Source organism: Pituophis catenifer, unplaced genomic scaffold, assembly GCF_029215685.1.
Source record: "Pituophis catenifer annectens isolate HBS135680 unplaced genomic scaffold, rPitCat1.0.hap2 SCAF_2, whole genome shotgun sequence".
NCBI classification, from domain to species: Eukaryota; Metazoa; Chordata; class Lepidosauria; order Squamata; family Colubridae; genus Pituophis; species Pituophis catenifer.
In genome coordinates, this window is record NW_027256882.1 from 209298518 (window position 1) to 209442696 (window position 144179).

At 38.2% G+C, this 144179-nt stretch overlaps 2 protein-coding genes across 6 annotated transcripts; both read left to right on the forward strand.

Annotated features, from left to right (window-relative positions):
• The first annotated feature begins 8672 nt into the window (after positions 1-8672).
• On the forward strand, positions 8673-65708 carry PTBP3 (polypyrimidine tract binding protein 3). 2 transcript variants are annotated; one of them, XM_070938561.1, is made up of 15 exons: positions 8694-8742; positions 25720-25753; positions 43720-43795; positions 46197-46366; positions 49104-49250; positions 52561-52725; positions 54003-54113; positions 55007-55181; positions 57693-57767; positions 58350-58489; positions 59610-59643; positions 59994-60086; positions 60764-60980; positions 64068-64145; positions 64906-65708. In XM_070938561.1, exons 1-15 carry the CDS (start codon positions 8735-8737, stop codon positions 65036-65038), a joined length of 1656 nt encoding a protein of 551 aa, XP_070794662.1. In that variant the 5' UTR covers positions 8694-8734; the 3' UTR covers positions 65039-65708. The 2 variants fall into 2 exon arrangements, with proteins under 2 accessions (XP_070794663.1, XP_070794662.1); XM_070938562.1 differs by lacking the exon at positions 25720-25753 and having other exon boundaries at positions 8673-8742.
• A 14527-nt stretch (positions 65709-80235) lies between these two features.
• Positions 80236-112659, forward strand: SUSD1 (sushi domain containing 1). 4 transcript variants are annotated; one of them, XM_070938558.1, is made up of 16 exons: positions 80236-80418; positions 83164-83295; positions 87941-88087; positions 88982-89161; positions 92699-92878; positions 94045-94224; positions 97924-98015; positions 99188-99383; positions 100412-100506; positions 102687-102873; positions 103770-103820; positions 104475-104568; positions 105714-105972; positions 107638-107677; positions 110331-110424; positions 111175-112659. In XM_070938558.1, the coding sequence occupies exons 1-16, from the start codon at positions 80304-80306 to the stop codon at positions 111194-111196; spliced, it is 2064 nt and encodes a 687-aa protein (XP_070794659.1). In that variant the 5' UTR covers positions 80236-80303; the 3' UTR covers positions 111197-112659. The 4 variants fall into 4 exon arrangements, 3 of the variants coding, with proteins under 3 accessions (XP_070794659.1, XP_070794660.1, XP_070794661.1); XR_011600076.1 differs by lacking the exons at positions 110331-110424; positions 111175-112659 and adding an exon at positions 106034-106348 and having other exon boundaries at positions 105714-105860; positions 107638-107680; XM_070938559.1 differs by lacking the exon at positions 103770-103820.
• Positions 112660-144179: the final 31520 nt, after the last annotated feature.

Consider the following 144179-nt stretch of genomic DNA (forward strand, 5'->3'; position numbering starts at 1 on the left):
AAATTTGAAATAGATTTAAATAGTGAATAAATGTTTAAAGGACACATGGTTTTTATCTAATAGCTGGAGAATAGTGAGTGTAAAAAAATATCTCCTTCCATTGATAGATACTGCTTTTGAATGCTTGCATATTATTTTCTTCTGCAACTCAAGGCATTTAGTGGTTTACCAAAAAAACATCTTCAGTTGGGTCAACTTTAAAATCAAATTATTATATTACTTTTATTTTATCTTACAAATCCTACCATGATCAGAAAAACAACTCAGAGTTTTGCAACTCTTATACTTTCTATAAGATAAATTGAGTAAATTGTAAAATAAGCATAGAGGGCTAACAAGAAAAGTTGGTGGAAAAATAGAAGGCCGGCTAGGCAACCTTTATTGCTTGCTCACTTACTTTATTGCATGCTATTTTTTTCATACCAATTCTTCCATACCAAATATGAGGCTGGCAACATGCATTTTTAAAAGTGTCAAGTACTCGTATCTAAGTGGCGAACACCTTGCATAAATTATTTATTTAATGCAACGTTTCACATTAGCCTACCCTCTTACAGTTAATTGTAAATGACTAAAACAGTTGGAAATTAACCATTTGTACAGATAATTTTGGGTTAGGGGTGCTTTTTTGTTTTTTTGCTGTTAAATACTATAATTCTGTACAGCAGGAACTCAGGATCTTTCTTTTGATGCTTCATTTAAATATTCTAGACCAGCTGCTCTATGTCAGCTTAATGAAGATAACTCTTAAATTAGCATTGCGAATTACAGCTTTAACATATCCTCCTTCATTGTAAGCACACATACTGCATATACTTGCCATATTTTAGCAGATTAACATACATAATGTAAATCAGAGGCATCTGACAAGGACAACAAAATATTCTCATGTACAAGACTATAAAGCTAAACAATATTGTATTGGCTTTATGTTCATTCTCTTGCACTGCAGAAATTAAGCCCCATACTAAAAAATTTTACACCCACTGAGGAAAATATAATAGTGTTTTCTGATAAGTAATACGTTGGAACAACTGTCAATAAGGAAGACAAAATAGTCTGGATAGTCGATGTGCGTGTGCGGCCTCGTTGCGAACCAGTAGTAAAGGTAAGTAGAACCCACCTCTGGTTAGTACCAATAGTAATAGGCACCTTGGATGCAATCCAGTAGTGGGTTTCAATTTCGGCCGCTACTGGTTCGCTTGTGGGTGCACGCACGCACAACCCTTCTGCGCATGTGCAGAGACGTCTGGGTGGGTGGGCGGAGTCTCCTGCCACCGCTGTTACCGGTTCGCCCAATGCCGGTGGGAAGCTCGCGCACGGCCCCATTACAAACCGGTAGTAAAGGTAAGTAGAACCCACCCCTGAGCCATAGCTATAGTTACATAGTAAGTACTTTCTTATAGCTATGGCTATACAGTAAGTAGCAAAAGGAAGTTAATCTGGCTTCTTTGCTGGAGAGCATTGACAACTTCTTTTTGTATACCAAATATAGAAATATTCTCCATATTATTTTAAGTCAGATTTTAAATTTAGCCTTAATAAAAAACATATGTGCCCTGTTTAAAAAAAAATCTGAGGTCTATTTGCTAAACTTCTAAGGGAGATATTTTTAAAGATACAGAGATGTAATACATTGCTTTTTCTTGTGTGCTAGTGTCAAAAGCTTATTTTTTTTTATAAAAAGGGGCCTCCTGAAGGGCAAGAACAAAACAGTACCAATTACTACTCCACCTCTCTCTACCATGAGTTTTCTTGGAATGTTCATAGTGACATCAAAGCTTTTAGATTGGGAAATATAAATGCAGATTTATACATTCTTGAGGAAATGTCTAAAGGGAAATTATGCTACAGTCCATCACAGCAGTTTAATCCTATGTACTAATAATTCTGAAGCTCTGATTTGGAACTTATAGCCTGATAATTAGCTAGATAGTTCTACCAGCTTAGTTATTTTTTTTCCTTTTCTAGACCAGCCCTTTCCAGGAAAATAATTTTTTTTTGTTTGCTAATACCCTGTTAATCTTATCTTTAATCTTATTTGTTTAAAAAGAAAATAAAATAAATAAACCTCTTTTAATATGTATAAGGTTGGGTTGTACGGGCATATGTGGAACACCAGAAGACTGCAGAATACTCACATAAATGCGAAGTGTCAGCCATTTATTTGCAAATATTTGTTAAGTATAAAATGAAATAAATCAAATTTGTCTACCACAGTGTGCTTAATTTCGTTTCTATTTCTACACAGCCCTCATTTTGTTCTGATATTGTGTTTTCATTTCCAGTTTTTATTTATCTGCTTTTGGAAAACAGTGTGATAAAAATGCTGAGTGTGAATATGATAAAAATTTGAGTATGTTAATATTTAACAGTCTAATTAATTTATAATACAGTAATGTTATTAATTTTGTACTCCCCACTCATTTTTTATTGATCTGAAAAAGCTAAGGAAATGTTGAACATGATAAGTGGTTGGATGGGAAACAGCCAAAGAATCTCAGGGCTTCAGATTAGGAAATAATAATAATAATAATAATAATAATAATAATAATAATAATAACAACAACAACAACAACAACAACAACAACAACAACATCAACAACAACAACAGCAGCAGCAGCAGCAGCTAGACATGACCAAGTTGCTAAACTAATCCACTGGGCATTATGTAAAAAATATGACTTACCTGTATCCGAAAAGTCAAAAATGAGAAGGTGAAGATCTTGTGGGACCTTCAAATACAGACAAATCGTCATTTAGAACACAACATGCTAGATATCACAGTCATCAAAAACCGAAGCATACAATTTATTGATATCACTGTACCAGGAGATGCCAGAGTCAAAGAAAAAGAACTAGAAAAAATCATGAAATATTGCGACCTGGTCATCGAAACTACCCGATTATGGATGAAATATGTGACAGTGATACCCATTGTCATCGGGACACTTGGCACCATGTTCAAGAATTTTACACAGTACATCAGGAAATTGCAATTCCTGCAATAACACCAGAACTGCAAAAAACTGCACTACTTTGAACATTGTATATTTTAAGAAAATACTTGGTCGATACCTAGGATGCTGGCAGCAACCTATATCAACCATCATTGCCAAGTAATAATATTTGTGATACATTTTTAAATATATTCATATATTCATATAGTCACTGCAGTTCAGTTTGACCAAAAAAATTATCTTATTTTCCCCATTTTAAAAATCTGACTGTTACGGTTGAACTGGTCCCGTTTGAAAAAGCATAAACAATTTTTTGTCAAGAAATATTACCATTAAGCATCTCTGCTTCCATGTTTTATTCCAGGTTTGTTTATGCTTTTAAACATTTATTTATTTATTTATTTATTTTAATTTGTATACCGCCCTTCTCCAGCAGGACTCAGGGCGGTGAACAGCCAGAATAAAACATGAGAAAAAGAAGGCAATACCGGCGTACCCAGCTACTACCTTGAGTCTGATTATTGTTCAGAATGTCCTTTATGTGCCATGGTTTGAAAAGATTAAGAATATTGCCCATCTGACAATGCTAAAACCTTCAGTCTGATTAGGTGTAAAAGAATATCTGGTTTGTTTGTGCACATGAACTTATGCCTTGCTTTGCTTTCTTCCTATTCCACAGGTGCAAGTAAAAACAAATTTAAAATGATTGTCATATATTTATAGCTATTGCTATAACTTTATACATATCTTATAATCAAGCCTACATTGGCTCATGATTGATTGTTTAACAAATCACCATTTAAAATAAATCCTGGTTTAGCAAGGTGTATGAACCACAGTAATGATTGCTTCGTTGGACATTTATTGCTCATTGGTATAAAAAAGAACTATGCCAGCAAATATTCTGAGTAGTAAAGCATGACTGCAATTAAAACAGAAAACTAAAAAAATGTGATTCAGATTTTAAAACCCTAAAAAGGCTGGCAATACTGAGAACTAAACAATCTGGTGGGAAACATTCTATACTAATATATTTTGGGATGGAAGAAATTCAAGGCCCCATTCTTCCTCTCTTACATAAAAGCTTAGGCATCTCTTATCAAAACAAACAGAACCGGCAGCTTCAACAACTAAAACAGTTTCAGGCTGAAGCTCCTATGATCTTCTGTTTTCTAGGTTTAATTGTGATTTTTATTTTTGCATAATCCAAGAATGGATTCCTAAAACATACTAAAGCATAAACTACAGTATGCATTATAAATGGCAATGTCTGAATTCTCATAAACAGTGTCACAACTGAGTTCAATGTGTGAATCCATTCTAAAAGTCTGTGTAAATGTCAAGAGCATAGACTTAGCATCTAGCCACAATTGTATAAAAGTGACAATGCACACATAGAGACATCACAATGTAAAACTGCTTTTAATATTTACATCCCAATATCAGTCACAAATATGTAACTCATAAGATGACCATCATATCACTTTAATTTTTTATTGGAGTAGTATTCAAAAATGAAAAATGCAAACATGATCAATCAACTAATAAACCAATCAATGTTTACTGTTTGGCCCAAAGTCAAGATAAGTATAGAATTGCAACTAAATCCTTAGAAGAATATTTTTAAAAATTATTTTAAAAACCTGATGCTCCCTTTTGACTTTGTGTTCATTTCTTTCAGCCTAGCATAGCTCTTTCACGTGGTTATGCAAATCCTTATGCATTCTCTTCCCATGCATGTGAAAAGCAAGCAGAGTGATCTCATGGAGACAAGGCAAGCAAAAATAGACAGTATTATATGACAATTTGGAAACTTCTCAATTAATCTCAGTGTCTAGTCCATTTTGAATCTTTGTATTAAACAGCATACTTGTACAAATCTTGAAAACTTTTTAGCAGGATTTCAAACATGATGCCTTCATTGGTTAGGTTCTCACAATATAGGAAATTATAGTTTACAAAGTCTTCAACTTACAACCAGAATTATGATAAAAAGTGCCAATTGTTAAGTGGGTCATCATGTGACCAACTTCAATTTTACCACATTTTTGTGGCAGTCATTAAACGAATCACCATAGCTGTTAAGCAAACACCATGGTTGTTACATGAACCCATTGTCTGCAATGGGCTGTTTTTGACAGAAACAGGAAGTAAAGACCAGGTTCTAGCCAAAAAAAAAAAAGTCTCATAAACCTTGGTCATGTGACCACAGGATGCTCAAATAGCCATAACTGCAATCACATTTGGAGCGGAGGCAGCTGGCAGCCATCAGAAGTTCGAATTTGGTTTTTCCTTTCCCTTTTCCTACTAGGCTAAAAATAAGGGGAAAATTACAACTGTATTAATTGAAGAACCACTACGAAATATTGCTTTAAGAGGAAAACTTACTTATACGTTGTATGTTGTGTAAATGTTTTTTATATGTGTTTTATATGTGTTTTAATAAAGTTTATAAAAAAAATTTTTTTAAAAAAAGAAGTTCGAATTTGGGGTGGATGGCACCCATTAGAACTTCCAAACAGGTCCTAAGTACCTTTTGGGGGGAGTCCATCATAACTTTGAATACTTATTAAGCAACTGTTCATAAGTCAAAAACTAAGATATGCACTTGTTTACATATAAGTGTCCAATGAGATTAAAGTGGTGTAAAAAAAATGTACGATAATGAAAAAAAAGTATGTTGTATAAACCAGACAAGGATGGTTTGCAAACCACTGATATTATATCTTATTTATTTATTTATTTTATTTATTTATTTTATTTTATTTGATTTATATGCCGCCCTTCTCCGAAGACTCAGGGCGGCTTACAATGTGCTCAGCAATATCTTATCAAAGTATCGAAGGAACACAGCTGAAATGTCTTGCTATTATTCTTCTAGAATTCCCAGCCAATGTAGCCATACTGACACAAATGTTTTAATAGAATTACAGAGTTGAAAGGGACCTTGGAGGTCTTCTAGTCCAGCCTTCTTCTCAAGCAGGAGACTCTATACCAGTGATGGCAAACCTTTTAGGCACAGAGTGCTAAACAGCCAGAGCATCGGAAAACCGAGGACCAGCATGCATGCCTCAACAACCAGCTGGCTGAGCTGGGACGACGGCGCATGTGCCCACAGAGGGCTGTGTGTGCCACCTCTGGCACACGTGCCATAGATTCGCCATCACGGCTCTATACCATTTCAGACAAATGGTTGTCCAATCTCTTCTTAAAAGCTCCAGTGATGGAGCACTTACAACTTCTGAAGGCAAGCCATTTCAATAGTTAATTGTTCTGTTAGGAAATTTCTCCTTAGTTCTAGGTTGTTTCTCTCCTTGATTAGTTTCTATCCATTGTTGCTTGTCTTGTCTTCTGGTGCTTTGGAAAATAGGTTGACTCCCTCTTCTTTGTGGTAGCCCCTCAAATATTGGAACACTAATCATGTCACCCCTAGTCCTTCTTTTCACTACAGCTATTTCCCTTCTAAATATTAGACTACACTATCAAACTGTATAGAGTCATACTGCATAATGTCACTGTTTGCCCATTGAAATACAATACATAAATTTAAACTCTTGACCGTAATTTGAGAAAGATGACTGATTTTTTTTTATTTTTTCAGATTTTTATCCTGCCTTTTTTCATATAGAACTCATGGTAATGAACATACTAATACTTCTATTTTCTCCAACAAGAACAACCCTACAGGGTGAGCTGGGCTGAGGGAGAAAAACTAGCTCAACCAGTCACCAAGCTGCTTTTCATCTCAAGGCAGGACTAAAACTCACAGTCTCTTGTCTAGGCCAGATCTTTAACTATTACACTTAACTGGGCTCTCATTTTAGTATCTTATCATTTTATCACACCTTTATTATGTTATCATTTATTTATATGTATTTAATATATTTATCTTATATGTAAAAATTAAAATTCTGATACCTTTTAGAAGATCATATTTCAGTGATCATAACATAATAACTCCTAGATTAATAAATTCTCCTAGACGCACAGCTACTGCTAGATGGGCAGATTAAGTCCATGATCAGAAGTGATTTTGCCTAGCTTTGATGTACCAACAGCAGCCAGTCTAGATCTGGCTAATGACTCATGTCTGAGTCATTACTTGATTAAACTTGTGTCCTATGCTTTGGATGGGTTGCCTCTGTAGACCATTTGGAAACTGCAGTTGGTTCAAACTGCTTGTTGACTAGTGTTAAGCATATTACTTGCAAAAGAAATATATTGCAGCTGCTTTCCAGGAATAATGGGATTCCCTCTCCAATAGCCCACCAGAAATCTCTAAAGACCCAGCTTTTGCAGATGGCTTTTCAAGAATTAGAATTGGATGTCTTTTAAAATAGTGATCATTATGTACTATAATTATGAGAAAGTACTGTGCTTTGAGTTTTTATTTTAAGATTGTTGCATTCCATTCTGTACAAAATATTCTGTTGCATTTACAAACTATAGCAGAGACATCACTCTGCCAACAAGTGTGTTTAGTCAAGGCTATGGTTTTCCCTGTTGCAATGTATAGCTGTGAAAGTTGGACCATAAGAAAGGCTGAGCGCCAAAGAATTGAGGCCTTTGAATTATGGCGCTGGAGAAGACTCCTGTGAGTCCCTTGGACTGCAAAGCGATTAAACCAGTCAGTCCTAGAGGAGATCAACCCTGACTGCTCTTTAGAAGGCCAGATCCTGAAGATGAAACTCAAATACTTTGGCCACCTAATGAGAAGAAAGGACTCACTGGAGAAGAGCCTAATGCTGGGAACGATTGAGGGCAAAAGAAGGGGACAGCAAAGAATGAAGTGGCTGGATGGTGTCACTGAAGGAGTCAGCATGAGCTTAAATGGACTCGAGAGGATGGTAGAGGACAGGAAGGCCTGGAGGAACGTTGTTCACGGGGTCATAATGGGTCGGACACAACTTCACGACTAACAATTCAAACTATAGGCTGTACTTTTAACATATGCCAATGTGTAGTTTTATTGTGAGAGGTGAAGATTTGGCAGCATACAAAAATGAGAAAATTGCTTACACATATTTTAAGTGTTTTTTTTTTTTCAAATTTACTCAGTCAGGAAATAAGTGCAACGAAACAGTGGAAAAACTTTCAAGGTAAATGTTGCGACACAAACTGTGTACTCCGAAGAAGGTGTTTCCTTGTAGTGTATATTTTCTCATTGGTAAGGATTTTTTTTGCCATCTATCTATCTATCTATCTATCTATCTATCTATCTATCTATCTATCTCCCAGAGGAAAAAAGAGCAGTGCTCTTAGATCGCACTCCCCCCCCCCCCGCACCCGCCCCAGCTGCTGTGGTTGCCGCCTGTTGTTGCTGCCTCAGAAGCGCTCAGGCGAAGCGACCTCCCAGGCAGCCGCGCGCAACTTCTTGCATTTCTCTCCCCCCCCCCCGCCCCCCTCCCCCCCAATTCTCGGGCACGTTCAGTCACGCGCCCAGAGCACGAACGCTGTTCAACCAAGTCTCCAACGGCCGGGGCAAAGCCAGCTGCGCGCTCATTTCCCCCTCTTCCCCCCCCCCTCCGGCCCCGTGCCCGACGCTCTCGCGCAAATCCCGAAAGTCCCGGCAGAGGGGCGGGGAAAGAAAAGGCGGAGGCGAAGCAGGGCGTCGAACATCTTGTCACGCATGCGCGTGGCCGGCAACCCCGCCCCTCCGTCCGCCCCTCCTTTTTCTCGTTTTCTTCCTGAGAGAGCGGCTGTTCGGCTCCCTTTCCCTTCCCTTCCCCCTCACCCTGTCCCGTCCCTCGCCGCTTCCTTCCTCCTGTCTTGCCATGGATGGGTGAGTACCTGCCTCGCCCCGGCCGTTGCGGATTCTCCCCGCCGCTCGCTGAGGAGGAGGAGGAGGAGGAAGAAGAGGCGAAAGGACCCCCCCCCTCCTCCTTCCTTCCCCCTTCGGTTTCGCGTGGCCGTCCTGCATTCGGTGGCGGCTATCGAGATGCACAGTTTGAGGGGGCTACAAGGCGGCGGGGCAGGCGGAGTAAGACGCCGAGGGAAGAGGGCGAGAGAGCAAATGAGACTTCGGTCCGGCTATTAGGCGAGGAAGTGGAACCAGTGGGGCGGGGGCGTCGTTCCTCTGCCCTTGGACTACCATGCTCATCGTCCACTCCCCCCGCCCCCAAAAGCGCGGGTGACGGAAGCTGCGGTCTTGGAAGTCCTCACCAGGAATAGGACTCTTAGAGGAGTCGTCGAGAATCGAGTCCCACCGCCCCTCCTTGTTTTCTTCCGCCTCCCTTCCTCGGAACCCGGGCAGCGAGCGATCCCCGGAGTAGTTTTTTTTTTTACCTCACTTCCCGGTAGGGCGTGCGAAGGCGAGGAAGAAAGAAAGAAACCGGGTTTAAACGGTAGTGGTTTCTCTCCCTCCCCCCCCCTCCTTTGATGAGGGCGAGGCGAAAATCGAGACGCGATCTTAACTTTCCTCAGGTGTGGCCGGCCGGCGCCCCATACATAACCCAGCCCTTAAAACTTATCGCGCAATTTGGAATGGGGTCCCCTCGGTGGCCTTTTGTCTCCGTAGAAGAAAAACCAGTGGGGGAAGAAGAAGAAAAATAATAATACAAATAAAATAAAAAGCAGGCGATCTCTCTCTCTCTCTCTCTTTTCCTCCCCACCCCGCTTTCTTCTTCGATTGCGACAATAAAAGGGCCGAAAGAGTCCTCTGGCTCTTTCTTTCTTTCTTTCTTTCTTTCTTTCTTTCTTTCTTTCTTTCTTTCTTTCTTTCTTTCTTTCTTTCTTTCTTTCTTTCTTTCTTTCTTTCTTTCTTCCTTCCTTCCTTCCTTCCTTCCTTCCTTCCTTCCTTCCTTCCTTCCTTCCTTCCTTCCTTCCTTCCTCACCCCCCACCCGCGTTTGTCAGGTGTGGCTTTTCGACTTTATAGAGTTCTGCTATAGGAGTTGCCGCCGCTTGGATCGTTTTCGGAGTTGTGCGCTTGGCCCCAGAGGTGCAAACAAAATTTGTGTGTGTGTGTGTGTGTAAAAGAGAAGAACAGTTTGCGGAGCAGACGGACGTGGTCTCGAGGATGGGAGGTTCCCCACCGAGAGTGAGGAGAGTTGTTGTCGAAGCGCGTCACGCCTTTCCAACCACCGGAGAGGAACACAACCAGGAAATCGAGAGCGCCGCCTTAAAGTTAAAAGGTGGTAGACAGGCCCGAGAAAAGACGGCAAAACTCCCAATCTTTTCAATTGTGTGTGGTGGTTCCCCCCCTCCCTCCGTTTTTTGTTTTTCGAGCAGCAGCTTTCCATAGTATATTGCACTGCCGGCAGTGACTGCTGACAAAGCTTGCAAGTGTGAGCTTGATTTTGAGCTAACTTAATTGATTGGAACTCTCCTCTCTCATCGCCATGAAACTTAGACCTTTTTTCTTTTCTTTTCCGTAGTTGGGGCTGGTAAAATGTTTAAATATTGCAATGGGTGAAAGATAGCTGCTCATACCTTGGTCTTGACACCCCAGTGTCTTATTTATTTATTCCATTTCTAAAGCTCATCTCAGCCAAGCGACAGCTAAGTGGCTGACAGTTCTAAAACTATAAAACAGCTAAGGCAATACAACAATAAAAACATCCAAAAAATAGCTTCTGCTCTATTGACTGTTTTTAATATTCATTGAAGAATGTATTTTAAGTTCTGTAGTTTTTGAGAAGCAATATAATTAAGTACCTTTTTCCGAGATAGGATTTCTATTATTCTGAACATAATATTTCACACTAATATTTGAGTTGAAGGGTGTTTGCCTGAGGTTTCACAGTTTTGGCAAGAAAATAAGATTAGAAACATTTGTGTCAATGTTCTGTTCTGATTTAGTAATACTACAATCTTTCTTCACATTTATCTAAGCAAGGAAGTATCTCAAGTATAATGAATTGTGAATTAAATTTATTGGTAGTGACCATTAGGTCAAAACAAATGTGAAAATTTATTTTCAAGCCGTGCAATAGGAATATTGCAAATGGTATTACTACTTTTTTGTTTAAGACTGCATTGCTATAACAATTTACTTGAGGAAATAATTATGGAATATGAGATTTCTGAGGAGATAGGTATATAATTTTATTATACTTTAAATAGTATAACTAATGAAATTCAGGTTCTTGATCTATAATTCTTATATAGAAATGCAGTGGCAGTTTGAAATTCCTGGGTTACCTTTATTGCATGTTAATTTCTTTTAATTGAGCAAGTTGAACATTGTATTGTAAAAACAAAGTATTTCCTATTCTATTATGAGAAGCTGAACATATAACATATCATCTTGGAAATTTTAAGGAGATATAACAATTATATGATTAGATCATGTTGAATTTCATTTCTAAAAGGATTCCAAACATTTTTTGCAATGTGGCATTTCCCTTTGTCAAGGGAAATGCTGGGTTTGGTATTAATGCAAACATTTCCTTTAGGAAATAGAAAACACTAATATGATTAGCCACACTTCTTTCCTTGCTTTTTTCCTCTATCTTTCTTGTATTTTTTTAATTTTTTGCCATACATGCAATATGGCAAAAAACAATACCATGCATGTTTTAATTATTATGCTTTGTGAGCCACCCAGAGGCTACTTGACAGGGAAATTATATTAAATCTAATAAATAATACATTTAAAGCAAAGGAAGCTGGGATACTCAGGATCTGCGTGTGTAGTGCTTTATCTTGGGAACGGGTTGTCTAATGGATTAGAATATGTTGCTTGTGCCTTTATATATAGATACACTGTAGTCCATGCAAAGAGGAATTGGCCAGAAGCAGGAAATGCCTAAAATGGTACTAATTTTGCTTAGATGGCTCATTCTAAAATGGGGAATAACAATGTGACTACATAGAACTTTTTGATAATGATGATTACACATGATTTATTAAGAATATATTTATTTTAGTAACTCTGGTACCTTGACAGTCTATTTGAGACAATATTTCCTGAAAATCCTAAATAAGTACAAAAGCATCAACTATATGACTGAGCAGATAGATTTTAAATCTTTTCCTTTTATGAATGTGTTTTAAGATTGTATGAGGAGGTTTTTTTATTTCTATGATTTGGGATGCTTTGGTGGATGTACAGGACACAAGGTTTTTAGTGACTACTCATGGGCTTTGCAATTCCTTAAGGAATTCACATATTACATTCTAATTAAATCAATTAATTATAAAATCTTTGTGTTTGATGTAACTTGAATTCAATTTTTTCACTTAGAAAAATATGTTTTGTTTCAAACCTAAGGTAAACACACTGTGTTTTAGAAGTTCTTGAGTAAGCTTGGGTTTCGTAAAAGTGAAACCCAGAATGTTTTGATGTTTTTTGTTTTAGGCCAAACAAAATCTGGAGGTATCTTAGAGTGAAAAGAATAAGACTAGTGTACCTTGCCCCTCCTCGCCACCATGGCCTGTACCCATTTGCTGGTATTCTCAGTGCTTTCCTTTCCCTACCTTCTTTTAACTACTGGTAACTTAACACTTTATCTTTTGCACATCCTATGTGGTGGCTTGGCCATTAGCCTTTCACCACTTAGTTGTCATTGTTAGCTTTTTCACTTCCTCCAAAATACTTGCCAGAATAGATTAGTCTGCACATGGAATACTTCATAGATTGTTTTAATGATGGTAATGCAGTTACCAACTCTCGTTTCCTTTTTTTGTTTTCAAAGTTACATATCTTTCACATCATCTGAAAACAAACATATTTTTCTTTGTACTGTTCAAGGCTATAGAAATAGGTTTTGGTATTGTTATCAAATGTTCAGTTGATTTAATCTGTATTAAGAATTTGCTCTTATTTTCAGTTATTCACAAATTCATTTACAAATTTTCATTACATTAAGCTAGTTTTTGGTAATAGCATTTCAAGCAATCCACTAATGTGTCCTGTTGGGCATCTTCTGGGAAAATAAATTCTCTGTGCTCTCTTCTAAACAGCTGCTGCAAAATGATTATTGTGAAAGTTCTTTTCAAGGTATGCCACATTGTCTTTTATTTCTAGAGCATTGAGGTATAGGAGGTATCTCACTTGAGGTATATAGGAGGTGACTTATATAAGCACTGAAACTAGGGATGCACAAAATATTATGTTCATGAATTGTTCTGTATACAGAACAACTACTTTTGGGTGCTTTGCGGCCCAACCATTTTAAGTGTGCTTCAGTTATGAGGAATAAAATAGTGTTGTATTGTTGTTTTTTCTGGAAGCAGATCAAAATGCAATTGATGCAGGCAGAAGAGTTGTTTTGGATGGGGGGAGCAGGAAAAAGGCAAGTCTTGAGGGGTTTCTTTGGCAATCGTGTGGAGATTGGTAGCAACAATAGATTAGTAGCAGAGAGAAGGAAGGGAAAGCACTGGATAGATTTGATAAGTAATGCATGGGACATCAGTGGTATTTGAGGAGAGGCAGGAAAGGAAGAGGCTTGGAAATCAGTGGACAGAAGAGGAAGGTGTGTGTGCAGTGTACAGCCTTGTTTTATCCATTCCATAAAATCACTCGGAACTGTCTGGATTTTGGCCAAAACCTTGAACAATCAAAACATTTGGATTTCATTTCTTTGCCATGGCTAAATAATACTGGTTGGGCAGTACTTCTGGAATGTAATTTTCCCTTTTAAATGACCTATAACCTCATGTATATTCTATTAGACTGAATATTAGTTTCCTAATGCTAAATTTCTTCTAATCTTTTGTACACTGGTAATATACTCCATAGCAAACTTTGTATTAGGTATTTAAAATTATTTTGAGAGTTTGTGATAGTCCTTTCTGTAAATATTCAGCAACATGCATTTCCTGATGGTTTCAGTAAGGAAGAAACTGATTCTTTGATTGATAGACAAAGATATGTTGCAATGGATATTGCTCTAGCCATCCAAATACAGGTTAGCTATTATCCACTAGATATTTGACTTCTTTAATTTCTTCCTTACATTTATCTAATGATTCTGCAATTGTATCCTGTTAAGAAATGACTGAACCCTATCTATGAAATCTGCAATTTCAACTATCTGGAGAGTTGGTATATAATCACACTAAGCAGTATTTATGAATTACACTTAGTGCTGCAATTTTATTACAAAGTTATTCATACTTGCTTCTGTAGGATGGACTTTGTTTGCAACTGGAAGGATAAACTGCATCATCTGACATAGGTGATATAGCTGGAGTATCGCTATAAGATGACTTTGAAATAGAAGACAAGCTCCACTTCACTGAAGCAGCAGCTCCAGTAGAAAGATTTTCATGCACTCGTATGCTCAGAAGGTGAATGTGGTTTCAGAGAAGCCATGCTGAACCCCCAAAGAGCTTTAGCGGCAGGTTTGGAGGGGAATGCAGCTCTAATAAAAATAGATTAATATTGAAAGTGGTGTGGGGGTAATCAAGATAATTTCATATAGAGACTCATCCAAACAAAAGAAAGCAATGTTACTAGGGTCCTGCTTTTTTAGTATTAAAAAGTACATATATGGATCAAAATGGAATAGTAAAATTCCTGTTTCTGTTTGTTTGATTTAAACCAAATAATTGGGGTTTTTTTTTTTTCAGATATGAGAATTCCACTTAGTACCTTGAGAAACCCATCCAAAAATTACAACCAGAAAAGATACTCCTTAAAAATAAGATGATGTAAGATGTTTAGTAAACTGAATATAGTTATTGGTACTGTTCAATATTTTTGGGTTAAGGTACTTCATTCAAGCATCCAGTCCTACTATTTCATTGCTCCATTATTTGCTTTTTTAATGCAGTTCCCTGTGTTACCACACAAGCAGCATATTTATTAAAATTTGCTAAAAGTGATCTCTTTTATGACCTGCTACTTTGATTTGGTTTTAATCAATAGAAAGCTAACTTCAAGACTACAAATTTCTTTTGCACTGCAGGCACTTTATATTTCGTTTTCTATTATCTTCATCCCTTTAATAAATCCAAAGTGTATTTCCATTTGAAACTTATACCAACGATTTATACCAATTTTATACTATTCTGGGTTTTCTGAATGGCCTGTATACTGTTCTACTAATTGATCTTCAAGCAGTTTCCTTCCAGTCAAGCAGTTGCTTAGCTGATACCAATGTCCTTGACTTCAAGAACAACCAGACTGCCCCCCCCCAATCATTTTAATGCCTCCTTTTCTCTACCTCAAGGACAGTGACAATGCTGCAGCCAGTGTTTTTTTTCCTCTGGTTCTTCTTTGACCCTGCTCTTCTAAATACTAATGGACATAAGTGTCCATTAGTCTGGACACAGATCACCTCAAAACATCTATTCTAAGTATGGACCAGTCCATGCAAAGAACATGTAAAAATGTACAGTACAGGTAGTCCTCAACTTACAACCACAATTCAGCCCACAATTTTTGTTGCTAAGTGAAACATTCGTTAAGTGAATTTTGCCCCATTTTACGAACTTTTGTGCCACAGTTGTTAACACTGCAGTTGTTAAGTTAATAACATGGTTGTTAAGTGAATCTGGCTTCCCCATTGACTTTGCTTGTCAGAAGGTCACAAAAAGTGAACACATGACACTGGGACACTGCAACTGTCATACATATGAGTTGCTAAGCATCCGATTTTTCATCACATGACTGGATACTGCAACGGTCGTAAGTGTGAAAAATAGTCATAAATCTCTCCAGTGTTGTAACGTTGAACGGTCACTAAGTGAACTGTTGTATGTCAAGGACTATGTGTATTTTCAAATATTATGCAGTGTTTTTTTAAAGACAATCCTTGCTTTGAGCCTATAATCTAATAGTAAAAATACTAAAGCAAGCAAATTCAGGTATGAGTTCTTAGAATTCTTAAACTGGTTTTATAGTGGTCCAGTGCATTATTCCTGTGAAGGTCATTCTGGCAAAAGAAAAACCAAAATGTCAGTTGATTCTAACTGATCTGGAAAAACAGGTTTTGCAGTTTGCCTTGCTTCAGATGCAGCTAGGTGGAAAAGATGAGCGCTTGAGGATGCAGCTGCTGCTCATAAGATTGTAAATCTAACCATGTTGCAAAATGTTTAATATACTATCAGTTCAATTTTGCTAGCTAGTTTGAAAATAAATTTTACTGAATATATTGGCACGTTAAATATGACAACATTCTTTAAATATTTAATTTTTCACAACTGTGTTTTGCTTTTATATAATCCCTTTAATGTGTAATATTCAGATATATTTAATTTTAGAGAGCTATAATTATTACTCTTGGTAGTGTACAAAAAGCTATAAAACAATAAATGAAATATAATGGCATGTTAAAGCCAGTGTACAATTTAAAATCGGATTCCTCATAAAAGAAAACAGATACAAGATGGTTCCATCTTAACAATAAATAAAATAAAACCATCTGGAAGAGCTCTGTCTTCACTTGCATCCAGAAAGTTGTCAATGTGGGAGAAGGTTGAACTTTCATGTAAAGGCTTGTTCAGTACTATAGGTTCCAGGACAGACTTCAGCCCCCTGAATTTTAGAGAACTGAGGAATTACAAGTGTAGGAATCTGATTTATGGGTAACTGAAGCAGTCAGATTGAAAATTGACTGAAGTTGCAGATAATTCATCAGAAAAAAAATCTAATTTGTTTCTAAACATTTTACCTTGGTTTTTGTGCTCAGTTCAATTGTTTCAATAATCTAAGGCAGAGCTGTTAAACGCCCGGTTTAGCAAAGGGGAAAAAAGTACTGATATGTCATGTAATGACACTATATGAGTTTGACACCCCTGATCTAAGGTAACTGTTAATAAAGACTTTAATAACACTGTACTATAACTGCTATGTTGTGAGTGAGTTTGGAATTGACAATATAATGAAGTGTCTAAAAGACACGTTGTTTAGATTTCCCTTTGTTGGTTTAGCAGTTCTACTTATTTGTAGTTGCTTGAACGGTTGAAAGGAATATTTCCAATTTTTGTAAATAACATAGCACACTTGCCTCAAAATACATTTTAGCAGCTGCAAGTCCACACTACCATACTGGTAAAAACTTTCATGACAGAATAATCTGATAAACTATTAATTGATATGATTGTTTTCCTGCTACTAATTTGAATAGGATGCAGTTAGTACTGCAGAATTTGTAGCAGTTTCTATTCCTACTGCATGCATGTAGCTGCATGAATCCAGCTGAGTTTCAAAAGGCTAATATGATTTTTTTAAAAAATTATGAAAATAGCCTTTTGGCAATAATGGATAATTAATTCCATGGCTATAGCCATCTTTAAAGAGTCTACTGAACAGGAGTAACCTGCTTTTAAAATTTGTGAAAATGAGGCCCTAAGTAAGCAAGTTCTGACAAGTCTATACTATAGTCGTACTTTAAATTTACATTTCTCCAATATAATGTGGAATCGTCCAACAAATATGACCATTAGTTAGGCATGATGAAACTGTTTAGTGTGTCAAGATGGTTGCCAGGATAGGAAAACCTGTATAAATAATAATACGATAGCATGAATATGAATGCATATGCCATTAAAATGACTCTGTAGTACAAATAGCTCCTAAGTATTTATAAGTTTATATTATAAGTTTATAATTTACAATTATAAAATTATAAGTTTCCTGAAAATGTTTAAAATTATTTCTTTAAAACTTGATGGCCAAACTATGCCATGCAGTTTCTGTGAAATAATAAATATTTGTTGAGAAATATAATTTTACTCAGGGGATGCTTTTGGAAATCCACAATCGTTGACATTAATAAAATGTAGGAAAATGGGATACTGCAAATGTTGAATGACAAAATGGACTTTTAAAAAGAACAAGCATAATACAAATATTACAGTTTGTCTCCTTTCCCAAAGGCTTCTGTGTTGCATGGACTGAAGTTTCCCAGCTTTATTCTTCTCAGTTCACCTTTGAGATGTTAGAGTGAGAGAGAATTAAACACTTTAGTTTGTATAACCAAAAGTGGTGAATATATTTGTATATCTGTTCTGCTTACTGTATGACTTTGTTAACCCAGTAATAATTTAAAATTACAGGTTTTTTTGGCTTTACTAAAAGGCATGAGTTTTCATGAATGGCTAGTCACTTCATCAGATGCATGGAATAGCTAGACTGATGTCAGATTTGAATTGGGGTGAGGAGAGAGAGAAAGACAAGTTGGTTATGCAAATGCACATGAGACAGATTATAAATACCTTATCAATTAACTGTTGTTAAATTGTGTTTAAAAATCCACTTTCTTAAGACCTCCTGAGTTTGCCTAAAATATGTTTATGTACGCAAATTCATCGATATTCCCCTCATGCTGGTGTTAAAGTCCCATATATCCAAAGCTGATTCTTCAAAGTATTTTGTAGAATACTTTTGTAGTATACAGTATTTTGAAAGGTTGAAATGCTCCGATATTTGTTCTTGTTTTAAATCCTGATATCAAACTTGTATCCATTAATTATTTTACACAACAATTCCTGATTTGTCCAATATAGAATTCAGAGAGGCATGGCTGGCAAATGATGGTATATATTGGAGGAAGAGCATGCAAAGGTACTCATCCGTAGGGTTTGGGTTTATTGCAGGGTCTGGTTTCCTCATTGGCACCATTGACCTGGGTTTTTTTGTTGCTTGGGAGTTGAGTAGTTGTCTGTATTCAATATGAGTCTGCCACCTAGTGCCACCTGAGAAAGCGCAATGTCATTTGTACAGTGTGAGATGTAGCTTATTAATAATGTTGGAGTGGCTTCAGCTGTAAGCTGCAGGTGACAAGCAGTGGTGTTTGGTTCACTTTTCTGTGGTCTGTCGTTTAATAGGTCGTCCCTGAAATTGATATAGCTCTATTGATTTGTCTACTGATCTCATTGAATGGGTTTACTCTTATGAACGCTTCTTTTGATTCTGTCAGTCAAACATCTGTGTCAAGGGGATCAGAACAAATTGGGTTGTAGTATAGAGCCTGGCTATGGATGATTTAGTGGCATGTTCTGGTTTGAAGCCTTTTTGCCGTTGTACACTGTCTTCCTACAACGTCTATTCTTCCTCCAAGGTCCACACTTAAAACTTTTCAAATGTAAGTGATGGAGATTCAGAATTAAATATCTGGCTTCTCCAACGCGCAGCTTGGAGAATCCAAAGCTTCGGGTTGTTCAGTAGTTGGGTAGCCTACACTGAGTGTGTTCCTTTAAGAGATTTCTCTTCAGACACGCCCACTTGCTCAACAGAGTCCCAGTTTAGTTCACTCAGTTGAGCCTGTGACACTGTCTGAAAATTTCTCTGTTATCCTACTAAACTTGTTCCAGAAGCTTTGGTGTCGTCCGTCACATCTCGCCGTTTATTATGGCTTAAGAATTGGAGAGCTGATGCCAAGTCTCGATGGCGCCTCGCTTCAACTCCGTATAAAGGTTCCCGTCTTTTTGGTGAAGGCTTAGACCCCATCCTTGTCGAGGACAAGGATAAACGGAAGGTAATGCCATCCTCTTATAAAAGGGCAGACCGTAAAACATCGTCCTACTCCACCAGGCAGCCCTTTCGGACTGACGCCAGACCTTCTGGGTCCTTCTCCTCAAGGCCCTATTCTCAAGGATTCGACCATTCCTTCGATAGACCCTCCTTCAGAGACCGTGGTCGAAAGGCCCCAGCGCCCAAACGGCCCTTTCGAGGTACGGGTTCCCGTACCTTTAGAAAAGGGAAGTGACTACATTCATCTTCCCATTGGCGGCCGTCTGACTCATTTTCTTCCCCAGTGGGAGATCTCGACAACGGACGCCTGGGTGCTCCAGACAATTCGTCTGGGCCTTACCCTGGAGTTCCACTCCAGACCTCCCTCACACTTTGTCCAATGCCCTATTTCTCCCAACCTGGACAAGCGCCAGCTAATGGAGGCAGAAATCCATCACCTGCTTCAAATCCAAGCCATCGAACCGGTTCCCCACCATCATCGCGGGACCGGCTTCTATTCAATTTTCTTCCTGGTCCCCAAATCGTCCGGGGGTCACAGGGGCATCCTAGACCTCAAGAGGCTGAACGAATTTATCGTATACCATCAGTTCAAAATGGAGTCCCTCCGATCGATTCTGGCTTCCATTCGACCAACGGACTGGATGACCTCTATCGATTTGAAAGAAGCGTATCTCCACGTACCCATACGGCTGTCCCATCATCGTTTTCTACGCTTTGCCTACAACAACAGGCATTACCAATACAGAGCAATGCCCTTCGGCCTCTCCTCCGCCCCAAGAACCTTTACGAAGCTCCTGGCAGCAGTGGCGGCCCATCTACGTCAACATCCGGTACGGCTCCACTGCTACTTGGACGATATCCTAGTGCTCTCCCCCTCCCCGGTCCGGGCCTCTCGAGACCTAGAAGTGGTGTGTCGCTGCCTTCGTCATCATGGCTTCTCCCTCAACATCCCGAAGAGCCAGTTGCAGCCCACTACTCGTATTATTCACCTCGGGACAGTAATAGACTCAGTAAAGGGCCAGGTGTTCCTGTCACCGGACAGGTGTTCCAGTCTCCAGTCATTAGCCTTTCAGGTCCTTTCCTCTCGGAGGGTGACCTTGCTGCTCCTGTCCCGCCTACTCGGCAAAATGATATCCTGCCTGTCCGTCGTCCCTTGGGCGAGGTTTCACTCCCGCCAGCTCCAGTGGTTCCTCCTCCCCTTTCAGAGGGCCAGGAAAAGCAACTCTTCCGCACAAGTATCCCTCCCGCCAGAGGTCTCAGGGTCTCTCCTCTGGTGGTCCTCCCAGAGTATACAGCAGGGCTGCCACTTCCAAAACCTGCAGCGCCTGGTAGTGACAACGGACGCCAGCCTGACGGGATGGGGAGGTCATCTTCTCTCTCACGTTGCCCAAGGTACGTGGTCAACAGAGGAGCGTCTCAAAGGGATCAACTGGTTGGAGCTCCGGGCGATCCGCCTTTCCCTCCAACGATTCCAGCAGATTTTGTCGGGGCACCATGTCCTAATACGCACGGACAATGTAACAGCAAAGGCGCACGTGAATCGCCAGGGGGGGAACCCGTTCGGGCCCACTGATGGAGGAAGCGACCCTGCTTCTGATCTGGGCGGAGACGCATGTCTTGTCCCTCGTAGCGGAGCACATCGCCGGGACCACGAACATCTGGCTCAGCAGGCAACACCTGGACCACGCCGAGTGGCGCCTTCACCCGGATCTGTTCGCCGAGATAGTTCGCAGATTCGGCATGCCTCTAGTCGATCTATTTGCCAGCCGCAACAACACGCACCTTCCCAGGTTCTTCACCCGGTACCAGTGCCCTCTGGCGGAGGGAGTCGACGCCCTCGCCTCTCCCTGGCCCAGGGGTCTCCTCTATGCCTTTCCTCCTCTACCACTCCTTCCTCGTCTGATCCTCAGGATAATAGCAGACAGGGCCGACGTCGTTCTGGTCGCACCCCACTGGCCTCGGAGGTCCTGGTTTGCGGATCTGATAGGCCTGTCGGTGGCACGACCGTGGCGGATTCCAGGGGACAGGGTCGTCCTCAGCCAGGGGGTCATTCTGCACCCAGATCCGCAGTGGTTGCAGTTGACTGCCTGGCGCTTGAGAGGATCTTGCTAAGGAAAGTCAACGTACCTAGCAATGCGATTCCCACGATTCAGGCGTCAAGGCGGCCATCAACGTGCCGAATTTACAACGCAACTTGGGTTTCCTTCTGTTCCTGGTGTGCTAAATCCCACCTGGATCCAACGTCTGCTTCTGTCCCTGAAGTGTTGGGATTCCTTCAGGAGGGCATGGACAAGCACCTTGCGCCTAACACTCTTCGTTGCCAGGTTGCGGCTCTCAGCACTGTCATCTCTGCTTCTGTAACGCTTCCCCTCTCTCAAGACCCTATGATTCGCGCCTTTCTTCGAGGGGCAACCAACCTGCGCCCACCTGTTATACATCGCTACCCGACCTGGGATTTGACTCTGGTCCTTCAGGCCCTAATGCATCCTCCATTCGAGCCTCTCGCTTCCATCAGCCTCCGTTTTCTGATGCTTAAGGTAGCGTTCCTGGTCGCAGTTACTTCGGCTCGCCGTATATCGGAACTTGCGGCCCTATCGGTGAGAAACGACCTCTGTGTCTTTCACACAAATCGCGTGGTACTGAGACTAGACCCCTCGTTTCTGCCTAAAGTTAATTCCTCATTCCATCGATCCCAGGAATTGATCCTACCGGACTTCTGCCCCGAACCTCGACATCCTCGAGAAGCAGACTGGCACCTCTTAGATGTCCGACGGGCCCTGCGCAGATATATTAAACGAACGGAGCATTTCCGGAAATCAGAATCGCTCTTCATTTCCTTTCTGCCCGCTTCCATGGGCCGGAAGGTTTCTTCAACAACAATTGGGAAATGGATTAAATCCTGCATCTCCAGGGCTTATTCAGCTCGGAACAGACCGGTTCCGCAGAGGATTCTTCCACACTCTACCAGGAGCGCCGCCACAACGGCCGCCTGGGCCACTAATGCCTCCGTCTCTGACATCTGCAGAGCGGCTACCTGGTCATCCTTGAATCCCTTCATCAGGCACTACAAGGTGGACTCCTTTGCCTCGGCGGAGGCATCCTTCGGCCGCCGGGTGCTCCAAGCTGTATGCAACTCTTCAGACGACGTGCAGCAGCCAGTTTCCCTCCCTGTCTGAACTTGCTTGGGTAAATCCCGAAGCTATGGATTCTCCAAGCTGCGCGTTGGGGAACGGACGTTGCTTACCTGAACGTCCCTTCTCGACGCGCAGCTGGAGAATCCAACCCACCCAGCTTGGCTGCTGAACATTCCTTCCTTACGCTCTACTGCTCCTTACTTCGTGAACAAAACTGGGACTCTGTTGAGCACGTGGGCGTGTCTGAAGAGAAATCTCTTAAAGGAACACACTCAGTGTAGGCTACCCAACTACTGAACAACCCGAAGCTTTGGATTCTCCAGCTGCGCGTCGAGAAGGGACGTTCAGGTAAGCAACGTCCGTTTTGTTACACTTTAATTTCTGACAATTGAATACTTTAACTTGGACAATTTAGCTGCTTCTATCCTTGTACAAGTCTTAAATAGCAATATCAGAAGAACAAAATTTTATTTGATAGTTGGTTATGTAGTCATAACTTTACACTTATACAGTACATTCATTAATTTCTAGTTCTGACTCTGGACAAATGATCAAATTTCTGACAATTATTGCAGCATGTTTAGACATTTCTGATAAGTATAGTCACACAGTAAATATTTAATATTACATGGATTATTATTTTTTTCCATTTTAGTTTCATTATCATGTTTAAATATCTGTATTTCCTGATTCTGTTAAAATACAGTGTTGTATTAATATTCTGGCTTATATTTTTATTTTTACATAACATAAAAAAGAACATTCTGAGTGCTTATATAACTGTGACCTTTTCTTCAATTTTGATGATAGAAATGCCTGTCTTTGTCATATGAACTTCTTGCTTTATATATGTATGTATATTAAGTCCTTCAATTTTGGGTAGCAAGAGCAAATTGAAAATTTATGTCCTTGACTTAATAATCATTCATTAAGTGACCATTTGAAGCTACTATGGCAGTGAAAAAAGTGACCTATGACCATTTTTCACACACACGACTATTGCAGCATCCCCAAGATCAATTGATCAAAACTTGGATACTTGACAAATAGCATATATTTATGACACTTGCAGTGCTGGGGTCATATGATCATTTTTGAGACCTTCTGACAAGCAAAGTGAATGGGGAACCAGATTCACTGAACAACTACAATGATTTACTTAACAACTGTGGCAAGAAAGGTCATAAAATGGGGCAAAATTCACTTAACAACTTTCTTGCTTAGCAACAGAAATGTTTGGCTCAATTCTGATTATTGGATTTAAACTACGTGTAATACTCTTCTTACATAGCAACTTTTATGTTTTAATTCCTCCTTTCCATTCAAGCCTGAATTTTGTTACTGTATTGTATAAACTAGAGCCGGGATGGCGAACCTATGGCACGGGTGCCACAGGTGGCACATGGAGCCATATTGGTGGGCACGCGAGTGTTGCCCTAGCTCAGCTCCAGCGTGCATGCGTGCACCAGCCAACTGATTTTCAGGCCTTCCGGTCCTACCAGAAGTCGGGAAACTGGCTGTTTCCGTCCTCCGGAAGGCCTCTGGGGGGGGGGATGGGGAAGGCTGTTTTCGCCCTCCCCAGGCTCCTAGAAAGCCTCTGGAGCCTGGGGAGGGGGAAAAAATGGGCCTACTGGGCCCACCGTGCCATTGCGTACCAAAAGCAGGGGGAAGTGTGGGGGGGTCACGTGCTCATGCGCGGGAGGGCGGGGCGCATTATGGATGTGGGCACATGCACCCGCTCTCCCCCCGCTTTTGGCACCCGATGGCAAAAAGGTTAGCCATTACTGCACTAGAGTATTTGGTATTCATTTGTTACGATTTATCTAAGCTTGTTACGAGGCTATGTACAGACTCTCCTGAGTTAATAAGTATATTGTTGAGATGCTGTATTAAGTTTGCTTCAATTTATGTAGACCGTGGAATTTTTTTTCAATTGATTTCTTTGTTGACAAAGTCTCATGAGTTTCTGACAGAATGGCTAATAGCTAGGGATTATGAAAGAAATAATTGAAGCATGAAGACCACCAGAGTTTGATGATACCTGTTCAGGAATGTTCATTTTTATCCAATAAAGCTTAGTTATTTTGTCAGTGATTTTAAGAAAGAGATTGCATAAAAATTTATGGAGTCCTAATTGAAATTACTTGTCCAGGTAATGCTTACTGGGAAGAGATAATCCTCTTAAATGTCTTGTTTAGCAGTCTCAGTAGTAGCACTGCATTGTTATGGTGATTTATATTATATCTATGACCAATAGAAGGAATTTAGTTTTTTGATATTGGATCATATTTCAGCAACTCAAGTGTTAGGCTTTCAGCTTCAGATAATGATATTCTAACTAAAGAATGTCTGAAAGTACTAGTATTGACTATAGTTAATTTTATTTATAGAAGCATATTGTTAAACCTGTTGCCTCTCTTTTAAGTTAGTTATATCTGGATGTAAGAAAACCAGTCATAATTATTTCAGAAATAATTGCACTTATAATGATAGTTAACATACGTAAATTGTTTATCTTAATATAATCCAGTCTTTTCTCAACTCCCAAAAGAGGAATGGAATAACAACTCCAGCCAGCATTGACATAGTTTTTGATTTCTGCTGAAATATATTTCTCAGACTGAGCTTGGATGTATTGGGGGCTGCCTTGCTCCTTGTAAAAGTAGATTGTATGACATTGCTCTTAATCTGTTATTTTTATGAAAACATTCGCCCTAAAAGAGTATTACTGTATTACTATCTCTTTCCCATTGTTTATATCTACTATAGCTTTTAAGATACATATTCTGATAATAATTCAACATACAGATAACACAAAGAAGTTATACCTTTTCTATCTAGTAAATGGGACCATCCTTGAAACTATGATGTGCAATCTTATTTTCATAATTCATTAGATTACTAGTGTTTAGTTCTTCTAATTCTTTATATGTGAATGTAGAGACTTTTTTCCAAAAAAGTATGGCATATTTTATCTCTGTGTGTGCTTGGCAGGTAAATTAGAAAGGCTTTTTGTCTTGCGTATGTCTGAAAAAAAGGAATCCCTTTAACAACAGTTGTACAACGTTTTATCTGATTACTCTATCTAAGCCTCTCTTTTTCATATTGTGTGGTACTAAACTGTTCCATTTCTTTTGCAAAAACACTCCATAACTCATTTCATTCTTATGATATTTTTTCTTCCTTTAGCTTTATTTATCATTGCCTGTACAATAACTGCTTTTCTAACTTTTCCATTTTCTCCCATTTGTTTTCACACAGTGTTGTTACAGATCTTATAGCAGTCGGTTTAAAGGTAGGAATCTTTTTCTGTCCTTTCATATAAACTTGTTATCCACATTTTTATTATTTCTGGATAACACATTGAAACTTGTGCATCATTTTTTTTTCTTGTGGCATTGCTTTATTTCCATCCAATTTCTTTCTTCATGAAGTGGATCTTAACTCTTTAATTCTTAGAGTTCATAATTTATGTTTCTTCCAACTCAGCTAAGGATATTAATAACTTAGAAGGCTGTGACTCAGTCAGCTGTAAAATATGTACATTTCACCTCATTCCTGTGCTTGGAATGCTGTTCAAAGGTAAGTCATAAAAAGCTGCAACCCATTTTTAAATTCTCACTGATGAATAGAGTAGTCCAAAGCATTAAAAAAGGTCCATGTGGAGCACATTAGCCAGAATCTTACTTTTCAAAGTACTAAAGCAGCCAAGACCTTTACAAAGTTTATGTGGTTGTTGGAAAATTGTTTCTAGCTTCTTCACATGTGTTCATGTGCACAACCCCTTCACTTTAGTGGTAGTTCTAGCCGAAGTGTTTTTGGCATACAAAGGTAATAGGGGAGGACAGGGTTCAAATTCTGTGGTTGAGCTTTGCAAAGCTTTATTGGTTAAATTTATTTGCCACCCATCTCTTATCCAAACAACTCTGGGTGGCTTACAGCATTAAAACATTAAAAGATAAATATTTCTAAAGCAATAAAATGGAAGTCACACAATAGAAAACAAATTAAAAAATAAAATAAAATTAAGAGTGCTTTAACATTTCAAATGTGGTTGGTTTCTTTGTGGCAACACTTTTTGTGAAGTATCGTTTTCAGATCCACACTGATGAATATTTCTCCAGCTACTCTCAGAAATTCTACAATAGCATTGAAATACTTAAGCACCCTATACTGTGAAAATTATATTTTGAGCTTTAATTTTGAATTACACAAAGATTATTTGCATCCTAATCTTTGTTAAATGTTATGAAACAGGGATAGGCAACTGGTGCCCTCCAGATATTTAGTTGTTTTTATTTTTATTTTATTTTATTATATTATTTATTTATTTTATTATTTATGTATTTGTTCAGTGGATTACCTTGCCTTTCTATTAATTCTGTTTTTATTAATTAATTTCTACAAATTAAAAGCATAATTATGAGCTTCATTAATCCAATGAATGATAAAATATCATTATTTAAATTAGTATGGCCAATGCAAATGGATGGTGGGTATGGAACCTTGCTGCATCCGATTATCTATCCTAATGATAAATGTTTCAAGAAAAATTTCTATATATAATTCTACATATGAATATTCACACAAATTTTGTTGAATATAGTGAGGGAGATGAGTGGTAATATAAATACAAAACTGAGGCCTATCCTCAGATAAGAGAATACAAGAGATTTGTGGTCTTAAAAACAAAAATAAGATGTATTTTACTACTAATATAAAAGCATAGACGAAATGTATGCTGAATTTTGTTTAAGAAAGTGAAGCAATTTATAAACTTAAACTTCAGAAAATGAAATACGTTAATGTCAAAAGCATTTTTAAGAGATAAATGAAAAAGTATGCATTCTAAAGAAATGTTTATAGCATTTTTTGGAAGATAATATTTAGTACATGAACAAATATAATTTTATATTATTGATTTAATTTAACGACATAGGATTTAAAAACAAAACTAAATTCTGGTAATATATTACAGTTTGAAGTCAAAAAGACATTGCATCATTCTCTATAGAGAGAGTTATTCAGTACTTTATTGTACTGAAATGTACTTCTAATGAGTAGTATGATAATTTATATAATATTTTATGTGTTGCAATGATAGATTTAGAGGAAAAGGCATATATTTGCACACAAATGAAAACACAAATGTTCAGGTGGTGTAGGGATATAGGTTTTTAAAATAGTAGCTGGTAGTCATAATAAAGCTGCATGCACAATTGATATTAGCAGCCACATAAATAGGCCTTCCCTAGGATGTATGTATCATTATGACACCCTTGTAATGCTAAAATTACCTTAATTCCAGGAGTTTATACTGACAGTATATGTCCGTGATGGCGAACCTATGGCACGCGTGCCACAGGTGGCACCCGGAGCCATATTAGTGGGCACGCCAGCTCAGCTCTGGGGCGCATGCGCGCGCCGGCCAGCTGATTTTCGGGCCTTCTGGGCCCACCAGAAGTAGGGAAACAGGCTGTTTCCTGCCTCTGGAGGGCCTGGGGGGGGGGAAGGCCCGTTTTTCTTTCTTACCTGGCTCCAGATCCTCTCTGTGTATCTGGGAACGGCGAAAACAGCCTTTCCCACTCCCTTGAAGGCCCTACGGAGGCTCAAAGGGCCCATTTCCCCACTCCCGGTGGGACAGGAAGTGACATTTTTTCTTGTCCCCAGCCTCCAGAGACTCCTAGAGAGGCTCCTACAGTCTCCTAGAGAGGTTCTGGAGGCTGGGGACAGCAAAAAATGTCACTTCCTGTCCCACCGGGAGTTGGGAAATGGACCTTTTCAGCCTCTGTAGGGCCTCCAAGGGAGTGGGAAAGGCTGTTTTCGCTATTCCCAGATACACAGAGAGGATCTGGAACCAGGTAAGAAAGAAAAACGGGCCTATCAGGCCATCATGTGCCAGGAGCGGGGGGGAAGGGGGTTGCGCACACATGCGCATGGGCACGTGCACGCGCGACCCTCCCCCGCCCCCCCCCCCCTCTCCTGGCACGCGATGGCAAAAAGGTTAGCCATCACTGGTATATGCTATCAAGTAAGGGTTTGGTGAATGTGTATGCCTCTAGACTACAGACATAGGGCAATGTCATTGACAGACATAGAGATAAAGCCTTCTATTTACTTTTATTTTTCCCTTGTTGTATATTCGCACCAGGAAGTTAACAGTCTGTTACAGTAGAGCTGAAGTATTTAGGTTCTTTTGGTTGAATGGATCTTTACATTGAATGTTTTAAGTTATAAGAAGCTGAACAAATGGTGGATATGACTGGTCATCAAAGTTCTGGCTGGTGCAATGCCCTTGCGATCACATGTTCATGATTTGCAAACTTCCCTGCTTGCTTCCCAAATAAATAAAAGTCAATGGGGAAGCTGAAAGGAAGTTTGAAGTCATAAACTCTTGAATTCCTTGTTTAATGACCCAGTACTCACTTAACAATGGTAGCTGGGGATCACTGGAATTGCCATCATTAAAACAGTGCAATCACATGATGGCACGCTTTATAGCTGCATCACTTTAACGATGAAAATTCCAGTTCCAATTAGCATTATTAACCAATGACTCTCTAATTGGATTTTTTTGGTGGGGGTGGGGAAGAAGTAATTGCAAACAGCAAGCATTGAGTTTTCTAGCATATCAGTGAGAGGAAAAATGTGGTGAAGTAAAGGGAGAGTAAAGAAACATTCCAGTTTAGAATCCATTCGGGGAAGAAAACATTTGGCATCAAACCTATAAGTCTATATTTGTTATATCTTAGGTGAAGGCAGACAATCTGGTTAGAATCTTGTAATATAGGTGATCAACAATGAAGTATCTGTTTGGGCGATCCACAAATACTTTTGATTGCTTGTGCCTGACAAAAAAACTGTAGATCATGCTGAGAGCATAGTTCTGAAGAGAACAGAGAACCTTCTGTGTCCAGAATTGAAAACGACTTGAATTGTTGCTGAAAGGTGGAATAACATAATTCCAAAATAGGAAGCATATATTTAGACACAATTTTCTTCTAAATATGCTTGAGTTTAATTTAAAAAAATGTGTGCAGTGGTTTCAAGTAAGCAACTTTTCGTGTGAAGAGAAATCCAGCTGTTTCTTTATTTTTGGTAGCAATATATTACTAAAATATTAAAATAAAAGGGAGAGTGACAAGTACTGTAGTGCCATTTCCAGTCCTCTTCTGGCATGTAGAACAGTTTATCATCTGTGTCTTATAAATGTATCTTTCTACTATGTGTGTTGATTATGATCCAGATGCCATCCATTCTTTACAGTTAACAGCAGGGATATGTAACTGCAAGCTCTGTTGATCCTCTCATATTATTGCTAAAAATTGGTAGCAGAGGAAATACATGAAAACTTGTCATAGCCTACTATGGTTGCCTGATAGGGCAGTCATTAAGCAAGGACTTCTGACAATGTACAGGTAGTCATTGACCTACAACCATGCATCAGCAACCATTCCAAGTTACAACAGGCTGAATGGTCATTACGAACAGTCCTCAGAGTTCCAGCCATCCCAGCTCTCCTATAGTCATGTGCTTGTGATCTGACTGTTTGGCATTCACACTTAGAAATTGGTTGCCAAGCACCCAGTAATCATGTCAGTGATTGCCATTTGTCACCTTCCCTGCTGACGTCTTCTCTGAGGTAAGTCTCCCCCACCTGCACATCATCCCCAGACTCTCGTGTTTGCACCATGCTGGTTACTTAGCCCCCACAATCCCTCCCTGACCTGCACAGTACCTCTTACACACATACCCATGCATGCATCATGCCTCTCACACACCCTCCCCAACTCTTCCTCATCCACACAGTGCCTCTCACACACCTTCCTTACCCTGCCTGGTGCTTCCTGTGCTAGCTTGCAGTCCTGGGTACTTTCCCTAGCCCTCTGATTCATGCAGTGCTTCTGCAAGAATCCTTCCCCACCGCACCCTTACACACACACCTCCAATCTTCCCTGGCTCATACTTTCCACACCTCTTGCACACCATCCCCTTGCACCCTCCCTTATTCCTCCACCTGCCTGTGGGCCTTGAATGTGCAATTTCCTGCCAGTTTCCCCAGTTGACTTCTCAGTTGTGAGTACCTGGCAGGAAGTTGCCTCCCTTAATGACTGTGGGATTCAGTTAATGATGGCAACCCAGACTGCAGGGATTGTTGCTGTTAAGCAATGTGGTCATGCTTTACAACCACATAGTCTAGTGAGGAAAATTCTTGTCTCCTGTCCCAATTGCTGTCGTAAGTTGAAGACTGCCTGTAATTAAAACAAACAAGGAAATCTGTCAAAGTCAGCCTTTCATGTACATGGTTTTACCCATCTAAGTTCTACCACTATGAACCTACATAATGGTGTATAATATCAGAGCTTTCTTTGGGTCAAGAGACAAAAGGACCAAGAGGGAACACATAGTTAGGTTTCATCTCTCCCTCCCACCCCCCACCCCCAAATTCAAGGTCCTTCTATCAAGAGCAAGAGTTCCTTTTCCCCACAAAGTCACATTTCCTCAAGCAAAAGCAATCAGGACCTGGAAAAGGATATATCAGAAATCAAGAATGCCTCTCTCAGCCAATATTGACATATATATTCTCTATACTGTTCATGTTGTCTTGTATTTTCTGTTATGGATTGCACCAGTAGAAGCTAAACCAGTTTTGTTGTATACATGATGTACAATGACAATAAAGGTTGTGTTGTTGTTGTTATTATTAACATTATTAATTTATACATACAATCCATCCCCCCCCCCCTAAATATATGGTTTCTTAGTATTTTACTGAGCAATATAGGTGGCAGAGATTTCAGGGACAGAAAACATTGTCTGGTGGCAAACATCTTAGTATTTTGAAACAAAAGAACCCAGTCTATAAGAAAGTTTACAGAATTTGATGGAAAGTTATTGAAATGGATAGATCCTTACCCCTAGATTAAACTGAGATTCACAATTTAAGGGATTCTTTGCAAAGAAATTGGCTTAGAGAACTTGAACTTTCAGAAATTATGCATTCTCTGAACTATTTTTATTTAACATAATAAAAAAGATCCTTCTGTCTTTTTGCTGTGCTCCTTGCTTGAGGATTTTTGTGCCTGAATGGAGAATACTGTATTGTCAGGGATACACAGCAGATAAAGAATACTTTATGATTATGAGTATTTGTCTCTGTAAGTAGACTGCACTGCCTTTCAAATGATGGTAATTTATCGCCAATAAGTAACTTGACCTTTCATTTAGGCATACTAGGTGAAAGTCAACTTTTGGATATAATAATTCAGAAAAATAAACAATTGGAATGCTTTACAGATTATATTCAATAGCTTTTTATTAAAGTCTATTTTCTTGCTAAACAAAATTTTGTTTGAATATCTTTAGATCTAATGTCAGATGCCCAATCCTAAAAGCTTATTTTATCCAGTCTAAAAACTTTTTAAAGGTTCTATCTTTTTTTTGATACCATGAATTTTGTTTGTTTGATGAAAGATACATTTTCATTCTAGATTTGCTACTGTTCTTCAACCCATTTGTAATCTGCTTCATCACTTCTGCCTGTTTGTAGAAGAGATTTATTATGTGCAAATCTTAACTAATATGGAACAGTGAACATGTTAAAAGAGTCTCTTTGTTCTTTTCTAGCACTAGCATTTTCATAAGCACTCATTATATTCTGCTGGCAAAGTTGTTACCTTGTTTAATAATGATCTATATTGTTAGCATTATGGTGTCCTAATCTGCAAAAGAATTCTTTGATGGCATGGATTATTTTGGAGCTCTTGCTAAAGGAGTAATAAGTAAACTGATACTACAGAGATCTCTTAAAATTCAACTTCTAATATGCCAAAATAGCATGGCCAGTAGCAAGGGATTATGATTTTTGTAATGTAAAGTCATTTGGAAAACGCATGGCACTTCGGGTGCCAGAGTAAATTAGCTGAAAGTTCTCAGTGTGACTTTAGTATGTATAATTAGAAGTGCAAATGTAGCCAATGAATCTATTACGAGTATGCATTGATGGATAAATCTTCAGCATTTTGTTAGAGTCTTGTAAAAAAAGAAGTCACCGTTGTTAATCTCTAAATTTTTCGAGTTTCACAGACCTAGACTTCTGGGAGAACTTGATGGGATTCCATGAGAGACTGAGGGGAAAATCACTCAAACTGCATCTCCAGGAATCTTTTTAACTGACAGGTTCGACAATCTGAAATTGTTTGAAAACTCCCTTTGTAAGAAAACCTTAATGAGCTTCCAGCAAATTGTAGTTCAAAATAGTGATTGAGATTGAAAGGGCACATTATGATTTGAAGATATGTGGAGATGCATATAGCAGAGATAAAGTGAGATAAAATATACCCAAACATTTCTAATATATACTAGAATAGTTTGAAATCAGGGATCTTAGGGCAATTCGTTCAAGAAGAATTGTAAATATTGTTCTACTTGCTTACATTTTAAGTTAATCAAAAATATGACCAGAAGGAATTCATCATAGTACACAACAGGCTTTCTAGTTGGTTACTTCATTTAGATAGCAGCATGTGTTTCTGAAGTTTACCTCAGATTAATTTAAATATTATCCCACACACATTGTTCTAAGTTTGTTCAAAATAACCATAATACCCTCCTCTATTATAAGAAAGCTTCTATTGTTTTATTCTTAGCAATAGACTTTTATGTCATATGACTGCTTCTGACTGTACTTGTCCTATAATGTCTCAGGCTTAAGAGAGAATTAGAAAGTGATAGTGCTGGATGTTTAGAATTTTTCTTATAGTTAATAAAACAAATTTTAAATGAAGTTGCTGATAGTATGTTCATGTGCAGCCATTTGGGAAAAGTTCCATTCCTGTCATAGCATTTATTGTGAAAATTCTTGCAAAAAAAAAAGGTGTTTCCATTGCATGTGGAACTTCATGTTTTTGTTTGGAGAGTAATTTTTTTTTAATTCGGTATTTATTTACAGCTATAACTATTTGAAGAGAGTATATTTTCATTAACCTTTTAATGCAATTTTTTATTAAGGATTTTCACGTAAATAAAAGATAAACATGAAATTATATAGAGTGAAATTAAAAAGGGAAGAGGTAAAAGAAAATGTAGGAAAAAAAGTGCAGGTAGAAAAGCTACTTCCATCCTTTATAGCAGTTTCAAACAAATTCATTACTTCTCCTTCCTCTTTAAAGTCACAATATGAATATTCTCATATTCAAGAGTAATCAGCAAATCCATAAATCATCAATTCCATTTTCATTAGTCCAGTTGTGGATTTACAAAAACAGGGTTTTTTTCTTTTTATTACACGTTAATCCCTTTATTTGGGTGGAGTTGGGGCTGCTGAGTAGAGCTGAGTGTTTCCTGACACCTATGCGAAATTCGCAGCAGATATTTTCTCTTTGCACCTGATAGAGAAACATCTGCCACTACCTAGGATTGAACACTCAACCTTCTGAGTGGGAGGTGAACATCTTCATCTCTAGGCCACTGCAAAAAAACCAGTAATAAGGTCCTTAAAAAGACTTCTGTTACAAGTAACCACTTGTTTGTTGCCACTCAATTGCTAAGTTGTATTAATTGATTTTATTTCAGTGCACAAAATTTAGGAGTTAAAAAAATAATTAAATTGTATATTTATAAAATCGAGTATTTTCCCCCCCACTTATCTTATTAAAAGTACTTTCTTAAGGAGGCGGTAAAATAAATATAAAATCCTAGCCTTAAATTGAATAATCTTAGTGTCTCAGGTGGAAAATTAAAAGTCATTTAGGTTTGTTACAGAAATTACAGGAAGTCTTTTACTTTTTAGTTCCTGTGACTGGTGGAAAATTTGGAAGTGTAACTATCACCTTGTTCCATAATTTGGGACTAAAAGTTCAAATGAATTGGCAGAAATCTATTAATATATAGACAATATAGATTCTGCCACACCAAATTGATAGAATATTGAATAGTTTTTATCCCAGAGTTATAATTGCACTCAACAATGAACTAAAGGGCCACCATCAGTGAGCTGTTGGACTGCATTACTTGGTCTGTTGTGTGGATGTTTGAATGGTTTAGGGGTGGGGAACTTGTGGTGGGGGGGTGTTTGGAGATTGTTATGTGTGTTGGACCTGGTCTTTGGGTGTTAAGTGATTTCGTTGTATGGGTATACTGTGTATTCAAGTACAATGACAATAAAGTTATTATTTTATATCATTTTACTATAAAGAGGTTTTACTCCTAATACTGTATAACATACTCTTTAATACTCTTTGGAATATGCCAGTTGTACACATATAAAAATAATTATTTGAGCTCCTTGCATTGATTATTTGATGCCTTGCAAACATCTATTGTGTTTAAAATCTATGCAAATTTATACAACAGACATCTATATTAATTTAGGCTATACAGCCAGCAATTAATACAGTTTATGTAATTGATCTCTTGGCTTCCCCATTCTGGCCTTCATAATAATGCAAGAGGGTAAGGCTGAAACTAAAGCAGTCATTTAGGACGCTGTTGGGTTTTCCAGTTAAGGAAGCAAAGCCCAGAAGTTATTTTTGGAGACTTCACGAATCCATTTATGCCACTGATTCAGAAACTTCTTTATTTCTTATCTTAACCAATTTTGTATAAAAAGAGAAATATTAAGAATGTTTTAAGCTATTTTGATTGACCATATGGTAAGAATTTCTTGAGGATAAAGTACTTGATTTTGTTCATCCTACTAGTTTATTATATGGATACTGAATTCATTCCCTCAATGATTGTCATATTTTCTGTGTGTGTCTGTTTAAGACATACCAGATCCTGATACGGATCTAGCAGGAAGCTTGAGTAATTGATACATTAGACAATGGAACTAGCCGCATGCAAATGGTGCCAGTGAGAAAGCAAGACTGAAACAGCTGCTCTCTCCCTGTGTTAAACTAAGAACCTTGTTTCTAGGGTGATTAGTGATCAACTCAATGAACCCGTAGGAAAATGGGTTGTGGGTTGTTTTGTGAGGCTTGTTGCTATTTCATTTAAGTGATTTGGTGCAGTGAAATTGCATTCTTTGCATAAGTTTAGCTGTTCCACAATATTTTGTTTCTAAACATTTTCTGTATACAGTTACCAAGGCCAGATGTAATCCTAAACGATTTCCCTTTTCATTGAATCTATATAGTTGAATGTGCTTCCATTTGGCCCTTCTTGTAAACTGACATTAGTTTAATTTTGTTTCTTCAGAACGTTTCTTTCTTTATTTCTTCCTCCCTCCCTCCCTCCCATCTCAGTGATAAAGTGACACTGCAGTTTACAAAATAGTAAAACAATAAATACAAAATCAGTCAAGCATTCTCATACATAGGTTTTACTAAGTTTGTGGCTGAACCAAATTTTGTTTATACAAAACATTCATATCTGTGGAAGTAACACTAGAAGTTGTTTACATGTGTCAAATTACTTCATTAGAAAGAGTTTCCAGTTGTCCTTCAAATGGTACAAAGGTTAGTGAAGATGGAATTTTTCAATCCAACCATATTTACTTAATTAGTAGATTTGTACCCTGCCTTTTCTTCAGGAGCTCAGGATGGCATACATAGAACTCCTTTCTGCTTTAAATAAAGTAATTAAAAATAGATTTGTGTGATATGGTGCTACCTCTATAATCCTTGCTAATTACGTGTGTGTGTGTGTGTGTGTGTAAATTGGGAAAATCCTCCAGAAGTTTTGAAAAGGGGATTTGGCTGTTTGCATTCTGTACAATGCAAACAGATTGCATTGTACAGCAAATCTTGCTAAAATGGATATTCCTTGACATTGGAAGACACATAGAAGACGTCTATGAATGAACACAGTGAGAACGGAGCTCGTTTGATACTTTGTAAATCCATTGTTTGGCGCTATATTCATGCAGTATAATGATTGTTTTATAAATTGTAAACTTTTAGATGATAAACATTAGGCAGATTTCCTGAGGAATAAAATCGCAAGTTGTAGGAGAACTATAATGTTCTTTTGGAATTGTTCTGATTCTTCTTTTCCAGAGGCAGATTCTTTGGAGAATCATGAAAAATGATACTGGTAGTTTTCTTAAACTGAAAAAGTAGTGCCATGAGCAATACTGAAATATTCATAATTTTTTAAAGTTCTACATAGAGAAAAAATAATTTCCTCCCTATATATACAGGTATTATTGGGTTATGTTGGCAGCTGGAACCGTGATTTCCTCATTAAGTGATACAGATGTAAAATGCAGTGTCACGTAACCACATTAGTTTAACAATAGAAATCCTGGCAATACCGGTTACTGTCATAAACCCAGGACCTTGCAGGTCATTAAATGAAGACCTCAGATGATCGTGTAGGACGAGGCAGGATTCCCAGAAAAGCAGGCCAGTGGGTGAGAATAATGGGGTGGATACAGTGTTGCAGGCACAAAGGTGCACAGGGCTTGTCTCAGCATGGGACTTGAGGCAGCATTCCTCAGTGGTGGCCTTCTTCAACAATCTCCCTCTGCCACTGCTGCCCTGGACCGCTGCCTCAAGGCAGTGCTGACTAGAAGTCACCTCAAGCCCTGTACTGCAGTTAAGCCCCCTCTGCAGGCTTTGTGCCCCAGCAGCACTGACCAGCCACAAGTCCCAGCACTGCAGCAGACCCTCCCTCCCTCTACCATACCAAGTTCTCTGTAGCATTCGTCCGCAGCAGCGACCCCCTTGCTTGTAGCTCTCACCCACTTGCTTGGGACCCCCCCCCCCCTTTTTCTCAAGTGAATAAGATAATGGTCAGCTGGGGATTGCTGGGCAGGGATATGGTTCTAAGTGCAGGTGGGGCTAAATATTTATCACATGATGGGGGATTACTGCAACAGCTGGAACTTCAAAAACCAGTCTTAATTCTATGTTTTCAGTGCTGTAATAACTGAACAGTCCCAGAATGAATTGGCATAACTTAAGGATTTTTTTAAAGGACATAACTATTTTTTTAAAGGACATAATGTGGAACTTTAAATTATTTTTCACTAAATTGTTCTCTAAAATTCTTCTCCAAAATATTTTTTATCAGAGTATCTTGGAAAATTCTGTTGTTTTAGCCTATATTGTTTTAAATAATTCCATAAAACCGGGTCAGGTTCTTTGTGGTTACATATGTTTTTTTCTTTTAATCAAAGTACACAATATACTTGCTCCTAGAACTCTGTTGGCTAACAATATTAAATATGGTATATAGAAGCATGTATGCCTTGTGGTGGTCCAGGTGACTTTTATTGTAGATCAGGATGTATTCTGTGGTGATTTTTGGAGGCCTAGCTAGCAATAAGTTATGTTTGGTTTACATATTAAGAAATAGTTATGCATTTGACCACTAATCTACTAATGGGATGTAGATTATTTAGAGCAAAAAAGGAAAAAAGCAACTTTGTCTAATGACTTATATTTTCTATATATTTTTCTTGAATATAAAATTCCTAAAATTAGAAAGAATTTGACCCCTTGGCAAGAGATTGTAAGAATTTTCTTTGTGACAACACATCAGATTAAAGATTTTAAGACTTAAGTATAACTATTTAGAAATAATACTCTGTAAACTTCAAGAGATAGTGTTGCATTTCATCATTTATCAGTGCCAATGACAAGAATTGATAACTTTTTAATGGATTAATCAACAAAACTAAAGATTAGTGATTAGATCTTCCCCCAGATTTTCTCAAGTAAAATGGCATGGTACAAGCTGCAGACCAAATACATTTGTAGCAGTTTATATCTAATTCTTTATAGCAGATAGGAAATTGTCTGTTTTACTCTGTATATTTAATATTTTCAGATACTTTTATTGTATGGGAGCCAGACAATTTCCACCCTTCTTTCTATCTTTGGAGTTGGGGTATGTGTATGTGGCGGAAGAGACAGTCAGTGCAGAACTGTGTAGTTGTAGTTATCTGGCATAATTCTGCATCCTCAAAGGTAGAAGGTGTTTGATAAGCCATGTGGTTTATCTGCTTATGAACCTTGTCTTTTTCTCAATCTGTTTCTGATGTACATGGGGAAGTTGGGTGGTGCTGTAGGCCTTAATTCTTTGTCCTATTTTGACATATAGCCTATAGCCGTGATGTTGACCTATGGCACGCGTGCCACAGGTGGCACGTGGAGCCATATTAGTGGGCACACCAGCTCAGCTCTGGGGCGCATGTGTGCGCCGGCCAGCTGATTTTCGGGCCTTCTGGGCCCACCAGAAGTAGGGAAATAGGCTGTTTCCTGCCTCTGGAGGGCCTGGGGGGTGGGTGGGGAAGGCCCGTTTTTCTTTCTTACCTGGCTCCAGATCCTCTCTATCTGGGAAGGGCGAAAACAGCCTTTCCCACTCCCTTGGAGGCCCTACGGAGGCTGAAAGGGCCCATTTCCCGACTCCCGGTGGGACAGGAAGTGACGTTTTTTGCTGTCCCCAGTCTCCAGAGATTCCTAGAGAGGCTACTAGAGAGGCTCCTAGAAACTCCTAGAGAGGTTCTGGAGGCTGGGGACAGCAAAAAATGTCACTTCCTGTCCCACCAGGAGTTGGGAAATGGGCCCTTTCAGCCTCTGTAGGGCCTCCAAGGGAGTGGGAAAGGGTGTTTTCACCCTTCCCAGATAAATAGAGAGGATCCGGAACCAAGTAAGAAAGAAAAACGGGCCTACCAGGCCATCATGTGCCAGTAGCGGAGGGGGGGTGTTGCGCACACATGCGCGTGGGTACGCGACCCTCTGCCGCCCCCCCTCTCCTGGCACGCGATGGCAAAAAGGTTAGCCATCACTGGCCTATAGCTTACTAAAAGGTTAGGTGTGCGTCATATCCGGCCTCCACTAGCAAAACATAATCCTTGTCATTGATTATGTGTGGATGGCAAGTTAAGCTGCAACTTTGCTTAGTATTTATCCTCCTCAATATCTGGCTCCTTTAGCAAATAGAATTTCGATTTACAGGTTGCTGTGTACATAGTACACAGAATTCTAATTTGTATCTGTCAGGGCAAGCTGGAGAGGAATGTTAAATCCAAACCCTCAGTTGTTTTTGCTTATCTTAAGAGGAGTAGGCAATAACAATGTGCACTAGCATTATGTTTGTTCAATATTAAACAAATTATTGTTTGGTAAAGCTAATATCAAACTAGTATCGTGTATGTGTGTGTGGCAGATTTCAGCCCATGTAGATTTTATGATGCTGCTTAAGAATGAGACGGGCTTGAGTATTAAAGTCAATTGCTTCTTCAAATTATAACTAGGGAGCTGTCATTTATTAGCAACTTTGCAACAGACTTTTTTCTTTGGGAACAAATAATAATCATTTTAAATTGGATTTCTTTCAATTAAAAATAACATTTTGCAAACAATATGTATTTTATTAAATCTGGAAATGTTAGCATACTATCCTCACAATTAATGCTCTATAAAATCAATGCTTTTACTAAATACATTGAATTATAAGAGGGTCTTCTATGACCAGCTTAATTGTTCTTCAAATAGCAATATTTTTATGAAGGTTTTTAAGCCTGTAGGCTTATGATTACACAATAAATCCCAGTGTTCTTTACCATTAGTCATATTGTCAGTGACTGTTTTTATGGTAGATCAGGAAATTCTCTATCCTTAATTAGCTTCCAAACTGTCATTTTTTTAAAACTACAGTAATAAATTTAAATAATTCATTAAATAATTCAGACCTTACTTAGACCATCAGTGATGCTCATTCAGTTTTGTTTGTTTTGCCTCTATGGGTGAGAAGGATGGGCCAAGATAGAACTAAACAAAGGGGGGCAAATATTGGAAAACAAAAGAAAACTAGAATGTTTGCAGAATGCTGTATTATTTCTGTAGGCCAAGAAAGTATCTATAGCTATGTATGCAAATAATGCTAAACTATAATTCTTCAAAATGCTGACTTGTGCATGATGACTGAAGATTAAGGAAATATTTAATGTATCAATGGAAAAGTTAGGGTTAATCTCATTTAAAGCAACTTTTTCAGGCAGATTTAAATCCACTCTATTTTGCAGTGGGGAAAAATAATTCTCTTAAAACTTCAACTTTTCTGCTAACTTCAGTGGGCAACCATTTGACCTTCCACTGTTCTTAATTGTTGTGTTTCCCAGCCAAATGGATGTGTAGCAGTTGCATCATTATTTAATGGACTCATGCCTGCCACGTTCCAGACAGAATGGAGAAAATACTTCTGGTTTACAGGTTGCTAAAGGGAGGACATCCACTATATTACTGTTGTGGAAGATTTTACAAGTCTTATATGCTGATTATAAATTTGATATTTTGCATTTAAATTCTATAAATCTTACAGACATATCAAAACATCAAAGCTGAATCTTTCTGTCTGCAGACTGAACAGAAACCACCACTTTGGGGACTCTACGATATAATAAGTAGTGCTATAAAACATGGCAATACTGTACTGAGAATTATTAACCAAGACAAAGTTTAAGCAGCTGGCCAGAGAGAGGTCTAGAAATCAAAACTAGGAATTTTACCAAATCTAGCATGGAAAAAAATATCATCTGTCCTTTATTTATTTTTATGATAAGTGCTATATTTAAAAAAATGAATTGAAGTATGTTCAGTTAGGATTTAGATTTTTAAAGCAAATTCATGCTCGTCATCAGATAAGATTTTGATCAAAATAATTACTGTGGTCTGAGAATAAATATCCGTACTTTAATTTAGTCAAAATTGAGCCCTACTGTAGTTGAATGTATTGCTCTGATGCAAGTGATCATTCATTTTTAAATTTAATTTTAAAAGTTTTTTGATAATATAAGAATGCTTTATTTATCATTTATGTATATATAATTTTAGGATTATAAATATTTTTCTGTGCATTAATTGGAATTGCAGTTGTCACCTCTATACCGTTGCTGAATAAACAGTCTGATTTTATCTCAAAGCATCTTTAATTTATTGAGATCAAATAGATAGCTCATTACCAAATCTTTTGAAAGTGTATTGATGCTAACGCATGATTAGGAATAATTCTGTTTGGCTTCTCTATGGTGCTGTTATCAGTTGTCCTTGAAGGAAAACTTTGAACGACCCACTCCTTTAATTATAACAAGTGAAACTGGATTCTTCCTCTTTAAGTTTAATGGCATCCTCCAAGAGCAAACCTATTATGGCCTTAATTTTCTCTGAAATGTTAAGGAACGGCTATAATTTTTATTTAATAATACATAATAAATCAATTCATAATTTTCACATGGGTATCACAGATATCATGTAATGTAGTTTGTTGCTACTTAATTTGGTCAATTTGGGATATAGTAATTTTAGTTTCAGGCATTGAACCTTTCCATATAATGGGTGTCGAACTCGATTTCATTGAGGGCTACATCAGGGTTGTCCTTGACCTTGGGGGACCAGGGTGGGCGTGGCCACCTCAATGTCATTCATGTTGGCGCCTGAGGTGGCCCAAGCACTCTGCCAGTGAAAACGGGCTTCCGAGCTCAGTTTTCGGCTGCGACAGCCTCCTGCAACTCTCTGCCAGTGAAAACGGAGCTTGGGAGGGCTGTTTTCGCTGGCAGAGGCACCACGGGTTGGTCCTTCACTGTTTCCAGGCCGGCCCCGCGGGCTAGTTCTAAGCACCCCATGGGCCATATCCGGCCCGCAGGCCTTGAGTTTGACATCCCTGCCATATAAGGTCTTTAAAAACATGAAATATCTGTCCTCTATTTTATTAATATTTACAGCCGTAAGAATTAAAGATGACTAATGACATTATAAGTAGGTATAATGAGCTGCAGTGGCGCAGTGGTTAGAGTGCAGTACTGCAGGCTATTTCTGCTGATCACCGGCTGCCAGCAGTTTGGGAGATCAAATCTCATCAGGCTCAAGATTGACTTAGCCTTCCATCCTTCCGAGATGGGTAAAATGAGGACCCAGATTGTTGGGGACAATAGGCTGACTCTGTAAACTGCTTAGAGAGGGTTGTAAAGCACTATGAAGCCACTTACAAGTCTTACGTGCTACTGCTATTGCTATAGCGGCAGCTGAACTGACAAAAGTAATTCCCTTGTTCTGCTTTTCCTTTCTTTCTTAGTATGTGAAGTTAGATTTTATTATTGTATAATAGATTTCATCACCTGGCATGCTACATGATATATTGTTTGTTTCCCTAAAGAGTTGCAAATAAAAGATGTTTTTTTTAAATTCTGAAGTTTTGCTTTGAGTTTTGATACATCTAGATATTGAAGGAATGTTTTCCTACAGAAAATGTAATTGTGTCATAAAACGATGGCTACGTCTCACTCTACTTGATATTGATCAACATTTTGTACATCAATGTTTTGTCTCGCTATATCAAGTGGATATGCCTATTTCTATGTAATACCCAGTTTTATAGGGTATGCCATTCCTGTAAGTTATCTACTGCTAGCAGTGCATATACTGTATTGGATAAAGTTGCTTGCAGAAATAGTAAACCAAATGAATCAGAATTGTACCATACCTCTGTAGATCTTGTTTTTTAAAAAATGGAAGTGTTGTCCATTAGTTTGTCAGTAATGGTGTCTGAGATCCCTGATCAGATGTCTTGGTAAAAAGAGTAGGATCTCAGTAAATTAGAAAATAGTTTTTAAATACAATATATTGCTAGACGCATGGTTCTGGAATGTTTTGACTTAATTATGTATAGAAGTTTGAACAAAGTGAACAATGAAAAGAGAAAATAGTATCAGATGTGTAGATGGTGCAGCCAGCTTGTTTGAAAATGTAAAGTTATGATCAGTTAGTTATTGCGAAGAGACTTGGTGGTACAGGGGTTTAAGGCACCCTGTTATTAAGCTTATTAAGACCAGCTGCCTGCAATTACTGCAGGGTTCGAATCTCGCCAAGGCTCAAGGTTGACTCAGCCTTCCATCCTTTCTAAGGTAGGTAAAATGAGGACCCAGTTTGTGGGGGCAATAAGCTGACTGTATAAATATACAAAAGGATGAAGGCTATTGCTGAGCACATTGTAAGCCGCCCTGAGTCTTCGGAGAAGGGCGGCATATAAATCAAATTAAAAAAAAAAAAATTGTGAACTAATAAATAGGAAAAATATATTAATGTGGAACCTATTTAGCAAGTACCGTGAAATATTTGGTTTTATATACTGTTCATATAATGTATTATATTTTTTCAGCTCAGTATCCTAATTATCTTATAATGCAACACACAATGGAATAAAAATAGATGTTTCATTTATGTTAAATTGCTTTTAATGTCTTTTTAAATTGTATTTTCAACAAAATGTCCATGCCTAAATGAGGATCAAATATATTGATAATTTTCTTTTCAGCGTGGATCTGATGAGCTTCTTCCTTCTGATATCACATACGGGACTCTTACGATGAGCAATCCTACTCCTGCTACTGGTATGATTAAGAATGCATTTTGTATATGCTCCTATAAATGTTTTCTCAATAAGTTAATGTAGGGACAGATAAGGATGGTTGCAACCATTCCTGTCTATTTTTTTAAAAAAGCAGATGGATTAGAACTGTGGGGATAAGGTCTTACCTGCAAGAATAAATCAGTGACCATGTTTGCATGTATCTATTGTTTGTTTATTCCATCATATGAACTGGAAACTCTGGCATGTTTTCTTGAAGTAAGTCAAAATATGAAACACTAGTTTGTTAGTTTATGAGATATTAACCAGGGATTGAACTGGCTGGGCTAGTGTAGCAGACAGCTGATCCCATAGTGGAGGTGGAAGTCTCAAGCATCCTCTCCCAGAAGCCCTCTTGAGTGTTTACATCCTGTTTCTGTCTCCTGTTTGTGATAGCAGCTTAGTAGTTCCTGCTTCCCCCATCTGCTTTCCAGGGAATACTTATCTGGCATCCTCTCCCTAACCTTGATGTATATGAGTCAGAGGGCTACCACAGCCTTTAGTACCTTTCTGGCTATTAGAAGGTAAACAAAGCAAAATTATTTCAATAGTGTAATCTGTCACATAGATATTATTTGCCTAGAAACTTCAGTTCACATTTCTTTCCTGGGAAGACAGAGCTATAGAGATATTTAAAAAAAAAAGAAGAAGAAGTAAAATGTAACCCCCCCATTTCAACTTTAAATATGAAAATGCAAATAATTAATATTAATAGATATTTTAATTTAATTTAATTTATCACATTTCTATGCGGCCCAACTCCCAAGGGACTCTGGGACTCTGTATATATCCCAGTGATCCAATTGTCAGCTGAAAGAAAAATTATAAAAGTGAATACAGTGCTCTCAGCAGACCCCCAGATAGCAATAGGTGCATACAAGTGGCATGTTTTCCTGCCAAAATAGCAATTTGCTGAAGCAAAAGGTTCATCTTGCTTCATTATTTGAATGTACTGCAGCTTTTAAGCAGCAGTTTAAGCAGAAGCTGCAAAAGAGATGATACACCCCGCCTCAAATTCAACCTCAGTTCACAGTTCCTGACAAAGTGTTTTCCTTCAGTTCTGCTTCTGGTTTAGTAAAAGGACCAGTCTAATTTTTTTCCAGCAGAAAAGCAGAGGTAACCAGACACTATACATGACCCAGAGTGTGCATCTCTCCCCCAAGGGAATGTCTATTGTACATATGAGCCTAGGGAAATGCATATGAGTTTCTGTGCTCACAGCTTGTGCAGGCTACAATCACAACATGAGGATTCATTTTCTGTTTTCCTAAATTGAAATTACCAATAGATGAAATGTTGTTTTGAGAGTTTTATGAAGTGAAGTTGTCAGAATTTTGAAGGCACTTGGTTTGGGGAAAATACCTATGTTTAACCTTGCAAATTAAATAAGGAGAGGGAAGAAAAGTGTCTGATCCACTTGAACCTTGATATAATAAAAATTAAGCATCGAAAAGTATCTTCATATATAGCAAATATTACATTTTGAATCCTCTCTGTTAACCATTTGGAATGTTGACAGAAAATGGTTTATAAAGTTCCCGCTTTGATCCCAGGACAGATTAGTTTGATACCGTCAGACACATGTATAAACCACTTCCAATTATTGTATATTCTCCTCTATAATTTGCTAGCCAGTTTCCTAGGCAGGTTGAGTAGCAAATGGAGACATTTTCATTTAAACTGGAGACCTTAGAAATGGCAAGCTATTTCCTGCAAAGGCAACCTGTGATTACTGTGCATGTGGCAGCTAAGGGATCTGGATTATGCATTTCTGGCAAAAATTGGACAATGCTTGCTATTATATTCTTTTTCAAGATGCACTAAACCTCATCCTGGTCTGCTGGCATAGTCATGCTACTGTATATATCTTAGCAAATAGCCATAAATAACATTGCTTAATCACAGTTAATTATTTTTGGTTTTCTCATTCTTAATCTCTAGATCTTTGATCTTTTCCAGCACTGTCATTCCCTATGCCTTTGTATAAGTCCCCAAAGACAATCAAATCACTAGATCCTGTACTTGTAAATATTTCTGTAGAAGACTACTAGTAGCTGATTCTGCTTTCATAGATCTTCTGACTGTTGATTCAGTCTCTGCAAACATGCCAAAACAAAAAAAAGTTCGATAAAATATACTATGCAGCTTAACTGATCATAACTAGAATTGTAAATTTGTAAATTTCTTGTGTTGACTTTTTTCCTATACTAAAGCAAAAAAAAAAAAAGTTGAACAGACAGAAGATTAATAAGCAAACAAAGTACAAGTTACTATTGCTGATTCTAGTTAATTTGAAGTAATTTTAAAATTTGGAGTTCACATAGCAATCACACTTTGTTCTATGTATTCTTTATATGCTGAAGCACTTTGTATATATGTTTTAGCTAATGGGAATGACAACAAGAAATTTAAAGGAGACAGATCTCCCTGCTCCCCTTCTCGAGTTCTTCATCTTCGTAAAATTCCAAATGATGTCACTGAAGCAGAAGTAATTTCTCTAGGTGTACCTTTTGGCAAAGTAACTAATCTCTTGATGTTGAAAGGAAAAAGCCAGGTACGTGCATGTTTTACATCATATAATCAACCACAGAAAATAATGTGTGTAATATAAGATGAATTTGTCTGATACCTTTGGAATTACTAGACATCCGCAGTGGTACATAGGTTTTGGCTCAGGTATAAGTTAAAACATACTTACCTGAAACGGGGAAATAATTTCTATTTCTAAATGAAACTTCATTTTTTAAAATTTTATCTATTATTACTTTGTTTCATTTTATTTTATTCAATTTGTATGGCCACTCATCTCAAAAAAGTGACTGCGGGCAACAAACAATCATAAAATAAAAATCTGAATTATAACTACAATACTAAAAATTAAATACACACAGCAGCCAAGAAAAGTTTTACAATCTTCAGACATTAACATAACCAGGAAATAAGGCCCTTTACATACTTGGGACCCCCACCTGGGCACATTAGCAGCTTTTAAGGCATTACAAAAAGGCCAAAAGGGTCAGGGCCATCCTAATATCCAGATGGAGGATGTTTCAGAGGGCAGACAGCACAGCAGAGAGGCATGCTTCCTGGTTCCTGCCAGCTGACATTCCTTGGCTGGTGGGATTTGGAGCATGCCCATCTTGCTAGACTGGATTGGGCAGGTAGAAATAACTGAGAGAAGGCATTCCTCAGGTAACCTGGTTCCTGTCTTCAAGTAGTCCTTGACTTACAGCCATACTTGAGGCCAGAATTTTGGTTGCAACTTGTTTCGGTAATTAAGCAAGACACCCAGGCGACGGCTTTGCTGAATCACTGCAATCCTGGTTCTCCTCATTATAGTCATTAAGCAACTGTAAGGCCATTATGTGGAGCACATAGTGCCGGGGTGGTGGAGGTGCTTTGCACATGAAAAGATGCATTGCAAATCATATTAATGATCCTTTTTCAAAGCATTGAAGCAGTTGCATCGTTTGGAAAGCTCTGTGGTACTTTAAAGTTTCTCATTGGCTCTTAGTACATGCAGTTTGTGTAGAGTGCACAGCTGCTTCAATTTGATGGTAGTCTCAGGCAACTCAATAAAACATCTGTGCAAATCTGCTAAAAGATTTAGCTCCTTTAATGTTTGAAAGGGGCAACTTCACCAATGCCTTGAGAACCAAATCTTTCATATACTTCACACTGCCTTATTTATTTGGAGGAGATTGGATCCTGATTTACACCCAAACATTCATTTCGATTTTGTGAAAAGGTGTCAGTTTTGGCATAATTATTTGATTTAAAAATAGTATTATATACTCTAGCCCAATGTTTCTCAACCTTGGCAACTTGGTAATACGTGGCTTTCAACTTCCAGAATTCCCCCCCGGCATGCTGGGGAAATTCTGAAGTTCACATGTTTTAAAGTTGCCAAGGTTGAGAAACACTGCTCTAGCCAATCAAATAAATAATGAGAACTTTAAATCTAATTCCAAATTAAGCCAAAAGCTAACCTAAGAAGGAATCAGAATTTAGCAGCTGCTGCAAATAATCCTATAAAGTTTATTTTTCTGAAATATAGTTCCATTAAAACTATTGCCTGCTTTTTAAATCTAATTTGTAAATATTTTTGTTGTTAAAAGTTAACAGCTACTAACTACACAAATTATTTAATTGTATTTAAAATATTCAGTGTTTCAACTAAAATAAAAATACCACGATTCATGATTTGAGGCATTCTACTGGAATAATTACAAAATTTATTTTGTTTTCTGGTTACGAAAGATGTTAATTAGAATGTACAAAGCACTGGGTAGATTTCATACAAAATGAGAAAATGTGGCTTCATACAATTCACGCCCTCCAAAGCATAGCATTGAACAAATCTCAGATCCCCTGATTTAGATGTCACATTAAATTTGATTGGTTTAATCTTTAATCTGTTATTCTTTCTTCTTGTCTACAGTAGATGAAAAGTATGGACACTATCAGTTCAGTATTTCTTATAAGAAATCTAGGTTTCTTGTATTTAAAATTTAAAAGCAAATTTAAAAAGTTTTGCAAAATCATTCCTGGTGTTTTACCATTTAGAATTGATTTTAAAAAAAAAAAAAACTTCCATTAGTTTTTGGCAATGCCCTTTTGCAGCATAATATTATGCATTTAGGATTGAGGAGTAAAAGCAGACTGGCTTTACCAGTATATTTTTAAATGTTTTATTTCCATAAAAGCAGACTGTGTCCACATCAGTTTGCTACATGTGTACTTGGCATAATCAAATATTGGCTTGGTCAGGTTTTACAGCTTTATCATTTACATCACTAATAAAGAACTGAGAGCCAGTTTGGTGTAGTGATTAAGCACCAGGCTAGAAACATGGAAACTGTACATTCCGGTTCTGCCTCAGGCAGGAACCAGCTATGTGACTTTGGGCCAGCCCCTATTAACCAGTCCTAGAAAGGAGGCAATGGCAAACTACCTCTGAAAACTGCAGGAACTAGTTCAGGTAATCTTCAGAAATCAACACTAACTCAAAGTCAGACTCCCAGCTCCCACAGCCCCCCCCCCAAACCTTCTTTTAGGCAACTACATTTTAAATGAGGAAAAAATAACTTTTTTGGAGGATAGTAATACTAGTGCAGTTTTTGCTACTTTATAAGTTTTATGAACTGCTGTAATTTGTATTGATTTCTGGTACCTTACAGCAAAACAGTATCATACATGACAGTATTGCAGATGGCACCTATATGTATTACATATTTGCCAAGTTAGGGTAGTGGTTTTCCAGTCAAGACATTTCTCTGTATTAATTTCAGGCTTTTCTAGAAATGGCTTCAGAAGAAGCTGCTGTTACTATGGTGAACTACTACACTCCTGTTACTCCTCACCTTCGCAGTCAGCCTGTTTATATTCAGTATTCCAATCATAGAGAACTTAAGACTGACAATCTACCCAACCATGCTGTAAGTATGCTACCTCTGAGTAAAGTATATGACCTTCAAATGCAGTGATGTCTCAGCAAACTGCAGTGCTGTCGGAATGAGAACATACAAACATGACATTATCATACAAATGTTGCCATTGAATATGTGCATTCTAATTTCTGATGCAAGTAATAATTTATGGCATTAGTGTGATAATAAAGTCATGCATGTTGCATCATTTCCACCCGATGCCTGTAATTCTATATTACTAATGATGACCCACTTTTTATTATTATTACTATTATTATTATGGCCACTTCAACTTTTTTTTCTTTTTGGGATGTGTATGTGTAGGATCTCAGTTTACCAAAAAGGTCATGAATTGTTATCAAGAAGTGGTAATTCTATTGCTTCAACTACTAGCAATAGACACAGTTTACATAGACTTCTGTAAAGCTTTTGATTCAGTGGTACACAACAAATTACTTCTAAAACTAAAATCCTATGGCATTTCTGGACTCCTACATAAATGGATAGCTGCCTTCCTGTCAAACAGACAACAAGTGGTCAAGATAGGAAGCGCTCTATCAAACCTGTACATGTTAATAGTAGTGTTCTCCAAGGCAGTGTCTTAGATCCAACACTCTTATACTTTACATAAATGACCTTTGTGATCATATTAAAAGCAACTGTGTTCTCTTCGCTGATGATGTTAAACTATTCAACACCACCAACAATGCAACTACCCTTCAAAAAGACGTTGACTATGTGTCAGATTGGTCTAACAACTGGCAACTTCAAATCTCAACCAACAAATGCTCCACATTGGCAAAAAAAATCAAAACATAAAATACAAATTAAATGGACATGACCTTGTAGATGACCCTCACTCTGTCAAGGACCTTGGAGTACTCATTTCTAAACATCTAAGTGCCAAGCCCACTGTAACAACATTGCCAAAAAGGCATTAAGAGTTGTTAACCTAATCTTGCGTAGCTTCTTGTCTGGTAATGTTGTACTACTAACTAGAGCATACAAAACATTTGCTAGACCAATTCTTGAATACAGCTCATCTCTTTGGAACCCGCACTGCATATCAGACATAAATACAATCGAGAGAGTCCAGAGATATTTTATGAGAAGAGTCCTCCATTCCTCTAACTACAATAAAATACCTTATGCCACCAGACTCCAAATTTTGGGCTTAGACAACTTAAAACTATGCCGACTTCAGTCTGACTTAAGCATAGTACATAAAATTATCTATCACAATGCCTGTCAATGACTACTTCAGCTTCAACCACAACAATACATGAGCAAATAATAGATACAAACTCAAGGTAAACCATTCCAAACTTGATTGCAGAAAATATGACTCTAGTAACAGAGTGGTCAATGCCTGGAATGCACTACCTGACTCTGTAGTTTCTTCCCCAAACCTCCAAAACTTTAACCTTAAACTGTCTGTTGTTAACCTCACCCCATTCCTAAGAGGTCTGTAAGGGGCGTGCATAAGTGCACCAGCGTGCCTACCGTCCCTGTCCTAATATTCCTTTTTACTTACTCTTTTCATGTATTCAAATTATGTTTATATTTTTACCTGTTATCTTATATATGCTTGACAAATAAACTTATGATTATGATACTTGTGGAGTTGGGAAATCATTTTACTGCTTGATGTTTCACTAACTGTTGCAGTTATGTTTATTTCCCATTCCACATAGGTTAATATTATATGTATGTATGTATGTATGTATGTATGTATGTATATTTGTTTAACCCAAATTATGGCAGCTAATTTGAGAAGAGAAATATATTTTGCACTCTCAGATGGATGACAGTTGAAGAGAAAAGACTTAGCTATTTGATACTGGAACTGAAGATCTTTGAGGAAGAATGCATCTGGGAATATACCTGCATCAGGAGAAATGTTATTCCATTGTAGCTGGTCTGAGAATAAAATGTTAATCAGATGCTTATAAGAAATTTATGTACATGATCCAGAACATCCCCATAGTATCTAGTTCCTATATGTAGATGATCATCTTTGCACTCAAAACAGCTGTACTCCAATTACCTCAGTCACATACATATTAAAAGCAAGCTGCAAGGACATATCTATTCAACACAGCAAATAGACAAAACTGGTCAAGATTTTAAGTAGTAAGCAGTGAAGACAAATTTTCTTTCAATTCAAGGGTGAAGGTCCTAATAGTATTTGTAAGAATTCTGTCCTCTTCGTTCTGTAGAACTTTTATGTATATATTATGTTCATTTGTTAGAGTACTATCTCACTTTTCATTCTGGAGCTTAAGGTGGCATGTAAAGTGCTCCCTCCTATTAATTTCCCACAACAACTTCACTAGGAGGTAGTAGGTTGGGCTGAGAGAGAAAGACTGGCCAACCAGTGAGCTTCCATAACTGTGTGGGCTTGATGTGGGTCTCGCTGACAGTCACCCCAACACCTTAACTATAGGTACTCCTTGATTTACAACCATTTGTTTAGTGACCAAAGTCACAACAGCACTGAAAAATGTGACTTATGATCGGTTTTCACACTTGCAACCATTGTAGCATCCCCATGGTCATGTGATCAAAATTTGGGGACTTGGAACTGACATGTATTTATGAGAGTTCCATTTTTCCAAAGTCATGGGATCACCATTTGTAACCTTCCCAGCCAGCTTTTGATGAGCAAAGTCAATGTGGGGGGAGACTGGATTCGCTTAATGACCATATGATTCACTTAACAACTGCAGTGATTCGCTTAACAATTGTGGCAAAAAAAGTTGTAAAATGGGGCAAAACCAGTGGTGAAATGTAAAATTTGTTACTACCTGTTCTGTGGGCGTGGCTTGGTGAGGGGGAAATGGAACAGTGTGTTTAGCAGGCCTCTGACAAGTCTATTTCTTGGCTACAGCAGCAACTCTCATCTGTATCCATTTTTCTTATGACTTCCTTGCGTTTTGTTGATGAGGTTGATGTAGGAGAATGGTGCTGTTGAGGCACACTTGAATAAACCTTTGAGTGAATCTTATCTTGTTTGGTTAATATTTTCAAAAGAAACAACAATTTGGAAATAGATTTACTTTACCTTATATAGCTATTCAATTATTCCAAAAGCTTAGAATATATTTTAGATGTTTCTATAAAACTTGAGATGCAGCAGAATGAAAAATTAGTAATCTGCACTATTGCTGAGGTAGATGCAAAGAAAAAAGAGAGAAAGGAAGATAAGACTATCCCCTGGAATCCTACTGATCGCTGTAGGATTTTGTTCTGAGCATAATCTGTATGTAATGTTTTTAACATATGTGATAGATATATCAAAATTTCATCTCCCTCTCAGAGAACTCAAGCTGCATTGCAAGCAGTGAATGCTGTGCAGTCTGGAGGCATGGCCCTCACAGGTGCTCCAGTTACTGAGAGTGGGCTGCCTCCTGGTCAGAGTTCGGTTCTTCGAATTATTGTGGAAAATCTCTTCTATCCTGTTACTCTAGAAGTGCTATATCAGGTATAAACAAATGTTCTTGTTATAATTATTTATTCGGATATATTTAGCATTAAAATATGGCTATTGTTGTGTTTTCCCTTTGCCAAATATCTTAAACCCAGAATGATTGTCCTTCCTCTTAATTCAAATGAAAAAGTAATAAAAACCAATTATTTACTAGAGGATAACTTGCATGCTGTAACAGTACCACAAACAGCACTAGTGATCCAGCCAGCAGGATCATGCATATCTATTTCCTTCTCTATTTCTTGTATAGTCCATCTTAATTATTTGCTTATTAATATGAATTCAAATCAGGGAGCACAATGAACACATAATAAAGTGATTCTGTAGAATTGGAAGAAGAAACTGGAATTAATAATTTTTGTTAGATCATAGCTTTATGGTACATTTAATCCCAGTACTGTATTAATGTGGATTATTATGGTGGTGGAAAGCTTTTGAATGGGCAAGGTTGCAAATATAACACCTTTCTTTAGATTATTAAAGCAGCTGTGTCTTTTGCAAGGGTTGCATGGCTGCCTTGAAAGCCATTTCTGGCTATCTCTGCCTGTGTGTGTACACACTGCCGTTTTGTTTGCTTTTCAAAAAGGAAAGCTACTCTCCCCCCCCCACCCCACCCCCATGAAGCCTAACAGATATTCACACACATACATATGGAAACAGCTAGGAATAACTTCCAAAACACCTGCATAAGCCTTGCAAAGGACACAGCTGCCTTAGCAATTCAAAGAGAGATGCTATGTTTTGTGTTGCAAAGCAACCCTTTCAAAGGCTTTATGCAGTCTTGTTTTGTCATTTTACATAATGTCAGAACTGTGGTACTCTTTAGTCTTTGTTTCTTTAATGTGCTTATTTACCTTATTTACATTAAATATTGGGGGGAAAGCCTTTCAAGCTTAGGTGATATTTTCCTTGCAGCAAAAACAGTAACATAACTGGCCAGTTTAACCAAATTATGTTTAATTATAATTTGTACATATTGAAGAAAAATCAGTCTTTGTTATTTTTGTTTTTATTGAGAGAACTGTTTCACTTATGAAATTCAGTCTTTGTTATTTTTGTTTTTATTGAGAGAACTGTTTCACTTAAGAAATTTGTTATAACCCCCAGTGTGTAACATTCTTAACATTGATACCATGTTCAGAATGCTACACTTCCAAATTATAATAAAAATTCCCGTGCCTGTAAATTTAGACCGTTGGAAATAATCATTATATTTCAAACTCCCAATAAAGTATTAATGCATGAATTGACTGTTTGAACTTTTTATTTAGATCTTCTCCAAGTTTGGAACAGTTCTGAAGATCATAACTTTTACAAAGAATAATCAATTTCAGGCCTTGCTTCAATATGCTGACCCTTTGAATGCACAGTATGCCAAAATGGTAACTTTGTGAATAGATTCCTGATATGCTTGCATTATAACAGTTTACTGCATATGAAATGCCTTATTTTTCTGGTGCTATGTTACACAAGTATTATTATGCTGCAATTTTACAGTACAGAAATAATGTTACAGCTCACACCAGAGCAATAATCATTTTATACAGTTATTTCTTCACATTACAGTATCATATATTTCTTTGAAATTCAGAGACTGCATAAGAATGTGTGTGTGATGAAGGGACATAATTGTACATTATAAACATGCTTCATTTAAATGTTGGTAGGGCAATGTGCAGAACACAGCTTTCCAAAAAGGCCTATTTCATTGTCTATCAGAGATGCCTACAATTTTCTCCCATCCTTTTCCCCCCTTTACTCTGCTACTGCTGTAAATAAAAGCCAGATGCTAATGTGATTGTTCTCAGTTTTGAAATATTATTCTGGCAAGTCTTTAAGAGTGATAGTAAAAACTTTTCAGAACTGCTTTGCAACTTCTAAACAGGTGCTCCACGAAGGCTATTTGGTTAATTATTCAAATCTTTCAAATCATCTAATAGAGCTGTGCACCATTTGATAGCTATGTTTTACCAATTTGATAGCATGAGTGATGCAGCATAAGCATGGTGTGTAGTCTCAAAGAAATGCAATTTCAAAATGATGTTTGGTGTAAAGTATAACAAGAGTTACAAAATTCTGGCAATATGGTTCCTTAATTGTTTACAAAGCAGATAAAACGATGGGCCCAGGCAACATTGAAAATGTGAACTCATTTGCCCCTTTGCTTTAACCAGAGTATATGTCCACACTACAACTTTGCATGTATTTATGTGATCTAGATTACAAAAAATCCTGGAAGCATTTCATTAACCTCAACTTTTTTACATCTCCATAGGCTCTGGATGGTCAGAATATCTATAATGCTTGCTGCACTCTTCGTATTGATTTCTCCAAGCTAACAAGCCTTAATGTAAAATATAACAATGATAAGAGCAGAGACTTCACACGTCTGGACCTTCCTTCAGGGGATGGGCAGCCTTCACTTGACCCTACTATGGCTGCTGCTTTTGGTAAGAACTCTTCCTTTGTAGTTGGAGATAGAACAAATTGCCCCTGCCTTTTACCATGGGCTACTGAGAATTTTCTTTCCACAAAGAGACATTATATAGCAGTAAAATGCACACCCCATCATTTAGAAAAAGTGGCTTTGAAAAATATTATTATTAATATAGGTTATGATGTTAGATTAATAATTATTTTTTAATTGCAACACTACTGCTTATGAAAGCTGTCTCTTATGAAATTATTAAGATCCAAAGTTGAGATTCTATTTTTTTATCTTTTGTATCCTATGCATCACTGATGATATGAAAGAGAATTTGTCAAATTTAAAAAGGACATTCCTCCCTGTGTATTGGAAGTAATTGGCAAAATTACTTTTATAATTTTGCTGTGTTCATTTTTGCACAACCTTTTGTCAGCATCTGTTGGAAATTACTTCCAAACTTTTCTTCCTTAGCTAACCCAGAAGAATAACGAAGATAAATTTTGCTTCCTCTTATTTCAGGGGAAATTTTATTTGTAAAACATGAAAGAACACTGACTCTTTATAAAGCTCTGATAAGGCTATCAACTTACAATGATGTTACTGTACTCTAGAAGCGAATTATTATTATTATAGAATCTGGAACAGAAGTACTGATGGGTTCTTGCTGTCCCTGTCCATTTTCAATTGGAACAAAGTCTTGAGTTCAGCATTAAACTCATGAGCTTTTAGAACTGTATCAAACTTATCTTTATCCATACATTTTCAGTGTTAAGCAGTAATCACTGTCAGCCATGCCCTGAAAGGATACTTTTGAAAATAATCAATATACTGTATTTTTTATTATATTCAATATATTGAGGTTTAACATATTGATCTCAAGATAGCTCAAAATAAAACAGTTTTTAAAAAATTCTGCGTATTTCTAAAGTAGGCAAAGAAAAAACTTTCTTCTAGAAGTGCAATGGAAACCATTTCCCCTTGTAGAAAGGTATTCTTAGTTCTTTTATATGAAAACTTACTTTTCTGGTTAGCCATGGTATTCTTTGGGGCAGCCCATTAGAAATTGAGCTCAGGAATTTAGTCTTCAGAATTATAACAGAACCAGACTATTGAGAATTATATTGATCTCAAATTTAGCATAGGCTTTGTAGTTTTCTCATTCATCCAGGCAGGTAACTGATTGCTACAGATTTACTCTAAATGAGCAGTATTCAAGCAGAAATTTATCCTGGAAAGAATTTCCCAAAACTTGGATTTGTATTTTTGTGAACAAGGTGCACTCTGATCCCAGACATTTTTGCTCACAATAGATGAATGCAGGATTTTGTTAATTTCCTCTCTTCCTGTTCAGCTTTTTCTATGAGTAATTATCTAAATACACAATACACAGCTTCAGTAAATTCTGAGCCTAAGCTTTAAAAATTAGAAGAACAGGTAAGTGGCAGTATTAAGAGGAGAAAACATATTCACTTTCTCTTTCAAGCAGCCATATGTTGATCCAGTATCAAGTGAACTAATTAGTTTGTTAGGGTATCCGTTTGTGCGATACTGCAAAGAGAGTTTACATGCTGTATGCAAAAACTCTTTACTATTCTTGGGTAGAAATACAGGGTATTGTATGTATTTGATATCAGTATTCACGCAGGCCCTATCTGGCTGAATAAGCTCTTTGTTGCTAGCTGTTTGCATAATGAATTATAATGGAGAGCAGAAGTGTGAATTAAATGATGAATGCCTATATTGCCAAATACAAGTCACAATACCAATGCATGCTGTATTATAACTATAAAATATATAGTGTTTTGCAGTATTTGTGTAACTGCCATATTGTGACTAAAGATAAGAGGTTTAGGAAGCTATTGAGTTGTAAAGGTTGTAGTCAATTTAGCAATTTCCTGCTGTTTCCAAGCATCATAGCTGTAGCATGTGAATTGGCCTAATGAAATAGAGCCTACTTGATTTCTTTGCTTAGTGCTTATTTCTGCACATCATATTCTACATTTTGTACAAGTTGCTGCAATTGTTTTTAATGCCATAGTTTTACCTAAAAGGTGAAAAGGGTACTTTCAATCAGTTAAGTAATCTTCAGAGACTAAGCAATTGATAGCATGAATCATCTTCTGTATTTTTCCTGTTATCTCATTGAAGGTGGGAAAAAATTAAATAGCATTATATAATTTAACATTAAAAAAAGCACTGGGCCCTTGTTAAAAAACTACAGAGAAAGTGTTACATGTGTATATGCTCTTTGCACTTGGGTTTTGGTTCTTTAGTGTCCTTCAGAGAAACAGATTCTAAAATGCCTATTGGAATTATATCAATATTGAGGGAAAAGATTGTACAGCTATTATTCATTGCTTAATTGCCAGTACAATCTTCAAATAGAACCACACAAACTGAACTGAACAGGACATATATTCATCCCACGCAATAAATCTAAGACAAGAATCTTTCCTTTAGGGGTTGAATAACATTTTAGGTTCTCTAAAAGTTAACCACCTGCAATCTGGTCTAATTTGTTTTCCTTCTTCAGGCACTCCAAGTATCATCTCCTCACCATATGCAGGGGCAGCTGGCTTTGCTCCTGCCATTGGCTTCCCCCAAGCTGGTAAAGACTTTTTTAGTATAATAAAAATCTAATTTTCTGCCTTTAATATTTCGATTAGATTTGTTAAATATTTATATGTGTGCTAGAACCAAAAGCTGACAAATATGTTGGCAGCTTTTTAATAGTATGGGTGATGTGTTATTGCTTTATTTGACAGCACATTAACAAAGCACTATAAACAAAGCTTTTAATATTGCTTGACTATTTTTCCATTCTGGATTTTTTGAATTCCAGTTAGAAAATCAAAGATATTTAATTATTAGACTGCAATTGGGCAGGAGAATATAAGAGAGTGTTGTCCATATTTAACTAGTGGGATTAGTGGGAAACACCAGAATCAAGGCCTTGGGTAATACGACATTTTGAAGAAATCCTTCTTCCATAAAACATGGGGAGAAGTTTCAAAGATTGGGATGAGAGTTTGATTTGATTCAGGTTGCTTTTTCAAAATGGAATTTAATCCAGTGAGGAGAAATAAATTGACGTGCATTTTCAGATTAGATTTACTTTTAACCTGAGAAATAAAAATGAAGTTACCTTTGATTTTACTGAAATGCTTTTTGGAACTTTTGGTTGTTCTAGGTTTATCGATCTCGGCTGTTCCTAGCGCACTTGGTCCTCTTGCAATTTCCACCTCTGCAATGACTGGGCGGATGGCTCTCCCAGGAGTTACAGGATTGCCTGGAAATTCTGTGTTACTTGTTAGCAATCTCAATCCTGATGTAAGGCTAACGTGTACATATGCCACAACTCAAACATAGCTTTTGTTTTAATTGTTCGTATTGTTTTGCAAAAGAAAAAAAGTCATAATCCCCCAAAAGAATGTATATCTTACATTTGTAAACAAAAAAACAACAACAACCAACGCTTAGATGTATATGCTAATGTGACATTCATGTCCTTAATTAACATCTGTCAGTGCACTTGAAAACAAGGAAGGGGGGTAATCAAATATCGAACCTGTCCAAATAGTAAGTAATCCTCCTGAGTCTGACTCCTACTGAAATGTTCACTCAAATAAAGAAAAAGAGGTAAGCTCTTCTTACCATTTGGTAATTCACTGAACATGAGAGTCATTCCAATCCTGTAGTTGTGTGTGTGTGTGTGTGTGTGTATAAAAGCATGCAGTGACATTGTTTTCCTGTTACTTTCTGAATGGCTGGTAGAAGACTGTAAGCATCCTCAAAAACCACTGATTTCTCTCAGAACAAAATCTTATTTTCAAAAGGGAATATTATAGTACCTGCCCTCATCGTTAATAACCCCTGTTGCGTTTTGAGATCACATCTCTACTATTAACTGAACTTGTCAGTTTTTTCCTAAAAAGATGTGTACCTAAATTGGAAGACATGCAATAGTATTTTAAAATTAATTGTAAATGTGTAATAATATGACATATGGCCAGAATGGCCTTTTACAGTATTACGTCAGACAATCCAGTTGCTTGTTCTGTACTTCCTTATGCTCTTGACTATCTGATATAGTTATGGCAGGTTACATAAAAAGAAGCTGTTAAACTATCTAGTGCCAGAACAATTCTCTTTTCCCAATAGCAATGCCTTTAAATTCAGCCATAGATATATAACAAAACTGATTTTAACAATATTGCAGCCCCCAATATCTCATTTCAAACTTAATTGAACTGCCAACTATTATAATTAGATTTATGTTATTTGTTAAAATCTAAACAATCATATGGCCTTATCAGTGAAAAACATGGCTAAATGATGTGAGTTATATACAGTACTACAGTATAGAATATATTAAACATATACAGTAACTATATGATAATTCCGGATTTACAAATTATACATTACAAAATTGTTGTTATATTCTGTGCAGGCAATCACACCAGATGGGCTTTTTATCTTGTTTGGTAAGTTTAGTTTCTATATACTGAAAATACATAACATTGTCTGAGAAGCTTATGTTTCATGTTGAAATACAAATTATAATTGGTTTGTGTTTTTAAAAATACTGGGTGATATCGGTATATGTGTTGGTATATGTATAGGAACTTGATTCTTTTGTAAATAATAATTAAATATATCCGACGTGTAGTTTTTCATATCTGTTCTGCTGCTTCTTGCACAGTTCTCAGATGTGCTTAATATATGTTATTTTTAAAGCTTTCCTTGGTGTAGCACAGGCATTATAACATATGTATATATAACTGAAATGATCTTGCTGCAGAAAATGAATTCAAAATGCGTTTTATTTTTGCAGGTGTTTATGGTGATGTCCACCGTGTAAAAATCATGTTTAATAAGAAGGAAAATGCCTTAGTTCAAATGGCAGATGCAACTCAAGCCCAACTAGGTATGAAAAGTGCTAATCAAATATAGTGTGATTGTATTGCATAAACTGCTCGTTTCATTGTAATTTTCCTTTTTTTAAAAAAAATCAGCAAAACTCTTAAGAATGGAAACTAAATGTTACTGCTGCTTTTACCTCTGCAACAGGATATTGATTTTCTATGTTTTCAACTGAGGTTTCTTTAATATGAAGTTATGCATGTTTCATTTTCTATACTTTATTAATTGTGCATAGTGATCTGCTTCTCTCATAAATAATAATTAAAAGTATATCTGATCCTAATTCAGAAACATTATAAAATGAAACAGCCTTGGTGGTGCAGTAGTTAGAAAGCAGTATTCCAGGCTGACTCTGCCCATTGCCAGGAATTCAGGTTGACTCAGCCTTCCACCCTTCCAAGGTTGGTGAAATGAGAACCCTGATTGTTAGGGGCAATATGCTGATTCTGGAAACCACTTAGAGAGGGCTGTAAAGTACTACGAAGTGGTATATAAGTTTAAGTGCTATTGCTATTTTTGCTGTAAATAGCAAAATGGAAATCAACATAGTTGAAAATTAGTAAAAGGTGAATCTAATATACTGACTGATTATTGGAACAGATCTTTTAAAATACTGCTTGGGACAGTATATTTTTTATTTATTTTCCCCCAATCTTAACTTCATTGTCTTAAATACTTCAGCCATGAATCATTTAAATGGACAAAAACTATATGGGAAAGCGCTCCGTATTACACTCTCAAAGCATCAAACAGTACAACTCCCTCGTGAGGGTCAAGAGGACCAGGGTCTAACCAAGGATTATGGCAATAGCCCTTTGCATCGCTTTAAGAAGCCGGGCTCCAAAAACTTCCAAAATATCTTCCCTCCATCTGCCACTCTTCACCTCTCCAACATTCCGTAAGTACATCCAGATATAAAGGCTTGCTCAAGAGAGCTGTTGTGTCTCCCTCCTTTCCATTCAGCCTAAACATGTGACTTGTTGCCTTCTTCATCAGATGTTTGAGGGAATCTGCTGCGTTGTAGGCCAGTTCAGAATATGAGTAGTTTATTTGAGAGGTTGGTAATGGTACAGGCTTCTGAGTGTGCGATAGTGGCAAAAACTCATGCTTCTGAGTTTTGAGAGAGCATTTTTTAAAAAAAAGGTGTTTCTTATTGTATTTGGAGCATCCAGAGACCACTGTATTGTTGTCCTGCCAATTTTATTACCAGGATATGAATTTGATTAGTAGAGCATGATAATATTGCAAAAACCCCTGAATTTATAAATTCGCACATGGAGTCTTGAACTTTCTTTTTGCCAGTAGCAGTTTGCATTATATGAGAGGAAAGCTGTTTTTGAAAGCTACAGGTATCTGAATTTCAGAATTCTTGTGCCTGTTTATAAGTTGTAGTTTCATGTGCATAAATTAAATAATGTGTAGAGTAGATTCGAAACATCAGAGTGGTGACATCATTAAGCCCAAGAACATTTGCTTATTTTTGTCCTGAATACAACTCAGCACTGTCTCATTGCAGTGTTGTACCATAAAATGTATTTATAATGCCACAAGCCTATAAAAAGCCTTAATTATCTGTGGGACAATAAATAAAACTTCAGAGGACTTTATTTGTTTATTAATTTACAGTCAAGGACCAAAAGGAAAACAGTAAAACAGTATTAGGCAATAAAACTAGATGAGAAATTAGCATATTAGATGTAGTGACAATAATAAATGTTGACAGTCTTCTGTGCAAGACACGTTTAGCCAGAACATCCAAGCTTGAACATAATTCAAATCCAGCATCTTTTAATAGCAATTGCACTTAACAAGTTTTGAGAATAGAGATATGTCACTAGATTGATCTATGAGGAAAAGATGCAACTTCAATATCAGGCTAACCTGTACATTTAGTAAGTAGGGAAAAGTCAACTTGAAATGTCAAGTGCTCCTATGGTATAAAGGGAAGCACAATGAGACATTGAAAATTGTCTAAATGATCTCATTCCAACATGGCCAGTTGCTCACTCTGAGCGTGTGATACCTTTTATACTCTTACTCAATACATGCAATGGCAAAAGGGTAAGCCTATATTAAAATGTAATACTGCAGGCTACTTCTGCTGGCTGCTAGCAGTTTGGCAGTTCAAGTCTCACCAGCTCATGGTTGACTCAGCCTTCCATCCTTCCGAGGTCAGTAAAATGGGGACCCAGATTGTTGATGGCAGTATACTGACTCTATAAACTACTTAGAGAGGGCTGTAAAGAGAGGCTGTAAAGCCACAGGGAGGCAAATGTACCTACAAGGATTAACTGAATGGAAAACCTACAGCAGAAAATTAGTTTTAGTTTATATTGCATTTTCATGCTGGTCTACCAAGAGACACAGCCCAGTCTGGCCAAAGAAGTGCATTTGGCACGGAATGGGAAACATTAGGCATCATTTTGATACATTACTTAGTGCCTTAGCTCAAGATAATTTGACTTCTGCAGGAATTAAGTTGTTTCCATTCTTGGCCTTCATAAAGACACTTTATTTCTAAAGACTATTGTTTTATTTTCAGAGGGAAATGTATTCACTTGATGCAGTAACAAAAAAAATCCCTCTTGGCAACTTTAATGCTAACCCTCTATCTATTGTGTCATAAACAGTTGTGGATTGAGATCACTTGGTGCACCTGATTCTGTAATGGACCTCTGAATTAAAGTGCTATCGACTCATCCTTGAGTTGGTCCAAAACAATGCTGATATAACATATACTGTCCCCCAAACCAGCATTAGAAAATGCCCAAACATTTCATTTTCCAGATGTATGGACTTCCAACTCCACAGCACTTACGAGAATTCTGAGTTGAAGTCTATACATCTGGAAGTTTCCACGGTTTGTGTGCTAGACACTGCCCTAGACAATCCCTATCACTATATTGAACTTTTCTGAGTTATTGCTGGAGGGTGTTTTGAACTATGAGCAGGCCAATTCTTATAGGCAAGATTATTCTCCTTTCAGTACCTCACAAACCAGTAGGGAAAATATCCACCAATCTGCAGCAGCAAGATTGGCAGGAGTCTTGCTGGGTTTCACAGGATTCACTTCTCTGTCGTTCAGGGTAGCTTCTGGGAGAATAGAATTCACTTTTAGTGAAAATGCTAAAGTGAAATAATGAGAAAAAAAAATCCCCTCTTCTTCCCCAAATGAAATAGTTGTCTCTGCCTTTACTTGTTGAAAACCTGGAGAGGAGTTTTCAAAAATGGAGATGGGGGTGAAAGATATGAAAGCTATCTGGGAAGCAAAAGCACCATAGCAAAGAAACAACTGCAGTGCAGGCTGGTTAGAGACCTGAGGAGATTATCTAGCCATGCCAGCACATCCCATCATGCTTGGCTCCATGATAATTGGCAATGCAGCTTTACAGATTTTATGCAGGGGTGGGTTCTACTTACCTTTACTACCAGTTTGCAACGGGATCGCGCACGCGCCTTGCTTCTGCGCAGATCGCCAATTACGACATCCGGGGCGGTGGCCAGGGCCCCCCGCCAGTTTTACTACCAGTTCTTGCGAATTGGTCCGAACCGGGGGCAACCCACCACTGATTTTATGTATCTTGAAACTGTATTTATATAATGCCAAATGAGGAGGCTTTGTATGGTTCTGCTCCACTTGCCTTACTTATGGGCTTGCTTATGTAATGAGATAAGAGTATCCTGAGGAAAAGTGGGAGATGAGTGTCATTAGCACACGATTATGTTATTGTTATGTGCAAATGGGAAGAATGTCTATGGAGATTGTCCGTCATCCAGGTCATGGTTGTCCCAAAGGTGCTTTTTTCAAGAGGCAACTGGACTTTCTGGTTTTTCTTTGAAGACGTTTCGCTTCTCATCTAAGAAGCTTCTTCAGAAAGTCCAGTTGCCTCTTGAAAAAGCACCTTTGAGACAAATGGGAAGAATATTTTTCTTTTTAGACTCCATGAATATTTGCTAATGTTGGGTACTTAATTCCATGTTACAGGCCTTCTATCACAGTTGACGACCTGAAGAACCTTTTTGCTGGTACTGGGTGTATTGTGAAAGCCTTCAAATTCTTTCCGTAAGTTTCTGAACTTAGTGTAAAGAATGCATTCTTGTCATCCATAAGGATATGAAAAGATAATATGATATTGAATTAATATTGATTGATTCTGTTGGGGGTGGAAAGGAACGTGGTTACATAACTGATCCGGTTGGGGGTACACTGGTATAATTTTAAATCGTTTTTAATTGGGTTACTGATTTTAATTTGGTATTGTATTGTGATTTGTATTGAAGTTGTCATTTTGTAAGCCGCCTTGAGTCCCTAGGGAGAAAGGCGGCATATAAATCGCAATAAATAAATAAATAAATAAATAAAATTAAAAGCTTGACTGTATCTTTGAATTTCCTTTTCTGAAATTAAAAGCATAGAACTGGGAAGATGTAGCTCAGGGGTGTCAAACTGGCAGCCCGCAGGCCAGATGCATTACGCGCAGGCCACATCCACACCAAGTGTGTGAATGTGGGAAAGGTTGCAAAAAGTCATGTGACGGCAACGTGATGCGGCGAGTCTGTCACCTGTGCTGTAGCTGAAAAGTGTTTGTTTTAACACAGTATCAAGTTTTAGCACACTGACATAGAAAAGAACAAAAAATCAGAAAAGGGCCTAAATAACAACCAAGATTTTTAGCATTCTTTTTTTCTTGCAATGTAAGCAGAATGAAGAGCATCTGAAGATTTTCCAAAATAAGTACCATATAGGCAGAATGTAAGAATTGTGGTAGTGAGGATGGTGCATTATAAATACATGAACTTAACTGTTAACTTTTTGCTTCTAGAAAAGACCGCAAAATGGCTCTTATCCAATTGGGCACTATGGAAGAAGCAATCCAAGCCCTTACTGAGCTTCATAATCATGATCTTGGAGAAAATCATCACCTCAGAGTTTCCTTTTCTAAATCTACAATCTGAATCTGATGGATTGAGGACCTTTTGGAGTTCAACGCGTGTGCCCATAGTTCCCGTAAAATTTTCAGGCAGAGATTGTAATAGGCCAAACCAACGCTGCATCCTTGAACAATGAAACTTGTGTGGTTCATGTGTAATTCTAGACATTGTAACAAATCATGGGTTTATCTTTTGCTGTAATGGCAAATAGTCCTCCACAAAAATTTTCTGTTAATAATCTACCTTCTTTAGTAGAACCCATCTTTTCTTTTTCTTTTTGGTGATTTCAGGAACATAGTCAAGCTTTTATTCCCAGACAATATTTATGTTCCTTGTCAAACTGTGTGAGTGATGGAATGTTTTAAAAATAACTTTGGCAAATTATACATCAGTTACATTCAAAATATTTTTGGTGGGAATAGTTTTTTTTTTTTACCAATTAATGTTTTAATCATTCTGTATTGAAAATATTGGAGGAAAGGCCGTGCCTTATTTCTCCTTGGAGTAATATAATGATATCCAATTAATTCTGTAACCCACACAGGTAAATTGTCCTAAGGTGACCATGTTGACAGTTCTAATAGGCATTACATCAGAGTGTGAGAGATAATTGTTGTTACTATGGATGAAGTGTAATAAGATATTGGAGAAAATGAAAGAAGAAAAATGTCCTGATTTCAAGTTTTGTACATTTCTTTCAGAAAAATAATTGTTTACACTCCTAAGGAAAAAAAAAATCAGGTCTGTCATATGGTTTGACAAATTTTTAGAAAGATTATTTTTTGGTAAGGTCTTGTTTAAACATATAAAATTAAACCTCAAGGGTTTTTTGTACCACTATAATCTCTAATACTTAAATCAAAATTACTGTGTATTTACTTAATTTCTTATGTGCCTTATTATGTGCTTATAATGATATAATAGTTTAGAGTTTTATCTGAAGTATCTTTAACTGTATTGTGGCTTTGTGAAATTTTTTCCCTTTGTCTTAGTTTTTAAACATTTGGTGATTTTAAATATGTTTTTAATAAGTAATAGTTAAATCAGATTTTGGTGCTTTGGTATAGGGATGGGTAGGTTGGGAATGAAGATAATAACTCAGAGCTCCTGCTTCTAGGCCTCTTCACAATATTTTAGGGGTTGCAGTTGAGTGATGCCCTTGTTGGGCTTTAGAGAATGTTCTCAGTTTCTGGTTGATATCTAACAGTTGAGTTATTGACTCTGAGAATATTTTGCCTCAGGATTCTTTTCACCCAACAGTAATGGGCTTGTTGTGCTCGGTGCAGATGGGCTTGCATTCACAAATGTCAAAACTTCAGGACTGAATGTTCACTCCTTTTTGGAGAGAAAGATGCAATCTTAACTATTTTTTTGTGAAATATAGGTATACTCAAGTTATTTCTATGATTGTAATACAATGTTTTTTAGAGGGGTCTCAAGATGTTACGTCTACTGAAAAAAAATGCATTGTTTTATAAAATATTCCTCTCATCAATAAGGATGGTAAATCCTTTACATTGATTTGAAAATGGAGACAAAGATTTAGAAAAAAAAATGGAACGTAATAATATGACGTGTGCTCATTGTCTTTGGAACGTTTAGTAGGTCAGGTCGTTCTGTGAATACCAGCTTTTGCTTGGCAAAAAGAATTTCACAGCTTTAGATCAATCTCTAAACTCCTTTAAAATGACAAAATTATAAGTTACCTTTGAAATGCAAGTTTCTTACTAACATTGCTGTAGCATGAAAGGATACGCAGTGAGACACTGGCTGCCTTAAATTTATATAGTTGTGCGTGGAAGATACGGGTAGTTTGTTGATAATCACAATTTGGACACTTGATTAGCATGTGTTTGTTTTGTTTTGTCAACATGTATGTTTCTTCATGTAAAGCTACATTAGTGTCCAGTAAGATCTGATCCCATTTTAGCTATGACTTGCAGCTCTTTGAAAATAATAAGTCTATTAAAACAAGCCAACTGTAGAGTAGCAACATATTTTCTTAGTTTAGCAAAGTGATTAAAATGAGTGCCTGATTCTATTATGGCACAGGAGCCTTAGTGTTTCCCTTTCATTCTATCTATTTTAGTGGACCATGGCTCAAAATAAGTATATTCAGGATAACAGCCCCTTAAGCCATTAAATAGCTTCTTGGATTAGAGAACCAATAAATTTGCCTTGTGTTGTAACTTGCTAAATTACTTTTAGGCTTGGTCACCATGTGTTTAATGCTGCTACAGAGGGGGATGTAGTTGGACTTGATGAATGTAACTGAAGCAGGAAAAAATGAGACTGAGCATTAACATGTATAATATCAAGAGTGTTGTGTGTGAGTGTGTGTGTGCGCATGTGTATTATGTGAAATACCTTATGTTTTATGCTGATAAACATTGCAAGCATTTAATTTATTGATTTTACTAATCTTAAAAAACAATTTTGTAGAGTTAAGAGAAATAAATGGTCAATTTAAGATTTAAAAAAAATACCATAGTTCCTATAAAATTTCCTACTTCCAGTCTTGAGTTTTTAGACCTACAATTATAGTTATATGCTGGCAAATGTTTTGGATTTTATTTTGGATATATTCTTTTAGTGAGATCTCATCATAATTACATTATATTCTGTATAAATCATGGTTGTAGTGTATGTGTGTTTAACATTTTGAGTTTGATTTTACTTGGCAAGCTTGTTTTTTCCATGAGTTGCAAATATAAAAAATGGCAGTACAAATTTTGCATTTAAAACAGGAATTCCATTTATAGCAATAGTTAGCTTAATTTTCTCCTTCCGTGGAATGTTTTAGAAGGCAACCTCTTGAATATGGATTAAGATAAAAACAGATACTATCATTTTCTTGTCCTTTTATTCCTTTGCTGCAGAACATTAGCAGCAAATAATGTTACCATAGAATAGCAAGTGACTTAATTAAGGATATGGTTATTGGGTAACATAATTTTTTGCAGATATTGCCTTATCAAGGACCCTAGTATAGGAAATTATTTGACCATTCTCATCACTTTTTGTTCCTTTATTTATATCCTTTATTTTCTGTTCACCTATAAAGCTCTGTGGACCTTGCAGTTCCTTTGGAAGTGCAGTTGAAGTAACAATCTTCCTTGTCAGGCATTTTTGTGATCTCTGGTATTTGGGTTGAGGAATTGAAGGTAATTGGTTTTTAATCAACGTATAGAGCATATTTATACATAACAGCAGTAGCAAAGGTGCTCTTTTAGTAAACTGATTAGCGCCTTTTATGAAGAGGGATTTGCAGTTCCATAGATAAACATTTGTGATGAAATGCTTTCGAAATTAGGAATTGTGGCACATTCCTCATCTGATAGCAATGCATCAGAGCTAAAATGCCTTCAGAAACAACCAGGTTCAAACCTCAGATCTGTGGAGGGGCTAATTTGAAATAGTATTGGCTCAAGTTTTCAGTCAAGTAACTACCCACAGTCCTTTGGATTTTTATTCCTAGAGGTAAAGCCATAATAGTTTAACAATAAAATGCAAACTGGCTATATTTGACTATAAATGAGGAAAAAAGTAAACTGTATTTTCTTTCAAAATTGGCTCGGGAAGGATAACTGCAGTATGTATGCTGGCAGAGGTGCAATCTCTTACAGTCTCTTCATACCGTGCATTCTGTCTTTAATAATAATTGGTATATATAGGTGCCCAATTTTTAATATGGTTTAATTTAAGTATTGTGCCACAATTTTTGTTTCTATCTGACATATTAGCAGCTTTCTGAGCAACATTAATTTGAAGCTTTGCCCTAACTTGGTTGCCTTTCCCGTTTCTCACCTTTTGTATTCTTAACTGTGCTTGTAGGCTCTGTGTGCCTATATTTTCAAAAGTAGCCTTGAGTTGTCTGTGTAGCACCTCTTCTTCCAGACTGAAAGGCTCCACTTGCAATGGATACTTACTCTAAAGTTTAGCATGTTGGGGGGGCATTTTGTGAGCCAAACCCATTGCTGCCTATTTAAGTATGTCTGATGAAGACTATGGTGGTACTTCTGGGAATAGCAAATCTGAGCTGTGCTGTTCCAGTCTTCATCCTGTCTCTCTCTCTCTCTCTCTCTCTCTCTCTCTCTCTCTCTCTCTCTCTCTCTCTCTCTCTCTCTCTCTCTCTCTCTCTCTCTCTCTCTCTCTCTCTCTCTCTCTCTCTCTCTCTCTCACACACACACACACACACACACACACACACACACACACACACAGCTATTTTCAAAGGAGCAGACCTGAGTAGATAACTGTATTAAAGCCATTTTGTTTGCCTTGACACTTTTGTGGACTGGTAACTTTAATTACAACTGCCAGATTTGAATTGTGCTGAAAACTGTTGAAGTTTGCACACATATGTTTTTGAAGCAAACAAACTCCTAATTGTCTCTGCAAAAATCTGTATGTAGTATATGAAACTGTTCTTAATTTTTAAAGCAAATCTTAACAATTAGGAATTATTTTTTAAAAATGAAAGCATCGTAAATCTTAATTTCAGGGTTTTACAAAGAAGAAAACAAAATGGGACCAAAGTTTATGTGCCTTCAGTAGATTTCTGTATTATTATTATTATTTTTTGGCTAAATCTTTCAATCTATAAAATCAGTACTCTTGTGTTCAAGGAAATGTGTATTTATATAGACTAAAATACCAAATGACCCATGAACACATAATGTCCTTATGTGCAGTTGATTACTTACTGTTTCAGTCAGTTTATAGCTCTTTTGCTGTCTACCATTGTAACATGAATCATGCTGTACCATACAGGAGTTCAGACATCTGGCTTTACGGTTCTCACAGTAAGTTTTAACCGGGAAAATAATAAATTAGTGAGGAAGATACATATTTCCTCTTTTATAAGTGAGCTCTTGTAGAAATTCCCATTCTTGGATTAATGTGCATCATTAGTGAGGATAGGAGGAAAACACCCAATTAGTTAAACTTTTAATTCATCTCTTTAAATGTGTTATTTTTTTCTTCTCCAATTCGTTTTCCAGTTTCTGGACAAACAAGCCTACCACTTTCTCAAGATATGGTTGCTGACCAAACAAAATGTTGCATTATTAGATTGTCACCTCATTTGCAATGACCAAAGATTGCTTGCTCTGGTTTTACTGAAACATCTTGCCAGTTCTGTCCTTGAGGTATTTTTCTTGAAAGACTCCATGTAAAGTGGCCTTTTATGCTATTGATGGTGGTGAACAGACTAATTAATGAAACGAGACAAGATTTTCTAAAAATGTGAACCAAATAAAATGGTTTAAGGGAAGGGGGTGAGTGGATATTTAATACTGTATTCAGACAAATAAAGGCACACATTTACGGGAGCCAGACATTCCCTAATTTTTCATGTGTTCACAAATCCCTTTTTAAGTTTGTAAAAATATTCATCTAACACAAGAAAATGCTGTAAATATTTGTAACAACATTTTTTTACCTGGCAAAAAAAAAAAGGTTTTTGGGAACAAGTATAAAATGGTTTTTATATTATTAATAAAAAGAACATCAATTGTCTTGTATATTTTGATAAGCAACAGTACCAGCTTTTGTTTGTTAAGCAGCTTGTGGCATTGGAAGGGAGAAAGGATTCCGTGTTGTTGAGATGACGATGTTATAAATGCAAAGAAGTTGAAATATTAAAGAAACCTATTTTCTAACTGTGTAGTGCATGGTTAATTTGAATTTCTGTACACTGCCGTTTTATTCCATTTCTTTTTAAGTTTTGTGTACTTGCTGATTATTACTTGAGTATCTACCTAACTCTTTTTCTAAAACTCTAGTTGTAGCATGCCTCTTAATAAATGTCATGACATCTGTACTCTCAAATTTTTCTGCGTTCTTGTCTATTACTTTAGGTTTCCCTTTTTAATTGTTAAGCTAATGTCTGTCTCTTTTATTTGTGTTTCTTTCTTCTATTGGCCATCTATACTTGCTCTCTTTGGATTTTGTCTCAAGTCTTTGATAATCATGTTTTCATGAAACCACCTTATAAAAAGTAATATATAATGTAAGACAAATAATGTACTGTTTTGTTTTAATTTGTTCTGAGATAAATACTCTTAGAAGAAATAGTTATCCAGTTTAGTTCACACATGCCTGGCCATTGGAGCTTACTTAACAGACATAGCAGAGAAAGTACAACAGCACATAGCTCATCAGATACAAGTTCTCACTTGCCACCCCAAGTCAGCAAACATGAGAAACATTTTGCCACGAGTAAAAAACATTCTGAACTGTTTTGTCCTTGTTCATTTCATCAAGTCAGAATACCATCGCCAACTCTTAATTCTAATCTGCTTCATTTGGGGGAGTGGCTGGAGAAAAATAGAGCAAATCTTTTCTTTGCATTGACATTAGATTAAGTCCCAACAGAGATGATTTTATAATCTTGCCTCTCTCTCTTTGGACACCAGATTGGCTTGCCATTTCACTAGACTAGGGCTGTCAAACTCACAGGCCGGATGCACCACGCGGTGGCCACGCCCACACCCAGTTAGCAAAGTCCTGATGTGTCACGTGACTCCATAAATTTGACACCCTTGCACTAGTCCAAAGTCATGCTATTGTATTTGCTGCTAGACCACAGCAGCAAATTGTTAAAGCACACAAGAATAGCTGATTAATTTATTATATCAATATTCCAAAAGTCATGAAAGCATTTGCAAAACAGTTAACAGCAGTGATGAGCAAGCTAGGAATTTATCAAATGGCATTGCATTATCCAGCAGTGGTCACAGGAGACTGCAATGATGGCATAGGTGGAGTGACATCCTCATGCAAATGCAGCAAATACATCTGTCCCGTTTCTCTTTTGTCCCCCAGCACATCCCATTATCTCTCTTCTCAACATTTTTATTTTATCTCCAAGCTCTTGCACACGTACCCTGACGACCATTTAAAAGTAACTTTGGCTGCAAATGTGTTGGTGCTTTTATTTCTTTCCTAATTCACTAGTTGCAACTTGATCCTTGAAATTCTATCCTATCCTGAAATTACCAGGTGACCCAGTTGAGAGGCTTTGCTCATTATACCTCAGAGGTTGACTGAGGCTGACATCAGAAAGGGCTTTTTACAGCATCCCTGTGAAGGAGATGGGCAGTTCAAAAATGTGATAAAATAATCCTGAGCTCTTTGGAGGAGGATGAAAGGTGTGGCATAAATATCAAGGACTGGAAGTTCAGAGCTGTGCCGAAGCATGTTCATTCCCAGCTCTTGCACTCCAGATGTTAACTTTGCATTAAGAAAAGTTATGGAGGGGGAAACAACAGCTGAAGCATAATGGGGCAATACGGTAATTACACTGCACAGGAGGTTCCTGGTGAGAGCTGCAGTGATGTAATGATTGCATCCTGCTTTCATAAGCAGTTACAGTATGTTCCTGCTTTAACTTGTGGGAAAGCTGTGAAAGTTTTGAAAAATGTAAAAGAGAAAAGAATAGACCTGTTTCCCTTTTGTCAACATTCTATGATTAAGTTCCTAAATAACTTCCAATGGTGTACTGCATATTATATGAAAATGAGGGTGGGGATTAAATTGCAACATTAGATCATCCAGTTTGAATGCGTCCACTATTCTTCCTCTAATTCTGTAGTAGTAATGTTAGCTTTAATGTTAGCTACTCACACGCCTACAGGGACAGTTAAGGGAAGAGGCGCTTAGCCTGGGCTGTCTACATACTACTAAAACTTCTGCCTGTAACCTTAAATTGAGCAAAACGATTTATCATAGGGCAGGGGTGTCAAACTCAAGGCCCGGGGGCTGGATCTGGCCCATGGGATGCTTAGATCTGGCCTGTGGGGCCACTCTGGAAACAGTGAAGGACCGGCCCACGGTGCTGCTGGGAGCAAAAACGGAGCTTGAGGCTGCGTGTGGCTCTCCTGAGCTCCGTTTTCACTGGCAGAGGGTTGCAAGAGGCCATTGCAACTGAAAATAGAGCTTGCGAGGACTGCAGGTGGCACTCCCAAGCTCCATTTTTGGTGGCAGAGGATTGCAGGAGGCCATCGCAGCCAAAAATGGAGCTTGAGAGCTCGTTTTTGCTGGCAAAGCGCTCGGGCCGCCACTGATGCCCCTGACCCGAGTGACATCAAGCTAGCCACGCCTATCCTGACTATGCCCACCCCGGCCTCCCAAGGTCAAACATAACCCTGATGCAGCCCTCAATGAAATTTCAATTTGACACCCCTGTCACAGGGCAACAGTTTTTGAATCAAAGGTTCCTAAAATGGGCTAACCTAACTTACAACTTACAACTAAACGTCTGGGATCCATTAATCCTGTTGCTGCAGTCACATTTCCACAAGGAAAGTCACTGGGGAAGCTGGCAGGGTTTCACTACCTTCCTGTGCTCACAAGCACCATGTACTTTCTTTCCCAGCACGTACCCCAATACCCCCTCCACCAATTTGAGCATTGCCTCTCTCCCATTCCCCTTCCCCCAACAGCATCCCCAGAGCAGAGCTATCTACACACCATACCAAGCCAAGCTCAACAGCAGAATATAGATATGATTTGAAACTGTGTGTGTGTGTAAGATAGAATGGGAATTGCACTTATGGGTATATATTACATATTTATAATGATTAGAAAATAAATCCATTTTCCTTTTTTTTTTTTTCCTGTTTAGGAAAGGAAATATCTCTGAAATGATGACTAAAAAGCTCACAGGTGGTCTAGTAGTCAATTGGGGGATTTCAGGTGATCAGTGTTTTCTAGATAGTGGGGCCCTTTTCTGAGTGTGCTTGGCTGAAAATGGGAGGAGACAATGAACTGGGGACTTCTGCAATAGCACACTATTTTTTTGAGAAGAGAACAAAACCATGGTTTCTCTTTTAGTTCAGCTGTTCAAGCCTTCATAAATTACAGTATTTTTCGGAGTATAAGACACACTCCCCCCCCCCAAAGAGGATGGAAATGTTGGTGCATCTTATACACCGAATACAGCCATTTTTGGCCTCCCGAAGCCCCACCCCGCTCGTCCCATTTTTGTGAAAAATGGGCCTGTTTTTCGCAAAAACGGTGCACAGAGTTTGGGAGGCATGCAGAGTGCTCCTGGAGGCCAGGGAGGGCAAAAACCATTTTCCCCCCTTAACTTACCTCTTTGAAATCTTGGTGTGTCTTATACACCGGTGCGTCTTATACTCCAAAAATATGGTATTATACAAGTTTTGGCACTTTCGACACATATACAAAGTGCATATCAGGAGATAAAACTGATGAATTATCTTCTTTTTGCACACATGTGCCTTTTGTCCCAACATCATTTTGAAAAACCTCCAGAGAGACAAGGCATCATCCGTGAGAATATTAAAAAGGGGTATTTCTATATTTAGCATGATCAATTGCCTCTATTAGAGTAGTTAGTTTGCTCTAGTGGTTAAGGCACCAGGCTAGAAAGCGGGAGGCCATGAATTCAAGTCCTGTGTCAGCCTAAAACCATTTTTGGAACATCTTCAGGGCTGCCACAGCAAGGCTGGGTAGAGCTGTGGGAACGTGAGGGGGGAGATAGAGATAGCTGGGGGGGGTGTAGCCAAAATAGCATTCTTTCCTGTGGGAGCCAAGGACACTCTACCAGGTGTTGGAGGGGCGTGGACAAAAGCCAGCCAGAGTTGGGGCTGCAACCTGATTGGACCATGTGATGCACATGTGACCTGGGGGGCAAGAACTTTGGGTTTCCTCCATTGACTTTGCTTGTTTGAAGCTGGCTGGGAAGTGAGGACCAGTTTTAAGTCACTTTTTTTGCTGCCATTGTGACTTTGAACGGTTGCTAAACAAATGGTTTTAAGTTGAGATAGATGCATATAGCTATATTAAAATGTAATACATATTTTAAAATAATGATAGTTAAAAAGGAGACTATTTGAGGCTTAGGTAAGTGAAGTATCTTCAAAACAGACATTGGGGTCCCACAGATAGCAGGTATAGCAATACTGAGGGAAACGACTGTTTCTAATGACTATTAGAGGTCTCTATAGTTACAGTTCCTGCATCAGCATCATTTAAAAAAAACACCCCTCTCCAGGTTCTGGGAGAGAGAGGAAAAACTCTGGTGAAAACAGAGAGGAGGAAATTTGAAATGCGCTTACAGAATGCTATGTCCAGCTGCCCCAGTGTTTAGCTGCTAACTTTTGCCATATATCCCCGTTTTAGGCCACAAGATAAGGTTCTTAACAACTTTGCTGTTGTGTCTGGCTTTGCTTAATATTTCTATACTGCAGCATAGCCTCCTTTTTCCTGTAGTGTGCTGGTTTCAGTTGACGGCCATTTCTACAGTTTAAGTTCAGTTCAGCATAACAGCTGCCTGCTAAGCAATACACTCTGTCCATGGAAGAGAGATGATGCTTCATATTATAAGGGGTGCCGTATTCCCTTTGCGGTCGATGTTATTATAGGAAAAATGCTCAAGCACCACAATAACCACTGAAGCATTTTGATGGGAACCAAGACTCCAGGCAGTTCCCTCCCCTCCCCTCTCTCTTCTCTCTCTCTCTCTCACACACACACAAACACATACACTTTTTCATTTCTATCTGCTCCAGCACACTTTATTGCTTATGCTTGCCTGGTTGTCTAATCAGCAAACCAGGAGGCAATTGTTAATTAATCTGATTACAACCAAGCCAGAAGGACAGTATTTGCTCTCTATTTCATGTGCACAATGGCAGTCCTCCATCATGCTCCGCTGTTCTCATCTCAGCCCTTCAGCAGGAAGCAAGTGACAGCAAAACGTATAAAAATAAATGTAAGTTCCATTGTGAATGGGTAATCTCTATTCATTGAGGCTCTGGGCTCACTTCCTTTTATCTGAGTTGGAAATAATAATTTTTATTGCATTATTATAATTTTTTTTTTTTTTTTAAAAAGGCAACTACTGTCCAAGCCGTTCATGTCTTTCATATTTATTTGGTTGCTTGCAGTGTAAAGATTTATGCCTTTTTCGTTTAGTTTTGTTAAGTTTGTTTTTGCTTGGAAGAACATAAAATGTAGAAAGGCACAAGAGATATTGTTAAACTGTATTATTCTTTTAAAGACGAGACTGTGATAATGTTTGAATAAAAAGTTTTCTGCAGATTTCGGTGCTGAAGCTCTCCCAAGACTGATTTAAAGACGACCAGTGGTTACTTATTATAAGAACCTCTGAGTAAACTGAGAACAAACCCCACTCCTTACTAGCCCTGATGATGTTACTTAGTTTGGGTAATGAAAGTTCTGCAAGAAAACAACCAAGTTCAGAGAGCACCAAGGATCCTTCAGGGATCTTTCAACATGCATCTCTGGAAGGTTAGATTGAATCTTTCACTGGCCAGGCATTTCTGTTAATGGAGGGAGAGACACATATAGGTACGCCCAAGTTAGCACTAGCAAAGTAAAATAATTCTGCTCCAGTGCAATATGTCATGACATAATACAAGAGGGTTGTCTTTCATTTCTAATAGTAATGGTGAAGGATATGAGGGCTTTATGGAATGTTCTACTGAAACTGGGGGGGTTTAGTTGGTAGATAAATAAAAAGGAAAATAGAATATGCAAAGATGCTAAAAGAAAACGGGGAAACTGCTCCTTTTCCTATATCTCCAAAATAATGCCATTAAGCCTGGTGGGAAGGTGGTTTCCTGCTGTCAGGAAAGTCAAGGCCTCAAGGAGCATGGAAAGGGGGAGACCTAATTTTCCTCACTGTCATCTTCTCAAGCAAAGACCTCTCTCTTGCCATCTAACACCACAGCAAACCTTATCCTTACTTCCATCCTCGCTGGATGGAGGATGAGGATGGAGCTGCAAAAGCCATTAACTAGTTTTTGGCATGTAGAATTTATAATTTTTTTCAAGGCAAACCAAAAAAAAACAAAAAACCTTGAGGGGATAGTGTCTGATTCATAACAGCTGATTCCGACCATCAAAGACCAGTTTTATGGCCATTTCCTGTCATTACATGGACCTCCTAATGTTCCTAAACTGTCACATTCAACATCTCTTAATGGTAGCCAGGTTGGCATAGCTGCTGAGAGTCGCAGTTGAGTAAGAGAGTAAGCCCCCCCCCTCCGGTGAACTGGTCCTCCTCAAATATGGAAATCAACCCTTCCATTTAGAATTTTAGACCTTGGACCTAGTGCTATGATGGCGAACCTATGGCATGCATGCCACAGCTGGCGCACAGAGCCCTCTCTATGGGCACGCAACCCGTCGCCCAGCTCAGCTCTACCTCCCACCGGCCAGCTGATTTTTGGAATGCATGGCGGGTGGGGGAGCGGTGCATGTGTTCCGGAAGTATGGAAACGGGCCCGTTTCCAGCCTCCGGAGTCCGGGGGAGGCCATTTTCGTCCTCCCAGAGAAAGCCTCGAGCCCAGGGAAGGTGGAAAATGGGCCTCTTGGAAGTTCCGGAAGTGGACTTGTTTCTGGCCTCTGAAAGGCCTCCCGAAGGCCTCCAGAGCCTGGGAGAGGCAGTGTTTGCCCTCCCAGAGGCTCAAGGAAAGCCTCGGAACCTGGGGAGGACAAAAACACCCTTCCCACTGTCGTGCAGGTTGCTAAAATTTTTGAATCCCACCCCTCGCATGCATGTGTGCGGGGGCATGTGCGCATGCACGGGGGCACGCATTGCATTATGGGTGCTGGCACATGCATGCATTTTTGGCACACAAAGAGAAAAATATTAGCCATCACTGACCTAGTGTTTTTGTAAGAGCCTCATCACACCGTTATTTTATTGCTTTTATTTTTAAGCACACTTCTAAAATTTTTCTTCTCTCCCCCCTTCCTCTATCCTGTATGTTACAACCACTTCTGTATTCATGATGTAGAACAAATAAAAAACAATGATCAGAACTGATGATCAGGAGTAAAGGGGAAATCTGGTTATGCTCTCCAAAGTTCACAGCGGAATAGCACTTGGGTGTAGAAAAAATAGCTCAACATGAAATGAGAATCTGAAATCCATACTTTTCCCTGTGACAGTCTGTGAAAGCAAAAGTTGGACATCTGAAGAAGCAGAATAGAAATTGGGTTGGTGCTTTATGGACTTTGGTGTTCAGGAGATTGCACCTGAAAATACCATGGATAGCTAAGAAAACAGATCGTTGAACAAATCAATCCAGAGCTATCATATTTCAGAGACCTCATTCCTCCGACACACTATAAAAAGACTTTGCTCTCTGGAAAAATCTATAAGCTGAAAGGTGAAAGAAAAGAGGAGAGGGCAACCAAAAGCAAAGCGTACGGACTCAGCTACAATGGAGATAGGTGCACCATTGGAACCCCTGAAGGATCAAGTTGGGGAGAAAAATCTATGTGCTCACTAAGAGTTGGTTTGATGGCACCTAAGCAAGAAAGTTAGCTTTAATTTATAGATTTATCTGGAACATTGTTCCAGATGACCATCTGACTAACATTTTCCCCACCATCCAGTCAGAGCTGAAGCAGCTTTTTGGATGAGAAGCGAAATGTCGTCAAAGAAAAATGAGAAAGTCTAGTTGCTTCTTGAAAAAGCACCTTTGGGACAACCGTAATCTGGATGACTGAGAATCTCCATAGACACCTGACTAAAACATATTAATATGCAAGGCCAGATTGGGGAATCCATTTGTAATTCCCTCATCTCACACTTCGCTGAATTATTTGGGGAATTTTTAAGTTTTGACACTGGCAAAATCCTAACTGCACCATTCAGGAAGTGACAGCATTTCTGCAAATTGATTGTAGGCAGATCCTTCTTGGACAGCTACTTCTCAGGTAGCAATAAAGGAGGTAACCTTGACAGAAATATGTACAAACCGTACAAAATATGTACAAACTTCACGGGTGTTGAAGTGTTTTTTAAAACCTAGGAAACAAAATAATATTCAGAAGTGGTTTAGGCAAATGCTTCCCTGACTTCTCCCCCTCCCCTATCTCAATAAAGTGTAATTCTACTCTTAACCATAGAGTTGATTTTCTGTTCTCGTTTTCCTAGTGTGGCTAATGTTGCCTCTATCTCTACAGGTAAAGGCTATTCCTTGTCAACATGAGCTATATTTAGGAACTAATTGTAAAAAGTAAATGCAAAAACTGTTTCCAGCTTGTAAAGGGAGAAAATGTTGCCAAAGGCAATACAAGAGATCCATCAGGAAATTACATTAGAAGGCTCAAAATTGTTTATTTGTGTTATATCAGAATCCTCACTCCCTTTCATTGGATTAGAACTGCACTATTGAAGGTGTTTTTTTAACACACAGGCAGCATGTGCTGTTTTCTTGCTCAGTTTGAAAACTCTGCTCTAAATCATACTATTATCAGTTGCACCTTCTGGAGAAAGGGATAAGGAGGCTAAAAATGCTCCCCAAACCTTTAAAAGTCCCTGACTATATGAACATATTTTTTTGAAGTGTGATTATCTGAACAAGAAAAGGGTTTACAGTACCCGCTAGAAAAAGAAAAATCATAAGGCAATGAAATGTATGAAATCATACAAGAAACCAGTATACTATCTTCTTTCTGGCTACTAGTTGAAAGTAACTACTCCCTTGTAAAGTCAACTGATACTCTTATCAGGACCGCCACTTGGATAGAATGACTCTATCGAAAAATAGTCCAGAACTGAAAGATCAAGATACGGTATTTTGTTGTTTAAACACTAGCGGGTCTCAGGGGAGAATGCACATAATAATTAATATATTTGCAACTTTCTTTTGGGGAGCTTCGGCCTTATTTTTTCAGCTGATTAATTCTAGCCAAAGGTGAGAATTTCCAATAGTCTCTGCTCCAACACTTTCACTTTAGAAACGGTATTGATGTACCCCTCAAAAGGCTTTGCATCTCAAAATCCTGGCAAATCGATCCTATTAAACAACAACACCGTGCAGCCAATTCCCAGCCTACTAATTTCAGTCTCCCACTTCAGCCATGGGCAGAGTAGGGAACGCGGGTGTGCCACCTTCCTACATCTTCCATTCTGCAAATTATAAAATGCTTTTGCTGCAGCTTCATGGGTAACGATTAAGCTGGGGTTCAAAGGCGGAAAAATGGCCGTGAGGAGTTCTTGGGTGGCGATGGGGAGCAATTCAGATGCCAGGAGGTTCGGGGGGTCTCTCTTGCTACACCCGATGGAAGGGGCAGGAAGGGTCGAGCCAAACAACTTCCCACGCTCGGCGGGTGTTGAGCGCTTCCTTCCTGCAACCCACAAGGGTGACAAGCGGCAGGAGGAAGGGGGCGAAGACAGATTGGAGCCGAGGGAGGAAGAAGAAGGTGGCCGCGCCTTAGGCCGGGCCTCCCGGAGCTGAGACGAATTGAGGCGGGAACCGTCGCTGCTGGAGGCGACATGAATTCGGGGCCTGTTGGGCCGACGCGGGGCCGTCGGCGTGCTCAGTTCACGCTGCTGGTCTTGTGGGCGCTGCTGCTTCTGACCCGCTCTTCGGAGGAAGAGAAGAAACGGGGTAAGCGTTGACAGGGGGACTTCGCGTGGAATCCGGTGCTTCGGCTCGACTTGGGAGTTTAATTCGGAGCACCACTCCCGCGCCAAGATCTTGCTTGGCTTTTGAAGCATCCGAAGCCGGGTTTGGTGTAGGGTTGGGCAATTACCGGCGGAGTCAGGGGTCAGTTTTGTTTGCTGCTTCTCTCTCTTTCTCTCTCTCTTCGTTCCTTTCCCTGTGTCCCCCCTCCTTTCCCCTCCTCTCTCTTCCTCCCCCTCCCTCTCTCCCCCCTCCGTCCCATTCCGTCTCCCCCTCTACCTTTCCTCTCCTGTCCTCTCCCCCCTCTCTTCCTCCCCCTCTCCTCTCCCTCCTTCTCTCCCCCTCCATCTCTCTCTCTCCCTCTCCGTCCCTTTCCCTATCTCCCCTTCCCTTTCCTCCTCTGTCCCTCTGTCCCTCTCCTCTTTCCCCTTCTCTCTCCTTCCCTTTCCCTCCCTCCTCCTCTCCCTCCCTCTCTCTCCTCCCTCTGTCCCTTTCCCTGTCTCCTCCCTTTCCCTTCCTGTCGCTCTCTCCCCTCTCTTCCTCCCACTCTCTCCTCTCTCTCCTTCCCTCTCCTTCCCTCCTCCTCTCCCTCCCTCTCTCTCCTCCCTCTGTCCCTTTCCCTGTCTCCTCCCTCTCTCTTTCCCCCTCCGTCCCATTCCTTGTCTACCCCTCTACCTTTCCCCTCCTGTTCCTCTCCTCCCTTTCTTCCTCCCCCTCTCCTCTCTCCCCCCTCTCCTTCTCTCCCCCTCCCTCTCCATCCCTTTCTCTATCTCCCCCCTCTCTCTATCCTCCTCTGTCTCTCCCCCTCTCCTCTTTCCCTATCTCCTCCCTCTCCCTTTCCCCTCCTGTCCCTGTCCCTTTCTCCCCTCTCTTCCTCCCCTCTCTCCCCTCCCCTCTCCTTCCCTCTCCCTCCCTCTCTCTCCTCCCTCTGTCCCTTTCCCTGTCTCCTCCCTCTCTCTTTCCCCCTCCGTCCCATTCCCTGTCTCCCCCTCTACCTTTCCCCTCCTGTCCCTCTCCCCCTTTCTTCCTCCCCTCTCCTCACTCCCCTTCTCTCCTTCTCTCCCCCTCCCTCTCTCTCCCTCCCTCTCCGTCCCTTTCCCTATCTCCCCCCTCTCCCTTTCCTCCTCTGTCTCTCTCCTCCTCTCTTCCTCCCCTCTCCTTTTTCTCTCTCTCTCCTTCCCTCTCCCTCCCTCCTCCTCTCCCTCCCTCTCTTTCCTCCCTCTGTCCCTTTCCCTGTCTTCTCCCTCTCTCCCTTTCCCCTCCTGTCCCTGTCCCTCTCTCCCCCTCTCTTCCTCCCCCTCTCTCCTCTCTCCCCCTCTCTTTCCTCCAAGCTGCTTTATTAAACATCTTGGACTGTTAATACTAATAGAAGTATTACTTGTTATGATTGCAGCTTTTTTCAATATGCTATAGAAATATGCTGAGGCAAGTTATCGCAGGGTGGCAAAATATTTTTTTCCTGACAGAACAGTTAATCAGTGGAACGACTTGCCTCCAGAAGTTGTGGGTGCTCCAACACTGGAGGTTTTTAAGAAGAGGTTAGATAACCATTTGTCTGAAATGGTATAGGGTTGCCTGGTTGTGCAGGGGATTGGACTAGAAGACCTCCAAAGTCCCTTCTAACTCTGTTATTCTGTTATTAAGCAGGGCTGCAGCAAGTCCCTAGAACAATGTGATAAAGCAACCTACATGTTGATCTCCAGATGTGTTGCAAAGGCCAGTCATCTGCTTACTCTTCTGCAGTCTGAGTAATGCCGAGAAAGTATCTCTGGTCATGTGCAGAATCACATGCATAAATAGCTCAAGAATGCATCAGATGTTCTGTAGTTTTAGAGGGAAAACCCATCTGTATAACAAATACAGCCCCAGAATGAATTCTACTTTTTCATAACATTTTCCCAACATATATATTCTATTTTTTCCTAACTTTCAAGCATCCTTCTGTTCAGTGAGTAAAAGTACTATTAAAAAATACAATGGTCATTTCAACAGTGTCTCCCTTTTCAAACACGATGGGCCTAATCTTGATAGAAAGAAACCCCAAATATAGCAATGGCAAATTATGTGGAGAGGAGAGAGAGATATTTGTGAACCATTGAGCTTGCCCAACATCTCCAAAATGAGGATGTTGTCTTCTAGTAAGCATTGAAAGTTATTGCCTACATGCTAAAAAGTGGGTGGAAGCCACTCAGCACTTCATGCCAAGTTGCAAAATTTTCTTCTAAATATGTTATGCAAACCTTCCAGTTTGCAAGATTTATATGGGGAGCTTCCAGCAAGCCAAGCCAGTTTACCTAGTAGTGAAGGATGCTGGGAGTTGCAGTTCACTATTTATTCTCACAATAGCCTTATGAAATAACTTAGATTGCAATAAAGCAACTGGCCCATGAGGGATTGAACCTAGGTCTCCTCATCTGACAATCCTAATCTGAGAATCTCCCTTCTGTGTCTGCTAATTACATATTGTGCGCATTTTACTGCTTTATTAAATTAAATTAATTTCATTTATTAAATCCTGCTTTTCACTGAGCCCAAAGCAGGGTACAGAACACTAAAAATTTTAACGATTTAAAACATTTTATTCTAATGCATTTAAAAATATGTGCTTGCTTTTTCTCTTCTTCTCTACTCTTTCCAGGTTCTCCCTGTTTTTCAGGTTTTCAGGTTCACCCTATTTTTAGGGTACTTCCCATCTTAATTTAAATCCCCCTTTTGTTTTGTTTTTTGCAGAAAACACCAGAGACGTAATTTTTGATGTTTGTGCTACTTGCCATGCAAATGCCACCTGTGTACAAAAAGATGGCAAAGATATCTGTGAATGCAACTATGGATTTATTGGAAATGGAAGAACAATCTGTAGTGGTAGGTGAATATTTACAAACTGTATCCAACTTAGAGAGTTCTACAGCAATATGCTTTTAAATACACTGAAAATGAAAGTCAGATCGTGGAGGCATAGACCACATTGCCTTCCAATTAGGGGCCATAATACAGCAATTTTGGCCTCCCAGGGATGGCCATGGTTGTGGCCAGCATCATCATGGAGTGTATGTCAACATTCCAACTGATGAACCCAGCCAAAGCAAGCACAGCCGAGACAATCCAGTCTCTCTATGCAAAACTTTACTGAGTACATTATTTCGGCACTGATGCAGGCAAAACCAGATCTAGTTAATTCCTGTGCAAACACATATAATTAAAATATAGATTCTCCCTCCCCCTATTAGAGCAGGTCACATTGTCTAATTGAGTCTCATCGTATTGTTATGAGAAAAAGTCTTTGGCTCTGGCAAACACCTGCAGAACTGTCCTTGGTTGTCACAACTGTCTTCTTGATATCTGGAGCCTACATTCCATCTCCCCCTTCCCTCTCCTCCCCCCCCCCCGGTTCATTGGCAAGCTGAGAAGCGATAATGGTTGCAATAGCAAAAGCTATTGTCGAAGGTCGAAAATTGACAGGATATGGATAATAGATCAAAAGTATGCTTTAAACTTTGAACTAAATGTACCAGTAGTTCTCAACTTACAACCATTAGTTTAGTGATCGTTTAAAGTTACAGTAGCACTGAAAAAACTGACTTATGATCAGTCTTCACACAACCCATCACAGCATTCCCATGATCATGTGATCAAAATTTGGTGCTTGGCAATTGGCGTGTATTTATGCACTGTTCTGGGCTCATACGATCACCATTTGAAATCTTCCCAGCTGGCTTCCAGCAACCAAAGTCAGTGGGGTAAATCTGATTTGCTTAATGCCCATGTGATTCATTTAATGACTGTGGTGATTTGCTAAATACTGTAGCAACAAGTATCTTAAAATGAGGCACAACTACAATAACTGCCTCGCTTAGCAACAGAAATTTTGGGTTCAGTTGTGGTCATAAACCGAGGACGACCTGTTCTGATTTTGTTATGCAGACTTCCAGAAAATAGTAAGTATGAGCTCAACCTGAAATACAAGGTGATCATTGTTTAAACATTGGAATCGATCCTTTAAGTCTCTTCAGCCATTTTCCCTTAACTACCCCTCCCATAAGTTCCTGAGGGAAAACAAGGACTGTTTTTTTTTTTTCTTTGTCTAGGCAGGCAGTTGGGACTGTGAGGATAATTTGTTTTCCATCTCTGATCTAAAAAGTTTTTCTAGCCTGGGCTATTATTTTGGGGAAAATGGTTCCTTTTTCAGAGCATCTGCTCTACGCTCAGGTAGTCCTTGACTTACAACAGTTAATTGAGTGGCCGTTCACATAATCAAAATTCTGATTCTTGACTACTGGTTTGTATTTATGACGGTTGCAGTGTCCTGGGGACATGTGATCAGCTTTTGAGACCTTCTGACAAAGTCAATGGGGAAGCCAAATTCACTTAACAACAGTGTTACTAAGTTAACAATTGCAATGGTTCACGCCAACAACCGAGGCAAGAAAAGTTGTACAATGGGACAAAACTCACTTAACAAATGTTTCACTTAGAAACATAAATTTTGGCCACAATTGTGGTCCACAATCACAATTGAGCCCAAAATTTCTGTTGTTAAGTGATACATTTGTTAACTGAGTTTTGCCCTATTTTTCTTGCGAGTTGTTAAGTCAATAACTGCAGCTGATAAGTTAGTAACCTGGTTGTTAAGTGAGTCTGACTTCCCCGTTCACTTTGTTTGTCAGAAGGTTGCAAAAGAGGATGACATGACCCTGGGACACTGCAACGGTCATAAACCAATTGCCAAGCAACTGAATTTTGATCACATGATCATAGAGACAGTCCTAAGCCACATTTTTCAGTGCCATTGTAACTTTGAACAGTCACTAAATGAACTGCTGTAAGTCGAGGCCTTGTCGAGAATCACAATGCTATTCTTCTCAGTTTCTCATATGTCCAATGTTAATATTTTTTTTTCTGAACAAATTGCATGGTAATCATTTTTGGCATGCAGTTTTCAGTTATTTATTTCACTATGTCATCACTTCCTGAAATAGCTGCTGCTTCTTAGAAAGATAGACAGATTGATACAATATGGATCTAAAAATGGGGTATAAGTCAGGCTTTTGATGTGGCAAAATTTCTGAACCATTTTTCATGCATTGGGGTCAGGGTTTTAAGGAGTCTCAAAAAATCTCTCTCTCTATATATAAGTTCAATGAATGGGGCTTATTGATGGTGCTGATGCTATCTTCATACACCCATTTATTCTCACCAGTCTTAGCCGTAAATTAGATTGAGAGATGGTGAGTTGTCCAATATCATTTAGCTTATTAGTCAAGAAGGGATTATAATAGATCACGGCTGTCAAACTCCCGGCCCGCAGGCTGGATGCGTCACGCGCTGGCCACGCTCATGGCCAGTTTAGTGAAGCGGGGAAAAGTCCTGATACGTCATGTGATGTCGCTGTGACGACTTGAGTTTGACCCCCCCTGGAATAGATGTATCTTATCTGAACTGCAAGAGCCAAGTGACCACTAGATGGCAGCAAAGAGATGCAGAAAACTTGATCCCCTTGCAGCCAAGGTATGATATTCTCCCTGTCAAACACAATTACCTTGGGCTTTGATATATTTATTTTACTTGTATCATGCAAGCTATCTAATACACAAGTGACCAATGTCCAAGGAGGAGCAGATGGTAGGAGGGTCATCATGTGATCCCTGCACTTTTGTTCACATGGACAAAAGGTCTGTGGTTTGTATCACAGCAGATCTTCTGCCATCTTATCTTTTTTGAAGCTTCTCCTGCAGCTGTGTTTGAAACAAACAGATATTTTTTAAAGATGCTCACCAGTCACCAGTCTTATCTTTGGCTCTTCAAATATTTCCATACATTTGCCTCACCTAACAATTTTTCTCTGGATCATATTTGTTAAGCATATTGCACAATTTCCACCCAAACTCATATCTGGTTCTTCCATTATCAACATTTACCAATCTGTAGATACTTCCCTACAACAGCTCAGATGATGCTAGTTTATAATTTCCAGCATACCTATTAGCCCTTTCATTCATAATTAAGCTTAAACTTTCACTACCCTGAATGTGATTATCAATTCCACTTTCAAAAATCAGACCTATTTCAATTCAGATCTATTGTATCCTCTCCATTTCGGTTAGTTTCGCAGACTCGCAATGTATTTTTCTTTTACTTGTTAATTCATGTTGATGGTAACAAGTTGCCTACTTGCCTACTTGCTCCAGGTTAGATGTGTATGTATTATACTGACACATATTCAGGATATTTTCATCCATTATTAAAGTGGTAGAAGAATATTATTTGTTTTATTATATAATGCTATTAGTTGTTGTTGTTAGTCCCGAAGTCGTATCTGACCCATTGAGACCCCATGGACAACGTTCTTCCAGGCCTTCCTGTCCTCTACCATCCTCTGGAGTCCATTTAAGCTCATGCCGACTGCTTCAGTGACTCCATCCAGCCACCTCGTTCTCTGTCATCCCTTCTTCTTTTGCTCTCAATCTTTCCCAGCATTAGGCTCTTCTCCAGTGAGTCCTTCCTTCTCATTAGGTGGCCAAAGTATTTGAGTTTCATCTTTAGGATCTGGCCTTCTAAAGAGCAGTCAGGGTTGATCTCCTGTAGGACTGACCAGTTTGATTGCCTTGCAGTCCAAGGGACTCGTAGGAGTTTTCTCCAGCACCATAGTTCTCCTTACACACAGTCACTCAGGCACTCGTCACTCCCACCTGGACTACTGCAATGCTCTCTACATGGGGCTCCCCTTGAGGAGCACCCAGAGGCTCCAACTGGTGCAGAATGCGGCCGCGTGGGGGATTAGGGAGCGAGGGGGCACTCCCATGTGACGCCTCTCCTGCGTGAGCTGCATTGGCTTCCGGTGGTCTTCTGGGTGCGCTTCAAGGTGTTGGTCACCACCTTTAAAGCGCTCCATGGCATAGGGCCTGGGTACTTACGGGACCGCCTTCTGCCGCTGATAGCCTCCCACCGGCCAGTTCGCTCCCACAGAGAGGGACTCCTCAGGGTGCTGTCAGCCAGGCAGTGTCGGTTGGTGACCCCCAGGGGGAGGGCCTTCTCTATGGCAGCACCTGCCCTCTGGAACGATTTGCCCCCGGAGATACGCATGATACCAGATCTCAGGGCTTTTCGCCGTGCCCTAAAAACTTTTCCACCAAGCAGGTTGGCGTAACCCCCCCCCCCCCTTTTGAGATGTTAGATTTTTAATTATCTATGGGTTTTAGTTGGGATGTTTTAAATTTTGGGCCAAAGTTGTGTAATTCTTTTAAAAATTTTAAATTTTGTATTGGAATGTTTTTTATTTTTGGCTGTGCACCGCCCTGAGTCCGGCAGGAGAAGGGCAGTATACAAATTTAATAAAAATAAATAAATAAATAAATAAATAGTTCAAAGGCCTCAATTTTTTGGCGCTCAACCTTTCTTATGGTCCAACTTTCACAGCCATACATTGCAACTGGGAAAACCTGTTAAAATGCTATTAGTGCTCTTTATTAATTTGATTAATCTCTGTCATATATTTTAAATATATTTTCAGATAAAAATGAATGTCTTTCTGGCATTTGCGGAGAGCATGCTGTATGCCATAACACACACGGAAGCTATTACTGTGTTTGCCATGTAGGCTTCCAGGCTTCTAATAAACATGGAACATTTATTCCCAATGATGGCACAAAATGTATGGGTAAGTACCACAACAATAAATCATTATTTTTTTTCCTGTTTTCATTTAATTTAAAGTGTAATCGGTACAATTAGTTTTAGTTTTTGGCGATGGACTTTTTCATTGAGTATATTTTAAACTTTGTGAGAGAAATGCATTTGTGTCTGATTCTCTTAAAATCTCATATAATTAATAGATTAAACAGTGAATGTAGTGTAAGTTAAATTTATATAGTGCAATATTTAGCAGAAGCAGTAAAATATATTTGTATTGTACAGTATTGGCATTGCGTGGATCATCCTTGTGACACAATACTTAGATCTGCTAAAATTAATTTATTACTTATTTATTCTTTGGATTTGTCAGAATAAACCACACTAAATGTGCTTATTTCTTTTTCCCTTATCAGTTCATCATTCTGTTCTTAAGGTTTGCATTCCTCATATATCAGTAGCACATTTCTTGCTTTTACTGATTATCAATTATTTAAGCATATCAAGTTAGAATACATTGGTTTAAAACTGCAGAAGGTGTATAATAGCTTAAAAACCCATTTAATTTAATTTTTCTTATATTACCAAGGAAAGCACTATTTTTCTCACAATAAATCTCAGTCTGCTACAGATCTGAACCCAGTACGGAAGAGAACTATTCACATGGGTAGTAACTAAAAAAATGGGAAGGGAATGCTATTTCCTTCAAAGTTGCTTTTCTTCTTAAGCAGATAAAGTTCTCTGATTCTTCCAATTTTGTTCACTCGTAGGCATTCCAAGGATTTGTTTCTTAGGAAAATGAGACTTGGTGTTTTATATTTTCTCTCAAGGAACATTTCCCTCTCCAGTTGATAAATCTAGGGAAGTCAAAGTATTTGGGGAGAAGCATCTCAAATTTATTTTTCATTTCATTTTACTGCAGTTGTGGATTGTGGACCTCCACCTTATATTCCAAACACTCTGTCACCTCCTGTGAATAAAACCACTTATGGAAACCAAATTCTTTATACTTGTCAGCCTAATTATGTCCTTGAAAGTGGAAACTCAGCTGCGTTTTGCAATGCCAAAGGAAAATGGGAAGGTGCAGACATGGTGTGTAAAGGTAAAGAGAGCATTTGAAAAATCTATTGGTAAATGTAATTGTTCCAATGAGAGTAGTCACATGTCAGTCCATTTGAAAAAAAAATGGTTCAGTTAAAACTCACAGAAATCAATGCCAACTTTATATAATTCCAAGATTTTCTGTATTGTACCTAACCAGGAAAACCATACAATGCTCCCCAGGTCCCCTAGATATTTTTTAAAGTTACCGATTATTATTGGATTTTTATACTTGTCAGCCTAATTATGTCCCTCCTTTTTAATATATAACTTAAAGCAGTGAACATACCTACTGCCTCTTATGTTATTCTTAATTTATAATAGGAGTAGAGATTTTAAACAAAAATATGCATTCAGTACTAGAAAGTCAGCTTTTTCCCATAGATGTTTTAAGATAGGGGTGTCCAACTTCTGTAACTTTAAGACTTGTGGACTTCAACTCCTAGAATTCCCCAGCTAGCATGGCTGGCTGGGGAATTCTGGGAGTTGAAGTCCACAAGTCTTAAAGCCACAAAGCTTGGACATCCCTGTTTTAAGATACTGCGCTAATCTTGGCTACTCGCTGTTGTTTGATTGTTTGCTGCTTAGGCTAGCCTAACACTATAGCGCGAAGGAGAGATTTCTCCAAAATTTCTCCTAGAAAAGCAAATAATTTTGGCAGTTGACTTTGAGTTCAATGCTGGCCATTAGACAGCATCCCTCTGTGGTAATAGAGACTTTTACCTTTCCCACAGAAGACAATGGGCTGCCCCATTGGCAGGTTTGAATCTGTGCTGTCTCTGCAGATCAAAGATAGCATTTTATGATCATTCCTTTTTTGTCTTCTCCTGGCTCACTCTGCCTAATGATAGCATCAGTTCTATATTTTGTATTTATTTTTAAAAACAACTTTTACTGTGTTATTTTTAAATTAACTTTAATGAATCTCTCACTGTGTACTCTTTTGCTGTGACATACTGATCCAAACTTGCTTGTTTACATACTGTTTTCATACTGTGTTTCAATTATATTCTCACAGTGGTTTTCAGAAAGTAAGAAAAAAATTTAAATGTTTATAAACCCCCCCCCCCATCCTAAACCTATAAAGCACAAAAGCTGCATAAAATACTTAATAGGATTAAAACTGTATCAAAAAAGCTTAAGGAAAAAAACACCCTTTCCTGGTCTTGAAGGGATATTAAAATAGCCGTTTTGATTTTTTAAAAATGTAATTCAGATAAAGAAAACAAATAAATGTGCATAAATCATGCCTTCTCATACTGATTATTGTTCTTATACAACTACTCTATGACCTTTTTGGAATTTGTTTTTAGTGAGAGACCCAGGGTGTTGTCAACTTATAATATGTGCAAAATGGTTTTATGTGCAGTTCAGTTGCAATTTAGATGCTTCCTTTGTTTTGATGGATAATAGTTCACAACATTAACTTTTTAACAAGTTAACAGTTTATTGATCCAAATATGACAAATATGCCTGAACTGAAAATGATTCTTTCCCAAACATAATTCTCACAGAGTTCTCTTTAGCAAGATTTATTCAGATGAAAGGAATAGGGATATAAGAACTCCAACAAGGGAACTAATTTTTCAATGTGGAACCAATTTCTTTCAGTGTATATTAGGAAAAAGACTTTTTGAATCTCTTTCTCACAGCCTTATTGTGAACTGAAAGCACGATAGCTCCTTTTCTTGATAACTGAGAAGTTACAGCTGACTGTTTACATAACAGTCATTTGAATCTTTATCAGTCTGAGAACCAATTTTTACACAAGTTGTGGTTAATCACCAAAGAAATGAATTTTCCCAATACCTAATTGTAGCTATATTAGAAGAGAGAGGACTATTAAAACATAATAGGTATTTCATAATGTGGTATCTGAATCTGGCTAGTGCTAAGCTACTTTCAGAATATTTCATGCAGCTTTCTGAAACTCTATACTATTTTTTATTGAAGTAGTGGGTATAATAGCATAACTGAGTTTTTAGAATTGAATCTCCTCTTTCAGAAACCTCCTGAGACTTCACACCCTAGTCCGGTTTTCAACTTTCAATTACTTGGTAGTTCATACTGCCACCATTTCTATTTTATTGTATGCCTAACCTGTCATATTTCCTCTAAATTGTGACAGTTGGGGCTCTCAGTTTTTCTGCCATGTGCTATGGTGACTAAAAGGTAAAAATGGGGAAAGAAACAAGATTAGAAGAGTCACAGCTTCTAGATTATAGAAGAGCCCTGGTGGCACAGTGATTAGAATGCAGTATTGCAGACTGACTCTGCCCAAAGCCTGGAGTTCAATCCTGACTGGTTCAGTGTTGACTCAGCCTTCCATCCTTTTGAAGTCGGTAAAATGAGAACCCAGATTGTTGGAGGCAATATGCTGTCTCTGTAAACCGCTTAGAAAGTGCTGTAAAGCGCTATGGAGCGGTATATAAGTCTAAGTGCTATTGCTATTGCTATACTTCAGACCACAAGATATTAATGAAGAAAACAATAAATCATCTTGGTCACATCCTAAGGGAGGAATAGAAAAGAAAGCTGAGTTTACCTAAAATTTCTTATTTCTATAAGAAATAAAAAGAAGAGACAATAAGGGCTAACAAGCAACACACAAAGAGGTACATTCTAGCACAATTTTCTGCCTTAGACATCTGCTTATTTCCCTGTACTTTAATCAAAATTTCAGAAAAGCTGTGTTAGTTATGTTTCTTTCCTAGCCCTGATATCCAACTCCTTACTTTGTTCTCTGCTCTAATCCTGCTTCAAGATTTAAAATAATCAGTGAGATTCCTAGGTGAGGTTCTGTGGCAGACGAGTTCCCTCCAAAGTAGCAGATCAGTGAAGTGAACACTGGCCAGCAGTGATTTCTGGTCAGTGAAAGTCTTTCCAGATAAAGGAGAGCAGGAGAGATCGCCTGTCTGAGCTCCAAACAGCTACTCCTCTGCAGGAAACTGCAGGATGGAAGTCTTGCCGTTTCTCATGAGTAGCTGGGGGCCATGGGAGAAACATCGCCCTCGCACTCACAATACACGGCCTTTTATCGGTTATCTTTTTTTCTCTTCAGTAGAGAGAGAGGGTTGAAAACTGGCCGTGGGTGCACAAGGGTGCTCATAGGCTGTGCCTCACTTGTGGATGTGTATTGAGAATGTCTGTAATCTTCTCATCTGAGAAGATGAACATTCTGGGCCTGAGCTATCACCTTGTGCAAGTTGCAGACAGAACACATACCCCTCTTAACCAGGTGAACTGGCTTGAGATTGCTGTCTGTCTTCTAGGAGTACCTATGAAATGGACAATCATGCTTAAACCTGACATGAACACATTATACAGAGAATATGCCAATAGAGGAACATGTGTGGTAGACACTGTCCCTGCATTACTGGATCGATTTTGCCTCACAGTTCCATTGCATTGGCAAGGGTCTATTTATGTGAAGTACTTAAGTACATAAGTCAATGTAATATGTAGATTCTTATTAAACTATTTGATATGCGTTCAATTTTCAATACTCATATTTTTGTTTTATCTCCTGTCCCTTTAGAAATAGATTGCGGAAAACCACCGTGGCTGCCAAATACAGACATTATCTGGAATAACAGCACAACTTTAGGGAGCACCATATACTATAAATGCAAGGATGGATTTCAGTCTTTTGGAGAACATAATTTTTCACAATGTAAAATATCTCGCAAATGGGGAAACATTACTTTTGAATGCAAGGGTAAAGTTATCTGTTACTTTTATTCAAATATTCTTTATGGGTAAATATTCGATTCCTTTTCTGCAGCCTCTTGAGCCCCTTCTTACCATACTGTCCAAAATTGGTGACCCAATTTTGAAACAGTAATGCTGCAAGCTACAGCAGCAGTATCATACATAGCTACATACAGTAGCTATGTTAGCTACCCTAACATAGGGTTAATATTTTGAATATATAAAAATACCCTCCTCAATAGGAAAAAATTGAAAATTCATTCCCCACGAGATAGTGACGTGATCTTGCCCACATCCTGTCTATTGTCATGGTACCAGAAGGTTGTTTTTGCATCATTTTCTTTCTGAGGAAAAAGTCTCATTATTGTCAAGTTGTTCATTCCTGATAACATGACCAGTAACTAGTTTAGAATCAGAATGGTTATATGAAAAGTACATTTTTGGTAGATGATTCTCATCCCCTCCATTCTAATGGCTGATTCATAGTTTCCACTTTTATCTTTGGTTGTAGGCAAATGTCCCTTATCCAATCAACCATATTTTCCTGACAACATTACAATAATTGCTTAACTGTTAAGCATTAAACTATTGCAACATCTACCCAATGAATGTAAGTGTTTGCAGCATGGAAGCCTTCACATATACAACTGTTCATACACTATTTTCTCCATCACTTCACGTGAAACCCAGTGTGGCTTCAGTGCTGCAAACATTTATGTTGAATGTATGCGTATTTGTCACCTGTAGCCAGTGCCACTGAAATGACACTGATTGCAGGGGAGTTTATTTGGTGTTTTTGAAGGCTCCAAATAACGAATGTCTAAATGAGGCTAATATTAGGGTCATCAGATCTGGGCTGTAAAATTACAGACAATGGTGGACCTTTCATAGATATTATTCATTTTACTTATTGTATTGTTTCCATTTTATCCTTAAAAACCAATCCCCAAAGCAGGAAGCTTATTCTTGTCTAAAGCTGATTATAATCCATTGATTGGGAATTAGAAGGGAGTTGACCCACAATTAGTGGGAGTTTGGGACAAATTATAGAGCACAGTCTAAACATTGGACTCTTAAAAAGAATCCATTTAAAATAAAGGAATAAACCCTCCTGATGTAGTACAATATTGCAAAGTGTATTTCTTAATAAAAATTCCTTCTTATCCCATTTAGAAATCATCTGTGGCCAACCTCCTGTACTGTCTTTCTCAAACATGATATGGAATGGGTCTACTCATCCAGGAAGCACCGTAGAATACAACTGCATGAAAGGTTTCTATTCCACAGGGACAAAAAGTCATTCTGTTTGCACCAGAAATGGATCTTGGGAAATATTGGATTTAAGATGCAAAAGTAAGTGGAGAACAATATTACAGGTGTTTCCTGATCTAAGAACAGAAACGATTTGTTGGAATTCCCCAAATATCTGAGCTACAATTTCAATTTTTTCTAAGAGATCTTCTAGTTCGCCAGAGTTCATTTAGAGTAGATTGTGTGTGTGTGTTTCAAAAGCTGGCAGCACTTGACTGTTCTTTTTAGATTCAGAAGCTAAGATAGGTTAGATTAGTTAGTGCTTTGATGGAAAATCACCAGAGAATTCCAGGATTTTGGAGGGTTAGGCTAGATTGTGGAATAGAAAAGACATCCTGAAAAGAAAATGCATGGATTAATCCATATTAATCGTCAAGCATTAAGCTTGACTTGAGGATATATCTCTCTCTTATTTTGCACATTCTCAAGGTTGTGACTTGATCAGCCAGTTTAGGAAAGGCAGGCCTATATAGCCTCAAATTAAGATGCATAAGGACATAGTAACGTATACATGTAAAAACAAAAAGATTATAGAAAAACATGGTAGAATGAGAAGTGAATATTTAAAACAATCCTTCCCATAGCCTGATGCTATATAATATATTGAATTATAAGAACAGCTATGAGATAAGGTTGTAATTATTTTTTTTAAAAGTCTACCATTTTTTTATTTAGTAGTTAATTATAGCATTGAGTCTCAAATTTTAAATAATTGTCCTAAGGACAGGGTTAGTAACTTTTTGTTACTAGTTTATGCTGCTGAGATTGATTTATACTGTGATCTACTATAGAGGGGACCATTGTTAAACTACAATGAAATGAAGTATATTATCTATGACACATTTGTCATCCCAAGTTTTCCACCCAATAATTTTATTAAAAATTGCATTTAAGAAATAAGGAAAATACAAAACGCTAATGCAGAAATACACACAAATATACACAGAGAGGAAAAATTGGAAGAAAAAAATTCCCCCTTCATTTCCAGCAAGTATAGCCAAAATTAACATCTTATCACTGTCTCTTAAAATATAAAACACTTCTTCATTCCGTACCTGACCCAATTTTCTATAAACCCGTCTATAAATTTTCAATTATTCTTAGTAATCAGGAAAAGTCCATTAAAAGTTAACAGAAATAACAATTTAAAATATTTATATTTCCCCACTTATGCAAATTCCCCCTATCACTTCCAATAAAACTCAAAGTCCAATCCCAATTAACAATTAAATATTGTAAAAGATAATTTTACAAATTAACCCATTCCACTCTATTAAACATTACCAAAACTAATCCTCCAATCCCTGTCAAAAAAGACCCTCATTAAAAATCACCAGAGATAACAGGCCATTATTTTAATGGCAATCAGATAAAACCAATTTTTGTATTTTTATTTCTTTCCATCAATGATCTTTAAGTCTCACCAATAAAATTTCAACATCTACTTTAGAGCATCTTTGTCTCTTCTCTCAGAATTCTTGTCATCTTTATTAAAATCCTTTTGCAGTTCCACTGAAACAGCTTCAGGAAATTCCACAAAGTCCAATGTAAAAAATAATGCATATCCTTCTTTTGGTTTATTATTTATTTGGTTTATTATTCATGTATCTTTTTGAATTTTTAATTCATAATTCAATTTCATTTGTAAATCCAGTATTTCCATCCCTTTCTTATAAGGTGTAGTTTTTAAATCCCCTTAAAGTCTATTTCAATTTCATTCAGTAGAGTTTCTTCCTTTTCAATAGTACCTTTTGGTTCCATTATAAAGTTAATAGCTCTTCTTGGACCCAAGCATAACATTTCCATTAAAATTTCCCTTAAAACCATCTAAATGTTTTTATTTTGTAACCCAGTCACTCTTCTTAATCTCTTTATAAGACTGGTTTGAAAAGAAGGATTGTTAAGTGTTTAATGGTACAGTTTTGAGGTCTTGCATTTTAATAGAACAGTACTGGCATCCAGTGGCATTTTTTATTAACAGCATGCATATGATAAATCTAGTATTGCAGATTGAAACTAAACTGGGGCCAGGGACATAATATAAAGTTAAGAGAATATGATTCTTTTGGAGCTCTAATATTTTGCAAGAGCTTCATTTTCAGTAATTTACAGAGGAAACCTTTTGGTTCACACTCATTGTGGTGGGAAAAACTGAAGCTTGTATTTTGCCATATATATCTGTGCCTATTGGAGCTTCTTTTTGATCTGAAAGAAATTATGGAGTTTGATATCATGTATTAGATTAGTGATCTGGAAGATAAGAATTAATTACTTATTTATGAACTGAAGCAGAATGTGCTTTTAAATTATGTATTTAATGCATGTTGCATTTAAATACTATTAATTGACAGTATAGCTTCATCTTTGCTGATTTTTTTTGTTTAATCTGGTTTTTGATTTGCAGTAAAATACACTTGAACTTTATATTCCTAAATATGGAAATATAAATTTGAAATAAAATTTTGGAATTAATTATAAAAAATCCTTCCCATAGGAAAACAGTTTTGAATTCTTTAAAAAACATAATGAGATAAGGCTTTAAAAACTCATAGACAATAAGGAACTAGACGGAACTAAAGATTACAATTAAAGAATAATAATACTCAAACTCACAAATGCGGAATGAAGCAAAATATTTTAACATTGGACATATTGAAGGTTATTTTTGAACAATGGAGTCAGAAATTAATTTTAAGAGGCTTTGCTTCTATAGAAGGATTGTGTTTAAAAGATGCTAAAGATGAGGAAAAAGTGTTACCTGACATGATTGAGATTGATGTGAAAGTGGATTTAAAAATAAAAGGATATAAGAACGATATGAAAAAAGATATTACACTGAACATACAAAAGAAATCAGCTGATATTTTAAAAATTAAAAGGCATGTACAAATAACAACCGAGAAAATCACTTGAATAATTTTCCTATATTGGAATTACAAAAGAAGTTTGTTAAAGCTTTGAAGAATTTTGTGAAAATGGACAGAGAAAAAAATTAAGATATTATGTTATTTAAAGGGACTAAAGATCAAGATTTCTATTTATGACGATTGCAGTGTCCAGGGTCATGTAATCACTTTTTGCAACCTTCTGACAAAGCAGAGTCAATGGGAAAGCCAGATTCATTTAACTATGTTACTAATTTAACAACTGTAGTGATTCCTTTAACAATTGTGACAAGAAAGATAGCAAAATGTGACAAAATTCACCTAGCAACAGAAATTTTAGGCTCAATTGTGGTCGTAAATCAAGAACTACCTTTCAGCTTTTGATAAGCATCTGGTTGACTCTCATGGAAGAGTTTAATTAATAATAATAACAATAAAAACATACTGGATGAACGGCATGGTGGCTTAGTTGTGAAGGCGCTCGCCTCCCACTTGGAAGGTTGAGAGTTCAATCCTAGATAGCGGCAGATGTTTCTCAGCTAGAGAACAAAGAAAAAATATATCTGTGAACTCCATGTAGGCATCAGGAAGGACATCTGGCCAGTAAATACTCAGCTTCCTCCAATTGCCCTGACTCTACCCCGAATTAAGGGACTACAGGGTCATAAAAAGAAAAAAAATAACAGAATACTGGACAAGATAAGGCTTTGCTCTTCTTACATTCTTGCCATTTTAATTTGCAATACAATTATCATGTATTAGTTAGCAATACATGATAAAAATAAATTGGTTTGATAAATGACTTTTTCTTAAAAGTTTTGCTAAGTAATGTATATGTTGTTGTTTTGTCTTGTAGAAGTGCAAGACTTTGTTAATATTACATGGAAAGATCCTTGTGTATCATGGAGGAGACATTATGGAAGTGCTGGAGTAAATGAAACTTATCAAGTTCGTGAGACATTTGATATCTTCTGCCTTTGAAAGATAAAATTGTCTTTGTTATTTAGTACAGGCAGTCTGTCTTCTGTAGGTATGAGTGGATAAACATTTATTAAAATGCTAGTAATAAAGGCAAGAAATTTTTGAAATAAAATTATTTAGATGGCTATAATTTTCTCTAGCTGGGTAATGGATAGCATTGTTCTGGATTCATTGTAAACTTTCTGGAGACAATTGTATTTGTACTTCTAAACGGGGAGGCTTTGGTAAAACAAAACCATTTTTAATGTAGATTTACTATCTTGCTCTAGTTTTTTGCTGTCTTCAGCATTATAAAATATATATTTACACTATAAAACCCTTTAATTTTTTTATTTTTGGGGGGGGGCCAATTTAATTGTCATGCCCTCCCAGAGGATAATAATGTGGACATGGTGAGCCAATTTGCTGTGGCCAACTCACCACAGCCAACTTGCCACACAACTTGCTGCAGGACAACTCCCTGTGGGACAAGAGTTACACTAATATCAAAGAAAAGGTTGAATAGAATCATTAAAGAAAGGATGCGAAAAGAGAGACAGAATGAAATGTAAATAACAAAAATTAAAATATTTTTTTATTTTAAATAATTAAATCGAATTGTCCCATGGCGAGTTGGCCGTGGCAAGTTGGCCCGCAGAAAGTTGGCTGTGGTGAGTTGGCCACAGTGAGTTGTCCCATTCCGTGGTGAGAGGGTTCAATGTCATGAAGGCAGCTCTGGGAGTGATGCAGGAGTATGAGCTTCTGACACAATTACCGTTGCTTGTAGGATCAAAAAGCAAATCTATAGTGGGCTTTTGGGCAGATGATGTGAAAATAGTGACTATGCTTGACAAGGCTGAGAGAATTTGAGAAAGGGGAAGATAGCAGATCTGGGGTTAAGCAGATTACAGAAAGAGATGGTGAGCGTTCATCCATGTATGTACCAAAAGTTGAGCCAAGTCAGTGTCATGCAATTTAATCAATTGCCATAACTTTTCTCTTCAAATAACTTTGGGAACCTGTATTGTGATGCTGCTCTTGCAGAACTATAATCTCTAGAATTTTCTGGAGAGTTGGAATTGGAATTTTAAAAATATTATATTCTAGAGATAGACCGTGGAGTCTTGCGTTTTAGAATTTATTTCTCCTTTTGCTTACAGATTACTATATTGATGCTAGGAAATGAATCAAAAGAAATGACAGATATGTTGATCAAACCTCCTGCCACTGAAATGGCTGTAAATGTGTGTTTGCAGTTACGCCAACACACAAATTACACTGTGGAAATTATCGCAGACTCCATCAATTTGCGTTTACGGCTCAGAATAGCACATCCAGTAATTCATCCAGTGGTTGGTAGGTTCTGTACTTCTAGAAAATATTAAACATTAATAATAAATAGAAATTTTGCCTTAAATTATTATTGCGGAACACAAACTGCTCTTCCAGATCTTATGATAATGAGAAAGAAAAGGAAGTCCCCCCCCCCCCAATATTGCACTGATGTTGATACTTCTCTCAGGGGAAAAAAATGTTTGTATTGTATGGAAATGTGATTCTGAAATATATATACACTGACACAAAGTGGTTTAGAAGCAAACAGCTTGGATTGAGAAGAAATCTTGAAAAATTGTGAAATTAAAGCACTATGCACAACAACAATGAAGTAATGATGTTTCAATGAAGTTAGAACTGGAAATTGAACAAGAAGAGGTTGGTGTAAGAAATGTTACTTTAAAAACAGGTAGTATTTGTATCAGGAAAAACAATATTCTGTAGGATTCAGAGGGGGGGGAAAGCATGTCAAATACTGTATCAAAATATATATTAGTTTAGAAAATAGCCTGCTGAAGTAATAAAAGGATATAAAGTCATAGAAAGGCTGAGAAAACCATAGAACAAAAGAGCAAATAAGACTGGAGGATAAGTGTGTGCTGTACGTAGTATTTAGTGACAGGAAGGGCAGTTTCTTTTGATCCAGAAGTAATCAGGCAAGATAAGCAGCCAATAGGGAATGTCTTGGTTAGAATCTTCGGAATTATATTTCAGTAACATATTCTCTGCACTGCAGTGTTTTGATCTGAAAAGACCTATGAAAAACAAGGAGAAGAGTATTTATAATTTACTAGTTGTTTTGGCCCCAGGTCTTTGCTTTTAATTTAATTTAATTTAATTAATTCAATTTATATGCCGCCCCTCTCCAAAGACTCAGGGCGGCTCACAATACATTTTAAAAAATCATTATAAAAAAACATTTAAAAATTAAAAACATTAAAATTAAAATTTATATATAAATTCAATATCTTTATTAATAAATAATTCCAATAAAAATAAGATTTGTAAGTATTTAATTCAGTGTCTTCCACTTCCTTTTTCCTTTCCAGAAAAGACAGTATTCAACAATATCTCCATATTTAATGACACCTGTATTAAATGGCAGAGAGTCCCAGGAAGAAGGCAGTCTGAGGAAACCTACCTAGTAAGTTAGGCACAGTTGTAATTGAATGGAAAGTAATGGAAGAGCTTTGAGAAATACTTTTTTCATGTTTCTGTGGATGGTCAAGTTTTGAGAGTGACTTTGTTGTGTGAAACACACAGGCTGACCCATTATCTCTTCACATTCATAGGCTTTGTTAATTTTGGTAGCTCTTTAGCTGCCTCTTCAGAAACCGAAGTGGAACTAGGTAGTCCTTGACATACAATTGCAATGGAGCCTGCCCATTACAGTTGTATGTTGTTACAGTCATAAATTGGATTGTCCAATTTTATGATCTTTTTTGCAGTGGTGGTTAAGTTAACACAACAGTCATTAAGCAAACCATCACTATGGTGTGATTTAACCAAAAACTGGATCTGGCAAAACTCTCATACTGTAAAATGCAGTCACATGACTCCAGGATGCTGCAAACGTCCGTAAATGCCAATTACCCAAAGCGTAGTCATATGAGGGGTGGGGGTGACCATTGAAACCAAGTCATAATTTCCTTTTTTCAGGTATGTCCAAACTTCCAACAGTTGTTATGTGACTACCCTGTTTCCCCCAAAATAAGACATCACCTGATAATAAACCCAATCGGCTTTTGAGCGCATGGCAATAAAGCCAAGCGCTTATTTCAGGGTTCAAAAAAATATAAGACAGGGTCTTATTTTCGGGAAAACACAGTAGTTATAAATTGAGAACTACCTGCAAAGGGATAGTACAGATTTATTTAAATTTATTTTCCCTGAAGTATTTTTGTCAGGTAGCATAGAATTAAAAGAATTCTGGTGCCTGTTATGAAAAACTGTTACGTTATGCCTCTTCTCTTTGTAGATTGTGATAAACTGTATCAAGATTTGAATAGGCCTGTAAGCAGATGTTCTGCAGATGTTGCAGAACTACATATCCCAATAGAAGCAGCCAGCTTTAATAAACCTAAAGAACAAGGCAATCTATCTTTCGATGTACAAAAATGTGAAGTGGGGTTGGAGTCAGTGGTGGGTTCCTCCCGGTTCCACCCAGTTCCGCCGAGCCGGTAGTGGTGATGATATGACGTCACCGAACCGGTTCTGCCCCCCCCGCCCCCCACATTATTTTACCTTTTATTTGCCCCCACCCCCAATCTATTGCTGCCTCCTGAGTCCCAGCTGATCGGCTAGAGGGAAAAAAACTGTTTAAACTCTTGCCGCAGGGCTTCAAAGGGCTGCCCTACAGCTGATCAGTGTTAAAAGAAAACAAATGAGTAGACCGGTGCCTGCAAAAATAAATGGGTAGACCAGTGCCTGCAAAAATAAATGGATAGATCGGTACAGTTCTGCAAGCAGTTAAAAGCCTGGTAGACCAGTACCTCTGCTAAATCCTAAATAATTGTCACATGACCAAGCCACGCCCACAAAATAAGCCACGCCCACAGAATGGTAGTAAAAAATTTTAGAACCCACCCCTGGTTGGAGTGGACTTCCTGGACCTCATGAATGATTTGCAGATGCAGCCTTTAACTTACTCATGCACGCATATCATGGATTGTGAAGTCAATCTCTTTCTTTACTTTTTCCTCTGCCTGGTGGGCTGTCCTTGCCAGAAGTCTGAACAAATCACTTTCAAGTGTTTTGAAATAAGACTCAGTGCATGGATTATTTATCTTCAAGAGCCATAGTGGCACAGTTGTTAGAACACAATATTGCAGGCTAACTCTGCCCACTGCCAGGAGTTTGATCCTGACCGGCTAAAGGTTGACTCAGCCTTCCATCCTTTCGAGGTTGGTAAAATGAGGGCACATAGATTGTTTGGGGCAATATGATGACTCTTTAAACTGCTTAGAGAGGGCTGTAAAGCACTATGAAGTGGCATATAAGTCTAAATGTTATTGCTATCTGGTTTGGCACTTTCTGTATCCTCAACCCCACCCCACCCCAATCCACCGTTACTGTATACATTTAGCCCAACTTTCCTCAATCCATACCTTCCAGATCGTTTGGAATGATCCATGTTGGCTGGGAATTGTAGTTCCAATTCACCAGGAAGCATCAGGTTAGAGAAAGCTTCTTGCCCATCATGCCCTTTTTCTCTCAAATTAGACATTTTTTTCAGTACATGTATATTTAGATTGTCCATTAGTGTCATACGCACAGCATAATTCACAGTGTCAGATATGTTTAATTATGCATTTCTTGTTACAGATTCACCTAGTGGGTCTACGTTGGTATCAGAAGGAATTCAGTCATGAAATGATTCTTAACTTTACCACAGATTCTTGGAATCCAGAATTGTGCCTCAATTTATCTTTAGGCAGCAATTACACTGTAAACATCTCCACTGCTGACCTAAAGCATAGTGTCCTCATCCATTTGAGTGTCCCATTAGCAGGTAGTGCCTTGATTTACAATTTTTCTTGTTTTTTCATATCCCAAGGTTGTTCCTTCAGTATGAGAATCTATAGCAACTTCACATTCTTGAGAGCCTGGCTTCCATGTTTGATTAAATAATTTTATATACAGTCAAATTTTCAATATTTCTGCACAAATCAGACCTAAAGCATGACTTTTTCCCCTCATGAGTTATATTTTTACATAAGAAGCAATATGGCAGATCTTAAAAAGTTAATAAAAGTGTGGGTTTATTGCTAAACCATCCTTTCTTCAGTGGCTGTTCACTCCTTATTAATGAGCATGTTTCCCACCCAGAAAACATCCTGGGCACCCTTGTAAAGAGGACCCATTGTTCTGAATGGGTGGGGTTTTTTTTTGCAGGAAATACTAAATAAATGCCGGTTTCCAGCAAAAAAAATGTGAACCATGGGATGCTACAAACAACTATAAATGTGGGCTGAGTGCCAAGAACCCCAAATACCATCATATGACTGTGGGGAGAGCAGCCATTGGAACTCCAAAACTAGGCCATAAGTAGTTCTGAGATGATCTGTTGTAACTTTGAACAATTGCTAAGACACCAGTCATAGGTAAAGGACTACCTGTGCGGTTTCAAACCATATATCAGTTTTTCCCAAACTGGAGTTTTCCAGGTCTATTGGACTTCTTCTAGAATTCCCATCCAAAATTATAGAAATTGAATTCGAAATTGTCTGGAAGACTACAGCTTAGGCAAACTGCTAGTGATTCAAGAGGAGTTCAGATTGGTCCAGAGGGGGAACAGAGCATTCCAGAGTTCTGCACAATATTTCATTTTTGAATCAGTGAGTTTTACCCATCCCTATATATATCAGGTACTGAAAACAATTTAAAATTAAAATAATATTCCCCCAGGTCACTGGGAAACTCCTCAAGTGCCATCTGGAATCTTGCTGAATCCATCAGGTATACTGAATCTTTCTAGAATGCACTAAGGATATAATTATTAATGTATAACAGAAATAATGGTGGTCAGTAGTTCATTTGTAGGACAAGGACCAAATAATGATAACATGCATACTGGCAGCATTTTATGAACTAAGAAAGGTATATGAAAGATTACTGACTGCTGTCTCCCAATGACAATGTGCTGTTAAATATAATTTACATCTGTTTGGGTTTTTTAAAGCTTTGGAACAGTGAGAAAACTTCTGATCAAAGAGAAATTCATTTTCCCCTTCACATAGAGTTGAAGGGTTGAGGTTTGGGGCCTGTATGAGGAGATGGGCATTTTGGGAGAATAGACAGTAGTTGCCAACAGTGCTGGCAGGCTAGGCCTTTTCAGCCAAGTGATTTTTTTAAAAAAAAAGACTGTAAAAAGCTTTTGGTGTAGACTAATCTCACTTTTATAAATCAGGCTGCATTTTCTGTTAACAATATTTTTATTCTGTATTATTGTTGCCAGTTCTGATACGATTTGATTTTGCTGCTTGCGTGTTGTTTTGGATTCCTAATGAAGAAGAGTGTAAAATTTTAGAAAGAAAGAATGAATGAATGCTGAATGAATAAGTTTTTTAAAAAAATGCTACAATAATAAGGATCGCCTTTTTCTTTTTTTAGATCCACCATCGCCACAAGTAGAATTCATGTCAACACAAGACTTTATGCCATTATTGAGCTTTCTGAAAGCTGAAGGAAGAAATGGTCCTATCAGGTCTCTGGCTTTTACGCTACATATTTCAGACACCCAAGAACGCTTACTTCCATGTAATTGTTATGTTTTTTTAACGTTACTTGCTCTGATTATTTTGTTTCCTCTCCTTTCAAATATCACTGTCGTTCAAGGCAATACTAGAAGTAGTCCTCGACTTCCAACCATTCATTTAATGACCTTTCGAAATTATACCGGCACTGAAAAAAGTGACTTATGACTGGTTTTCACACTTACAACCATTGCAGCATTCCTATGATCAAATTCAGGCGCTTGGCAACTGGATGTATTTTTGACAGCTGCACTGTCCCAGGGTCTCGTGATCACCATTTGTAACCTTCTCAGCCAGCTTCCGACAAGCAAATGGGGAAAGCTAGATTCACTTAACATTTCAGTGATCTACTTAACAACTGTGGCAAAAAAGGTCACAAAATGAGACAAAACTCACTTAACAACTCCCTTGCTTAGCAATGGAAAATTTGAGCTCCATTGTGGGCGTAAGTTGAGGACTACCTGTACATGGCAAATATGGATTTGTTCCTCTTGCATATGGATTGCACTTTAACATCCCAAAGTGCTTACTAGATCATTTTGGTTAGTTCATTCAGTTGACTCTTAAGTTTTGTTCAGAGGCAGGTAAGAACTTTCATTTCACCATATTCAGAAACATTAGTTCTGGGAGGTTTTTGAAGATAAGGAGTACTGACGATCATTTAATTTGCATTAAGGAAGCTGTTTCTTTTGGAAAGGGAGGAAACACTTCCTAACAGTGAGAACAATTAACCAGTGGAACGGCTTCCCTTCAGAAGTTGTGGGTGCTCCATCACTGGAGGTTTTTAAGAAGAGACTGGAGAGCCACCTATCTGAAATGGTGTAAGGTCTCCTGCTTGAGCAGGGGGTTGGACTAGAAGACCTCCAAGGTCCCTTCTGGCTCTATTCTGATTTATTATTGTCTCTTGTGGCCAGGGCTGGAATGCGACCCCTGCAGATAAGGTAGGTCATATGTACAAAAACCATGTAATGTTGGCCACCCGAGTAACGACACTGAAAGCAGCATCTTGAAGAAAGTCAGGCTAGGCCGCAAAAGTCAGTAGCAGTAAAAAAATAGTTCTTTGTGTGACTTGATGCTTTTATCTTCTTATTTCTAGTTCTTACCAAGTGATTGTCATTCCTGGGATTCCGCTCTGCAACTTTAATTGCTATTCCTTGACCAACCTCTCCTACTTCAGCAAAGGTTCAGAATCTGATAGCTACATGACAGCTGAGTTCTCAGCCAAGAGCATTCCTGAAAACAGGTTGACCTTTGTTCTCGGAGACCGACTATATTATGGAGGATATTATAATGCTCCCTTGAAACCAAGAAAGGCATATTGTATTGTACTTAGGACTGTCAGCAAGTGGAATTGGGTAAGAAGACTGTTAAAATTCTTCCCATTCTTTTATTCCTTTTATATTTGCATTTCAACAGATTCCTGGGCAGCTTACAGAACAGAGGTTGGCAATGAAATAAATTGAAAACAAAGGCTTTCAAACAGGACCATGCCAAAAAGAGTATAATAGTATTTAGAAGAACGCAAAACAATGGAAACAATTTACGGAAGATAAGAAAGTCTGAGAATATAGAAAGATATTTACCTGTCTCTTTTAAGATCAAGAGAGATTTCAATTAAATTGAAGTGATATTAGCTCAGGCAGCACTGCGACAGCCACAAGTCGAGGACTGGTAATAAACCTACGGTTGCAACATCATCTAACTTCAGACGGTCACTGAATGAGGCAGTTGGTAAGTGAAATGAATTATATATATTTTTTAAAAAAAATCAATAATTAAAGCATGACCACCAAATGGAGCACCAATCAAACCTTCAATCCCAGGATCCTTAAGACTCAGAATATATTTACTGTCAGGGATATGTGGGAACAAGGGCAGGGTCGTGCTTCTCCCCCATTTTATAAGACCTCTTCCCTATCCCCCAAAGTCAAATTCAGATAATACTGAATTGACCAGTTAGTCAACTCAATACTGATATATTGGGATATTATGTTGACCCATTTGTATTATTTCTCTATCTTGGTAAAAAAAAAAGTACAGAAGCACAGAGCAGGAAATATGATGCGACCTGTTTTAAGATTCCAGATGGAGGTAGTGTGTGTTCAAGTACGATTGTTTCCATGGTTATTTTATACAGAAAAAAAGCAGAAACTCAGGGATCAATACATTTATGATGGTACAGGTAATCTTCATTTACCAACTGCCTCATTCAGTGACTATTCGAAGTTAGGATGGTGCTGCAAAAGTAAGTTTATGACCAGTTCTCATAGTGCTCCTGTGATCGCCATTTGGGCATTTTGTAACTGTTTACAATAGTCCCAGTATCTTGCAGTAACATGATCATCATTTGAGTATTTTGTGACTGGCACATTTTTACAATGGTCTTCGCACCCTGCAATCAAGATCAATTCAAATTTTCATGTTAATGAATATGCATTGTAGGCTAAGAAAAACTGCATGCCAAAACATGGAGAAATGAATATGTAAAATAGCATTTTATTGCTTTCTTTGCATATTGTGGCAGAGTGCCATGCCAAATGTAGAAATTCTGTGAAATGCATGGAAATGTGTTTTTTTTTTAACTTTTAAATTTAAGTTAGAGCCTGGTGGCGCGGCAGACTAAAGCACTTTTATTAACATCAGTTGCCTGCAATTACTGCAAGTTCAAATCTCACCAGGCTCAAGGTTGACTCAGCCTTCCATCCTTTCTAAGGTAGGTAAAATGAGGACCCAGATTGTGGGGGCAATAAACTGACTTTGTATAAAAATATACAAAAGTATGAAGGCTATTGCTTAACGCATTGTAAGCCGCCCTGAGTCTCTGGAGAAGGGCGGCATATAAATCAAATTAAAAAAAAAAAGTTGTGACATTGGATAGAAAAATGTAAGATGATATATAAGAAAGTGAGGAGCACCCACATTCTAAAATGGAAAGATCTGCCTATCCTTATTGAGAATTAAGAGTTTTTTATGTATTGGAAAAAAAATAATATACATTTATGTGTCTTTTTTCCCCTCAGATGAGAACACAGTCCTGTGTAATATGGGCCCATATTAGAGGTAGGTTTTCTGCTAAAAAAATAGTGCTGGGTTGTTGAGGCAGGGAGACAAAATGATAGGGAAAAAAAAGAAACTTGTCCAAGGATAGACACAAAAGTAACTCACACGGGAACAGCTCTTTATGAAATATTTTTTTTCTTCTAAATTGTCAAGTGAAGTACTATTAATAACAGTTTATTATCACCCCACACTGTTGCAAATCTAGATTTAAGAGATAGACACATTAACATCAATAACACCATTATAAATTTCTAAACAAGTTACATTCCTATGATTTGATGTTGATAAAACCCCTCCAGAAGCTGCAGAGTATGAAGCATTTTCAGGAGATAGATTAGACGGAGGGCAGGTTTATGTGCTGGTCAGCTTAATTCAAAAATCTTTTCAAGCAAATAATGAGAGAAAAAGAGAGAAAGGTGTCGGGATGAAAGGAAAAAGGATGTATTTTGTCTTCTACCTTTATCTTTGCTTGCTTCAGCCGCACTAATCATTGACATTCAATGAGACCAATTGTTTGCATTAAATGCTGAAAGGCTTGTGGAGGAAACTAGATAGCATTGGATCAAATGCATTTTGTGCCATGCGTCAGGTGTTACACAGATCCCAGGTTTAGTCTCTGGTTGCTCAGTCACGCAGTCACAATCTGTTGAGGCGTAGAGAATCTGTAAACCTTCCCATTCACTTTTCTACCTGGGTTTTCTAGATAGATGTAGCTAGAGCAGACAAGATACACAGCCTGGGTCAACAGCTGGGAGATAATTAGGAATATATGCAAATCACTAACCTCACAATCGATACAAAAGCTACAAGTGGTGCAAAGAGCCATGGAAAGATACATGCTTGGCATTACAAGACAAGATAGAAAGACTTGCACATGGATTAGAGAACAAACGAATATCAAGAGAGTAAAAGAATGGAAATGGAAATGGGCTGGTCACATAGCAAGAAGAACTGATGGCAGGTGGACCAAGGCAGTCATAGAATGGCTCCCACTTTGATAAAAAGCATCCATGAAAGAGACCTAAAATAAGGTGGATCAATGACATCAAGTATCGCAGGGGCCCTAGCAAAAGAAAGCTCAGGATCATATGGGTTGGAGACATTTATTTATCTATTTATTTTATTTATTTATTTGTCAACAAGTAAAGGAAACAAGTAACACTATAGACATAGACATGGACACATGAAAAAAATTGGTACAAATAAAAGGATATAAATGGGCAAAACATAGCCATAAACACATAGAATGATTACATATAAATGGGGACAGTAGGAACGCTGGTGCGCTTATGCACGCCCCCTTAGGGACCTCTTAAGAAACATAAAAGTTCCACGGTAGACAGTTTAAGGTAAAAGATATGGGGATTAGCGAAATTTACAACAGGATCAGGTAGAGTGTTCCAGACATTTACTATTCTATTGCAGAAGTCATATTTCCTACAATCAAGTTTAGAGCCAATTACATTGAGTTTGAATCTATTGGTAGTCCTTGTGTTATTACGGTTGAAATTACTCATTTACAGATAGGACATTTTGGTATATAATCTTATCAACTAAGCATAGATCGGAACGTAGACAGCGTAGTGCAAGGCTATGGAGACCTAAAATTTCAAGCCTGGTGGTGTAGGGAATTTTATTTCGAGCAGAAGATTTGAGTACTCTTCTAGTAAAATATCTCTGCAGATGTGGAAGAGGCCTTCATCCTGCAGTGGATAGACAATGGCTAAAATGATGCAAATCACTTTCAACTGAACACTGAGGCCTAGGTCTATGCAACACATTAAGTGAAAATGTGGTTTGCTAATTTAGGGTATAATGTGAAGCATAATCTTTTACAAATTATGCTTTGTAATTGAAATGTATTGAATGAGCCCAGTCAACAGAAATCTATTCTGAAAACCAGATCCCTCATCCTCAAGGGTTTCCCTCTCAATCTATTAAATATGGACCATGATGTGTCACATTTAATTGGAGGAGGAGAGCTAAATTAGCCTATGGTATCCCAAAATTAGGAGTCTGGCGGCACCTTTTCTGGCGCCTTTTCCTATTAAAAGGCATAGCTCACTTTGTCGGATGCTGCGGAGTGGCTCAACTGATATAAGATTGAAATTGCAATGAGGATGAAATTGTCAGTGGGCAGATGTTTTGTGGATTGCTCGAATAGCTTTTCTTTATTTGCACAAGTTGTAATTGGATGGTGGTTACAAATCCTGAACTTTCTTCAGAGATGAAAGTTTCATCTCTTGATGAACTTTCCTGCCCCGCTGGAAACAGTTCAGGTTTTTGACTCACTGCTGATTTTTATTTGTTTTTGGAGGTAATTGCATCTAATAATCTTTTAACGTAAGAGATGACCTTTATGTCAGAACAAGGACCCTCTCAATTTAGCTTCTCTGGCCTCCTATTTTTAATAATGATTAAAGAGTTACATGCAGTACTGATGATGGTCTTTTGCTTGTACTTGATTTGTACAGCTTGTTCAGCGCAAATTGCACATCAAAGGAGATTTCTGGACAATTCTCACTGCAAAGTGTCGGAAAACAAAGAATAGTGTCTGTGTGTATTTCAAATGGTTACAGACCCTGCTTTGCTAAAGTCCTTTATTACATGTTTTACAATTGGCAAATGCTGTTTTATTGTTTCTTTCTTTCAGATATATCATTCCCAGTGCAGCATTTGACTATGGTTATTTTAAGCTCAGTTGCTGCTATCAGTACCATCTTTTTATTATTACTCTGCCTAGCATGGTAGGTAACGTTATGTGACTTACACATTATTTAAGCTCAAAGACCAGTTATTCCTTTCACAATGAATTCAACCTGATTAGCAATAATTGATGCTGGAGATAAATTTCTCCAGCAGTTATGTAATGATTGATGCTTGGGGATCTTCAATACAATCATTTTTAATATATAATCTTTTAGAGTTAACTTTAAACCTTGTTAGCAAAAATAATCAAAAGCTGGTCTATATTTTTCTTAGAAAAATGTCCCAGGAATAGTATACTGGCAATGTCACTGATGCTTTTCACCACTCATCTATCTAGCTCTATGATCTATCTATTGAATCTACCTATATTATATGACTACTATGAAGAACAATATAAATATTAACTGTAAACATTTAGCTATTGATTTTTCCAGTGTATTATAAAAGTATATATTCATGTAGAACTCTTTTAATAGGATCTATCTATATGTTCTACTTTTCAAAATTATTATTTGTGTGAATCTTATAAAACCTTATCACTAGAGACATTATATTCTGCTGTTTTATAAGGGATTCAGACAGATTATATATTTGTCAACCAAACAAACATGGCAAATTTTGCTGCTGAGAAAACTAAGCTCAAAATATCTGAGTTGCTACATTTGCATTTGACTGAAGATTGTCCTTGTTATTTTGTCGTATTTTCTGTATTTCTGTGTTTCAACTGGTTTAACTGGGCTTAACGTTTTTCATCCTTTCCCCAATGTTTCTCCCACTCCTCTCTGCAGCAGCACATTTAACTCCAGCTGAACCGTCAAGTAAACGTTTTTTTTTTGATAGACTGGATATTTATCAACTACTATCAATACTGCCCAAGAAAGCAATGCATGGTTCCGCAAATGCTTTTGTCTAATAGATACAACTCCTGATCATTTGGAAGAGAATAAAAACAAGACACAGAAATACGGAGCTATCCTTCAGTGCTCAAGAGGAAGAAACCCATATGCAAAATACCATCTCCTGCCTTCCCATTTAAAAAGGGCTTTTCATACCTTGTTTTCTTCTTGTAATTTTCAATCTTGAAGCTTGTTATGTGCACGTTTTACATCCAGAGCAAACTTGTGTGTCTTCTGTTTCAGTTCATGTTAAGACACTGAATTTATTTTTGGATGGGAAGTTACTAAATATTTTTAAATAAGAACCTTTAGTAACTCTTTAAAAATAGAACAATTATATTAGAGGCCCAAGTTAAAACCAGAAATACACATTTCTGAAAATGAGTTAAAGCTGAATTTGTTTTCCTTTGAAATCAAGAAGACTTTTCCCCTTATTTCAATAGAATCTATGCTTACTTTTGTAATTTGGATCCACTCAGTAAGTACACATTTCTACTGAGTTGTTTAATGGGACTAGGCTAAAAAGATATGTTTTTTTTTAACCATTCTCGTAACTTCCAGAAAATTTTGCTACTTTCATAATTTGCAAAGAAGCAAAATTTGGTGTAATTTTCATTTAGTAAGAACTTTACAGTATTTTGTAGCCTCCCACACTTCCCACATTGCATTTCAAATTATGATGGAATATCTTTCAAAGGTTTGGGTTTTCTTTTAGACTAGAAGCATGAGCACAAAGCAAGAAGAAACGGATTCATTTTAAGACTTACAATTATTAGCTTTCAAGGATTACGGAAAGCAGTGTTGACATTGGAGAGATTGGGGCTGACGTCTTCAGCCCTCTGGATGGTCTCCTGGACCTGAAGGCTTAACCCATCCATTTTAAAGCTTTAAGTGAAAAATGTAAAACTTACATTAATTTTCTCTTTAACTTGAAAATGCTAAAACTCCCCCATCAAAAAATCCATTTTGCTATTCAATTGACACTCTGTAGCCTTGGACTGCAAATTTCTAACCCCTGGTGTTCTATGATCTGCAAAGAAAAAAAACACCATTACATTTGCTGTTCAAAAGTAAAATTGTTTCCAAAAGAAAAAGAAAAAAAAAAAAACCCAACCAAAAGAATTTTGCAAGCAAAATGCAAGAGAAAAGACAAGTTTCTTTCATGGAAGTAAACATTGGGCAAATTGGAAGATATATTTCAACACACTCTCAAATCCAGGGAACTTCTAACTCCGATGTATTTGTCTTTAGAACTTTGTTTTAAATGTAGTTTTTGACTTACGATTTTAAGAAATAATTGGTAGAAACCAGTTAAGCAGAAATGTTTACAGAACTTTGATGATCACTTGAGTATTAAAGAAAAGCATTTATTTTTCACTGGGTTATCCTTTTCTTCCTTATTTTGAAATGTATTGTAATTCTGTCTTGAATCCAGTATCTTTCTTTTGTTTGACTTATTTTTTAAACTCAATTATGTAGTTAAGGTGTGTTGAGAATCCTTATTATATCTGCAAGTGAAATAAAATTCAAAGACGCTAATATACACAAAGTTACTAATACAATTCAAAATAACCTTGATTATTCAGAAAAGCTTACCTGAAATGAACAAAGTGATAATCCCACCAAATCAAATGCAAAGTTTTTGTGCTGAGGTAAACTTTTATTATCATCTTCAACAAACATGGCTGCTATAAAAATGACAAAAATTGTTATGGCACTAATATGTGTAAAAGCATTTTGAATGTTCAGGAGGTAAACATGATTCAGAAGGATAATGACTGTAAAAATGTTTATGTGGGTTTAGGAAAAATTGGCAGAAGTTAGGATAATTTCCAAGTTGTAAGATATTGTAAGGGAACATACATCATTTGAAATATTGTCAGCATTTCAGCTGATACACTAAGAAAGACAGAAAAAAAACCGAGGAGAGTTCAGAAAAAGGTGATTAAGAATATGGAAAATAAATTGTATGAGAATAGATGGAAGTAATTTGAGAAGAGAATTGGAGAAGGAATGGAAGGGGGAGAAAGAAATGAAGGTAAAAAAAAATGATAGCGTTCTTCAAGTATCTAAAGGACAGATATTTGAAGAAACTGGTGCTTCTATTCTGCCTAAGATCTAATTTTAAAATGAGCAGTTTTTCATTGAAGATTAAAAGAAAGAGTTTGTCAATAGATCCATTTGGAATTTTGAGGAAGATTACCAGACCTGGTCTGGGAAAATGTAGAAAGCCACTACATAGCTGTAATCAGTGAAGAGTTTGTTGCCATCTAAGGGTAATCAAGATTAGTGCAGTCCAGAACTTGGGCACTAAAAAAGCTGTAGAATCTTTCCCCCTCATTTTTATATCTCAAGAATGTTTATAGGACCTTCCTGGAAATAAAGAAAGAGCTAGAAGCTTGCACATTCCTTTGCAGTACCATATGCCACGTTTCCAATGCTTCATTTATTTATCAGAAGTATATTACAATAGAATGTGATAATCTATTCTTGATGCAGGAATCCTGATGGCTTTACTTCTGCATCTAAGACTTGTCTTCTTGGTAATTATCTCGTCACCATGGTGAGTAAATTGTGGCTCAAACATCCTAATTTGGGGAAATTAACTAACCATGTGCATCAAAGACTCCAAAGTGTTTAATCTACCCATGATAAATTGACCTCCTTCAAACAAAAATTTAAAAAGGCCAAAATAGTCCACATATCTTGTCTTCATTCTCTGATGACCTCATTATGTCATTACCACACCCTCTGGAAATTACAGCAATCCACATTTTTTTTTTTTTAAAAAATAGAATTATATGGCAGTAATCCCCACTGAGCTGAACGAGGCGTACTTCTCAGTAGCCATACCAAAAATTATGTGATTGTAAGTGTCTGAATGTTCCTCTTAAACAATAAACACTGCAAGAAATACTGGAGAGAAAGGAGAGATAAGAAAGGTTATATAGTACATGTCTTCAAGGATAGTATCTGGAAAGAAATTATTCCCATTTACAGAATGTGTTGAAATCTCAAAGAAAGATAACTTGAAATTCTGGATACATTTCAAAAGAGCATATTTAGAACTGAACATTGGTCTATGAATTTTAGTAATGTTTCGCATCACACAGCCTTCCTTCCTGAGGTTATCAGGCTAATTTATGGCCTATTAGAATGGTAAAAATATGTATACATTTGAAATGATTCAGTTACAAATAACTTAACATAATTATGTAAAACGTATTTGTTTTTTTTCTCTCTCGCTCGCTTTCCAACCAAAAACATGAGCTATTGCTATATTACACTCCTCGGCGCTTTGACAAATTTAAGAGCCCTCCCATACTTCTAGTATCACTGTCTGATGTCTACATATAGATCACCTTTGGTAAACCTATTGGCTATTTTCATCTTTAAGTTGATACAATTCTGCAAAAAAATTGAGAACTTTATCATTGCTATTTTGTCCTAATTTTCGCATCTCGGCAACCGTCTCCCTACTGCAGGTATCAGGAATTTTCTTCCCAAGCACCTGATATGTTCAATTTTTAAAAACAGTAGCCTGCACCATTTTTAAACATCAAATTACAACCCAAGTCTTGTCTCAGTGAAGGATTTTGCATTCGGGTTGAAAAAAAATTTGGCGGCCTGGCCACTCATGTCCTGAATGGAATGGAACATTTAGATGCTCTTATTCTTTACCTTGGAACCAATGAAAAGAAGGCAAAGGATTTTTTTTAAAATAAAACAGCCAATTTGGTGTCTAGTTTAAGGCACCTAGCTAGAAAGTATGAGACTGTGGATTCAAGTCCTGCCTTAGCTTTGAAAGCCAGTTGGATGACTTTGGGCCAGTCTTCTCTCTCAGTCCTAGGAAGGAAGTACTGGCAGGCCACTTTTGAAAATGTTGCCAAGAAGACTGCAGGGACTGATCCTAGTTCCTAGGACTCAAGATGGACTCAACAGCTTAAGAAACATCAGGGGAGAAACCTCAGCTTAATGGGATTTTTTAAAGGGAAATGTTAGAGCACTTTCCTACTGTCCCATCATGGTCTTTGGTGGCTTGGTTTCCTTTTAACTCTTCCCAACACGATTGCTTTCTTTAGTGAATTCCCCTGCATGATATGGCCAAGATAAGTGAGTTTGATGGGTTTTCCTTCCAGTGATGTGTCTGCTGTTATGCGCTCCAGTACTTGTTTGTTGGTTACCTTTGCTGTCCAAGGAACCTACTCAAATTCAAAAGTGATTGTAGTAAATGAACTGGACTTTAAATACTTTTTCAGAATAAAGTCTGGTGTCCTTTCCTACACTTCTACAGTTAGGAAAGGGTGGTTGCTTCTCTAAAACAACTAAACAACTAAAACAAAATTTGACAATATTTGATATGGCCCGTGGGCGCTAATCAATAAACTAAAACTTTGTATAGCCTATGCTGTTTTCTAACAGAATGATCCATATTAATATCTACATTTTAGAACAGAGGTCCCCAAATGGCCTGTGTCCCCAACCGGGCCGCAGGCCATTTGGAACCAGGCCACGAAATTGTGTGAGCATGTGTATGCGTGTGTGCATGAAGCTGCATTTGTGAAAGCAGCGCATGCGTGCAAAACCATCCCCTGCACAAATTGCATAAGTGTAGGCCATACATGCTGGTAACATGGCCAAAAAGAACAGATAATCCTCAATTGACAACAGTGACCGTTTGAAGTTACAACGGCAGTAAAAAAAAGGGACTTACAAACATTTTTCACACTTACAACCATTGCAGCATCCCCATGGTCACGTGATCAAAATTGGAACGCTTGGCAACTGGCTCATAGTTATGACGGTTGCCATATCCCAGGGCCATGTGATGCCCTTTTGCGACCTGACAAGCAAAGCCAACGGGGAAGTCAGATTCAGTTAAAATCTTGTTACTAACTTAACAATTTGCACTGATTCACTTCACAACTGTGGCAAGGAAGGTTGTAAAATGGGGAGAACTTACTAAACCAATGACTCGCTTAGCAACAAAAATTCTGGACTCTGTCGTGGTCGTAAGGCAAGTCAAGGACTACCTGTAAAAAAGATTTTTTTTCGGTAGGAAAAGGCTAAGATTAGATATTGTATCCTGCAAGTGGCCAGTAGGTGGCGCATTCTGCCTGTGCGCTGAGCAAGACTTTGGGAAAGTGAAAAATAGGGGTGGGGGAACGCCATTGTCAGTTTTATGAGCAAGCTGATGAGTCGGAAGTTGGAAAAACAACCACACTTTTCATGTGATGTGCTGTAAGTCACGCTGGTGCTCAGCTGCTCCTTGGAGAAGCTGATGTGGCCCTGACATTCTTTTAGTCTCTACCCAATCAGGGCTCTTTCCCAGGCTTTCAGCAGTGCCAACCTTAAAACAAAATTCCCATGTTCTGTTGTAACCAAACCATTAATAACTTTGATGTGCTGCTATCTATAAAATTTCCCAAGCAAAGGATGCATTGTATTTATGTATCTATTTCTGTTTGGACTTCTTTTATAGACATTCGACAGTGCTCTATGGAACCAGGCTGAGCCCTGGAATTTGATATATTTCAGCATGTGTGTTTCTAGACATAAGAAACGAGAGGGTGCTGATTTTTACCATACAGCTTTAACAGAAAGAGAAGGCAGAACCAAATCTGTGAACACAAATAAAAGAAAAAGATTTCAAAACAGAAGAAACAAACAGGAAAAAAGGCAAGACAATAAAACGATAATTGCGTATATATGTATATGTCAGAGGTGGGTTTCAGCAGGTTCTGACCAGTTCTGGAGAACTGGTAGTGGAAATTTTGAGTAGTTTGGAGAACTGGTAGTAAAAATTCTGACTGGCCCTGCCCCCATCTATTCTCTGCCTCCCAAGTCTCAGCTGATTGGGAAGAAATGGAGATTTTGCAGTAACCTTCCCCTGGAGTGGGATGGGAAAGGAGATTTACAGCATCCTTCCCCTGCCACGCCCACCAAGCCATGCCACGCCCACTAAGCCACACTCACAGAACCGGTAGTAAAAATTTTTGAAACCCACCACTGGTATACGTATATGATCGAAATTCAGACACTTGGTAACTGACTCATATTTATCACAGTTGCAATGCCCTGGGATCATGTGATCACCTTTTGTGGCCTTCTGATAAACAAAGTCAATGGAGAAGCCAGAATCACTTCACAACCTTGTTACTAATACTGCCGTGATTCATTTAACTGTGGCAAGAAAGGCCGTAAAATGGGGCAAAGCTCATTTATAAACTGTCTCGCTTAACAACAGAAATTTCAATTCAATTGCGGTCTTACATCGAGGACTACCTGTACCTGTGTTTGATAGACTCCTGTGCATGTAGCCAAGTGTGGATTTCCATTATTTTTTTTTTGAAAATTTATTTATTTATTTTTAAAATATAGAACATAAAACAACATCTTTTTGGAGCAAGAGTTTGATCCGGTATAACATAGATATAAATTCCCAATTTCATCAATTAACATCTTAAGACAAACAAAAAAATAACAAAAGTAACAACAACAACAAAATCCCCAAATCTAAACCCAATTTTCATCATCCAATCTAACATCTTATTCTAACATTTAAGTTTTTATTATGTAATCACCCTAATTCTTAAACTTCAAATCCAAACAGCACTTTATAATATTCATTTATCATTTTAAACAATCAGTATTTCATGTATTTTCTGTACTTCAAAGACCCAAATCAAATCAATGTTTCTTTTAAAATACATCTAATAACCAAAATAAAATATTTCATTCCTCTCTGAAAAACATTTTAAAGTTAATATCCATTCTTCAAAAATATCTCCTTCATTCCTCCTAGGTTTATTTTTAGCTGGATTGCATCTTAGTTAGCTGGTTTCCAGGGATGCTTTCCTCCACTCCTAACCTTATTTATTGGCTGGATCACAGTTAGTTTTAACTGCTTCCAACATTTTCTCCTTCACTCCTCCAGGTTTATTTTTAGCTGGATAGCAGCTTTTCAGCTGTTTTCCAGGGTGCTTCCCTCCACTTCTAACCTATATTTTGCTGGTTCACTGTTTAGCTTTAACTGCTCCCCAGTATGTCTCCTCCTCTCCTCCTAAATTTGTTTTTTGCTGGATCACAGCATAATATGCTATTTTCCAGGGATGCTTTCCTCCATTCCTTACCTTATATTTAACTGATTCACAGTTTAGCTTTAACTGGTCCCCAGCGTTGCCTCCTCCACTCCTCCTAAATTTATTTTTGGCTGGTCCACAGCTTAATTAGCTGTTTTCCAGTGATGCTTACTTCCACTCCTTACCTTATATTAACTGGTTCACAGTTTGGCTCTAACTGCTCTTCAGCATTGCCTCCTCCATTCCTCCTAGGTTTATCTTTAGTTGGTTCACAGCCTAGTCAGCTGCTCTCCAGGGATGCTTTCCTCCACTCCTAACCTTATATTTAACAAATTCACAATTTAATTTTAATCATCTAATTCCTAAAATCATACTTCTTTAGCAATTTAAAATAGTAATATGTTTTGAAATATATCTTCTCTCTTACTCTCTCTAGGTCAATTCACCATAGTTATAGGATCTATAAACAAATCTTATTGTTATTCAAGAATTCATTCCCATTCTCTTGTTTACTATAGAAAAACAACATTTTAAAACAACTTTCAAGTCCATTTTCTATAAGCATTAAGACACTTATTAATATTTTTTAGAGAATTCTTTCAAAGTATTCACATTTTTTCTATTAATCACATTTCTCGCTTTAAAGATGAGCATTTTCTATAATTGTTGAATCTATCAATCATTCTTATTGGTAATCAAAAATTCCTTCATAATCCTTATATTTCTTATAGCTTACAGCATTTTAAACCATGCTTATTAATTAAAATTTTTTTAAAATAAATTTCTTTCAAAGTATCCACAATTTTTCTATAATAATATTCCTCGCTTTAGAAATCATCATCTATAAATAGTTCTTAGCAATATTCAGATATCCACATTTCCTTACTTTCTATAAAAAAACCCCAAAAGAACAGTTTCCTATAATTATTAAGTCTGTCAGCAATTCTTATTAATACTCAGAAAATCATTCATAATCTTCATATTTCTTGTAGTTTTTCTACATTCCCATTTCCCCCTTTTTTTTTTTTAAAAAAAGTGCTTCTTTCAATACTAATAAAGAAGGATATTTAAAGAAGGAAACTTAAAAAGGAGAAAGGGAGAGGAAAAAAGAAATAGAAGTATGACAAAAAATATCAAAGGAAAAGATTCGAAAGAAAGAAAAAGGGAAAAAGGAAAAACAAAAAGAAAGGAATGAGATAGAAAAATAGTACAGAGCTAGAAAGAAAAAGGTAAAAAAGAAAGAGAGAGAGGAGAGAGAAACTCTCTTCCTTACATTGTTTAGGAATCAATTACATAAAAAGCATTTACATCCATTTTAATCAAACTATGGTGTTTTTCTCATTCTGTCCAAACTCTTTCTTCTTCTTCTTCTTTTCCCCCCCTGCTTTTTCCAGTTCCAATATCCATAAAGTTATAAAGACTAACAGATTTAGTTCTTTTGTAGTCCATATATGGTATCATCATGTCCTCTTCTAGGGGTATGCCCTTCTTCTTCATTACAACACCATTAATCAGCAGTTTTAACTGTTCCAAATAGCTTCTTCTTCCCAACTGTCCATAAGTGGTTCAAAAACAAATTGAATACATCCAAAGTCAGACCTCCTTAATTTTTCCTCAATATACTCCAGTTCGGAAATTAGAGACAAAGTTTCTTCTTCAAACAGCAAGGAATAGATAATTTGCAGTTTCCACTTTCACTTCTGTTAACAAGCGTCCATCTTAAACTCCCTCCGCTTATTATCCACGCAGCTTTTAAAAAGACATTCCATTTCTTCTTCTCCTTCTTTCTCTTTACAGCTAATCCATTCTCCTTAATAACCAAAAATCCATCTAAAAAAAACATTTAATTCCAAAGGCAGATAGTAGATATTATCATCCTTTAAAGGGTCTTCTCTTCTCCTTGTTAATTATTTTAAATCTTTCGCCCAAGTAGTTCTTAGCCGCTGTTAGGGCCAGGGCATTGTTAGTTCCAAATATTTAAAAGCTGTTCCCGCCTGGGCTGGTCTTACCCGGCATTCAAACAGCTTGCTCCAGTGTCTCCTCCTGCACTTTGCTTATCCCGGCTGCTGCGGCTTAGGGGCAGCCGCTATGGCTGCCTCTTCCACTGCCACCAGCGTAGAGGGTTATCCTCCGGCCTCGAGGAACCTGCTCGTTCCTCTTGGCCATCCGAGGAGGTCCCTCTTTGTCCCCCTGTCCCTACAGGACAGGGGAAGTCCGCAGACCTACCGGTGGGGGCTTGACAGACAGGATTTTCGCGGGGCTCCAAAGACCCCCACTATTTCCACGTCCGAATCGCCATGGCGCCAACCAGAAGTCCCTGGATTTCCATTATTAAATATGGTGGAATATGGTGGAAATGCTAGCACCTGCAGGTGCCTCCCTTCTTGGTTCTGTAATCTCAGTATCAGTGGTGGGTTCCTCCTGGTTCCGCCTGGTTCCGCTGAGCCGGTAGCTATATGAGTAGACTGGTGTCTGCAAAAATAAATGGGTAGACCAGTGCCTGCAAAAATACATAAGTAGATTAGTGCCTGCAAAAAAACATGAGTAGATCAGTGCCTGCAAAAATACATGAGTAGATCAGTGTCTGCAAAAATAAATGGGTAGATCAGTGCCTGCAAAAATAAATGGGTAGATCGGTACAGCTCTGCAAGCAGTTACAAGCCTGGTAGACCAGTACCTCTGCTAAATCCTAAATAATTGTCACATGACCATCAAGCCACGCCCACTAAATAAGCCATGCCCACAGAATCAGTAGTAAAAATTTTTAGAACCCACCCCTGCTCAGTATGTATGTGTATGTCTCTGCCTCTAACCCACATAGAGATAGATAGATGATAGATGATAGATAGATAGATAGATAGATAGATAGATAGATAGATAGATAGATAGATAATCTGTCCATAAATATCCCAAAGGTGCTTTTCAAAAGGCAACTAGATTTTCCTGAGGTTTTTTTTCCCCTTGAAATCATTTCGCTTCTCATCTAAGAAGCTTCTTTGCTCCTTGGATGAGAAGTGAAATGTTTTCAAAGAAAAAAAACCCCAAGTAAGTCTAGTTGCTTTTTGGAAAGCACCTTTGGGACAACCATGACCTGGGTGATTGAGACTCTCCATAGATGTGTAGCCATATACTGAGCATATCATCCTGCTGATTGGTGAGGCAATCTTTGGCATGATCAGATGACTTTAAATGATCTAACACATTTCTTCTTTCTCTGCCACTCAGAACTCCTATAATTCTAGACTAGAGAGCAGTGGTGAAATCCAAATTTCTTTACTACCAGTTCTGTGGGCATGTCTTGATGGGTGTTTTGTGGCTTGGTGGGCGTGTCTTGGTGGGCATGGCAGGGGAAGGATACTTCAAAATCTCCATTCCCACCCCTCTCCAAGGGAAGGATACTGCAAAATCCTCATTCCTTCCCCACTCCTGGGGGAAGGATATTGCAAAATCTCCATTCCCACCCCACTCTGGGGTCATCCAGAGGTGGTATTTGCCGGTTCCCCAAACTACTCAAAATTGCCACTACTGGTTCTCCGAACTGCTCAAAATTTCTGCTACCAGTTCTCCAGAACCTGTCAGAACCTGCTGGATTTCACCTCTGCTAGAGAGATAGAAAACAGTCAGATGGTTTTCCTCAGAGTTTGAAGGGGAATTGCAATTTTTGCAATGATGCTATTTCCACATAAAAAGCAGGGATCAGTAGGATTAGGAAATGTCCCATTGTTTACAGAACTACCTGCAATTTTAAAAAATAATCCCACACAAGGTGGAGTGAGGATTCAAAAGCAATTTAAGGGATAGAAAATTGGGTGGCACATTATTATGGAATTAAGTAGGATGGTGTGTTGTGGAAGAGCGGTTGGCTGACTGGAATAGCATGTTGCAGGGTGAGATAAGTTTGAGTTGCAAATCTGAGATGTTGCATTGATGGCTCTTACCTGAACAAAAAGGGATTTGGCAAGAGAATAATGAAAATAATGACAGAAAGTCTGCGTCATATGAAATAAGAATGAGTCAGATATGTAAAGAGAGACACTGTTCTTAACAGCAGCCATAGGGCTGAACATCCCTTCAGTCAGAAGATATTTTTAATTTTTAATATCTTCTCATGAAGATAATGCCATTGCATGAAAGCACTTTTATGCAATTCAAACGTAAGAACAATGGTGAACTACAATTGCCCCTATTTCCATCTCAAACAGAGGGAAGCAGGGATGTATTCTGCCATGCCTTGTTTAATTTCTGTATGTCTACGGAGATTCTCAATCATCTAAGTCATGGTTGTCCCAAAGGTGCTTTTTTTTTGACAGGCAGCTAACTGAACTTTGTTGTTTCCTTGAAGAGGTTTCATTTCTCATCTAAGAAGCTTGGATGACAAGTTTCAGAACTAAAGAAGCTTCTTGGATGAGAAGCGAAACGTCTTTAAGGAAAAAACGAAGTCCAGCTGCCTTTTTAAAAAGCATCTTTGGGACTTTAATTTCTATAGCATCAGTACTGTTTTGGACCTTTATTAAATACAAATTCCATGACCAATCCTCATCTACTAGCCAATTTCAGTTTTTCTCTAAGCAGTTGTTCCACCTATATCTCCTCTTGGCCTTCACAGTTTCCAAGGAAATACACTACAGAATACAGAAATACACCAGCATCCTTTTGTTTTTGGGAAAGCGTAGAAATAAATTATTAATAATTAAAGCAAAAGTCCTACATTTTTTACCAAAAAGTGTTTTGACCTTTTTTTTATAATTGAAAAGAGTCACATGTTGAGATGGGTGGCCATACAAATTGATTGACTGAATGAATAAATAGATTTAATGTTAAATCTATAGAGCAATTCAAGGGCTTTGAATATCTTAGTAATTCACTTCCAGCCATTCAATTCTGGAGTTACCACATAAGTAAGCTTTTGTTCACAGCACAAAAATGTCTCAGTATCCGATTTTCAAGTTGTAAAGGGTTTGATGTGCCTGCAGTAATCAAATTATTTAAAGTAACAGTCTTCAGTTTGCTGCTGCAAGTTGTGCAACTCTGTATTTAACTGAGATGCATCTACCTTGGGAGCAATTCAACTTTTGAAGGCTCTGCTTTGTGTCCCTTGATCAACAACATACATGCTCCTTTAGCTGGATCTTAAGTGCATCTTTTTTGAGGTTCGCTAACAGTTTGCAGACTTAAATTCTGGATAAAATAAAAAAAATTGGGCCCAGCCTACGCATTTTAGGTGTTTAAAAAATAGATTTGAATTTGACTTATTGTAGGTGCCTCCTTACCCATCCCCAGCTATATGTTCTGTGGAGTGTAGATAGAGTCTTGATCAGTGGTGGGATTCAAGTAATTTAACAACCGGTTCTTTGCCCTAATGATTTCTTCCAACAACCAGTTTGCCAAACTGCTCAGAAAGTTAACAACCGGTTCTCCCAAAGTGATGCGAACTGGCTGAATCCCAGCACTGGTCTTGACATAGCTTAAATGGGAAATCTTAGGCTTAGCTGTCCAAAATTATAGAGGAGAAATTTCACATGTCTATTGTCTCAAGCTTACGCGTCTCCTTTTTTTTCATACCTGTTCTTATCATATTTTCTCGTCCTACATAAAAAGGTTTCTTCATTGCTGTGATTTCATGGCCTGCTCTTGACGGTTACAGCAGTATATACTACATATATTGTACCATATCATATCTTCTCCTGATCACTTTTGTGTGTGCTCAAAGAACAAGGTTAAGTCTACAGCACGTAAGCTACCAGGTTACCCTTCTATTACAACTGGTGTGTTGAAGTCATTGAACCACTTATTGGTAACTTTCCCCATCTACCAGTCTGGGATTCCAGATCAGCCATTGCAAGATCAGCAGACTGAAATAACTGAGAAGGCCACAAAATATTTAGCTGTACTGACAGCCATCAGAAACCAGTATGTTTGCTCTAGTTAGCTAAGCTCAAGTTATTTATTTATTTATTTATTTATTTATTTATTTATTTATTTATTTAATGAATTAATTAATTTTTATAGCTGCTCATCTCAGTCAATGACCCTAGTCAGCTTACAGTTCAAAAAATATATTACGGTTAAAACACTAAAAACTTTTTGAAACAATAACATAACAATAAAAACATCCAAACTAAATATACCTGGCAGCCGAGATTCTTGGCCAGTTAGCAATACAGCCAGGAAAATGGGCCCTTAACAAATTCAGCACCCCAGGCTTGGGAACATAGCAGGGGTGGGTTCTACTTACCTTTACTATCTATTTGCAGCGGGGCCGCGCGCGCACATGCACAAAAGCATTTTGATGACATTGGGGTCAGTGGGCGGAGCCTCCTGCCAGTTTTACTAACAGTTCTATAGAACTGGTGTGAACCGGGGGCAACCCACCACTGGAACATAGCCAGGTTTTTAGGATCTTGCGAAAGACTAACGGTTGGAGGGCATTCTGATCTCCAACGGGAGGATGTTCCACAAAGCAGGGGCCTATTCACTCATTTTTACATTTGTTAACCCTTCTATTAATCTGTGTATAGAAATTTACTACTTGTTACAGTATTCTTTGGTTGACTTAGCTTTAGCACATGATATTGACCTTTGCTAGTTAACAAATGCTTCAGTTTGCTTCCTTCTATTATACAGTTCTACAGAATTGGGTTCTTTTGATCTATGGCCATTTGGCAAATAAATAAACAAAAGGAGTGTAAATATGGCCATTCTAGGAAAAAGCAGGGGGATATTTCAAACGCAGGATGTTGTCTTATGCCGCCTAAAGTAGGCTGCTGACCTACGGGGCAGGAACGATGTTTTCCTCGTTGGCTTGACTGTTGTAACATTTAGTTTCCATTCCTAAGCTCCAGCTTTAGGACACCTTAGTTCAATCTAGCAGATTTTATTGCATCGCTGAGGTAGGAACAAGCCTATGTGGTTATGCAGAGCTGCTTTTTGCTTCAAAGGAAAAAGATTAATCCTCCCAAAATTGAGCTTCGGGGGAAGGCTGTCTGTGCATTAGATATGAGAGGAGTGTACTTAACCAAGCTCACAACATAATTGATAGGTATTCCGATCTCCACCTATGTTTGAGGACAAAGGATTTCAACCCAATGCTGACCTCACCAAATTCTTATTTCTCTTAAATGAAAGTGAACGGCTCTTTAGTCAGCGTAAATGTTATTTGCACTTCTGACTTTAGAAACCATCTATGCTGCAGTGGTCAGTTTGCAAGGTAATGCTCTGATTTGTATCTGTTTCTCTCAAAGAAAGCAATGTAGAACAGCTCCTCCCATAATACATAATTTTGATTACAGTTTTAGAGAGGAAGAATTAAATGAAGTTTAGGGATGATAGGAAGGATGTGAAGAAACATGATTCCAATCTGAGAAAAAATAATAAATCTTTTCCTCTGCTGCCTGCTGAGGGATTTTTAATATAGGAATACATGTGCTTTCATAGAATCTTAGTTTGCAAATGCAAATTGTCTGAGTTGGTAGTTCCTTGATTTGGGATATCATCTAGCGCTGATGGTGTTACCTAATTTGGTAAGGAAACATCTGCAAGAAAACAACCAAGCTCAGAGAACATCAAGGACCCCATACCTACTTGTATTCAGTGTATAAATTGTTTCCTTAATCAGGTCAGGTCAATAAGTATTTGGTGTGATGGGAGTTGTAGTCTAACAACATCTAGAGATCTAATATAGTGAAAGTCTCAACTTTATATATATATTTTTGCTTTTTTTTTTTTTTTTTTGCTTTAATTTATATGCCGCCCTTCTCCGGAGACTCAGGGCGGCTTACAATGCGTTAAGCATTTTTCTGCTAAGTATATGTTTATTATTTTTTCCAAAACTGAACTTGATACTTCTATAGATTCAAATTATAGATTCTGGTTTTGTTTTTTTTAAAGAGACCATAAAAAAGCAAGAGGTCATGTCATTCAAGAAAGAAAAGAGAAGTAAACGCAGCTATATAGAATATATTGAACAAATGAATACATAAATATAAAGATATCAGATTGGGTTTTGTACTATTAACTACTACTCTTGAATAATCAGACGATTCTGCCCAGTCTTCTGTGTGTTTAATTGTGCGTAGTGGAATTTATCAGACAGATTTGTAAATTCTGTATTTAGTTCAGAGAACTGTTTCTCTCTTCTGAAAAACGGGAAAGCTGGGATCTTCCAGATGCTGTTGAAGGACAACTCCCCTCATTCATGACTAGGTTGGCCAGACAGAGGCTATTTGATGTACAAATAGTCCATGACTTACAACAGTTTGTATAGTGACTGTTCAAACTTACAACAGCATTGAAAAAAAGTGATTTGTGACCGTTTTTCACACTTATGACCGTTGCAGCATCCCCATGTTCATGGGATCAAGATTCATCCACTTGGCAACTAGCATGTATGGAAGATGGTTGCACTGTTCCAGGGTCATAGGATCACCTTTTGCAACTTTCTGACAAGCAAAGTTAATGGGGAAGCGGCAGGGGTGGGTTCTAAATTTTTTACTACCGGTTCTGTGGACGCTTATTTTGTGGGCGTGGTTTGATGGTCATGTGACAATTCTTTAGGATTTAACAGAGGTACTGGTCTACCAGGCTTTTAACTGTTTGCAGAGATGTACTGGTCTACCCATTTGTTCTTGGAGCGTTCTGGTTTACCCATTTGTTTTTGGAGGCACCAGTCTACCCATTTGTTTTTGGAGGCACTGGTCTACCCATTTGTTTTTGGAGGCACCAGTCTACCACCACACTGCCTTTTAACACTGATCAGCTGTAGGGCAGCCCTTTGAAGCCCTGCGGCAAGAGTTTAAACAGCTTTTTCCTTCTAGCCGATCAGCTGGGACTTGGGAGGCAGCGAATAGATTGGGGGTGGGCCCAAATAAAAGGTAAGAATGACACGGGGAGGGGCGGGTTTTGCCCCATTGTAAAATGGGGCAAAACAATGGTCTCACTTAGCAACAGAATTTTTTTCAATCTCTGGAGTGCCCAGAATAAGGGAGAATAAGGCCTTTATGTCATTGGGGTTGTTTTAAGTTGAACACCATTTGGAGATGAATCTCTTGACATTCTTGTGCCTCATCTTAACAGAGCTTGCTCAAAAGCACAAACTACTCAAAAGCCATTCTGCTCATCCCTGACTTTTTCTCTTAATATTTTTTATTGCAGGAGTTTTTTCAACAGAATTAAAGACAGTACAAATTTTGAATTAAACAGGAATGAAGAAAAGTAATAAGAAGGTGAAAAGAAGTATAGAAAAAGGGAAGGGAAGGGAGAGATTATTTGAAGGATGGCCTCTCTCCAGTGACATTTATCCATCCCATTAAGTCCAACAGAAGGGGCTTGTTGCAAATTCTGTCCATTAGTGAGTGTCATCTGGTGGGACCCCAAAAAGAAGGCCTTTTTTGCTGCTGCACCCATCCTATAGAATAACATTTTCCCCAGGCCCAACCTCGATGGCCTTCTGGGCTGACCTGAAGACCTGGCTTTGCCACCTGGCCTGATCAGAGAATGGTGTGGAGCCCCTAAAATGACTGTAGTGTTCTTAAATTTTCTGTGCTCTCCCATTGATTTTATTATATGCTTTTAATTGTTCAATTGCTTTTAAAAATTGTGTGGCTGTTATTTATTATTTATTGCAGGGGTGAAGTTTACTTACCTTCCCTACCGGTTCGGAAATGCATGCGCCCTGCGCATGGACCCTCTGCGCCAGTGGTGAAATGTAAAATTTGTTACTACTGGTTCTGTGGGCATGGCTTGGTGGAGGGGGGGGGGTAGTGTGACTGGGTGGGCATGGTCAACTTTTTTTTTTTTTTTTACTTTTAAAAGCATTTTTTCTACAACCTTAAGAGGTTACAGAAAAAAACGCTTTTAAAAGTCTCTGACAATCAGGCAACTCATCTGGGATCATCAGAGGCTTTTAAAGGCATTTTTTTTTCTACAACCTCTTTGGCCAAATAGGTTGTAGAAAAAATGCTTTTAAAAGCCTCTGATGATTCCAGCTGAGCTGCCTGATTGTCAGAGACTTTTAAAAGCATTTTTTTCTGCAACCTCTTAAGATTGACTCCAGCTTTAGCACATGATATTGACCTTTGCTAGTTAACAAATGCCTCAGTTTGCTTCCTTCTATTATACAGTTCTACAGAATTGGGTTCTCTTGATCTCTGGCCATTTGGCAAATAAATAAACAAAGGAGTGTAAATATGGCCATTCTAGGAAAAAGCAGGGGGATATTTTAAACGCAGGATGTTGTCTTATGCCGCCTAAAGTAGGCTGCTGACCTACAGGGCAGGAACGATGTTTTCCTCGGTTGGCTTGACTGTTGTAACATTTAGTTTCCATTCCTAAACTCCAGCTTTAGGACACCTTAGTTCAATCTAGCAGATTTTATTGCATCGCTGAGGTAGGAACAAGCCTATGTGGTTATGCAGAGCTGCTTTTTGCTTCAAAGGAAAAAGATTAATCCTCCCAAAATTGAGCTTCAGGGGAAGGCTGTCTGTGCATTAGATATGAGAGGAGTGTACTTAACCAAGCCCACAACATAATTGATAGGTATTCCGATCTCCACCTATGTTTGAGGACAAAGGATTTCAACCCAATGCTGACCTCACCAAATTCTTATTTCTCTTAAATGAAAGTGAACGGCTCTTTAGTCAGCGTAAATGTGATTTGCACTTCTGACTTTAGAAACCATCTATGCTGCAGTGGTCATTTGCAAGGTAATGCTCTGATTTGTATCTGTTTCTCTCAAAGAAAGCAATGTAGAACAGCTCCTCCCATAATACATAATTTTGATTACGGTTTTAGAGAGGAAGAATTAAATGAAGTTTAGGGATGATAGGAAGGATGTGAAGAAACATGATTCCAATCTGAGAAAAAATAATAAATCTTTTCCTCTGCTACTCGCTGAGGGATTTTTAATATAGGAATACATGTGCTTTCATAGAATCTTAGTTTGCAAATGCTGCTTTTGGAAATGCATGCACCATCACGTTAAAACTACAGTAAGGTTTCCATCTCTGGATTGAAAAAATCCAGATGGCTACTAGAGGATAGAAGCTAGTGACTAGGAACTGATTCCACAAACACCTTGCAACGGAGGGTTACCAGATATCTGAACAAGCAAAGATGGACACATACAATTGGAAAGAAGGAGAAAGGAGGGAGAAGAGGAATGTACTAACTGTTTACCTTTCTTGGCATCCACAACAAAAATTACAGTGAAACTGGACTTTTAATGAATGTACTTTTTCCAGCATCAAAAAGACTGGTTCCCCCCCTCCCCAATATGTAACATTTTCCCAATGTCTTTATTTTCAGGAACACATACTAGCAATTATATAGAATCTTAAATGCCGTTCTTTTTGAGCTTGATCACAGAAACCCATGACAAGTCACACGATCTACAGACTCCAGTGATTGCAAATTTGAAGGGGCTGGATTAAAGCCAAATAGAGGGATCAGGAAATAAACTAAATAATGTAAATCTAGACTGTCGAGTCTGTCAACAGATGAGGAAAAGAAACTTACAAAGTCACAATTCATTAAAGTTTGAATGTCTACTGTTGTGGAAATAGTCCAAAAAAAAAAAAGACAACCTCAAGATACTCCCAAAGCTGGACAATATGGCCTCCTTTTAATGGACGTCTGATAACCCTACTGCATCTGAATAATCTGGTGCCTCAGAAAGGAGTAACATAAGACTAACCATGACTACAACTGAGTTCCTGTCAAACCATTGCAAGCAGATATCTTTGCAGACTCTGCTGGCTGAGAAGTTGGCTCGGCAGAACAATTGGCTGACTTTCTTGGGCACATCTGATGAGGGAATTATGGAGGGATTGGAGGAGGGAGCTCAAGTCTACAAAAGCCAACTCCCAACTGGCCATCAGTAGAAGTGGTTGAGAGAAGAATAGGGGCTTGTCAATCCTGTCGCTCAGGCCACCTGAGTGGGTTGGAGCAGCTGTCCCCCAACCTTTCCGGCTCCACAGACTGGCAGTGGCGGTGGCGGAGGGGAGGGGATGGTTTCGCATGTGTGCCTGCTGGAGCTACATGTGTTTGCCTGCGCCTTGCGTGGCCCCATTGCGAACCGGTAGTAAAGGTAAGTAGAACCCACCCCTGCTCCATTCCCACCCCACTCCTGGGGGAAGGACATTGCAAAACTTCCATTCCCAGCCCACTCTGGGGCAGCCAGAGGTGGTATTTGCCAGTTCTCTGAACTGCTCAAAATTTCTGCTACCGATTCTCCAGAACCTATCAGAACCTGCTAGATTTCACCCCTAATATAATTCCATTTGGACACCACCCAACTCTAACTAGCTCTGAATGGTTCTCAAATAATAACATAAAAAACTAATACAAACCACAATACAGACAGAAAATAAAAATAACAAAGGCACCCTACCAAAGGGACCCCCCTCATAGAGCTCAATTCAAAGCCTGCAAGAACAACCAGCTCTTCAAGACTTGCCATCAAATTGGGATTTTGGGGGATGGTCTTTCATTACCAGCAGGAAGGCCTTTGACACAGAAGAGAGGCTTCGAAGTGTCCTGATAGATGGTATTGTTTAGTTGAAGAGACCAGGAGCATGCCAACTCTGGCAGGACATACCCACCGGGCACAAATCATGTGAAAATAGACAGCACCTCAAATAACCATGTCTTATACCATGGAGGGCTCCATAGCTAATAACCAACATATTCAACGACTTTGAAATCTACTTGATCTGTCACAGTGTTGGATCACTGAAATTAGCTTGAATTCTAATTTGATGCCAAGTGATGGTACTTTTGTTAGATCTCATGAAGAGATCTGCTGGATCTAAATTTATATTCTGTATTAAGATCCTGTTGGAAAGTAATCAGATAGTCAGGAGAAAGATGTCTTCTCTCATAGAAGTTCCTGAGCAGCTGATATTTCAATTACATGACTTATTATTCATGCTAACAGCCCAATCCATCATAAATTTGTTAGGTCTCCTTTTCAAGTTTGTTGTTGTTAGTTGCAAAGTCTTGTCCGACCCATCGCGACTCCATGGACAATGTTCCTCCAGGCCTTTCTGTCCTCTACCATCCCCCGGAGTCCATTTAAGCTCATGCCAACTGCTTCAGTGACTCCATCCAGCCACCTTGTTCTCTGCCGTCCCCTTCTTCTTTTGCCCTCAATTGTTCCCAGCATTAGGCTCTTCTCCAGTGAGTCCTTCCTTCTCATTAGGTGGCCAAAGTATTTGAGTTCCTTTTCAAGTTACTGCATGTGAAATCATACAATACACTTAGAGGAAGGACATGCCATGAGTACAAATCTCCTTTTATTTACAGAAGGGGGTGGAATGCACCATCCAATTCATTAATACCTTCTCTCCATTTTTTGATCCCATTACTCTCAAACTGGTGGAGGTTGAGGAAAGCTGTAGTTAAAAAACACAAACCCCCCAAACTGGAGAAAGGCTGTCACAGACTTACGATGTGATTCAGACAATCCAACACTGCTTATGTTTTTATCGGTAAATGAAAAGACCTATTAAACCTTGTGAACTGAGAAAAAATGTGTAGCTTCTGGAATTGATCACTGCATGCATTTTCCAACTCCGTGATTCCAAATATAGTCAGTAGATGGTGCTGGGTTTTTTTTTTTTTTTTCATTTACATTTACCGCGTATTCATAGTAATCCAATCAAGATGTTGTGGTGGGATGCGAGCCAATCTATCAAGTTAAAGATTGTCAAGCTGCCCTTGTGAATGTTCGTGTTCTTTAAATATGGTAAAGTAAAATGGCAAACGACTAATGAAAGGAAAAATAAAAGGGAGCCACTTTGATCTAGTGGTTAAGGAACCAGGCTACCTTATTCAGAAAAAGGAAAACAGAAACAGAATAACAGAGTTGGAAGGGACTTTGGAGGTCTTCTAGTCAACCCTCCTGCTCAAGCATGACACTCTATACTATATAAAATAAAAATAAGAATAAGAATACAATTATAGGTGAAAGGGTGGAAGCTGAAGATGGAAATTATTTTCTGTGCTAATATTGAATTGTTTTGTTAAGTATCACATGCGTTGACCATAACCCAAGAGGTCATTCTTCTGTAGCCATGAAATCCTTTCAACAGAGTTGCCTGGATCTTCCTCCATACACCACATTCACTTTTGCACATACTCACACATACCCGTTGCTATCAACTCAGAGACATTGTGTACACATAAACAATGGGTATGTTAGCTTTTCTCAGGTCAAAAATGATGCCTGTCTTTTGAATGGCATGGCACTATTCAAACGCTTAAAGGGGGATTAGTCCAAAACAAATATGAGTGGATTTTATGTACATGCTTAAATTAAAATGAATTGAATCCAAACCTTAACTAGCCTTCTGCTTTTGATCTGAAATATAACTATTCTCTTATATTCCAGATTAAAAATTGTATGGAATTTTCTCGCACTTTCTAATTTTAGTGCTGCTCTCAAATTGTGTCAGCATTATTGGTGCTCTTGTTCCTTGCTTGTAGTTGTTTCTACATCTGATGAGGCTCATGGAATTGAGACATGTGGTGGCAATGGGCAATAATGTCTTTTATCAGCTTCAGAGGGCATAAACGAACATATCCTCAGCTATGCATCAACACTGAATTATGTTTTATACAGGTCTGTGACTTGGAAATCTTAGAATGCAACCATTAGGCTTCTTGTTGAGGTAAAGTGTAGAGAGGGGCATTGGGTGATCATATAGCCTTATGCAGCTCACCAGGCCTAGAAAACAGATGTGTAATATAGTGTAAATCCTAAAATAAGCATGTCTGTGTAAAGGGAACAAAAGTAAAAAGGCATGTTTCTTAAAGCCAGCTCTATACATATGTATAATGTGGTCCAACGCTCCATACAAGCTTCAGTCACCCTCAAATGTCCAATGCATCATTGGGCTGGAAAGATGAGTCATCCTGTACCAGTTAAACCAGTTGCCAGGGTATTTCTGGACTTACTTGAGCTGAGTCTAAGTCATCTGAAGAACTTTCTATTTGAAAATAGCAAAATATTATTCCATTAGTTTCCAACGTTCTTGCTAGGAGCAGAGGATTTTGTGTTGTGAAAACCACAAAATGGAGAAGACCTGGTGAGCTGCATAAGGCTATATGATCACCCAATGCCCCTCTCAGTGAATGTGGTGTATGGAGGAAGATCCAGGCAACTCTGTTGAAAGGATTTCATGGCTACAGAAGAATGACCTCTTGGGTTATGGTCAAAGCATGTGATACTTAACAAAACAATTCAATATTAGCACAAAATAATTTCCATCTTCAGCTTCCACCCTTTCACCCATAATTGTATTCTTATTCTTATTTTTATTTTATTTGCATCCTGCCTTCATTATTTTTAACAATAACCCATGGCAGTGTACGTATCCAACACACTTTCTTTCTCCTACTTTTTGTGAGCTGGGCTGAGAGAGATTGACTGGCTCAAAGTCACCCAACACCATGGTGGGTTGCCCCCGGTTCGGACCGGTTCGCAAGAACTGGTAATAAAACCAGCGGGAGGCCCCGCCCACTGCCCCAGATGTCGCCATCGGCAATCTGCGCATGTGCAGAAGCTTCCCGTTGTGAACCAGTAGTAAAGGTAAGTAGAACCCACCCCTGACCCAACATGTTTTCATGGCTAAGGTGGGACTTGAACTCACAATCTCCCACTTTCTACTTACAAGGATTGGGTATGTCTAGTCTAGTGATGTGATCTAGTCTAGTCTAATGATCTAGGGGCACGGTGGCTCAGAGAGTAAAGACGCTGAGTTTGTCAGCTGGAAAGCTGGCAGCCTGGGTTTGAGACCCAAGTGAGACAGGGTGAGCTCCCTTTACTTGCCTCAACTGCCCTCCTAGCATGCATATGTGATAGATAAATAGGTACCCCTTCGGTGGGAAAGTAATAGCATTCCATGTGCCTTGGAATATAGTCATGTTGGCCACATGACCACAGAAATGTCTGCGGATAATGCCGGCTCCATCAGCTAGGAAATGGAGATGAGCATCTCCCCCCAGAACCAGACACAACTGGAAAGGGGAAACCTTTAGTTTTAATTTTAGTCAAGTGAAAAGAAGGACTAGGAGTGACATGATAGCACTGTTCCAATATTTGAGGAGCTGCCACAAAGAAGAGGGGGTCAACTTATTCTACAAAGCATCTGAAGGCAGGACAGGAAGCAATGGATGGAATCTAATCAAGGAGACAACCAACCTAGAACTAAGGAGGAATTTCTTGACAGTAAGAACAATTAATCGGTGGAACAACTTGCCTCCAGAAGTTGTGGGTGCTTTTAAGAAGAGATTGGATAACCATTTGTCTGAGATGATATAGAGTGTCATGCTTGAGCAGGAGGGTTGACTAGAAGACCTCCAAAGTCCCTTCCAACTCTGTTATTCTGTTTCTGTTTTCCTTTTTCTGAATAAGGTAGCCTGGTTCCTTAACCACTAGATCAAAGTGGCTCCCTTTTATTTTTCCTTTCATTAGTTGTTTGCCATTTTACTTTACCATATTTAAAGAACACGAACATTCACAAGGGCAGCTTGACAATCTTTAACTTGATAGATTGGCTCGCATCCCACCACAACATCTTGATTGGATTACTATGAATACGCGGTAAATGTAAATGAAAAAAAACAAAAAAAAACCCAGCACCATCTACTGACTATATTTGGAATCACGGAGTTGGAAAATGCATGCAGTGATCAATTCCAGAAGCTACACGTTTTTTCTCAGTTCACAAGGTTTAATAGGTCTTTTCATTTACCGATAAAAACATAAGCAGTGTTGGATTGTCTGAATCACATCGTAAGTCTGTGGCAGCCTTTCTCCAGTTTGGGGGGTTTGTGTTTTTTAACTACAGCTTTCCTCAACCTCCACCAGTTTGAGAGTAATGGGATCAAAAAATGGAGAGAAGGTATTAATGAATTGGATGGTACATTCCACCCCCTTCTGTAAATAAAAGGAGATTTGTACTCATGGCATGTCCTTCCTCTAAGTGTATTGTATGATTTCGCATGCAGTAACTTGAAAAGGAACTCAAATACTTTGGCCACCTAATGAGAAGGAAGGACTCACTGGAGAAGAGCCTAATGCTGGGAACAATTGAGGGCAAAAGAAGAAGGGGACGGCAGAGAACAAGGTGGCTGGATGGAGTCACTGAAGCAGTTGGCATGAGCTTAAATGGACTCCGGGGGATGGTAGAGGACAGAAAGGCCTGGAGGAACATTGTCCATGGAGTCGCGATGGGTCGGACAAGACTTTGCAACTAACAACAACAAACTTGAAAAGGAGACCTAACAAATTTATGATGGATTGGGCTGTTAGCATGAATAATAAGTCATGTATTTGAAATATCAGCTGCTCAGGAACTTCTATGAGAGAAGACATCTTTCTCCTGACTATCTGATTACTTTCCAACAGGATCTTAATACAGAATATAAATTTAGATCCAGCAGATCTCTTCATGAGATCTAACAAAAGTACCATCACTTGGCATCAAATTAGAATTCAAGCTAATTTCAGTGATCCAACACTGTGACAGATCAAGTAGATTTCAAGGTCATTGAATATGTTGGTTATTAGCTATGGAGCCCTCCATGGTATAAGGCATGGTTATTTGAGGCGCTGTCTATTTTCACATGATTTGTGCCCAGTGGGTATGGCCTGCCAGAGTTGGCATGATCCTGGTCTCTTCAACTAAAGAATACCATCTATCAGGACACTTCGAAGCCTCTCTTCTGTGTCAAAGGCCTTCCTGCTGGTAATGAAAGACCATCCCCCAAAATCCATATAACTCCCAATTTGATGGCAAGTCTTGAAGAGCTGGTTGTTCTTGCAGGCTTTGAATTGAGCTCTATGAGGGGGGTCCCTTTGGTAGGGTGCCTTTGTTATTTTTATTTTCTGTCTGTATTGTGGTTTGTATTAGTTTTTTATGTTATTATTTGAGAACCATTCAGAGCTAGTTAGAGTTGGGTGGTGTCCAAATGGAATTATATTAGGGGTGAAATCTAGCAGGTTCTGGTAGGTTCTGGAGAACCGGTAGCAGAAATTTTGAGCAGTTCAGAGAACTGGCAAATACCACCTCTGGCTGCCCCAGAGTGGGCTGGGAATGGAAGTTTTGCAATGTCCTTCCCCCAGGAGTGGGGTGGGAATGGAGCAGGGGTGGGTTCTACTTACCTTTACTACCGGTTCGCAACGGGGCCGCGCAAGGGGCAGGCAAACACATGTAGCTCCAGCAGGCACACATGCGAAACCATCCCCTCCCCTCCGCCACCGCCACTGCCAGTCTGTGGAGCCGGAAAGGTTGGGGGACAGCTGCTCTAACCCACTCAGGTGGCCTGAGCGACAGGATTGACAAGCCCCTATTCTTCTCTCAACCACTTCTACTGATGGCCAGTTGGGAGTTGGCTTTTGTAGACTTGAGCTCCCTCCTCCAATCCCTCCATAATTCCCTCATCAGATGTGCCCAAGAAAGTCAGCCAATTGTTCTGCCGAGCCAACTTCTCAGCCAGCAGAGTCTGCAAAGATATCTGCTTGCAATGGTTTGACAGGAACTCAGTTGTAGTCATGGTTAGTCTCATGTTACTCCTTTCTGAGGCACCAGATTATTCAGATGCAGTAGGGTTATCAGACGTCCATTAAAAGGAGGCCATATTGTCCAGCTTTGGGAGTATCTTGAGGTTGTCTTTTTTTTTTTTTGGACTATTTCCACAACAGTAGACATTCAAACTTTAATGAATTGTGACTTTGTAAGTTTCTTTTCCTCATCTGTTGACAGACTCGACAGTCTAGATTTACATTATTTAGTTTATTTCCTGATCCCTCTATTTGGCTTTAATCCAGCCCCTTCAAATTTGCAATCACTGGAGTCAACCTTAAGAGGTTGCAGAAAAAAATGCCTTTAAAAGCCTCTGACGATCCCAGCTGAGTTGCCTGATTGTCAGAGACTTTTAAAAGCGTTTTTTTCTGTAACCTCTTAAGGTTGTAGAAAAAATGCTTTTAAAAGTAAAAAAAAAAAAAAAGTTGACCATGCCCACCCAGTCACACTACCCCCCCTCCACCAAGCCATGCCCACAGAACCAGTAGTAACAAATTTTACATTTCACCACTGGCGCAGAGGGTCCATGCGCAGGGCACATGCATTTCCGAACCGGTAGGGAAGGTAAGTAAATTTCACCCCTGCAATAAATAATAAATAACAGCCACACAATTGTTAAAAGCAATTGAACAATTAAAAGCATATAATAAAATCAATGGGAGAGCACAGAAAATTTAAGAACACTACAGTCATTTTAGGGTCTCCACACCATTCTCTGATCAGGCCAGGTGGCAAAGCCAGGTCTTCAGGTCAGCCCCGAAGGCCATCGAGGTTGGGCCTGGGGAAAATGTTATTCTATAGGATGGGTGCAGCAGCAAAAAAGGCCTTCTTTTTGGGTCCCACCAGATGACACTCGCTAATGGACAGAATTTGCAACAAGCCCCTTCTGTTGGACTTAATGGGATGGATAAATGTCACTGGAGAGAGGCCATCCTTCAAATAATCTCTCCCTTCCCTTCCCTTTTTCTATACTTCTTTTCACCTTCTTATTACTTTTCTTCATTCCTGTTTAATTCAAAATTTGTACTGTCTTTAATTCTGTTGAAAAAACTTCTGCAATAAAAATTATTAAGAGAAAAAGTCAGGGATGAGCAGAATGGCTTTTGAGTAGTTTGTGCTTTTGAGCAAGCTCTGTTAAGATGAGGCACAAGAATGCCAAGAGACTCATCTCCAAATGGTGTTCAACTTAAAGCAACCCCAATGACATGAGGGCCTTATTCTCCCTTATTCTGGGCACTCCAGAGATTGAAAAAAATTCTGTTGCTAAGTGAGACCATTGTTTTGCCCCATTTTACAATCTTTCTTGCCAATCACTACAGTTGTTAAGTTAGTAACCCCGCTTCCCAGTGGTGGGTTCCTCCGGGTTCGGCCCAGTTGGGCCAAGCCGGTACCAGTGACGATATGACGTCACTGAACCGGTTCTCTTTGTTCGGGAGCTGGGCCCTCCCACTCCTCCCCCCGTGTTATTCTTACCTTTTATTTGGGCCCACCCCCAATCTATTCACTGCCTCCCAAGTCCCAGCTGATCGGCTAGAAGGAAAAAGCTGTTTAAACTCTTGCCGCAGGGCTTCAAAGGGCTGCCCTACAGCTGATCAGTGTTAAAAGGCAGTGTGGTGGTAGACTGGTGCCTCCAAAAACAAATGGGTAGACCGGTGCCTCCAAAAATAAATGGGTAGACCAGTGCCTCCAAAAACAAATGGGTAGACTGGTGCCTCCAAAAACAAATGGGTAAACCAGAACGCTCCAAGAACAAATGGGTAGACCGGTACATCTCTGCAAACAGTTAAAAGCCTGGTAGACCAGTACCTCTGTTAAATCCTAAAGAATTGTCACATGACCATCAAACTACACCCACAAAATAAGCCACGTCCACAGAACCGGTAGTAAAAAAATTTAGAACCCGCCCCTGCCGCTTCCCCATTAACTTTGCTTGTCAGAAAGTTGCAAAAGGTGGCTTCCTGTCTAGTTTCTGTCGCCGCCAGACGGTCCTCTGAGACTGCCAGCCCCGTTGCCTGTAAAGGGCTGCCTTTACATCTGAAAGGCGGCTAGAAAAACTCCATTTCCTGAAGGAAATGTGAGACAGAGCAGGCGAGGGCAGGTAGAGCCCTCTGCGAAGTCCCCAGAGTTTTTTTTTTTACTCTTGGGGACGAGCAGGTTGTGGCTCCCTATTTCTGCTCGCCGCTGCTCCGGGCTTCGGGAGAACTCTGCCTTTTTGCAGAGCCAGGCGCTGGGACCGGACCAATCAACAAAACGAACAGATCATCTGAATAAGCAGGATGAAATTCGGATCGGGGATCCTAAACTGCAAGTATTCTAACCCCAAGACTGATTTTAAAGTTAAAGAAGAGTGAAAGGAGGAAAAAGGAGAGTTTAAAATGGCGACTGGCTGAGGCTTGAGAAAAGCTGAAAGTGAAAGTCCTTCCGTTTGAATAGCTTATAACGTTACAAAGTTACAAAGTTACAAAGTATCTACCAAAAGTGCTGGTTAGAAGTGAGAGGAAAAATTCTTATTTCATGTTTCTTCCTTCTTAGAGATTTGTTATTGATATTGTTTGGAGAGAAGTCTTTTTCTTTAAAAGGAAAAAGGAAAAAAAATCTTTTGTGTGGCAGGATGGCGCTAAAACTGACAAAGCCAGATAACCAAGCCATGTGGGGTGGGGGGCTCTCCCATTTATAAATCGCATGAACAAGTTGAGAGTTTGCAGATGCAGAAGAATGGCCTCATAGACCTAAAGAAATTTTTACTGGAGGAGATGGCAAGACATGATAAGACTGTGAATCTGAATCTTGAAAATTTTAGACAGGAAATTAAAGAGTTGATTCAACAAAAGTATGATATTCTGAAGCAACATATGAAAAGTTTTATAGAAATAATTCTGAAGATGGATGAAATTATAAATTCAAAAATAGACACTAAGGAAATTGATGATAAGATTTATAATTTGGATAATAAAATACAAAGAATTGAAAATGATTTAATAAGGATTCAAGAAAAAAACTCAGAAGTAGAGTTTAAAAAAATAAAGGAAGCTGACTATAAGACTTACAATGTGGATAATATAAAACAAAGGATTGAAAATGAAGCCACAATAATGCAATTCAGACTCATGGAATTTGCGGTTAGAATTAGGGGAATACAGGAAGATAAAAAACAAGATTTGAGAAAGATGTCTGCTGAAATTCTGGCTGGGATTTTAAAGGTTAGCCCTGAAGATGTATCCTGCAAGATTGATAAGGCCTACAGAGTTAATTCTTGGGTGGCAAAGCAAAGGCAGTTGCCTAGAGATGTGGTGATTTACTTTACTGATAAAGAAATAAGAAATGATATTGTGCAAAAGTCTTTCAACTCCACTCTTGAAATGCATGGAAGGAAGATCTGGATATTTAAAGAACTACCGCCTAAGATGTTAAAAGGTAGAAAAGATTTTGGATTTTTGGTGACTGAACTAAAGAAACATAACAGCCCATTCAGGTGGGATGTCCCAATTGGTATAATATTGAGATATCAAGGAGAACGATATCAATTAAATACTGTTGAAAAAGCGGAAGAATTTTACTATAAGGTTTTCAAAATGGGTTTAACATCTCCACGTATAATACACGAGGGGAATAAAGAAAGGCAAAATCAACAAGAGATTGAAATTCAGGCTAAGCAGATGGAGGTGGAGGTAATGGAAAAACAACAAGTTACAGAGGCTTTTGTGGATGAGCCGCTTCTGGATTCTCCTTTGGAGGCTATAGTTGGATTACCTATAAATACAAGAGAGGCGGCTTCGGATTCTAATGTGATGACTTATCAAGCTACAGACCAGCATGGAAACCAAACAGTTGATATACAACTCATAGAAAGGAAACCAGGATGGAGATCTAAGCCACAAAAAGTTAAGAAAAGAAGAAGCAGGTCCTACAAAAATAAAAACTTTTAGACCAAACAACAGTGTAATGCCAGTTACTCAAGAGACGATTGAATATTTAGAAATTTAGTTGAGGCAAAGTATTGGTTTATATTATCCTGAGGAGAGTGACAGATCTCTGTAGTGCTGTACTCTTGGGATGTGAAGATGGCCATAAATTGAGTGGATTGGAATTTTCTATTTTGTATTCTTTGACAAATGGATTACGTTTATGCTGAGCTATAAGGCAAGAGAACTATGGGATTGGGGCATGCAGAAGATCTGGCTGTTACCCCAACATGGAGGTTGGAATTAATAATCTAGATGGATGACATTATAGACGACACTATATGGAATATAAATATAAAGTCACTCGGGTGGTTTTTTTTATATATGAAAATATTTACTATTGATGGGGGCAGATGGTAATTGAAGATACCGAACATACTGTTGGAATTAGGATGTGATGTTACCCTAACATGGGTAATGGAATTAACAATCCAGACGTGAGACATTACAGAAGATATCATATGGATTACAAACTTAAAGTCAATTGAGGATTTTATATATATATGTAAATAATTTTTTTTTTACTGGAATGGGCAGAAGAATAAAGATATTGAAAATATTATGTATGTAGACCTGTAAGAAAGGGGTGGAGATAGGTTAGTTTACTGATTGTTTAGTTTAGGAGAAGGGATGTTATGTTATATTAATATACGTAAAAGATTTGAATTAAGAGATATATGTATGGGGGAGGAGGAAATGGATAGATTATGAGTTGAAATTGCTAAATTAGGATTTATTATATAGTTTTACAGCTGAAAGTTGCTTTGAATGTTGCTTTGAAATGTATAGTATAAGGGGGATATAATGATATTGTTAGAAGGATAGATTATGAGTTGAATAGATGAAATTGCTAAATTAGAATTTATTATATAATTTTACAGTTGAATGTTGTTTTTGAAATGTATAGTATAAGGGGGATATAATAATATTGTTAGAAAGAAAGGGTTAGTATATGGGGAGTGGTACAAAAGGATGGTAAAGTATTATATAATCTGTTATTAATTTGGGTTTTATTTTGGAGAAACCACAGGGGGAGGGGAGGGGAGGGGGAGTGGGGGTTAGGGTGGAGGGGGGGGGGAAAGGGGGAAAAATTGTATTTGAAAAACTTTTTCAATAAAAAAAAAGGTGCAAAAGGTGATCCTATGACCCTGGAACAGTGCAACCATCATCCATACATGCTAGTTGCCAAGTGGATGAATCTTGATCCCATGAACATGGGGATGCTGCAATGGTCATAAGTGTGAAAAACGGTCACAAATCACTTTTTTTCAATGCTGTTGTAAATTTGAACAGTCACTATACAAACTGTCGTAAGTCATGGACTATCTGTACATCAAATAGCCTCTGTCCTGGCCAACCTAGTCATGAATGAGGGGAATTGTCCTTCAACAGCATCTGGAAGATCCCAGCTTTCCCGTTTTTCAGAAGGGAGAAACAGTTCTCTGAACTAAATACAGAATTTACAAATCTGTCTGATAAATTCCACTACGCACAATGAAACACACAGAAGACTGAATCGTCTGATTATTCAAGAGTAGTAGTTAATAGTACAAAACCCAATCTGATATCTTTATATTTATGTATTCATTTGTTCAATATATTCTATATAGCTGCGTTTACTTCTCTTTTCTTTCTTGAATGACATGACCTCTTGCTTTTTTATGGTCTCTTTAAAAAAAACAAAACCAGAATCTATAATTTGAATCTATAGAAGTATCAAGTTCAGTTTTGGAAAAAATAATAAACATATACTTAGCAGAAAAATGCTTAACGCATTGTAAGCCGCCCTAAGTCTCTGGAGAAGGGCGGCATATAAATTAAAGCAAAAAAAAAAAAAAAAAGCAAAAATATATATATAAAGTTGAGACTTTCACTATATTAGATCTCTAGATGTTGTTAGACTACAACTCCCATCACACCAAATACTTATTGACCTGACCTGATTAAGGAAACAATTTATACACTGAATACAAGTAAATATGGGGTCCTCGATGTTCTCTGAGCTTGGTTGTTTTCTTTCAGATGTTTCCTTACCAAATTAGGTAACACCATCAGCGCTAGATGATATCCCAAATCAAGGAACTACCAACTCAGACAAACAAGCTAACAGTAAACAATAGCCTGGTCAAGGAGCCACAAGACCACTATCACCAACACTGACAGGGCAAGCCACTAGTATATTAAATGAGAGCAAACCCCACTCTCTACTAGCACTGATGATATTATCTAGTTTGGTAATGAAATGTCTGTTAAAAAAACCCCACCAAGCTCAGAGAGCACCAAGAATCCCACAGTTCAACTTGGAGCTACAAATACTTTCTTCTATTGATACAAGGAAGTGCTTTATATTTTTTATACCAAAACCTGATGGTTAAAACATTGACATTTAACCTGCAAGTTTTTAAAGATTGCTTTGGATGAGAAGACAGTGAGTGACAGTTAATGAGGCCAAAGCTTTTGAAATTTCTCCTGTGATGCTAGCCTTTACTTTATGAGTAACGTATGAGTAGTCTTTAAAATACAACTTTCCTTCCTTCTCAAAACTTCCCTCTAAACAATGAGGAAATTGCTCTTGTTTATTTCATAGTGAGTAAAGACAAGAGACTAGGCAACATTTCACTAACTACAACACTGTGTAAAACTGTGTTTGTGCTAATAAATAATCTTACTTTATCATAGTCAGATGAAAACTACTATAGATATATTTGTTTATATTATGATGTACCCTAAAGATCAACAGACCAACAGACCATCTAGTTGTAAGAACATACAGTAGATAAAGAGGCCACATCCCTAGTCATTCACAGATTGACACTCAAATTTTCAACAGAAGAGAATGTATGTAACTCAGGGTTGAACTTAATGTTCTCTGCTGGCAGCACAAAGAGTTCAAACCATAAGGTAGGTTATTTGGATAGGTGGTCTGAATAGGAATCTACAGCTGCAGAGATTCATTTAAAGTCACAACTAAGTTGAGAAGAAGGAAGAGGAATCTAAGGCTGGAGGCTCTTTTGAAGCAGGGGTCTCCAACCTTGGCAACTTTAAGCCTGGAGGATGTCAACTCCCAGAATCCCCCAGGCAGCAAAGCAAAGCTGGCTGGGGGATTCTGGGAGTTGACGTCCTCCAGGCTTAAAGTTGCCAAGGTTTGGAGACCCCTGTTCTGAAGAATTAGTGAGGGACTGTTTCAGTGGTGGGTTTCAAAAATGTTTACTACCGGTTTTGTGGGTGTGGCTTGGTGGGCATGGCATGGCTTGGTGGGCATGGCTTGG

Excerpts from the sequence above, each read along its gene's own strand:
- PTBP3 (XM_070938561.1), top strand. Across the intron at positions 25,754-43,719 it reads TTATAGCAGTCGGTTTAAAG|CGTGGATCTGATGAGCTTCT; the intron begins GTAGGAATCTTT and ends TTTTCTTTTCAG. Across the intron at positions 58,490-59,609 it reads TTAGCAATCTCAATCCTGAT|GCAATCACACCAGATGGGCT; the intron begins GTAAGGCTAACG and ends TATTCTGTGCAG.
- SUSD1 (XM_070938558.1), top strand. The coding sequence starts at position 80,304 with ATGAATTCGGGGCCTGTTGGGCCGACGCGGGGCCGTCGGCGTGCTCAG. Across the intron at positions 99,384-100,411 it reads AGTAATTCATCCAGTGGTTG|AAAAGACAGTATTCAACAAT; the intron begins GTAGGTTCTGTA and ends TTTCCTTTCCAG. Across the intron at positions 103,821-104,474 it reads AATCTTGCTGAATCCATCAG|ATCCACCATCGCCACAAGTA; the intron begins GTATACTGAATC and ends TTCTTTTTTTAG.